This window comes from Anomaloglossus baeobatrachus, chromosome 10, assembly GCF_048569485.1.
Source record: "Anomaloglossus baeobatrachus isolate aAnoBae1 chromosome 10, aAnoBae1.hap1, whole genome shotgun sequence".
NCBI classification, from domain to species: Eukaryota; Metazoa; Chordata; class Amphibia; order Anura; family Aromobatidae; genus Anomaloglossus; species Anomaloglossus baeobatrachus.
The window spans coordinates 92785200-92929378 of record NC_134362.1 but is presented as its reverse complement, the minus strand read 5'-3'; the positions used below and the strand labels follow the sequence as shown (position 1 = coordinate 92929378).

The window sequence follows — 144179 nt, the reverse complement described above, 5'->3', positions numbered from 1 at the left end:
ACCTGTTAGGTTCTTAGTGCGTCCGTGCTTGCATTTAAAAACCGCACGTGTGTGCCTCTCGGTGGCAGCGTACAGGTGCACTTGTGTGCGTTTTTACCAAACTATTATATAACGCACAAGTGTAGTGTATAATACACGTCAGTCAGCAGTGGCTGATAGTGTCACAGTTCTCGTCATTAATTTTTGCTCCCAAAACCTGTTAGGTTCTTAGTGCGTCCGTGCTTGCATTTAAAAACCGCACGTGTGTGCCTGTCGGTGGCAGCGTACAGGTGCACTTGTGTGCGTTTTTACCAAACTATTATATAACGCACAAGTGTAGTGTATAATACACGTCAGTCAGCAGTGGCTGATAGTGTCAGAGTTCTCGTCATTAATTTTTGCTCCCAAAACCTGTTAGGTTCTTAGTGCGTCCGTGCTTGCATTTAAAAACCGCACGTGTGTGCCTGTCGGTGGCAGCGTACAGGTGCACTTGTGTGCGTTTTTACCAAACTATTATATAACGCACAAGTGTAGTGTATAATACACGTCATTCAGCAGTGGCTGATAGTGTCAGAGTTCTCGTCATTAATTTTTGCTCCTAAAACCTGTTAGGTTCTTAGTGCGTCCGTGCTTGCATTTAAAAACCGCACGTGTGTGCCTGTCGGTGGCAGCGTACAGGTGCACTTGTGTGCGTTTTTACCAAACTATTATATAACGCACAAGTGTAGTGTATAATACACGTCAGTCAGCAGTGGCTGATAGTGTCAGAGTTCTCGTCATTAATTTTTGCTCCTAAAACCTGTTAGGTTCTTAGTGCGTCCGTGCTTGCATTTAAAAACCGCACGTGTGTGCCTGTCGGTGGCAGCGTACAGGTGCACGATTTGCACAAACTTTGATATAACGCCCAAGTCTAGTGAATACACGTCAGCACAGCATTGCAAAATGCGCAAGGGTGTTGGCAAGGAACAAGGAAGTGGACGGGATGGTGGTGCAGGCAGAGGCCGAGGTCGTGGGCAAGCTCTAATTTTGCCACAACAAAGGGCCACATCTAGTCGCTCGCACGTCCTGTTCCAAATTCTTGGGGACCGCAGCAGTACACCGCTCTTGAACCAAGACCAGTGTCAACAGGTTGTTAGTTGGATAGCGGATAATGCTTCCAGTCAGATTGGCACCACCACAAACATTCTGTCTTCCACACGGTCAAGTGTCAGTAGCCGTGATACTGCACCGCACATTTCAGAACCTGATCCTCCTACCACAAGGCTGAGTACACGTCCTCGGACATTAATGATCCCACACTTGGACACTCGGAAGAGCTGTTCACGTTTCCATTCGCACATTCTAGCCTCTCGCCAGCTCATGTTGAAGTGGGTCATGAGGAGATCGTATGTACAGATGGCCAAATATTTGAGCAGCCACGTTCTCACGAAGTTGGCAACGTGTCTCAACAAGGGGTGGACGATGATGAGACACAATTGTCAGGAAGTCAGGAGGAGGAGCAGGGTGCGGAAGAGGAAGACGACGTGGTGGATGATCCAGTAACTGACCCAACCTGGCAGGAGGATATGCAGAGCGAGGACAGCAGTGCACAGGGGGAGGGAGGCGTAGCATCCCAACAGGCAGTAAGAAGCAGGGTGTTGGCTCCAGGCAGAAGTCAGGCAACCGTTCCCCGGAACAACAACACGACACAAGGTGCCTGTACAAATGTTAGGTCTTCCCGAGTCTGGCAGTTTTTTAAGTTGGCTCCAGATGATTCTAAAAAGGCCATTTGCAACACCTGCCGTGCCAGCATCAGCAGGGGTACCAAAACTAGCAGCCTGACCACCACCAGCATGATCAGGCACATGTCAGCCAAGCACCCGACTTTGTGGGAAGTACAACAGAGTAGAGGAGCAGTGCTTGCTAATGTCACTGCTACGTCTTCGCTGGTTGTGCATGCGAGCCAATCCCCTGTCCATGCTGCCTGCGAACAAGCCTCCTCCGGTCCTGCACCTGCAGTTGCCTACGCAGAAATAACACCATCATCAAGCACGTCCTTGTCCCAGCGCAGCGTTCAGTTATCCATTCAGCAAACCTTTGAACGCAGGCGCAAATACACTGCCAACACCCCACATGCCACAGTTCTAAATGCTAACATTTCGCGACTGCTTGCGCTGGAAATGTTGCCTTTTAGGCTGGTGGAGACAGAAGCATTCCGCGACCTGATGGCGGCAGCTGTCCCATGTTACTCGGTCCCCAGCCGCCACTATTTCTCCTGGTGTGCCGTCCCCGCGTTGCATAACCACGTGTCACAAAACATCACACGTGCCCTGAACAACGCTGTTTCACCCAAAGTCCACCTAACCACAGACACGTGGACAAGTGCTTGTGGGCAAGGCCGCTACATCTCGTTGACGGCACACTGGGTTAATATTGTGGAAGCTGGGACCCAGTCTGAGCGAGGGACGGAACACGTCCTTCCCACACCAAGGTTTGCAGGCCCTACCTCAGTCAGTGTTTCACCCACACTCTACAGCTCCGGAATGTCATGCTCTTCAGCCTCCTCCTCCTCCTGCGCATCCTCATCCACTGTACCCTCCACACCAGTCCCAAGCTGGAAGCACTGCAGCACTGCCTCGGCGAAGCGGCAACAGGCTGTGCTGAAGCTAATCTGCATAGGTGACAAACCCCACAATGCAGAAGAGCTGTGGACAGCTCTGAAACAGCAGGCAGATCACTGGCTCACACCTCTGAACCTAAAGCCAGGAAAGGTCGTGTGTGACAATGGCCGGAACCTGGTGGCGGCTTTGAGGCGAGGCCAGCTGACACATGTTCCATGCGTGGCCCATGTGCTCAACCTCGTGGTTCAGCGGTTTCTAAAGTCATACCCAGAGCTGTCTGATCTGCTGGTAAAAGTTTGCCGCCTGTCTGCACATTTTCGAAAGTCACCTACTGCTTCAGCCGGCCTTGCCGGCTTTCAGCGCAGTTTGCATCTTCCGGCTCACAGACTGGTGTGTGATGTCCCCACGCGTTGGAATTCAACTCTGCACATGTTGGTCAGGATATGTGAGCAGAAGAGGGCAGTTGTTGAGTACCTGCATCACCTAAGCTGTCGGGAAATGGGTCAAACTCCACACATAACACCTGAGGAGTGGAGATGGATGTCCGACCTATGTACCATCCTCCAAAACTTTGAGGACTCCACCAAGATGGTGAGTGGTGATGACGCCATTATTAGCGTCACCATACCGCTACTCTGCCTTCTAAAACGGTCTCTGCTCAAAACCAAACATGATGCATTGCAGGCGGAGCGCGATGAGTTGCAGCAAGAAACAGTAGTGGGTGTGGGTGATAACACACAGCCCAGCCTCGTCTCATCACAACGTGCAGTGGAGGACTATGACGAGGAGGAGGATGAAGACATGGAGCAAATCTCCGGCCAAATTGAGGATATGACATGCACACCAGTCATATCCTCGGTTCAGCGTGGCTGGCCAGAGGACAGGGTAGATGAGGAGGAGGAGGAGGAGGAGGAGGAGGAGGAGGAGGACAGTATGTTCAGTCAACGTGTTGGTCAGGCTACTGAAGTACTGGCTGTTAAGAGTCTGGCGCACATGGCTGACTTTATGGTAAGCTGCCTGTCTCGTGACCCTCGCGTTAAGAACATCTTGGCCGACAATCATTACTGGTTGGTAACACTGTTAGACCCACGCTACAAGGAGAACTTTATGTCTCTTATTCCCGAGGCGGAGAGGTCAACCAAAATGCAGCAGTTCCGGAAGGCCATAGTCACTGAAGTAGGCAAAGCATTCCCCTCACAAAACGCTAGCGGCATAGGTCAGGAATCAGTGGACAACCAAGGCGTACAGCCGAGAGAGGCACAAGTCCAATCCGCCAGAGGTAGGGGAACAGACTTTAAGATGTGGGACAGTTTTCTCAGCCCCTCACGTACCACAGCCCCTGAGGTGCGGGGTAGTGCCACAAGAAATCCTAAGTTTGCCCAGATGCTCAAGGAGTACCTTGCAGATCGAACAACTGTACTCCGACATTCCTCTGTGCCTTACAATTATTGGGTATCCAAGGTGGACACGTGGCATGAATTGGCTCTCCACGCCTTGGAAGTCCTGGCCTGCCCTGCCGCTAGCGTTTTGTCAGAGCGTGTTTTTAGTGGCGCAGGTGGAATCATTACAGATAAACGCACCCGCCTGTCAACTGAAAATGCTGACAGGCTGACTCTGATCAAGATGAACAAGGGTTGGATTGGGCCAGACTTCACCACACCACCAGCAAATGAGAGCGGAATTTAAAGTTTGTAACGGGAATTTGCCATGTACCTCCAGTCACCCATGGGTACACACTTCTGGACTTTGGATAATCGCTGGACTGCTCCTCCTTCTCCTCATGCGCCACCATGATGACCGTTACAAGAGTTAGGCCTTTGTTTCAGGTATACCCCCAGTGGTAAATTTTTTCGCCCATTCTTTGCAGAATGGACATTACAACGACAGGAGACCCGCTCCTTTGCAATGGGAACAATGTTTTGAGGCCCTCATGCACGTCTCTATGCAGGGACAATGTGGAGCTTCCCAATTTTTGGCTGCCCTGCCAAAGGGCTATACTACAAAAGACCCACTTCCTGACAATGGACACTTAATGTTTTGAGGCCCTCATGCACGTCTCTATCCAGGGACAACGTGGAGCCTCCCAATTTTTGGCTGCCCTGCCTAAGGGCTACACTACAAAAGACCCACTTCCTGACAATGGACACTTAATATTTTGAGGCCCTCATGCACGTCTCTATCCAGGGACAACGTGGAGCCTCCCAATTTTTGGCTGCCCTGCCTAAGGGCTATACTATAATACACCCACTTCCTGACAATGGACACTTAATGTTTTGAGGCCCTCATGCACGTCTCTATCCAGGGACAACGTGGAGCCTCCCAATTTTTGGCTGCCCTGCCAAAGGGCTATACTACAAAAGACCCACTTCTTTCCAATGGGCACTTCAGGTTTACAGGCCCTCATGCACGTCTCTATCCAGGGACAACGTGGAGCCTCCCAATTTTTGGCTGCCCTGCCAAAGGGCTATACTACAAAAGACCCACTTCCTTCCAATGGGCACTTCAGGTTTACAGGCCCTCATGCACGTCTCTATCTAGGGACAACGTGGAGCCTCCCAATTTTTGGCTGCCCTGCCTAAGGGCTATACTACAATAGACCCACTTCCTTCCAATGGGCACTTCAGGTTTACAGGCCCTCATGCACGTCTCTATCCAGGGACAACGTGGAGCCTCCCAATTTTTGGCTGCCCTGCCAAAGGGCTATACTACAAAAGACCCACTTCCTTCCAATGGGCACTTCAGGTTTACAGGCCCTCATGCACGTCTCTATCCAGGGACAACGTGGAGCCTCCCAATTTTTGGCTGCCCTGCCTAAGGGCTATACTACAAAAGACCCACTTCCTTCCAATGGGCACTTCAGGTTTACGGGCCCTCATGCACGTCTCTATCCAGGGACAACGTGGAGCCTCCCAATTTTTGGCTGCCCTGCCAAAGGGCTATACTACAAAAGACCCACTTCCTTCCAATGGGCACTTCAGGTTTACAGGCCCTCATGCACGTCTCTATCCAGGGACAACGTGGAGCCTCTCAATTTTTGGCTGCCCTGCCTAAGGGCTATACTACAATAGACCCACTTCCTTCCAATGGGCACTTCAGGTTTACAGGCCATCATGCACGTCTGTATGCAGGGGCATTGGTGAACCTCACAATTTTGGACTGCCCTGGCAAAGGAAAATACTACAAAGACTCAGTTCCTCAAAATGAGCACATTAGACTCAGAGGCCTTTATGTACGTCTCTTCTCAGGGACATCGGAGTGCCACACAATGTTTTACGTAAAATCTTTCATTTATTGATCTCAAAAAGTAACATACATTAGCTCTATCTCACTATTGGGTATGTGCCCTTAACATTTCCGCCATGAAAAATCATTTTGGTGTCATTTTGGAAGGTTTTCTGGTGAGTCCGTAAAAATGGCGTAAAACGCAGACAAAATTATTCACAGCTGTGACTTTTGAGTGATAAATGCTTCAAGGGGTCTTCCCCATGCTGTTGCCATGTCATTTGAGCACTCTTCGGAGACTTTTGTGCCATTTTTAGGGTTTCTACATGCTGCCGGTGGTCATTTCACAAAAATACTCGGGTCTCCCATAGGATAACATTGGGCTCGGTGCTCGGGCCGAGTACACGAGTATCTTGGGAGGCTCGGCCCGAGCTTCGAGCACCCGAGCTTTTTAGTACTCGCTCATCACTACTAACAAACAATACCTAGAAATGTGATTGACTGCGTAGTTTTGAGCAGGCAATGAAAACTGCAATGACCTTTTTAGCTAGTTGACTAGCAAAATTACAGCAGGCAGTACTAACTAATAATACCTAGAAATGTGTTTCACTGTCTAATTTTGAGCAGGCAGTAATACGTTGCAATATCTAGAAATTTGTTTCACTGGCTAATTTGAAGCAGACACTAATAAGTAGCAATAGCTAATAAGATCCTTCACTGTCAACTCTTTAGCAGTCACTGACAAGTAGCTATCCCTATCATTAAATGCCGATTTATGGCACACGTTTCCCTACACTGCACGTCCCTATACTACACTCTTGCTCTCCTGTCCATCTCAACTACTTATCATTAAACCCCTACCTAAGCTAACTGTCTAGCAGCATCGGCGGCAGCAATTTCCGTAATGTTTAACATTCACAAAATGGCGCCAATGCCATATGTCAGCATTTCATATGCAAATGGACATGTGACTTAGGCAGCCAATGGCTCAAGCCTTTTGTCTCAACCTTGTGGAAGTTTGCTGTGTCATGATTGGCTGAAGGAACATCCGCAAATAAAGTTAAGAAAATAAATTACAAATTACGCCATGCACTTCTGGCTTCTCTCTAGTTCCCACCTCTCCACTCATTAAACACATCCCCTTTTTCATCATATGACTCGCCCACCCCAGGGCTAGGGGACACCCGGTGCCGGGCCGGACTAGTCCGGTGGTAGTCAGTGGTGGCTGGGCCCGGCTCCGTGGCCCTGGTGGGTGTCAGTTGAATCTGTGGCTGATGAGTTGAAGTTAATGTTCGTGACGCCACCTGTGGTATGCGGCTATTAAGCCGCCGCTGCTATGGGAGAACTCCGGGGTGATGTTATGGCAGCTATGATGTTACTGCTCCCCACAGGTGGAGCGATGCCCCGGGATACAGTTGGTGCCCGTGAAAGTCTATGGTGTTGTGTGGCTAACACGGTGCAGGGCCGACAGGCGAGGAAAGAACCAGGCACAAACAACAGTCTCTTTACCTTCTCCTCTTTTACTCTGGGAACAGTCCAGTCCTGGGAGACCGTTACAGGTGGTGATGGGGATCCGGTCGGCCTGGAAGTACTTGGGATGATCTTTCTGGCCAGCTGAGTATGAGGCCTACTCCTGTACTTTGCTTTGTGATGATAGGACCCTGCTTCTCTGAATCCAGCAATGGCCCTCTTTGCTGCTGGGACCGATGGCACGTCCCTTCTTTCTGTAGGTGGCTGCGCAGACCCACTCTCTGGTGCTTCTCCGCTGGAGTCCACACCGGGCCCTGATGCTGCAGCTGTACCTTGGATGTTTCTGGGCCAGGGGCTTGCAGCTCTCCTGCCCTTCGGACTCGGCTACCAGGGACGGATTTTATACCCTGGCAACCACAGACTCCGATGTCTGAGTCTCTCTGCTGCCTCTCAGCTATTCCTGCTTCTCTGGGCCAAGCTGCTCCAGCTCTAGGCCCCAGATTCACAGGACAGCTCACTCTGCGTCTGTTCACTTTCACTACTCCCTTCAGACTGGCTGCACTTCCTCCCTCTGGTCAGGTAGAGGAAGGCTCCCTGGAATTCCAGGTTCAGAGCTCCCCCTGCTGGCCGGAGGGAGAACTGTGTTGGGTGTTAAACCTGCTGGCCAATGGATCTCCCAATTACCTCCAGGCTCAGCATTAACCCTTTGGGAGGGCAATGCTGCTGTGGCGACCAGGTCCTAGGGCGCCACACATACAGCACCACAATCCTATACAAAAGCATGACATGTTGCTAGAAAAGCATTTTTTTAAAACACGATCAGTAATCGAACAAAACCGAACATTGCCGAATTTTGAGGAAAGGGCTTGGGTTACCGAGCCTGAGCCGAACAGGATGGGGCTTGTCCCAAATTTGAAATTGGTGAACCTTTATTGAACAGGTTCGCTCATCTTTACCGGTGTGAGCAGGGAACCTTGAATGCCTGGCAGTATTTTAATCCATGATGGGGTAGTGTGTTACTAATGGCAATATTTGAGACTGTGGTCCCTGTGCTTTTCAGATAATTGACTTCCTCCTTCCATGTAGTTTTGACCTGATTGTTGATATTTCTCAGAATCATCCTTGCCCCACAAGGTGAGAACTTGTATGGAACCTCAGACCGTGTAAGATTGACAGTTATCTTGTTTCTTACAGGTTCTAATAATTGCACCAACAGTGGTTGCCTTTTCACCAAGCTGCTTTCCTATTGTCCCATTGCCCATCTCAGCCTTGTGCAGGTGTGGGGGAGTGCAACCCCTACTAAGCATGTGTGATGCCCTGGACTAGCCAGGTAGTCATAGACATAACAGCACACACACCCCCTCCCCTGGATAGTCACACCAGTCAGACAAAAACCCTTGTTGCCTCCCTCCAGGGTCTGATGTCCACACCAGGTGGGGCGGAGCCAGGCAGTTGGCCCTGCCCACCGAGGAGTTCACAGGTCTGGAGGCGGGAAAAGACACAGATCTGAGTAGACAGTGAAAGTGAGAGGTCAGAAACTGTCGGTGTCAGGGTAGGGGCCCAGACACAAACAGCAAGGTTGGCAGACGGTGGTGGCCGTCTGCAGGAGTTAGTGTATCTCTGTGGAACTGTAGAACCGGGGTCGGGCGGTGGCTCGCCGGTACCGAACCGGGGAGCGGAGTGAAGCTAAGCACACAGGCAGGGCCATCGGACCCCGACTAGGCTTGGAGCCGCCAACAACGGTCAATTCCGAAAGTGACCGGAACCCCAGGGGTTTCCCAACAACCAAGACCCGACAGAAGGCAACAGTCCACACCGTGAGGATACACAGCCACCACCATAGGCTAGAGATCCAAGGGCCAGCGCCTACGGGCAAAACGGGCTCCTCCGGTACCTATACGCCGGGGAGCGGACTACCGGTGGGCAACCACAGGAGTCAGAACATTCTAACAAAGTGCAGGGAAAGACAGCCACCATCACCCTGTCTGGGGAGAGCACAAACACTGCAGCTGGCTGCGGGACCTGTCCATCCAGCCGTTTGGTTTACCAGACACTCTGTGCATCTGTGTCTGAGTGAGTACTACAGTGCCATCCGGCACCGCGCTTCCCCTGCAACCCTGCACCCCAGCCATCCAGCCTACCCGTTACACCACCGGGCCCCAGGACCACCAACCCCTACCCACGGAGGGGACAACATCCTAGCTGCTCCCTACCATAGCTCCCGGGATCCCCGTCACCAGCAGCGGTGGTTCCCATCATCACCACGATTCATGGGTGGCGTCACGAGCAATCTCCCAAAACAAACCACCCCCTTTTCACTCATGGGCGAGGAGCGCTGCTTGAGTCCCCGGGTCCGGCCCACAGCTCGAGCCACCGAGCAGCAGCAGCTGCGGACCCGAGCGTAGCGAGCGCGGCCCCTCCACCCACAACAACTTGGAGTTTGCGAACAGGATTAGAACCAATCTACCTACCGGTAGAAGGGCGCCTTGCAGTCCCCGCCGGCGGCGTCCGGACGAAAGTTTTGAATGTCTGCCATCTTTGGCGCAAAGATTTCCCGCTCGGGCATCTTCCCCGAGCAGGGAAGGCGCGAAAGTGAAGCCCCGCCCCCAAAGAGGAAGTGCTAGAAAGAACCAAGGGGGGGCGGGTTAAGGCCTGCCTCATATAACTGAAGGCATGAGAAGCAGGGACGCCAGGACCCTGAAACTTTCCCGTTCCTGGAGAGCGAGCAAGCAGGATGTCTGTTCCGTACAGCAGGCCCACGCCCTGAACAGCGGCGTGGGTAGCCGCAGGCTATAGACCCGGCTCCAGCTCCTCGTACAAGAATGGGAGGCTGGAATGGTGGAAGTGGTGGTGGCCGTGCGGGCCCGTGAGGCGGAAGCAGAGTTGAAGGAGCGGGTGAGTGACCCACGCCCCTGCGTCCCGGAGGGACCGGTCGCTGCGGCTGAGGGGCCCGGTCTGCCCTCGCTTAGCCTGCTGCATCCCCCGCTGCCCGCATTGGTCGTCGCCGCCTCGCCGGTCGGCCTGTTGCTCCAGAACCCGGCAACAGATGGCCTCGTTCCCGCCTGCGAAGATCCAACCGCAAGCGCTGCCCGCGAACAACAGCTTGCCCGGCCAGCACCGACCCTACTCCCTTGGAAGGTGCCTGCTCCCCGAAGGGAGCCATCCGACTTGGAGGCGGCCACACCTGAAGAAACCCCGGCAGTCCGCCTGGCCAGCACAGAAGTGGACGATGGCCCGCCTCAGGCCCGAAAGGTGACACTGACCGCCCCCAAGCTCCAGGCCTCGGCTGAGGCTGTGGAGGGTTGCCGCTGCAGGGCAGCAAAGCAGGCCGCAACACAGCGGTGTTCCCCAACCCAGATGATGCCGGTCGTGGCCCGCATCGGGGGGTGCCTGCTGAGCCTGACCCCCGCGCTAAAGGAGCCGCCATGTTGGGAGCGGCAGCCGAACCCGATGGTTTGGGAGATAGAGGCCCGGGAGAAGGAAAAGGCTGCTACGTTGGCACGCACTATCAAGGCAAAGGACGCTCTCCGAAAAAACCCTCCCGAAGCCCGGGGCCCGATCTTCGAAGGCCAAGTCCGGCAGTTCTGCCCCCGGTGTGGATGGGGGTTTAGTTATGAGCCAAGCCTGGAGGTCGAGGCGTTCTTCTCCCGGCGAGATGTGCACAGCCAGCTGCCCCTGGGACATCCAGAACGTGACTTACGTGCGGGTGAGTTAGTCACCTACACATGCCACCTGGGAGAGAGAGGCTGGTTCGCCCTGGACGTTCAGAGAAGGGTGGGCCGCAGTGATCCCGAGCAGCCCCGGTCATCTCCTCCACTGGACAGTTCCAAGGTCGATCCGGAGGAAGTGTACGATGACGGCGACCTCAAATAATGGCAGCGGTCCACCGTTGCACTACAGTTGTCCCCGTTGGGACTCTCAGCACCTTGTTTCAATTGAATGAATGAACGCCAGTCATCTGAGTTTGTAACCTGATTTTCAACAAGTTGATTATACCATCCGTTGCCAACAAGTTGTCCCCGTCGGGACTCTATGTGTTTCCGCTATCCCTTTAAGAGACAAGGCTGAGAACTTGCAGGCCAACCACGAACTTGTGGCTTTGTAAATAAGTTGTGGGCTGTTTTCCGTTACCGCCTCCGGACAGGCAGATTGGAGGAAGAACCCACAGCAGAGTAGGCTGGGGTCCGGCCACCACCAGGATCGGTGGCCATCCTCCGGGGGTCAGGGGTCCCTCTGGACGTGGGGTCCCCTGAAGTGACAGCTGGGTGTGAGACACCGTACCCGTTCCCGCATGGGTGACCTAGAACCGAGTTCCTGCTACCGGACTGGGGAAGAGGGGTGCTGCCCGTTTCTTAGGGGCAGCATCAAGGTTTAGGTTACTTGGGTGGGGAAGCGGATGAACATGAACCTGTCTGTTATTATTAAAAATGTTTTCTTTACATGTGTTTGCAACGTTAAAGTGCCATGCCTCCCGTAAGGGAAGACCTAAAAAAAATGCTTATGTTAAATGTTTTACTTGTTATTTATCTTTTGCAGAAAAAACAAAACCGGTGATGGACGGACAGCCCGCGGTCGGTCTGCATTTCACCAAGGGGGAATGTGACGCCCTGGACTAGCCAGGTAGTAACAGACATAACAGCACACACACCCCCTCCCCGGGATAGTCACACCAGTCAGACAAAAACCCTTGTTGCCTCCCTCCAGGGTCTGATGTCTACACCAGGTGGGGTGGAGTCAGGCAGTTGGCCTCGCCCCCCTGAGGAGTTCACAGGTCTGGAGGTGGGAAAAGACACAGATCTGAGTAGACAGTGAAAGTGAGAGGTCAGAAACTGTTGGTGTCTGGGTAGGGGCCCAGACACAAACAGCAAGGTTGGCAGATGGTGGTGGCCGTCTGCAGGAGTTAGTGGATCTCTGAGGAACCGTAGGACCGAAGTCGGGCGGTGGCCCGCCAGTACCGAACCGGGGAGCGGAGTGAAGCTAAGCACACAGGCAGGGCCATCGGACCTCGATTAGGCTTGGAGCCGCCAACAACGGTCAAATCTGAAAGTGACCAGAACCCCAGGTATTTCCTAACAACCAAGACCCGACAGAAAGTAACAGTCCACACCGTGAAGATACACAGCCACCGCCATAGGCTAGAGATCCAAGGGCCAGCGTCTGCGGGCAAAACGGGCTCCTCCGGCACCTATACGCCGGGGAGCAGACTACCGGTGGGCAACTACAGGAGTCAGAACATTCTAACAAGGTTCAGGGAAAGACAGCCACCATCACCCTGTCCGGGGAGAGCACAAACACTGCAGCCGGCTGCGGGACCCATCCATCCAGCCGTTTGGTTTACCAGAGACTCTGTGCATCTGTGTCTGAGTGAGTACTACAGTGTCATCCGGCACCGCGCCACGCTGCCCCTGCAACCCTGCACCCCAGCCATCCAGCCTCCCCATTACACTACCGGGCCCCGGGACCACCAACCCCTACCCACGGAGGGGCAACATCCTAGCTGCTACCAACCATCGCTCCCGGGATCCCCGTCACCAGCAGCGGTGGTGCCCATCATCACCACGACCCGTGGGTGGCGTTACGAACTATCTCCCAAAACAAACCACCCCCTTTTCACTCGTGGGCGAGGAGCGCTGCTTGAGTCCCCGGGTCCAGCCCACCTCTCGAGCCACTGAGCAACAGCAGCAGCCGCGGACCCGAGCGTAGCGGATATCCACCTGATGAAGATATTGTGTATATCGAAACGCGTTGTGGCTGATAGAAAACAATAAATTCTAAAAAAATTAATCTATTACTGTGGCCTCCTTAGCACTCTATCAGACCGTGCTTCTATACTTTACTGCTAATCTTCCCCCCTGTGGGTTCACGGCAAGAGCTGCTTGATACGGAGGTCAGATTACCAGAGACGCCCAGTGATCTGTCATGTGACCAGCTCTTCAGGAATTTGCTTCCCTGGATGGACATCGTGGGCTAACAGGTTAGAAGAGCTCTGACACCACACTCCCGCCTTATACCGTGGTTGTGCGAGGGCTGCACAACCACATCAGGTGAGCAGATTCTTTTTCTCCTCCTCACCGCTGTCTCCCAGAACCTTCACATGTGCTCCCTTGTTTAATTTTTTATCCATACGTGCCTTGTATGGCTCACGTGTTGAATCTGCTTCTCCAGCAATTTTTAAAACACCATCCCGGCCTACATGGCCTTGTGCAGCGGGCACGCTCGCTATGTGCTCACTTCCATCGTTCGCACCCAGCAGCTCAACAACTTTCATCATTTCAGAAGTCTTTTGGTCGGGCGGGTCAACGCCTAAAATGCGATGTGCCAACACGCCGGAATTTGAAACTGCACATGTTGCAGCACCGCAGAGCCCTGCTGAAATTCGTTATGACGTATACCCTGGGCTAACGTGATCCAGAGGTGGTGCAGATCATGCTGCTGGAGTGGTGTCAGATCAAGGACCTATGTACCCTTCTACACAGTTTACAAATGTCGACGAAGATGTTAACACTGACGATGCCATTCTCAGTGTGACAATTCTGGTCATCTACATGATGGAACACACTGTAAGTATTATTTGGAGTCAGGTGTTGGGACAAGAGGAAGGGGAGGAAATGTTACATCTCGTGGCTCTCCTCTTGCAAGGAATGAGGTGGTCCCCCATTCCTTGTCTGCCGCGAGCCCTCCTGCTCAGCCGCGCCAAAGGCCTGGGAGACTGCAGGAGTTTCCTCCTCCTAGATGCAGCAGAAGGGTGACACCTAGTGGTTTACTCCTTGTAAGGAATGGAGTGGTCTCCCATCTCTTGCCTGCCACGTGCCCTCCTGCTCGGCATCGCAGAGGGTCGGAGTGGTTGCACAGTGTGCAAAGGATAGATGCTCAGGGAAGCAGCAAGACTTCCCTTAGCTCTGCACATTGTGAAACCGAAGATCCCGCCTTTATGACCCAGAGGCAGGAGGTTGAGCATGTGCCCCACGTGACGTCTTCTGATTCGCTCACTGGTATCACACGGCCAGATAACGAGGCTGGTGATGTGCTGAATCCTGACTGGCCGGGCCAGGACGTCACAGATCATGATTGGGTCACATCCGTCTCGCGCCCGCCCTTGGCTGGAGCTACATCTCCTTAAAAACCCCTCTTGCCATCATGGCGGCGTGCGACCGTCCTTCTATGTTTGGATGTCTGGCAGCGTGCTGCCACGCCACTGTACAGACGTCATTGTATTTTGCAGGTCTCGCCCCTGCCTTGCTGCTCCGGCAGTATTCCGTTTAACAGGCTGTGTTCCTGTCCCAGGTGAGCTCCTTGAATCTCTGTCGGACTCACCTGGTTTCTGAAGCACACGTGCGTGGGCACCTCTGTGCTACCCTCGTGCCATATTCCTGTGACTCCCGCTGGCACACGTGCGTAGGCAACTCTGTGCGTCCCCGTGCAACAGGTACACCGAGTTGTGAGCCCCGTGCCATACAACCCTCACGGGTTAGGGCGGACAGGTGTACGTAGATCGTCTGTGACATTCCAGACGATCGCTAGCAGCAACCCGCTCACTCTTCTCCCACCATAGCAGCGGTCCCTTACACCGCACAGTGGACCTTGACCGGCGGAAGCTGTCCATATACCATCTTGGCACGCTTCCCCGGGTCCCCCTCGTAACATTACGGTCGCGCCAAAGGTCTGGCTATGGCAGAAGAGCAGCAGCAGTTGCTGCGTTATGTGCAGCAGTTGGAGTCACGATTGGCAGCTGTGGAGCGGTCTTCCCCCGATAAGGCTGCTCTAGCAACAATTGCCACCCAAGCGGCTACTCAGGCTGTGGAATTGAGCGGAAAGTCGCCTCGCCTTGCGCTCCCAGAGCGCTTCAACGGGGACAGCTCCGAGTGCCGTGGTTTCATAAACCAGGTTACCACCTACTTGGAGATGTCCGCCACTCTTTATGCTACTGAGAAGGCGAAAGTAGCATTCGTCCAGTCCCTGCTCACAGGGAGAGCGCTAAAATGGTCCACGCCGTTGTGAGAGCGCGGAGATCGGGTGGTGAATCACCTTCCAGTTTATCTTGAGGCCATGAGAAAGGTGTTCCTCGGGCCTCAGGTCACCCATGACTCCGCGCTGCGACTCCTACGCCTTCGGCAAAAGTCCACTTCAGTCGGGGACTTTGCGGTGCAGTTCAGGACACTCGCCGCAGAGCTGGACTGGCCAGATAAAGTCCTTGTCCCTGTGTTCTGGGAGGGTCTGGCAGGGTTCGTCAAAGACGCGCTGGCCACGCGTGATGTGCCGACCACCTTAGAGGCCTTGATACGGCTTGCTTCTCGCATAGACATCCGCCACGCGGAGCGGAGGCTCGAGGTCTCTTCGGCACCCACGTCTACCTGGCCTACAGAGCCTCTGACTCTCCTTCCCCACCAGACCAGTCTCCCAGCCAGTTCTGTTGATGACTCTGTGGAGCCCATGGAAGTCTCCAAAGTGGTCTCCTCTACCACAGGCTCTCGGCCGCCGGTCGTTTGCTTTGCCTGTGGGCAGAGGGGACATGTAGCTACCCGATGTTCAAAACCAGTGTCTGGTTTCCATCAGAGGAGGAACCCTAGACGCTGCCTCTCCTTCTAAATTAACCCTCAGCGCCCAGTTGCAGTTCGGCACCACTGTCTTCCCTGCCCTGGCTTGCTTAGACACTGGCGCTGACGGCAATTTCATTTCAGCCTCCCTGGCAACTAGCTACTCTGTTCCCCTGGTCCTGTTGCCTAAACCAATCAGTGTCCAGGTAGTCAACGGGTCCCTACTTGTCAAACCCATTACCCAGATCACCGTCCCTCTCAGGATGGATGTACCACCAGGCCACCATGAGCAGGTGTCCTTTCTGGTGCTTCCAGAAGGGACGGATGAGATCCTACTAGGACTCCCCTGGTTGAAACGGCATGCTCCGATACTCAACTGGACAACAGGGGAGATCTCGTCCTGGGCAGGGTCATGTAAGGAACACCTCGGGACCACCGGGTCACCCACTCCCCTAGACCTGGTGCCACCTGGCCAGACCCTCATTCCCCCTAGGTTACGGAACGATGTACTTTCCTGGGACCATACCTCCAAGGTCGTGGGCCTCTTCAGGTCCAAAAGGACCAGAGTTCTAGAGGCCAGGCATGATTGGTGGCCGACGGCCGACTCCTCGTCCGACAACCCTGAAGTAGCGAGGTTGGTTAAAACAAAAATCGTTCAGGGCAAGAGGTACTTCCTCGTGGAGTGGGTCGGTCGTGGACCGAAGCATAGGACCTGGGAATTGGAGAATCATGTCCACGCTCCGGGTTTGGTAGCAGCCTTTGAGCACAGGCGGCGGGGGGGCCCTAGACAGGGGGGTAATGTTACATCTCGTGGCTCTCCTCTTGCAAGGAATGAGGTGGTCCCCCATTCCTTGTCTGCCGCGAGCCCTCCTGCTCAGCCGCGCCAAAGGCCTGGGAGACTGCAGGAGTTTCCTCCTCCTAGATGCAGCAGAAGGGTGACACCTGGTGGTTTACTCCTTGTAAGGAATGGAGTGGTCTCCCATCCCTTCCCTGCCACGTGCCCTCCTGCTCGGCATCGCAGAGGGTCGGAGTGGTTGCACAGTGTGCAAAGGATAGATGCTCAGGGAAGCAGCAAGACTTCCCTTAGCTCTGCACATTGTGAAACCGAAGATCCCGCCTTTATGACCCAGAGGCAGGAGGTTGAGCATGTGCCCCACGTGACGTCTTCTGATTCGCTCACTGGTATCACACGGCCAGATAACGAGGCTGGTGATGTGCTGAATCCTGACTGGCCGGGCCAGGACGTCACAGATCATGATTGGGTCACATCCGTCTCGCGCCCGCCCTTGGCTGGAGCTACATCTCCTTAAAAACCCCTCCTGCCATCATGGCGGCGCGTGACCGTCCTTCTATGTTTGGATGTCTGGCAGCGTGCTGCCACGCCACTGTACAGACGTCATTGTATTTTGCAGGTCTCGCCCCTGCCTTGCTGCTCCGGCAGTATTCCGTTTAACAGGCTGTGTTCCTGTCCCAGGTGAGCTCCTTGAATCTCTGTCGGACTCACCTGGTTTCTGAAGCACACGTGCGTGGGCACCTCTGTGCTACCCTCGTGCCATATTCCTGTGACTCCCGCTGGCACACGTGCGTAGGCACCTCTGTGCGTCCCCGTGCAACAGGTACACCGAGTTGTGAGCCCCGTGCCATACAACCCTCACGGGTTAGGGCGGACAGGTGTACGCAGATCGTCTGTGACATTCCAGACGATCGCTAGCAGCAACCCGCTCACTCTTCTCCCACCATAGCAGCGGTCCCTTACACCGCACAGTGGACCTTGACCGGCGGAAGCTGTCCATATACCATCTTGGAACGCTTCCCCGGGTCCCCCTCGTAACAAGGAAGTACAGGAGGAGTCATATGCGGAAGGGATAACAAGATCTACACGGTCCAGACGGTCAGCGGCACCTAGGCGGCAGTCATGGGACAGTGGGGGAGAGGGATTAACAAGGGCACATAGAATCAGCAAAACTGTTGAGGAAGGTTCAGGAGTCCATGAAGAAATGGAGGACGAACAGGCGATGGGCATGGAAGACTCATCAGATGGGTGAGAGCTTGCTCACATTTCGGTTGTGCGAGGTTGGGGTGAGAGGGCAGAGGAACGAGGCACGATTTTCACCTCTCCGCCACCAACACAGCAAGGACTTGGTCCTCATGGATGCACAAGACACATGAGCGCCTTCTTGCTGGACTACCGACAACATGACCCTCTGATTGTACGAATTCGAAGTAATGCTGACTACTGGGTTGCCACACTGTTAGATCCCCGGTACAACACAAAATTTTGCAAAATAATTCCTGACATAGAAAGGGACGCACGTATGCAGGAGTATCAGTAGAAGGTGGTACGCAATCTTAGATTTGCTTTTCCACTAAACACCTGTGCTGCACAGAGTGAATCTCAACGCTTTGTCATGGATAGGAGGAAATGGTCTTTTACTTGTCCAGATCTGAGGGACCGAGGGCTGGCTGCTGTGCTGAGACGGCATTGAGTACGGTGTCCCTGCAGAGTTGCACTTTTGGTCATATACAAAATGAGTTGAAAAAGGACAGATGCTGGTGGAAAGGGGAACAGGTGTGTTGGAAAGGGGAATAAAGTTTGTGTCCGTGGGTTTGGTGGTTAAGCAACAGTAATATTTGCTGAAGAAAAAACATCTGTTATGGTGGGAATGTCAGATTTTGATAAGGTGGTATATACTATGTTACCACTATATAAAAAAATTAAGAAGAAAAGAAAGAGAAAGATATCCCCATCGCCAGTCGGTGTCCACCATGCTCCCAGATGGAAAAGGAGAGGCTGGCAACTGGAAGGTTAGATGGAGGATACAGAGCTGAGTGGCTATGAAACTAAAAGTAGCCTGAACCGAGTTAGACGCCACTTGGATCTGGAGACTGGGAGCCCTGTTAGTGTCACAGGGTCCACACGCCCACCCAGCCCAGGAACTCCCTGTTAACAACACAGGGGACATTGGGTACGCTGTCTGTTTGCGTAGGGGCCACACCTGTGGACAGCAGGCGCATCAGCAGCAGAAGGCCTGTTAATGCCACTGGGCTGCACTAGCAGGACTGGTAGGACAGGAGCTGGTCTTAACCGTTCTGCGTTACCAACTGTGGTGGCGGCCTGCATCGACGCCCTATCCCTGCCTACCTCTGGCCTAAAGCCGCAATGGGTTCAACACATGGAGGTGTGCTCTTTCGGAGCATAATAGAAGACTGTGCACCTCCTTGTTGGCTTCAGCCCCTTTTATAACCTGGGTCTGCCCCAAACCAGGGTGGACCACAATACACCTCCTGGAGACAAAAGCAGAGTGACACGTCATGAGTGGCATAACTAGCGTCCTATTCGGAACCGCCACTTCAATGATGACCTCATGGCTGCCACGACCCAAACACCTCACCAGTCACCGTCTAACCAACAATAATGAGGTGACAAGTCATAGGGCAGGGCCTCTGCAAGCCAGTTGGGAGTGGCCTGGCCTCATCGTCAGGACACCTGATGCCCTGTGGTCAATATGGGCCCCCCACATCAGGGACAGGGCCAAAGAGTTTATTACCGGACCTAGCCTCTGATGCAGTAAGTGCCTGAGCATGCTCAGTAGCATGAAATACAGTCTCCAAAAAAAGACTATCCGCTTCAGCATGCTGTCTAGGCACAACACAGGACTTAGACCCGGCACAGAGTGCAAGTACCTGTGCAAAGAGGCTTTTCGCACCAAGTGTGAAGCCCCACAGGTGTTGTGTCGGTGCGTTACCTTCAGGGATGCCACATGGAGGAACAGTCTGGTCACAGGTAGGTTGCTTCTTTAGATGTAGCTTCTTGACGCCACTCTAGGTATTGCGGTCAGTGGGGACCGCCACTGCAGTGTAAGGGGACAACTGGGGCTGATGTTGGGTGCAGTTAGTTGAAGTGGCCTCCCCAGAGTGAGGCAAGCCCCAGGGCCCTGTGTAAGTGTGTGGAACCACAGGTCGCAGAATGACTCTGGCACAGTCCAAACGAGCATGCGCTGTAGCCCGAAATGAAGACTTAGCCTCAGGAATGACACAGTCAGGCTGAGCATACTCAGTAGGCGAAACACTGGAGTTAGGCTGCGGCTGGGGTAAATCGGCACACGCATGCGCACTAGCCGCCTCTCCACACTTAGACGTGGAGGAGAAAGCAGCCAGCTGGACAACCTGAGGCACAGCCCTAAATGGCAGTTGACGCCTGGGCGCAACTGGAAACGCAGTAGGTTGCTTGCGTTTACGGCGGCACCGATTCGTAACAACAAATGACAGCCAAAATAACAGGTGTATTTCTTCCCGTGGATAATCAGATATGATCCTTTTTTCATGGACACGACCATCGCTAACAAATGTAGATAAGGCACCAAAACAGCAGCTGCTTCAATGGATCTCAAGTGTGCCATAAAGTGGCCTCTCCTCCACCTCAAGTTCAATATTACAAATACTCCATTCCACTGTGGTGTCAACCGAATCGCACTTGCTTCCTAACAGATCTCAAGTTTCCACCAGCCCTGATGAGTATGGGGTAACAGAGATGGTTGAGTCTGCAGAGCTGTTCAGTTACACTATAGCCTGTGAATCAGAGGTCTGCTCAAAAGCTGCAGTAAGTACAAAGAAGGTATTATTATTATTATTATTATTTATTTATAGAGCACCATTGATTCCATGGTGCTGTATATGAGAAGTGGGTTACATACACAATACATATTCAATTAACAATAGACAGACTGGTACAGAGGGAAGAGGGCCAAGCCCTTGCGGGATTACATTGTAAAGTATTTTGGGGAGGAGACAGTAGGTGGGGTGTAGGTTGGGCAGAAGCTCCACACGGTGGTGGGGTCATTGAAGGTTATAGTCATTTCTGAACAGATGAGTTTTCAGGTTCCATTTGAAGCTTGCGGGTGTAGCAGATAATCTGACTTGTTGAGGCAGCGAGTTCCAGGAGACAGGGGAAATGATCTGCACAGATGACCAGAAGCTTTGTGAGTCGGATCCAGGCCCTGATGAAGGTGCTGAGCATAATGTACACCCTTATTTCCAAACCGTACATCATCCTGGTGGAGACAATGGGTAACATGATAAGGAGACACAGATACCTGATTGTAACGTCAACTTTGCTATTCGGTCAGGGCAGGAAGAGGTTGTCACGGAGGACTCTGGATGAGGGGAATGAAAACACACAGGGTGATGATGAGGTTGGATACCCCACTTACTGTCAAACCAAAATCAGCCAGTCGATGACGTCAGCAGAGGAGGTGGATGAGGATGCTACTGACGACGAGTATACGTTGTGTCTACCTGGACAGAGACAAAGTACTGGAAGCACGTCAACAACTGAATCCTCGGCCACAACTCTGCCTCTGAGCATAAGTCATGTTGGCTATGCAGGTAACATGGGCTGTAAGCCTTGCCTAGCCTGGGACTTTTTGGACATAGCAAAAAATCACCCAAGTCATGTAATCTGTAACAATCTCTAAGTAGAAGGCAAAAACTCACAACTTTCAGTACTTCCACCATTAAGTGTCACATGGATATGAATTGATAGCGTGAGGATGGTATTGCTCAGCTTTAGCCACTGTCAATGCAACATGCTTATTTGTCGTTCATTGCATGCATTGTTGCAGACTACACACAAGATGCTGCTGTTTTTTTGGATCCGCCTTTGTCTGTTTGGTCACTATAGCAATAGCAAAACGATCTTCGGGTGTGGACTTGGAGATGCTGTCTAGAACAGAAGGAAAAGCTAAAGGTGTGTGTTACAGCAAGGAGCCACCGCGGAAACACTTCGTTCAATTGTGAGGGGAGTCGTGTTGGAGTTTGGTGAGGAGGACCGTAACGCCAGTGAGCAGCATCCTGTGCCACAGACCAACATTCTTCCGGTGCTGTCTATACTGTTTACCATGAGAGGAGCGTAAAGTCTGTATTTATGGCAACTGGACATCACAGTACCTGGGTACGGTAGGCTATGCCCAGACAGTAATGCGTGCATGCAACACTTTGTTTTATTAGCAAAACACATATCTGTTCTGGGTAGGCCGACTATATAGACAATGAGACGTGCTGCCTCTGCACTGTGAAATTGTCACGTACAGTTTAAATCATAGAGAGACAGCGACACATGTTTGCTTTGACTGTTGCTTTTCAAGATTTCCATGACAGTGTTGCAGAGCTGTGTGGTTTGCATTCACACTGTTATCATCTGCCTTATCTGTGAGGCTTCAGCTAACAAGGGTATTCGGGGGGGTAATGTATTTTGTCTATGTTTAGGTAGATAACTTTGAAGCTCTTGTAAGTCGTGTTCGCACACACACACACACACGCACAAACACACAATTACTGCTGCTACGCAGAGGGATTAGCAGGTAGTAGGCAACTGAATAGATTATTCTATTATTTCAATTTTATGCATGGTTCTTATTGTTTGTTTTGGGAAAGTTAAACAATCATTTATCAATCCAACTGCCTCGAGTGCTTTTCCTGTTGCGTGGTTTTGCTGCATACTGGGGAGCCCACCAAGTACAAGACTTAAAATGAAGCATAAGTCGCAATGGGAATTTCACTGTGCTACAATGCGGCCTAGCGGGGCTTAATGGGCCTGCCCCATTAAGTGCATCTGCATTCTCTTCATCCTCTGTGACTGTAGGGACAGCAGTCACACATGCTTTTTCACACTGAACTTCCACAACGTTACCCGTAAGCGGGAGTGTGATTGGCAGGTCGTCACTTGTTTTGGAAGTGAAAACAGATGGTATTGTTGAGCTGTCAGACATCGAGAGAACCACCATTGGATGAAGGCAACATTATATCCACGCCTGCACCTTCGTCAAAGATTGGCTGGACTACCTGCAGTTAATAATTGCGTTCCACAAATGGAAAGGAGTGTAGAACGCACATGTGCTGTACCTTGCTTGGCAGCAAAGGAACACTAACTCAGTATTTCAGACAATTTTAGGATGGCAGAAAAAGAGTCAGATCTTTGGGCAAATTAAATAGCGTGGCAAAAGTGAGCAAGTGGGTACAGTGGCTGTGTTCTGTGGGTACCAGGACGGTATAGGAAGCCTTACTTTTTTTCCCTCCTAATGATGAAATGCAGCAAGGAATTCCATGAGTTTGCTATGAAATTTGCGTAGCAAAATTATCAGAAGGGTGTAATGCAAAGGTGCTGGAAATTGCTTGGCACCAGTGGGACACAAATGGAGTACAACAGCCACTTTTTGGATGCCACTAACTTTCAGCATTTTTTGCTATTATTATAGCTTATTAAAAATGAGCAGGAGGGTGTAATGCAGAGGTGCTGGAAATTGCTTGTCACCAGTGGGACACAAATGGAGTACAACAGCCACTTTTTGGATGCCACTAAGTTTTAGCATTTTTTGCTATTTATATAGCTTATTAAAAATGAGCAGGAGGGTGTAATGCAGAGGTGCTGGAAATTGCTTGGCAGCAGTGGGACACAAATCGAGTACAAGAGCCACTTTTTGGATGCCACTAAGTTTCAGCATTTTTTGCTATTATTATAGCTTATTAAAAATGAGCAGGAGGGTGTAATGCAGAGGTGCTGGAAATTGCTTGTCACCAGTGGGACACAAATGGAGTACAACAGCCACTTTTTGGATGCCACTAAGTTTCAGCATTTTTTGCTATTATTATAGCTTATTAAAAATGAGCAGGAGGGTGTAATGCAGAGGTGCTGGAAATTGCTTGGCAGCAGTGGGACACAAATCGAGTACAACAGCCACTTTTTGGATGCCACTAAGTTTCAGCATTTTTTGCTATTATTATAGCTTATTAAAAATGAGCAGGAAGGTGTAATGCAGAGGTGCTGGAAATTGCTTGGCACCAGTGGGACACAAATGGAGTACAACAGCCACTTTTTGGATGCCACTAAGTTTCAGCATTTTTTGCTATTATTATAGCTTATTAAAAATTAGCAGGAGGGTGTAATGCAGAGGTGCTGGAAATTGCTTGGCACCAGTTGGACACACTGTTTTAAATTAAAAAGTCTTTGCATAAATGAGCAGGAGGGGAGAATGCAGAGGTGGTGGGACTTGTTTGGCACAAGTGGCACAATAATGGAGTCCAACAGGCACTTTTTGGATGCCACTAACTGGCAGCACTGTTTTAAATTAAAATATCTTTGCAAAAATGTGCAGGAGGGGAGAATGCAGAGGTGGTGGGACTTGCTTGGCACAAGTGCCACAATAATGGAGGACAGCAGCCACTCTTTGGATGGCACTAACTGGCAGCACTCTGCAATTAAAATGGCTTTGCAAAAAAGGGCAGGAGGGTACAGTGGCCGGGTTATGGGTCAGTGTAGAGGAAAGGAAGCCTCACTTTCTATTCCTTTTAATGGTGAAATGCAGCAAGGAATTTCCTGAGCTTAGCTACACAGACACTGTTATCTGAAGCTGTAAAATGCGTTTCCATGGACCTGACTATCACCTATGGCTCTGAGTCAGCTGTAATTAGCCCTTAAAAGGGCTGAAATAAACTTCTGTCCCTAATGAGTAGAGCACTGTGTCTATAGCGTACACAGGAGGATCGGCGTCAGGAGTTGCGTGAGCGGTGACTGACACCCAGACACAGAAGGCAGATAATGGCGTGCTGGGGGAAAATGTCAGTTTTTATAATGCAAGGACATGTGACATGGACAGCCTATGACACATGCCCTTGCTTCTTTGGCAAAAAGTCCACTTAGCCGTGTGTGTGTCTGGGATTGGCTGACATGCTGGCCTGCCCCACTACACGCGCGCTTAGGGAAGAAAAAAGAAAAATGGCGATCGCCATTATCCCAGCAGCAGTCATCTAAACGCGCAGCGCCCCGCACACTATACGCTGAAATTTGATAATAGTGTGAATCACAGAGTGACTCACACTTTTACAGTGAAAAGCCAGCTAGTAATTAGCTAGGCTTTTTGCTGATAGAACCGTTCTCGAACTTTACTCGAGCTATCGAACTTTTAGCAAAAAGCTCGAGTTCTAGTTCTATTTAGAACACCCCCCAAAATCACTCGAACCGCGAACTGGAGAACCACGAACCACAAACCGCGCTCAACTCTAGTTACGAAACTGTTCTGAGGAAAAGAGGTAGTCAAGTTCCGCTACCAAGTCCATAGAACAACATTTTACAACCGCTGCCAGCGCAGCCTCCTGTTGCAGCTTTTCTCCCACACAACCCGCCACCCAAACAACACGGACCCCCCCAGTGCCACCTTCACCCACGGTGCTACCTTAACTCACAGTGCTGCACTGTCCTGAAACTTCCTTTGGTTGTCTGCGGTATGGGTGCAGCTGCCTTCCTTCCTTCCACTTTTTAACTATAACTCTTCTGCCACCCTCCACCTGGGGATCCAGATGGCCTCCTCTTGGAACACGAGGACGTTCAACAAGGGTGCAGTCATCTGGTAACTTTTAACTTGGAAGCAATAGAACATTCGGGTAGCTTACTGTTGCTGTGCCTCCCAGTATGGGGCACGGTTCCCGCGCTCCTCCTCCTGCTCAGGAGCCAGGCCCACTCAGATGCCCTCGGCGCCGGCTACTACCAGCCTCTCACACTGCCGTGGGCCCCACCGATTGGTGGCCTTCTCCGCTTCCCTGCAGGAACACTCCGGCTGCTCCTCAGCCGGGACGGGATGCTTGGGAGTGGTTGGTGTTGCAGCTGGGGTAGACTTGAAGACGGGTGCCGCCACTGTTGCGGCCAGGTGGATAGCCTAGGCCGATGTCATCACCGGTGCAGCCAGGCTCGGAGCCGGATGGGATGTCGTCAGTGGTGTCTAAGCGATGATGTCGGTAAGGCTAAAGGGCCCAGCAGCTGGGTCCTCCCCCGCAGATGGTACAGGCTTCGTTGCCACGGACTGAGGCAACGGGTCGGTCGGGGCATTGGCTGTGGACACTGGTGATGAGGGAGATGGCGTGGTGGACGGGAGCAGGCCGGGACCCTCAGCCGGGCAGGCAGGTTCCTTGGAAACATAGGAGCATGGGTCATTGCTTACCCGCTCCTCTGAGGTCATCTCCACTTCGCGCGCCTAGACAGCTGCAGCCAGGCCCTTCATCTCCGACATCCACTTCGCCAGCATAAAGTGGGCTTGGGCCTGGATCCTCCAAAACATCCTGTTGCGTTGGTGTCTAGGAATGGGTTTTTGCAGAGTCCTGGCGCCCCTGCACTTTACAGTTCTAGTTACATGCCTCTCCGTCACCTTCCCCCTTGGTTTTCAACAGCAGTCTCGCGAGACCCACTGTCCTTTGCAACTTCCTGCTTTGGGAATCACCGGGTTCCGCCCGTGTTCCAAGGGGACGGGGCTTCAGATTTGCGCTCTTTTCAGGGAAGAAGATAATGATGTGGTTGTTTTTGGTGCCAAATATGGCAGGTAAGATGGAGGCAGTCCAAAAATTTTGAACATTACACTGTTTAACAGTTCAGAAAAGGCACACTTCACCCAGGTTAGTAGATGGGGTAAGTATCCTGTTTGTGACGCCAAAATGTCATAGGCGTGGGACAGACCACAACTGGGGGCCGCTCGAGGCGCTCGGATCTGGGCAGTGGCTGTGGTTCGAGTGGCAGCCGGATCCAGAGCTCGCGCAGCCATCTGTCGTCCACGAGAGAAAAGGGGTTATTTACAGGGGATAGAGTCTTTGTCAGTGACGCAACCCATGGGTTGCAGTGAGGGATGATGACACCGCCGCTGCCTTGTAGGTCGGCGCCCGGGACTGATGGAGTGGGGCAGCAAGGTGGGATCCCCTCCACAGGTAGGGGCGGTTACTCCCGGGGCCCAGGGAACAGTGAGGGATTGCAGGGAGCAGGAAACTCACAGTTCGGTTGTCGTGGTGCTGGATGAGTTTCTGATGATTTGGAGGGTCAGTAAATGCACAGAGTCCGTATTGTAAACCAAGGCCGGATGCCGGGAGCCTATGGAGGGGTGTGCTGGATTCCGCACGCAGATATACAGCCAGGGGCCCTTTCTCCTGCACTTTCTGTCTGTCTTTGTCTTGTCTGGACTAGTCCGCTTGAAATGGCCTCCGGACCGGTTCCCCTCTCTCAGCACCGGCGGGCCACAACCCCTTCCCCGGTCTACCTCAGGTTCCCCGTGACCGGATCTCCATCGCCTGTGGCCCTCACTTCCACTTAGTCAGCGTAGCTAGTCCAGTCCTACCACCCTCTCCAGGGAGCTCCAACTCCCTCCTCTCAGCTCTCCACTCCTCTCTCTTCCTCTCCCTGACACAGACTGCTCTGCTTTGCCCTTCCACTTCACTGTCCTCTCTTGTTCCCTCCCATTGTCATGGGGGGGTTGGTGACTAGGGCCTGATTGGCTGTGGAATACCTATGTGGGGACTGTGTTGGTGCCAAAGAGGAGAATGGCCTGCATTTTGGTGGATTTGTGCAGGCTCTGTGACAACCTGGTTTTGCCAGGGCGTCACAACAATGTGGTCAGTCCTTTCAGCTAAAGAGTATACTGTTGTACTAAGGGATGTTTTCCCGCCTTAACTCCTTTTTCCCCTTCTCGCTGCTCGGCAGCTTGTGTTTGTTATAACTTATAAATAAACATTCTCCCTGGTTTGTCCATTATTCTGTCTGATCTCGTTACTTGCTCTGCAGAGTGGAGGGCCCTTGATTCATCGCTTCACAGGTCTACAATTTTGTCCCTAGTGTCCTTGGACAGTTCTTTGGTCTTAGCCATGGTGGAGAGGTTGGAGTGTGATTGATTGAGTGTGTGGACATGTGTCTTTTATACAGGTAATTAGTGCAAACTAGGAGGGCTTCTTAAAGAAAAATAACAGATCTGTGAGAGCCACAATTATTGCTCTTTGGTAGGTGATCTAATACTTATTTCATGCAATAAAATGAAAATTCATTATTAAAAAAATCATACAATGTGATTTTCTGGACTTTTTTATTCTCTGTCACAGTTGAAGTGTACCTATGTTAAAAATTACAGACCTCTCCATTCTTTGTAGGTGGGGAAACTTGCAAAATCGAAAGTGTATCAAATACTTATTTTCCCCACTGTATAAACAGTAAAGTTTCCACTGTGGACTTTAGTTGACCAAAAACAGGTTGGTATGCTCATAAAGCAATTAACTAATCTCATAATTACAAAGGCGTTTCCATTTTCCATTCCAAGGACAAAATATTTTATGTATTTTGTGGTTGTCTCATAAAGAGCTTGAATGATGTATAATGTTATAACATGGTCTCTGCTTTTAATTGTTTACCACAACGTAAGTGCTGCAGTGAACACTAATGTGGGTGAATGTGAATAACCCTGGTCTTGACTTTTTTCCTTTATCTCCAGTCTTAATGCATTTTTGGTGTTCAGTTTATTATTTATGTACATATTATTTTTTATTTCAACAGTTTTTAATTACATTTCTGCTGTGCCAGTGGATGACTCACTCTTTATTTTTCTTTCTTCACCAGGGTCTATGAAATGATAAGGTAATTTGTAATTCACATGGACCTATCTTCTATATAAAAAGGACAGGAAGCACTCACTGGATTCAAGAGAATGTCAAGAGAATAGGCTTTGCTGACGTTTCAGTGACATGTAACTTTTCTTTGTGGTTATTATGTGCACTTTGTATATATCTATACTAACAAATGTTAAAAAATAAACTTTAAAAAATGTGTCCACCCGCCAATGTTCCTGTACTGGTTAGTAATGAGATGTGCATGAAGGATGTGAAATGGATCACAAGTGTACATACTAATTAAAATCTACAATTCTTTCAACACCTTTTATGTTAAAGTTTTCTGAACAACTTTTTCATATATTGTATAAATTTAGAGGCTCTGTGTACCCTGTTCCCTTTCAGTACTAAGTATGTAGTAGAATCATCCTTAGGGTATGCTCACACGAGTGTGAAAATCGAACGAGTGCAATGCGAGAAAATCTTGCATTGCACTCGGACATATGTTTGTCAATGAGGGAGAGCAGTTAAGGGGGCTTTACACGTAACGACATCGCTAATGAGATGTCGTTGCGGTCACGGAATTCGTGACGCACATCTGGCCTCGTTAGCGACGTCGTTGCATGTGAAACGTACGAACGACTGCTAACGATCAAAATTACTCACCTAATAGTTGATCGTTGACACGTCGTTCTAATCCCAAATATCGTTGCTGTTGCAGGACGCAGGTTGTTCGTCATTCCTGAGGCAGCACACATTGCTATGTGTGACACCTCAGGAACGAGGAACAACACCTTACCTGCGTCCTCCGGCAACGAGGTGGGGGTCACTTTCTTTCGGCTGCTTCTCCGCCCCTCCGCTTCTATTGGACGGCTGCCGTGTGATGTCGCTGTGACGCCGCATGAACCGCCCCCTTGGAAAGGAGGCGGTTCGCCTGCCACAGCGACGTCGCTAGGTAGGAAAGTCCGTGTGATGGGTCCGAGCGATGTTGTGCGCCACGGACAGCGATTTGCCCGTGACGCACAACCGACGGGGGCGGGTGCTTTAACCAGCGACATCGCTAGCGATGTTGCTGCGTGTAAAGCAGCCTTTAGTCAGCTTTTCTCGCATCCAGATTCTGGATGTGAGAAAAGTGGCAGCATGCTGCAATTTTCTACTTTAGCCGTATCCCTCGCACCCATTCAAGTGAATGGGTGCGAGAGATACATCGGACTGCCCTCGGATGTTATCCCAGTGAAGTGCGATATACGCAAAGGCTGACAATGGAGGCGGTGGGGGGGATTAACCCCTCCGTCTCCTCTGCAGCACCCTTCCTCAGCTTCACAGCTGTGACCTGATTGTAGGATCGGGTCACAGTTGCATGACACTCGGCTCACGCTCGCAGCAGAGCCTGAGCCAGGGGTCAAGAGCATATCGCATCCGATGCTCTCGTATCAGATGCCATACGCCCGTCTGAGTCCAGCCTTACTATGTTTTGCTTGTCAACAACTTAAATTCATGATGTCTTTGATAACATTAAATCAAAGCAGTCCCGGCTTTTGAAACACATTAACGACCACTGATATGCCTTTTCACAGCAGCCATTAAGAAGCCTTAATCCTCAGCCTTTTTCAAGGTGCTGAGGAGTAAGGGTGTAGCACCCCTGATTGGGGGAAAATCCCACAGATGTCAGGTTTATATGACAGCTGACACCCTCCAGCATCGGGCACAACTGTCTATAATAAGAGCAGCATGTAAGTAGTTAAAAGGAGGAAAGGACTTCCCCTTTAACACTATCGGTGACTCACAATTGTAATTTTGTATGGTGATAGTTGCCATGGCACCTGAGGTCATCTAATGACTTCAGGGTATGGTTGCCTGTTAGACACTGCAATCAGCAGGGTCTAACAGGCTGTGTCAGTGCAGAACTGACAAGTTTCAGGCATGGCAATACACAAGTATTCATGTGCCACAGGGAGACTAAGATGAATGAAAGTTAAAATGTGTGAAAAAGGAAGAAAAACTCACAAAATGTACAAAAACTAAAATAAAACTGTATTGCCACTTAAAACACAGCTTTTTTTGTGGAAATAAAAGTAAACAAAAAACATAAATATAATTTGTATCGCCACATCCAGGACGATTTGAACTATAAAAACTATAAAACTGTAACAGTATGGATAATTAGCTCCTTGATTTTGTGGTCATACCATGCCGCATGTATATATAATTTTAACCTATGATCGAATAAATTTAAGTTTTAAATATTCACCCATTGCCTTTCCTGCATGCTGGAGGTTTTTCCTCTTCTTCTGACATCTGACCCGAAACAGGGCAGCTTTGTGTGCCGACTGCAAGTTCCACGGAGAACCAACTGCGGGATGAGTTAAAGTTCTTTCATTTCATAAAACTGTAATGTTATTTATTCCATATGGTGAACACAATTTAAAAAAAAAATAACATAAAATAAAAAAACATGCCTTAAATGTGGCTTTATTATCATGCTGGCAGACAAAAGGCAAATGAAGTCTCTTTGGACTCCATCTGGTCTCTGTTCTGATAATGGTATTCCATTATCTTAGGTATATTTTTAACACACAAGTGTGAATGACCACAAATATATACATACCTAAAAAGATGGATACCACCAAAACAGACGTCAAACGGAGTCCAAAGTGTCTCTATCTGCTTCAGTATAGTGAGTAGATTGAGGATTTTGTCTGAATAACATTTTAGTGGGATTTACACAGAATCCTGAACATAAATGCTTAGTGTAGAACATAAGAATGTTATCCCAGTGTCACACTAGGTCCGGGCAACTACCAAGCGAGCAGCAAAAGGTAATGGAAGGGGACCCCTGCATCTAGGGAGGGGAGATGATGACTCCTGACCAAACCTACCACTATTCGCTAGGGTTCCTCACCACTCTAGATAGGTTCTGCACCTATGCGCCAAGCTGTATATGTGACGCTAGGTATTCCTAGTGCTGGACCCTAAATAGGGAACAGGTGGATTGAATTCTTTGTCAACACCACTAAATGCTAAAGGAAGGCACAAGAGGACACATGGGGGAAAAAGCATAAGCTACTTATGAAACAGCTGTATACCTGACCCTAGGTATTCCTAGTGCTTGACCATAAATAGGGAATGTGTGGGATGAGTTCTTCATCAACACCACTAAATGGTAAAGGAAGACCTAAGGGGAACCCGTGGAGGAAAAACCATGAGCTACTTATCTACAGATGACTAAGGCAGAAGTTCAGCAAAGCTTCAGCAACAATACTACAAATGAGAGCAAGCCACCTGCTTGCAACCAGAGCTAGAATGAACTGAATAATATCACCAGCACCAGTCCAGGGGAGAAGGGAGTATTTAGGCACCAAAAGAATACTGATGATCAGCATCTGGGTGGAAGGGGAACTCCTGCAGGGTTCAAAACGGGGATAGATGAAAATCCAGAAGGAAAGCTACGAATTGCAATGAATACTGAACATCAATGTAACCTTAGTTCTCTGAAGGTTCTGGGACGTGGTGGATGTCGGGATTTTGGTGGTGACCTAAAAAACTCCTGGCACAACTTGAAGCCAGATGGATCGCTGTTTTAGGAACTGTGGCTCCCCACGGTCTTAATGAATCGTTAAGTTTTTCCTCCTTTCTATATTTAATTGTTGTGTTATTTGTTTTTAATAGTTTATGTCTACATTATTTCATAGGACAATTCTCTTCTTCCTAATATGGTTTTCATCATCGTTACAACCCTATGGGATTCCCATGTCTTAACCAGAAATTCCCTGTTTTCACATGATCTCTGGTGGGACAGTGGTTAACAAGCTATATCCCTTGGACTCATTTTTGACCATTGTTTTAAAATTGTTGGATATTGATAACTTGTAATATATTATTTTTCACAATTTGCATTCATAATGTGTTTTATATTTCTGTGGGACCAACTTACTTACTAAGGTTAAAGATAATGGGGTGGCCTACTTAAAATAAACAGTTGCCTATATTTATTGCACTTTGATGTTTCCACCCACTACTTTATCCTGTGAGTTAATAATGTTTACTAATCAACCCCTGGGTTCCCTGGCGTTGCTTTCCTACCTCCATTTCTGGTGTCTATGCATTTTATTGAGTGTTGTACTTATGTTTAATAAAGATATTTTTGCACTTTAAAAACTCTGTCTTTTTGCATGGTTTCAATGACTACTAACAGCAGTAGCAATAGAAAGTCAGGGAGCATTTTGTGTTGCCAAACACTGTGACCTTCTATTGCAGGACACTACAATACTGTCTGTCACCCGTGATACACCCATGACTGTACTCCTCCTTCTATGAGTGGTCTCCTAACACTCAGGAGCAGTCCTACCTGGTTGAGTAGCATGAAATGAATGAACCAATCTCGTGGCATTCACATCCAATGCTGGGACCCACATCCTCTCCTCAGGTCTGTAACCCCTCCAGTGCACAAGTATTGAAAGGAACGACATAGAAAACAAGAGTCAACAATTATAGCTATTTGAAACTCTATATTACCATCAACCATGGTTGTGGACGGTGACAGGGGAGGTGGCTTCAAAGGTTCACATATTTTTTGAGCAGTGCCCTGTTGAACACATTGTGGATCATTAAAGCCTGAGGTAACTAACGCCAGATGAAATGCTACTGGGCTAATGACAGCCATTATTTTATAGGAACCAATAAACAACAGTCCCAGCTTCCAGAAGGAAATTTCAACTTTATGTTCCTGGTAGACAACCACGCATAATCATTCACACTTAAGTTTGGACCTGGCAAGCATTTTTTGTCAGCCATACATTTGTATTTGTCTCCCATGAGTTTAAAATTACTCTGAACCCCTTGCGATACAGAAGAGAGTGGTGAGGCAAAATGTTCCTTCTCAGGAACTCCTGAAGCACCCCTACTACTAAAGGTACCAAATTGCAGATGAAAACCGCATGCATCAGAGAATGGTGACTTGCCAGAAGACTCCAAGAATGGTGACTTGCCAGTAGACTCCTGATGACGATTTTTTAAATCAAATTCGACCAATGTTAAATAAGATATCCAATCCTCCGGGTTCTCAGAAACAAAGCACCTAAGGTAAGTCTCCAAATTTTGATTTATGCCCTCTGTCTGCCCATTTGATTGAGGATGGAAGGCAGAAGAGAAAGACAACTGCAACTCCAGTCGAGCACAAATGCTTTCCAAAATTTGGAAACAAACTGGGCTCCTCGATCCAAGAAAACATTGGGTGCACTCTGGGAGATGTAATTACTGGAGTAATACTACTCGTAATGGCGTTTACTCTGGAATATGTTATTACTAGAGGGGCTGTAACGTGACATGGGGTGATAGTCGTGGGTGAGGCAATCGTCTGTCGCACCCCGGCACGCTACATAAAAATAGAGGTCCTGGCTGGGTTTGTGGTGTTTCACTGCGGAGGCTATATCCATTGGCAAGTCGCATATTGCCAGTAGTTTTGGCTGGCCAGGACCAGATGGTACACAGTTCATTGAGGAAGACCACAAATTCATAAAAAACATTGTTTCACTGAACGTTAACTTGATAACAACAATATACATAAGATGGCGGACACAAATCTTCTTGTACATTTCAATATCACAGAGGATCATTGAGCACACATTCTTCATTTTAGTTGTTCCAACCTACATAAGGCCTTTTCTTCCCAACACTAACCAGCCTAGTACTACATCATAGTCCTTGGAAGTCATTCTCCTCCTCAAGCAGTCCCACGTCTTTTCCCTCCTAGAGGGGTATTGCCAATATGGCTGGACCGAGCTATAGGCTACTGAAGACGCCTCAGGGATACTCGCTTAAGACGCTCACTTTGTTCCTTGTCCTGTTCTGTCTTGCACCAGGACCTGTCTCTCTCTTTCACTTGTTCCTTCGGTCAGTGCACTGACCCAGCTCCACTACATTACTCCGTGTCACAGTCACCTCCTTCTCTTTCTCAGTTATTCCCTCTTTTCCTCGGTCACACTATTCTATGTAATGGTCTCTCTTCATGGCATCCATGACATGCAGCTCTGCTGCTCCTCACACTTGAGGTCTCATCTTGTCACAGGCTGGACCCTAACTGACGTTCCCACAGCAACCATTTCTCTCCCTCAGCAGTAGCTCTTTCCCTATTGGCTAATCCTAGCATACCAACTGTCACCTCTGTGTCACTAGGCAGATTTAACTTTTCACCTGTTTCCCTATAACACTAATAACACCTTATTAAGCCTCCTACATTATATACTACATAACATTACACCTTATACCTATACACATACTGTACATTACATCATCAATACTGCTACACCTCCACATAGTAACGTTCTCTACTCTGCTACATCTTATACATTACAATACCATACACTATACATTTCTATACATTTCTACATAAATTGTTTTATATATTATCATATATATATATATATATATTTATATATATATATATATATATACACATATATACAGGGTGGGCCAAACGTAGCTGGACAGTATGTGTAATAGGGTTATCAAACTGACTCTGTTGCCAGTAGAAACCAATCAGATTCCACCTTTCATTTTACAAAGAGTCTGTGAAGAATGAAAAGTGGAATTTGATTGGTCGCTAAGAGCAGCTGAGTCAGTTTCACTTTACACCATGTTTGATAACCCTATTACACATACTGTCCACCTACTTTTGGACCACCCTGTATTTAAGAATACATTTGGTGTCTTCAGGGGTAGGAACTCGGCCACCATCTTACAGGCCTTCTAAGAGTCATTATAACTGGAGGCAAATTTGCTACTTCAAGTGCATACTGGGGCATTATTATTGAAAGGGGCAATCAGGGTGCATTATTATTGGAAAAAACCACAGTAAATAAGTTGTGAGGTATGGTGTCAGCAAAAAAAACACAAAAAACAATACCTCTAAAAAATATTCTTTAATATGTAATCTAAAAAGGACACGCAGTGTCTCTCTCCAAAAACATAGAGGACAAACAGTGCTTGTGATAGTTAGCAAGAGATAGCTCAGTGTGAGGAAATAAATAGCGATAGATAGGTTGCCACAGATTGTCAGTATTACTAATCTGGCAGCTTCTGCTCACCCTTCCTGACAACGGAGGGTGCCGTAAGTTTCAGGGCACCCTCCATTCCGGTTGGCTGACCCTCTATGTCCCTATCTCTGACCAACAATTGTCCACCACCAAGAAATCCAGGTGAAAAAGTGCAAGGACGAAACAAACAAGAAACAAACAGTAGCATTAGATAGTTGGTTCCTGACTAGGCTCGAGTCTCCAGTCAGATAATTAGATAAAGTTATTAGGTGGAGCTAAGGGGGACCCGCTAAATTAAGCTGTCACCCTACGCTCTTCCGACGCATTTCTCCCCCACCTAACGCAATGCTGGGGGATCATCAGGGGTAACTGTATAACACCTGTAAATGGAGAAGAGAGACAACAAAGTGTCTATCAGTATTGATGATATAAATCGATAAAAAAGATTGGTTTGGATACTCTTGGACATATGACTTACGTGACCGTAATAGATATCAATGGAACAGGTCCTGAAACCACTAGGATGGATCGTATAGTGTTCACTTGTTGAGATTCACTAATATGAAGCAAATCCTACAAACCGCAGATCTGCCTCTAAATGAAGCAGACAGATTTCTTAGATACCAATGCCAGGCAGTATATGAGGGGTTAAGAGGGGAAGTGAGGGGGGAGGGGCAAGGGATAGGAGATACAGTATTAGTATCCTGTACCTTAAGATTTGGATAGCAACGGTCAATCCTTTATTGTAGTCAAAAAAAAATTTCAGAAGGTAATGTATGGCCTATGTAATACATAATGTTTAGTATTCAAAAAAGAGGATACATAAGCCCCAGGTATAAAAAGGCATTCCTACCCTTGTTGTGGTGAATACAGGCTTATTGATATCTGTTAAAAGAACAGCGATAAGGCAGCAGATAGTCCTGCACAGATAGAATGAGGTTCATTCATAAATATTTTGATATATGATCTCAGATATTATCTCAGATAATTTTTTCAATTTGAGTTTTCTCAGAAATAGTTCGATGTCCTTTACCCAGTTAAAAGGGTCATACCTAGTTGTAGGGACGAACGACAGTCCAAAGCTCAAGACTCATTTCTCAATGTCAGAGAGGCAATAACTAGACAGACTGACAATCTGATTGTCCGGGAGTGTGAAGGGATCTATTTTTTCCGAAGATTTCTTTGAATCTGATTTCACAAGTTGTATGGGTCTCTCCCCCCTAAAAAAGAAGAAGTCGGTGGGGGTTGGTAAGGGCCCGAAGGTTGAGGGCCCGGGAGAGAGGGGAGGGGTGGTGGCGGGGCAGTATATTCTAAGGTCCTTTGTTGTCCACCAAATTGGTAGGATGCCCCAGAGGAAGAAGATGACACAAATCTCCCATGTGCTCAACCCCATTGTCTGTTCTTATTACTCTGCCTGTCCCAGTTGTTATGTCTTCCTTGGTGATTTCTCCTCCCTCTCCCTCTATTCCATTCAGGTCGCCCCTGAGGTCCTATCAATTTGGTGGACAACAAAGGACCCCAGAATATACTGCCCTGCCACCACCCCTCCCCTCTCTCTCGGGCCCTCCACCTTCGGGCCCTTACCAACCCCCACCGACTTCTTCTTTTTTAGGGGGGAGAGATCCATACAACCTCCGATATCAGATTCAAAGAAATCTTCAGAAAAAATAGATTCCTTCACACTCTCGGACAATCAGATTGTCAATCTGTCTAGTTATTGCCTCTCTGACATTGAGAAACGAGTCTTGAGCTTTGGACTGTTGTTCGTCCCTACAACTAGGTATGACCCTTTTAACTGGGTAAAGGACATCGAACTATTTCTGAGAAAACTCAAAGGGAAAAAATTTTTTGAACACAATGATGAAATGGTCGGAATGTGCGCGGCTTGGCATCCCTAGGGACATGTTGGAAGATGTCAAATTACTTTCTACTCTGAGTGATGCTAATGGGGAATGTACGGGAAGAGGACCATTCACTAACCTGAAACCCAAAAGTAAGAAAATGCCACCCATCTCAGAATCCAGTAGCTTAGACATTTTTTCCAAATTAGTCACTAATGACCTTCGAGCCATTCAACCGAAAATACAGTCAGTCAAATCTAATCTGACGTCTGAGGAATGGCAGGCACTGACTAATCTTGAGAGTAACACACAGATTACTATTAAACCTTCAGACAAAGGAGGAAATATAATAATTATGGATACCAGTGATTACCCATCAATGTGTAATAGAATTCTGTCAGACAGGACCACCTACGAGGTACTCTCTAGGGATCCTTCTCCAAGTTACTTGGAGGAACTACAATCACTACTTAATAAAGCTTTGGAATCCAGAGTGATCTCAGGTAAAGAATTTGAATTCCTATACCCGAAATTCCCTGTGACAGCAACCTTTTATGCAACCCCTAAAGTGCATAAGGGACTGAATCCAATTAGTGGCCATCCAATTGTGTCAGGGATAGACGCCATGTGCCAGAACTGTAGTATCTATCTAGATACGATCCTACGCCCTTTTGTCACAAGCCTGCCCTCGTATATAGGGGACACTAATGATCTCATGTCCAAACTAGATGGCATCATCCTTGAACCAGGTACCCTCCTTGCATCAATCGATGTAGAACAACACTAAAGCAGCATCCCGCATGACCAGGGCCTGCAGGCGGTTAACTCCTTTCTTTCCACACGTAGGACTCAGTGCTTTGAACATAGTGGGTTCGTTGTAGACCTACTACGGTTCATTCTTACACACAACTTTTTTTTATTTGGAGGCAAATTTTACCACCAGCTCAGGGGCACAGCAATGGGGAGCCCATGTGCCCCGACTTACACCAACATGTTCCTGGGCTGGTGGGAGGATGCCCATGTGTTTGAGGACCAGGATGTCATTTTTCCCCCCATATACAATTCTGGGGACGTTATATTGATGACATCCTCGTCTTCTGGACAGGAGAAGAATCCCTGTTTGTTCAGTTCCTGGGGAAGCTGAATACTAACAACCTCGGTCTAAAGTTTACCTACGAGATAAATAGGGACTGTCTGGCTTTCCTTGACCTCAAAATCTCAAGGGATGCAGATGGCAATTTGGCTACCACCATATATAGAAATCCTACAGCAACCAACAGCCTCCTCAGGTGGGAAAGTTACCATCCAGCCCCCCTGAGGAGGGGTATACCTAAGGGGCAATTCCTCCGCTTGAGAAGAAACTGCTCGTCACTGCACGATTTTGAGTCCAAGTCTCTTGATATGAAGAACAGATTTCAGAGGAGGGGTTACCCCCTGCGGATCCTGGAACCTGCATATAGACATGCTCAGGCAACTCAGAGAAGTGTATTACTTAAACCAGTTAATAGACGGGTTGATAATCAGACGATCAGACTGATAGCTACCTATGATGACTAAAATCCTAAAGTCATGGAGATCGTAAGGCGTTACTGGCCTATCTTGAGAGCAGACACGGACATTGGCAAATATATTTCCCCGCACCCGAGTGTGACCTTTAGAAGAGGGAGATCAATCAAGGATCACCTCACTCATAGTCACTTTATACCGAGAGGAGAAAATACATGGTTAGATCGGAAACCCAAGGGGACGTTTAAATGTGGGAGGTGCATGTACTGCCCCTTCATTAATCAGAGGAAGGAGTTCTCTAATCTTGATACAGGTAGAACTTTTAAAATTAGAGACTTTGCAAACTGTAGAACAGAGGGAGTTGTCTAGCCTCCGCCCCCCCCCCCCCCTTTTTCACCTTATACATGCATACTCAGGTAAATTATACCTGGGTTTACTTTATATCTCATTACTCTTGACTGACTGCTCAACCAACTTTGGGATACCGTGAATCCACTATTCCCTACATTGACAATCCTCCCCCTCCCCCTGGGTTTCCCACCCCCAGTTCAGCCACGGGGTTAAATATTTTCACATCACATGGCCTCCGTGTGGCACCCCTGGGCATATTCGCTTACCCCCTCCCATCCTTATTGTGTATGAGGGGAGGGAAGCATTGCCCCTATTAAATACTATTTTTTTCTGCCCACGAGGGAGACACTTGCCCCTGGATTTTATCATTACTTTTCATGTTATGACCACCTGACCAGATATGGGTATTTTATCTGGCAGCCTTCGGCTATGGGGAAGTCCATTCATATACTGTATCACTGATACCAGTATCTGCAATTACTGATGCCAGGTACTAATCTGCAGGCATCAGAGGATGTATTATCTGTCACTATTATAACTGAATCCATCCATCTGCTTAACATGACTTTTGTTAATCTACTTATGGTGCTAGTTTCCTTTAACCACCCGGTAGGGTCTCAGGCCGATAGTGGCATTCACTCAGCACTGCAGGGTTTACCGCAGATGTACTGTGACATATTCATCTAAAGGAATTTGACTGCTCACTATTAGATCCTATGGAGCTGCTAGGCATGCCCCCCTTTTCCCTTTACTTATGCTGATAGGCTACAGATACCTGTCAGTCAGGGACTCAGAGACATACCAGCCCCAGACATGTGATCTGTAAGGGCACCACCGCTGACTGGCCCCAGCACGCTGTCAATCACTTAGGTACAGCAAGGAGGGCGGTACTTCATACCTCAATTCCGGCCGTGGCAGACCCAGACACATGATCTGTGAGGGCACCACTGCTAATTGGTCTGAGCATACTGTCAATCACGGAGTTGTAGCAAAGAGGGCGGCACTGTGTACCTGACTTCCGGTCATGGCAGGTTTAAACAACCTCCTTTTACTTTCCTGGCATACGTGACTGAGGGACGAAAGAGGATCTAACAACCATCCATCCAGGACACCCGGCTCCCTGCGGTATAGATGTGCTGCGGCGCTCGGGACCATTGCGTCCTTGCAGGTTGAGCTTCCCCAGGAGCAGACCCTGGTAGGTCTCCACACCATTAGGTGCCTTTCTTTCCCTTGCAGGATATCTTAGAGACGGCTCTTATTTTTAGGTTCAACCTACCTGTAGAGGATTTAAGATCTGGCAATTAGATCACTACAGTGATCATGTCCATTTTTTCTGTTTATCCCTTAGGCTGCAGCAGTGCTTACTGCAATATTACACCACCAATCCGGAATACATCCTTAAAGCATTTCCTTTACAGGTATATTTGAAAGGTTTTCTTGTGTTTCATATATACAATCTTGTTTTAATATTGGACTATGAGCGTTCTCTTGTTTCCATATAGGATTATATACTCTTTATGGAGTGTACACTGTTGCACTACTGTTATTTCTGACCACAAGAAACCAGAATTCTATACACATTTTTTACAGGTATCATTTATTTATTATTCTCTAGAGCTTGTTAATATCTGAGATCATATATCAAAATATTTATGAATGAACCTCATTCTATCTGTGCAGGACTATCTGCTGCCTTACCGCTGTTCCTTTAACGGATATCAATAAGCCTGTATTCGCCACAACAAGGGTAGGAATGCCTTTTTATACCTGGGGCTTATGTATCCTCTTTTTTAAATACTAAACATTATGTATTACATAGGCCATACATTATCTTCTGAAAACATTTTTTTTACTACAATAAAGGATTGACCGTTGCTATCCGAATCGTAAAGTACAGGATATTAATACTGTATCTCCTATCCCTTGCCCCTCCCCCCCTCACTTCCCCTCCTAACACCTCATATACTGCCTGGCATTGGTATCTAAGAAATCTCCTGTCTGCTTCATTTAGAGGCAGATCTGTGGTTTGGAGGATTTGCTTCATATTAGTGAATCTCAACAAGTGAACACTATACGATCCATCCTAGTGGTTTCAGGACCTGTTCCATTGATATCTATTACGGTCACGTAAGTCGTATATCCAAGAGTATTCAAACCGATCTTTTATATCGATTTATATCATCAATACTGATAGACACTTTGTTGTCTCTCTTCTCCATTTACAGGTGTTATACAGTTACCCCTGATGATCCCCCAGCATTGTGTTAGGTGGGAGAGAAACGCGTCGGGAGAGCGTAGGGTGACAGCTTAATTTAGCAGGTCCCCCTTAGCTCCACCTAACAACTTTATCTAATTATCTGACTGGAGACTCGAGCCTAGTCAGGAACCAACTATCTAACGCTTCTATTTGTTTCTTGTTTGGTTCGTCCTTGCACTTTTTCACCTGGATTTCTTGGTGGTGGACAATTGTTGGTCAGAGATAGGGACATAGAGGGTCAGCCAACTGGAACGGGGGGTGCCCTGAAACTTACGGTACCCTCCGTTGTCAGGAAGGGTGAGCAGAGGCTGCCAGATTAGTAATACTGACAATCTGTGGCAACCTATCTATCGCTATTTATTTCCTCACGCTGAGCTATCTCTTGCTAACTATCACAAGCACTGTTTGTCCTCTATGTTTTTGGAGAGAGACACTGCGTGTCCTTTTTAGATTACATATTACAGAATATTTTTAGAGGTATTGTTTTTAGTGGGTTTTTTTGCATTATTATTGGAGTGGACAATAGTGGGTATTATTAATTTAGCCACTGACTTGAAGAATCAAAAGGATGGGCATTTATTGTATTTTGGGAATAGGTTGAGATTAGAGATGAGCGAACCGGTCCCGGTTCGGCTCGAGGTCGGTTCGCCAAACGGAGGCCCCGTTCGAGTTCGGTTCGTCGAACGTTCGACGAACCGAACTCGAAACGCATAGGAAACAATGGCAGGCAATCACAAACACATAAAAACACCTAGAAAACACCCTCAAAGGTGTCCAAAAGGTGACAAACAACTCACAACAAGACACAAACACATGGGAAAGTGACAAGGACATGTACTCATGCGAAAACAAAAGAGCTGGACAAGGAAAAAGAGGAGGAGACACAGATATAGGCATGGCACGCCCTTCTAAAATCATGTAAAACACCGCAAGGTGACTCCAAGCGGAGTCTCCCTTTTTTCCAAAAATTGGGCCCCACACACACCCACCCCTTCAGTGGCAGCAGTTGTGCCCCAGTTGTACACTTCACAGCTAGATTTGCATCAAGCACATTCAAAAATACGCCATACTTAACCGTCCCCAGGATGACACCGGGGTAGGTAGCAAAGTCTTTCCTGATCCCAGATCTGTTCATCTAGGATCATTTTTAAAAAAACAGCAAGCAAGGGTTAGTCCAAGCGGAGTCTCCCTTTTTTCCAAAATTGGGCCCCACACACACCCACCCCTTCAGTGGCAGCAGTTGTGCCCCAGTTGTACACTTCACAGCTAGATTTGCATCAAGCACATTCAAAAATACGCTATTCTTAACCGTCCCCAGGATGACACCGGGGTAGGTAGCAAAGTCTTTCCTGATCCCAGCTCTGTTCACCTTGGCTCCTTTTAAAAAACACAGCAAGCAAGGGTTACTCCAAGCGAAGTCTCCCTTTTTTCCAAAAATTGGGCCCCACACACACCCACCCCTTCAGTGGCAGCAGTTGTGCCCCAGTTGTACACTTCACAGCTAGATTTGCATCAAGCACATTCAAAAATACGCTATTCTTAACCGTCCCCAGGATGACACCGGGGTAGGTAGCAAAGTCTTTCCTGATCCCAGCTCTGTTCATCTTGGCTCCTTTTAAAAAACACAGCAAGCAAGGGTTACTCCAAGCGGAGTCTCCCTTTTTCCAAAAATTGGGCACCACACACACCCACCCCTTCAGTGGCAGCAGTTGTGCCCCAGTTGTACACTTCACAGCTAGATTTGCATCAAGCACATTCAAAAATACGCTATTCTTAACCGTCCCCAGGATGACACCGGGGTAGGTAGCAAAGTCTTTCCTGATCCCAGCTCTGTTCATCTTGGCTCCTTTTAAAAAACACAGCAAGCAAGGGTTACTCCAAGCGGAGTCTCCCTTTTTTCCAAAAATTGGGCCCCACACACACCCACCCCTTCAGTGGCAGCAGTTGTGCCCCAGTTGTACACTTCACAGCTAGATTTGCATCAAGCACATTCAAAAATACGCTATTCTTAACCGTCCCCAGGATGACACCGGGTTAGGTAGCAAAGTCTTTCCTGATCCCAGCTCTGTTCATCTTGGCTCCTTTTAAAAAACACAGCAAGCAAGGGTTACTCCAAGCGGAGTCTCCCTTTTTTCCAAAAATTGGGCCCCACACACGCCCACCCCTTAAGTGGCAGCAGTTGTGCCCCAGTTGTACACTTTACAGCTAGATTTGCATCAAGCACATTCAAAAATACGCTATTCTTAACCGTCCCCAGGATGACACCGGGGTAGGTAGCAAAGTCTTTCCTGATCCCAGCTCTGTTCATCTTTGCTCCTTTTAAAAAACACAGCAAGCAAGGGTTACTCCAAGCGGAGTCTCCCTTTTTTCCAAAAATTGGGCCCCACACACACCCACCCCTTCAGTGGCAGCAGTTGTGCACCAGTTGTACACTTCACAGCTAGATTTGCATCAAGCACATTCAAAAATACGCTATTCTTAACCGTCCCCAGGATGACACCGGGGTAGGTAGCAAAGTCTTTCCTGATCCCAGCTCTGTTCATCTTGGCTCCTTTTAAAAAACACAGCAAGCAAGGGTTACTCCAAGCACAGTCTCCCTTTTTTCCAAAAAATTGGGCCCCACACACACCCACCCCTTCAGTGGCAGCAGTTGTGCCCCAGTTGTACACTTCACAGCTAGATTTGCATCAAGCACATTCAAAAATACGCTATTCTTAACCGTCCCCAGGATGACACCGGGGTAGGTAGCAAAGTCTTTCCTGATCCCAGCTCTGTTCATCTTGGCTCCTTTTAAAAAACACAGCAAGCAAGGGTTACTCCAAGCGGAGTCTCCCTTTTTTCCAAAAATTGGGCCCCACACACGCCCACCCCTTAAGTGGCAGCAGTTGTGCCCCAGTTGTACACTTTACAGCTAGATTTGCATCAAGCACATTCAAAAATACGCTATTCTTAACCGTCCCCAGGATGACACCGGGGTAGGTAGCAAAGTCTTTCCTGATCCCAGCTCTGTTCATCTTGGCTCCTTTTAAAAAACACAGCAAGCAAGGGTTACTCCAAGCGGAGTCTCCCTTTTTTCCAAAAATTGGGCCCCACACACACCCACCCCTTCAGTGGCAGCAGTTGTGCACCAGTTGTACACTTCACAGCTAGATTTGCATCAAGCACATTCAAAAATACGCTATTCTTAACCGTCCCCAGGATGACACCGGGGTAGGTAGCAAAGTCTTTCCTGATCCCAGCTCTGTTCATCTTGGCTCCTTTTAAAAAACACAGCAAGCAAGGGTTACTCCAAGCACAGTCTCCCTTTTTTCCAAAAAATTGGGCCCCACACACACCCACCCCTTCAGTGGCAGCAGTTGTGCCCCAGTTGTACACTTCACAGCTAGATTTGCATCAAGCACATTCAAAAATACGCTATTCTTAACCGTCCCCAGGATGACACCGGGGTAGGTAGCAAAGTCTTTCCTGATCCCAGCTCTGTTCATCTTGGCTCCTTTTAAAAAACACAGCAAGCAAGGGTTACTCCAAGCAGAGTCTCCCTTTTTTCCAAAAATTGGGCCCCACACACACCCACCCCTTCAGTGGCAGCAGTTGTGCCCCAGTTGTACACTTCACAGCTAGATTTGCATCAAGCACATTCAAAAATACGCTATTCTTAACCGTCCCCAGGATGACACCGGGTTAGGTAGCAAAGTCTTTCCTGATCCCAGCTCTGTTCATCTTGGCTCCTTTTAAAAAACACAGCAAGCAAGGGTTACTCCAAGCGGAGTCTCCCTTTTTTCCAAAAATTGGCCCCCACACACGCCCACCCCTTAAGTGGCAGCAGTTGTGCCCCAGTTGTACACTTTACAGCTAGATTTGCATCAAGCACATTCAAAAATACGCTATTCTTAACCGTCCCCAGGATGACACCGGGGTAGGTAGCAAAGTCTTTCCTGATCCCAGCTCTGTTCATCTTTGCTCTTTTTAAAAAACACAGCAAGCAAGGGTTACTCCAAGCGGAGTGTCCCTTTTTTCCAAAAATTGGGCCCCACACACACCCACCCCTTCAGTGGCAGCAGTTGTGCACCAGTTGTACACTTCACAGCTAGATTTGCATCAAGCACATTCAAAAATACGCTATTCTTAACCGTCCCCAGGATGACACCGGGGTAGGTAGCAAAGTCTTTCCTGATCCCAGCTCTGTTCATCTTGGCTCCTTTTAAAAAACACAGCAAGCAAGGGTTACTCCAAGCACAGTCTCCCTTTTTTCCAAAAAATTGGGCCCCACACACACCCACCCCTTCAGTGGCAGCAGTTGTGCCCCAGTTGTACACTTCACAGCTAGATTTGCATCAAGCACATTCAAAAATACGCTATTCTTAACCGTCCCCAGGATGACACCGGGTTAGGTAGCAAAGTCTTTCCTGATCCCAGCTCTGTTCATCTTGGCTCCTTTTAAAAAACACAGCAAGCAATGGTTACTCCAAGCGGAGTCTCCCTTTTTTCCAAAAATTGGGCCCCACACACACCCACCCCTTAAGTGGCAGCAGTTGTGCCCCAGTTGTACACTTCACAGCTAGATTTGCATCAAGCACATTCAAAAATACGCCATTCTTAACCGTCCCCAGGATGACACCGGTGTAGTTAGCAAAGTCTTTCCTGATCCCAGCTCTGTTCATCTTGGCTCCTTTTAAAAAACACAGCAAGCAAGGGTTACTCCAAGCGGAGTCTCCCTTTTTTCCAAAAATTGCGCCCCACACACACCCACCCCTTTCAGTGGCAGCACTCATGCCCCAGTTGCAAACAGGATGTTTTGATTTGCATCAAGCACATTCCAAATCCACAAGCATTTACTCTCCCCAGGATGACACAGGGGTAGTAAATTCCTTCTGGATCCATGACTTGTTCATTTTGATGAACGTCAGTCTGTCCACATTGTCACTGGACAGACGCGTGCGCTTATCTGTCAGCACACACCCAGCAGCACTGAAGACACGTTCAGAGACAACGCTGGCACCTGGACATGACAAAATCTCCAAGGCGTAACTGGATAGCTCTGGCCATTTTTCTAGATTTGAAGCCCAAAATGAGCAAGGCTCCATTTGCAAAGTCATGGCATCGATGTTCATTTGGAGATACTCCTGTATCATCCTCTCCAGCCGTTGATTATGTGTCAGACTTGTTGTCTCTGGTGGCCTTGTAAAGGAGGGTCTAAAAAAATTATGAAAAGATTCCATAAAATTGCTGTTACCAGCACCAGATACGGTCCTACTGGTATGGGTAGACTGTTGAAGATGACGAGACCGTCCCATGTTTGTCAAGTTACAACTGGGAGAATCATTCCCTGCACCTGCACGGTTGTTTGGTTGAAAAGCCGAGCTAAGATCGAGTAACAGCTTCTGCTGATACTCCTGCATACGTGTGTCCCTTTCTATGGCTGGAATTATGTCACAATATTTGGACTTGTACCGGGGATCTAATAGTGTGGCAATCCAGTAGTCATCATCACTTCTAATTTTGACAATACGAGGGTCATGTTGGAGGTAGTGCAACAAGAAGGCACTCATGTGTCTTGCGCAGCCATGAGGACCAAGTCCACGCTGTGTTTGTGGCATAGAGGTGCTAACCGTTCTTTCTTCCTCTGACATCTCCCCCCAACCTCTTTCAACAGAAATTTGACCAAGGTCTCCCTCATCCGCTGAGTCTTCCATGTCCATGGACAGTTCGTCCTCCATTTCTTCATGTTGTCCTGCACCTTCCTCAACATTTAGCCTGCTACCATGCGCCCTTGTTGATCCCTGTCCCCCATGTACCCATGCCTGCCGCGTTGGTGATGATGAACGTCTGGACCTTGGTGATGTTGTTGTCCCTTGCGCATATGAATCCTCCTGTAGTTCCTCCCCTTCCTGTTGTCCCACCCCCTGACTCCGAATAGTGTTTAGCGTGTGCTCCAGCATGTAAATGACTGGAATTGTCATGCTGATAATGGCATTGTCAGCGCTAAACATATTCGTCGCCATGTCGAAACTGTGCAGAAGGGTGCATAGGTCCTTGATCTGAGACCACTCCATCAGGGTGATCTGCCCCACCTCTGCATCTCGTTGGCCCAGGCTATACGTCATGACGTATTGCACCAGGGCTCGGCGGTGCTGCCACAGTCGCTGTAACATGTGGAGTGTTGAATTCCAGCGTGTCGCCACATCGCATTTCAGGCGATGAACCGGCAGGCCGAAAGACTTCTGGAGCGATGCAAGTCGCTCAGCTGCGGTGCTTGATTGGCGGAAGTGAGCAGACAGTTTTCGTGCCCTGTTCAGAAGGCCATCTAGGCCGGGATAGTGTGTTAAAAATTGCTGGACAACAAGGTTCAACACGTGAGCCATACAAGGCACGTGTGTCACCTTGCCCAGGCGAAGGGCCGCACCCAGGTTTGCAGCATTGTCGCACACGGCCTTACCAGGCTGTAGGTTGAGCGGAGACAACCATTTATTAAACTCGGACCGCAGAGCTGACCACAACTCCTCAGCTGTGTGACTCTTATTCCCAAGACATGTCAAGCTAAAGACCGCCTGATGCCGTTGCGCTCTGCTGCCAGCATAGTAATGAGGCGTGCGTGATTCCTTCTGCGCAGTGAGAACGCTGGTGGCCTGACCAGGCAGGCTTGGGGCGGAGGTGGAGGACCCAGATGAGGTGGAGGAGGCAGAAGCAGTGGCGGTACTTGGACAGACAAAGGATTGACACACAAGTCGTGGGGACGGCAAGACTTGTGCAGCAGACCCTTCACCATCTATCACCATAGTTACCCAGTGCCCAGTCAGCGACATGTAACGTCCCTGTCCATGCTTACTGGTCCAAGTATCGGTGGTGAAATGCACCCGTTCACACACAGAGTTTCTCAAGGAAGCGGTGATGTTGTGTGCGACATGCTGGTGTAGCGCGGGCACACCTTTCTTAGAGAAGTAGTGGCGACTAGGCATCTGGTACTGGGGCACAGCGACAGACATAAGGTCTCTAAAATCCTGTGTGTCCACCAGGCGGAAAGGCAGCATTTCGGTAGCCAAGAGCTTACAGAGGGATAGAGTCAACCTCTTAGCTTTGTCATGGGTCACAGGAAGTGGCCTTTTATTTGACCACATCTGAGGGACAGAGATCTGGCTGCTGTGTGTAGACGGTGTTGAGTAGGGTGTCCCTGGAAAAATGCAGGTTTGCGAGGAAAGTGCAGGCGGAGACATGATGTTGCCTTCATCCAACGTTGGTGCTATCGATGTCTGAGAGAGCTGTACACACTCACTTGTTTCCCCTTCCAAACCAACTGACGACCTACCAAGCAAAGTGCCTGTTGCGTTTACAGTGGTGGAAGTTGTGCGTGGAAAAACAGGTGTGACAGCTGTCCCCACAGTCCTAGAAGATGAAGAGCGCGCGGATGCACTGGAAGGGACAGGCGGTGGATGGTTCACTCCGCTAGGCCGCATTGCAGCAAGGTGAGCTTCCCACCGGGACATATGATATTTATTCATGTGACGATTCATGGAAGAAGTTGTCAAACTGCTGAGGTTTTGACCTCTACTAATAGAACCATGACAAATTTTACAGATCACATAATTTGGGCGATCTTTTGCTATGTCAAAAAAGGACCAGGCTAGGCAAGGCTTAGAGGGCATGCGACCTGTTGATCCACCCCGACTAGTGCTCAGAGGCAGAGTGGTGGCTGAGGATGCAGTTGTAGACGTGCTACCAGTACTCCGACTCTGTCCAGGAAGGCGCAAGGTAACTTCGTCATCAGTTGCATCCTCCTCTACCACCTCTGTTGACCTCCTCGAGTGCCTGACTGTGGGTTGACAGTAGGTGGGATCTAGAACTTCATCATCAATTGTTGTGTTTGCACTCCCCTCCCCCTCAGACCGAGCCTCTTCTTGCCCTGACCGAATATTTAAGTTGTCATCCCAATCGGGTATCTGCGTCTCATCTTCATCAGTATGTTCCTCATTGTCTATAACCACAGGTGTTACAGATTGTGACAAAGGGTCAACATTATGCTCAGAAACTTGGTCCTCACGGCCTGAATCAGAGTCACAAAGGTTCTGGGCATCCCTGCAGACCATTTCATGTTCTGTACTCACTGTAGCTTGGGAGCAGACCTCTGATTCCCAGGCTATAGTGTGACTGAACAGTTCTGCAGACTCAGCCATCTCAGTTCCACCATACTGTGCAGGGCTGATGGAGACTTCAGAGCTGGGAGAAAGCAAGTTTGATTGGGATGACAACTCAGAGGACTGGTGTTTTTTGGATGCGGTACTTGAAGTGGCTGAGAGGGCACTTGTTGGACCACTTGAGATCCATTCAAGCATTTTCCTTTTTTGGCCATCATCTACCTTTGTTCCTGTTGTTCGTGTCCGTAAAAAAGGGAGCACATCGGATTGTCCACGGTAAGTAGTAGACATCTTACTTTTGCTGGTAGATGGTCTATCTTCAGCAGATGATAATGGAGCTTTGCCACCTTCCCCACGGACAAACTCTTTTTTTCCTTTTCCACCACGCCTCTTCCCCTTTCCACCAGCATCTGTCATTTTGCCACTCATGTTGATTGCGACAAGATTGTGCACTGAAAATGTGGTAGTAAAAATTGAGAGGTGGTGTAGATTGCAGCGGTGGTCTAGCTTTATTAACAGCAGAATAATAAAGAATAAATATCCCTGACAATGCAACTACGGCCCTTAAACTGGCAGCATAAATTGCTAGTATAATGGATTAGTAACTATGAGTTGGAGTGTGCAATGTAGGCAGACGTGCAATGTAGGCAGATGTGTGATTAGACAAAAGTCCAATAGCCACGTTTAGGATGCCACTAGGTACACTGAGTGTTTGCTAGTATAATGGCTTAGTTATGAGTTGGAGTGTGCAATGCAGGCAGACGTGCTGCAAATATCTTTGCACTAGTGTGACTAGACAAAAGTCCAATAGCCACGTTTAGGATGCCACTAGGTACACTGAGTGTTTGCTAGTATAATGGCTTAGTTATAATGAGTTGGAGTGTGCAATGCAGGCAGACGTGCTGCAAATGTCTTTGCACTAGTTTGACTAGACAAAAGTCCAATGGCCACGTTTAGGATGCCACTAGGTACACTGAGTGTTTGCTAGTATAATGGCTTAGTTATAATGAGTTGGAGTGTGCAATGCAGGCAGACGTGCTGCAAATGTCTTTGCACTAGTGTGACTAGACAAAAGTCCAATAGCCACGTTTAGGATGCCACTAGGTACACTGAGTGTTTGCTAGTATAATGGCTTAGTTATAATGAGTTGGAGTGTGTAGAGGACAGGAGGGTACAGTGCCAGGGTTGTGGGGCTCTGGGTAGAGGAAAGGAAGCCTGCCTTTCTATTCCCTCCTAATGGGGAAATGCAGCGACGAAATCCCTGACCTTAGCTACACAGACGCGGTCTCTGTTTTCAGGACCTGTCACCTATGGCTCTGACCCTGCCGGTACGAGCCCTTAAAAGGACTGATAGAAAGTGCTATCCCTAAGCTGTCCAGCGCTGTGTATGGAGCGCATACAGCTGTATCGGCGATAGGACAAAGGACGGAGCTGCGCCAGTGATGTCTGACACCAAGGACGCAGAAGGCAGATAATGGCGTGCTGGAGGAAAATGTCCGGTTTTATAATGCAGGGACATGTGACTTGGACATCCTATCACACATGCCGTTGCTTCTCTGGCTAAAAGTCCACTTAGCTGTGTGTGTGTCTGGGATTGGCTGACATGCTGGCCCGCCCCACAAGACGCGCGCGCTTAGGGAAGGAAGACAAGGGGAAAAAAAAAAAAAATGGCGATCGCCATTATACAAACAGCAGTGATCTGAAGGCGCTGTTCACGCTCACTATACACTGAAATTTCATAATAGTGTGAGTCACAGAGTGACTTACACTATTACAGCGGAAAGCCAGCTAGGAATTAGCTGTTTTTTTGCTGCTAGAACTATTATCGAACGTTTCTAGAACTATCGAGCTTTTGCAAAAAGCTCGAGTTCTAGTTCAATCTAGAACAGGCCCCAAAATCACTCGAGCCTAGAACTGGAGAACCTCGAACCTAGAACCGCGCTCAACTCTAGTTGAGATGCTGGAATTGTGAGAATAAAACATGTTTGCATTGAAACCTTGTAGATACAAGTCATCAAGGAGTCGCCATGGTCATCTGGGCAAGTTGGAAGAGAAAGGAAACATTAACAACTCCAATCAGAAAGAACATTAACTGTAAGTCACTATAAATATTTGTATTGCAATCACAGGCTGAAGAAACTGGTATTTACCACTTTATGGTCTTTTTATGGTGGTGATGTTTTTCTTTTTTATAGTGTATTTTTTAGAAGCTCAACACTCTTACATTTGCGCAGTCTGTCACAATTCCCTAATATTCCAGGAGCGAGCACATGTGTACAATTATCATACTTGTGGTCAAGTGCTGACTAGACTTCTCTCAAGACAAGATAATTGAGAGAAGCCGGATGAGACTATTGTAGTTTTTTACCCATATCCATTTAAAAAAATACTTTGAAAAAATTATCCCTATTTTTCATAGTTGACAGAGGGGATTATTCTTCTGCAGTTCATACAGTACTTGCTAATATTACTTTGAGTACAAGCAGCCAGGTGCTACCAGTATCAGTGAAAGTGGTTCCACAATGGGTAAACTGTAGTAATTCACCAGCAGGGGGAAGAAAAACTTCAGCAATCAACACACAGCGAATCTATTGAATTAGAAGAAGGCAGTTCAAGTTTCAGTAACACTTGTGATAGTTATACCAAGTTGTTTTCCGTTCCTCAGTCCTGTTCAACTACCATTTATTTTGTATTTGATGAATGAAACTTTCCTCTATACTATGTCTCATAGTTCCATATCAGAAAATGGAGCTCATCATCAATTATTCATAAGGATAAAAAAGATACAGATACTGAATATTAAAGAATAGTAGACATTCCATCAGCCCATAGTTTTTCCATTTGTTTTTCGATTTTTTTTTTCTTTTGACTGTTTTCTATACTTTGACTAAGATTTGTATGCAAGTTGAATAAACAGAGATATTCAGCTGAGAATTTTCCTTTCAAAGGCTGGGTCAACACTGTTTATGGACATTGTCGAGCACATAAGCTCAGGAGCTTGATACCAGACAGAAGACATATTCAGTAGAGATGAGCGAACCGGTCGTGGTTCGGCTCGAGGTCAGTTCGCCGAACGGAGGTCCCGTTCGAGTTCGGTTCGTCGAACGTTCGACGAACCGAACTCGAACTGCATAGGAAACAATGGCAGGCAATCACAAACACATAAAAACACCTAGAAAACACCCTCAAAGGTGTCCAAAAGGTGATAAACAACTCACAACACAACACAAACACATGGGAAAGTGACAAGGACATATACTCATGCGAAAACAAAAGAGCTGGACAAGGAAAAAGAGGAGGAGACACAGATATATGAATATATATATAAGGAAACATCGATGCCATTACTGTGCAACTTGAGCCCTGCTCATTTTAGGCTTCCAATCTGGATAAATTGCCTGAGCTTGCCACGTATGCCTTGGAGATCTTGTCGTGTCCTGCAGCCAGTGTTCTCTCGGAACCTGTCTTCAGTGCTGCTGGGGGTCTGCTGGCAGATAAGCACACGTGTCTCTCCACTGACAATGTGGACATGGCTCTCAGAGGACTTTTCTTCCCCTGGGTCAGCCAGGGGACGGGAAAGGCACGCGTATTTTTGAGAGTGCTTCATGCAAAGCATCTGTTTCATTTTGAAAAGGGGGGTCAAGTGATGCCAGTCAAGTTGGGTGTGTATGGCCCAATTAGTGGAAACAAGGGAGACTGTGGTTGGAGTCCCCTCGCTGTGTTTGTAAAAGAACCAAGATGAACAAGTCATGGCTCTCAGAGGACTTTTCTTCCCCTGGGTCAGCCAGGGGACGGGAAAGACCCTCGTATTTTTGAGAGTGCTTCATGCAAAGCATCTTTTTCTTTTTCAAAAGGGGGGTCAAGTGATGCCAGTCAAGTGGGGTGTGTGTGGCCCAATTAGTGGCAACGAGGAAGACTGTGGTTGGAGTCCCCTCGCTGTATTTCTAAAAGAACCAAGATGAACAAGTCATGGCTCTCAGAGGACTTTTCTTCCCCTGGGTCATTCACGGGATGGGAAAGACACGCGTATTTTTGAGAGTGCTTCATGCAAAGCATCTTTTTCTTTTTCAAAAGGGGGGTCAACTGATGCCAGTCAAGTCGGGTGTGTGTGGCCCAATTAGTGCCACGAGGGAGACTGTGGTTGGAGTCCCCTCGCTGTGTTTTACATGATTTTTGAAGGGCATGACATGCCTAAAAGGTTGAGTTTCATCATCTGCAACTTGTTGGCAACAGAAACACTGCCTTTACACCCTTTTGAGACCGAGGATTTTCGAGACCTTATGCCCATTGCAGTGCCCCAAGAGCCGATGGCCAATCGTCACTCCTTCTCCAAGAAAGGCGTGCCCGCGCTACCACAGCAGGTCGCACACAACCTCACCGATTCCTTGAGAAACTCTGTGTGTGACAGGGTGCATTTCACCACAGATACTTGGACCAGTAAGCATGGACAGGAGAGTTACATGTTGCTGACTGGGCACTGGGTAACTATGGTGAGAGATGGAGACGGGTTTGCTGTACAAGTCTTGCCGTCCCCACGACTTGTGTGTCAATCCTTCCTCTGTATGTACAAGTTCCTCCACTGCTTCTGCCTCCTTAACCTCGTGTGGGTCCTCCACCTCGGCCCAAACCCTGTGTGGTTAGGCCACCCTTCCTTGTAACTGCGCCCAAGGAATCCCACACACCTCCTTACTATGCTGGCAGCAGAGCTCAAGGCCATCAGGCGGTCAAATGTTTACTTTGAAATGTATGTGAAATGTGAGACACCGCTGAGGAATTGTGGACGGTTAGCTCTGGAGAGTGAGACCGAGTTTCATCAATGGTTGTCTACACTCAACCAGCAGTCAGGGAAGGTCGGGTGCGCCAATGATGCAAACCAGTCTGCGACCCTTCTTCAGGGCAATGTGACACACGTGCCTTGTATGGCTCACGTGTTGAACCTGGTTGTCCAGCAATTTTTAAAACACTATCCCGGCCTACATGGCCTTCTGCAGAGGGCACGGTGTAACGCCTGCCTGGATCGACACACTCAGATGGGCTGTAAAGGATAGGCTAGAGGCAAGCCACTCACCAAGCTGGACACCCAGAACCCTGAAACCCTTTAACCCCTATACAGTGATTTGGAATTACACAGGGCCCAAGTTGATCAATACCTGTCGAAGGCTGCAGTTCCAGAGAATAGTAGTCATGCAGGGTCAAAAACATTAATTGAGGAAGAGGAACAGAATGGGATGGCCAGGACTTAATCAGAAAACAAGCAGAGGTGAAATGCGGATCGGCCAACGAGGTACATAAACAGCAAGCAGGAAAAGTAGTCAGGTAACAAGCACACAAACTCATAAAACTGAACTGGGGGTAACAGTAACAAGAGGTTCATAGCTTTGTCTGGCAGTGGTCTGCAGATAGGAGGGGCCTAAAAAAGGGTGTGGTGTCTTCCCATTGGTTGTAGCTGAATGATGGTACTTCATCTGTGAGATACCCACCACCTACATTCAGCCTGTGGTTCTGTATCTGTCAAGGTAACGCAACCCAGTGGGTGACCATAACCTGCGTCCACCTGCGCCGCAGGCATCGACTCCTTTCCCATCATCAGCACTATGCATGAAAGGAACACGTTGTCACCTGGCGACCGGAGTACAAATTGATTGAGTGGACTACGTTGGTGACTTAACAGCCCGTCTGCGGCCCTTCGTCAGGGCAATGTGACACACGTACCTTGTATGGCTCACGTGTTGAATCTGATTCTCCAGCAATTTTTAAAATACCATCCCGGCCTACATGGCCTTGTGCAGCGGGCACGCTGCTATGTGCTCACTTTCATCCTTCGCATCCAGCAGCTCAACAACTTTCATCGCTCCTGAAGTCTTAGGGTCTGGCGGTTAAACGCCTGAAATGCGATGTTCTGACATGCAGGAATTTGAATCTGCACATGTTTCAGTGTCTGTGGCAGCACCGCAGAGCCCTGCTGAAATACGGTATGACGTATACCCTGGGCTAACTTGATCCAGAGGTGGTGCAGATCACGCTGCTGGAGTGGTGTCAGATCAAGGACCTATGCACCCTTCTACACAGTTTACAAATATCGACGAAGATCTTTAGCACTGGCGATGCCATTCTCAGCGTGACAATTCTGGTCATCTACAAGATGGAGCACACTGTATGCATTATTCGGAGTCAGGTGTTGGTCCAAGAGGAAGGGGAGGAAGTACAGGAGGAGTCATATGCAGAAGGGATAATAAGATCTACAAGGTCCAGACGGTGAGCGGCACCTAGGCAGAAGTCAAGGGACGGTGGGGGAGAGGGATTAACAAGGGCGCATAGTATCAGCAAAAATTGTCGAGGAAGGTGCAGGAGCCCATGAAGAAATGGAGGACGAACTGGCGATGGACATGGAAGACTCAGCAGATGAGTGAGAGCTTGCTCACATTTCGGTTGTGCGAGGTTGTGGGGAGAGGGCAGAGGAAGGAGGCACGATTCTCACCTCTCTGCCACCAACACACCAAGAACTTGGTCCTCCTGGATGCACAAGACACATGAGCGCCTTCTTGCTGCACTACCTACAACATGACCCTCGGATTGTACGAATTAGAAGTAATGCTGACTACTGGGTTGCCACACTGTTAGATCCCCGGTACAAGACAAAATTTGGCGAAATAATTCCTGCCATAGAAAGGGACGCACGTATACAGGAGTATCTGCAGAAGGTGGTACGGATTCTTAGATCTGCTTTTCCAGTAAACACCAGTGCTGCACAGAGTGAATCTCAACGCTTTGTCATGGATAGGAGGAAATGGTCTTTTACTTGTCCACATCTGAGGGACCGAGGGCTGGCTACTGTGCTGAGACGGCGTTGAGTACGGTGTCCCTGCAGAGTTGCACTTTTGGTCATATACCAAATGAGTTGAAAAAGGACAAATGCTGGTGGAAAGGGGAACAGGTGTGTTGGAAAGGGGAAAAAAGTTTTTGTCCGTGGGTTTGGTGGTTAAGCAAAAGTAACATTTGATGAAGAAACACCATCTGTTACGGTGGGACTGGCAGATTTGGATAAGGTGGTATATACTATGTTACCACTATATAACGAAAATTAATAAGAAAAGAAAAAGAAAGGTATATATCGCCATCAGCAGTCAATGTCCACCGTGCTCCCAGATGGAAAAGGAGTGGTTGGCAACTGGAAGGATAGGTGGAGGATACAGATCTGTGTGGCTATGAAACTAATAGTTGCCTGAACCGAGTTAGACTCCACTCGGATCTTGAGACTGGGAGCCCTGTTAGCGTCACAGGGTCCACACGCCCACCCAGCCCAGGAACTCCCTGTTAACATCACAGGGGCCATTCAGTACGCTGACCGTGTGCATTGGGGCCACACCTGTGGACAGCAGGCGCATCAGCAGCAGCAGGCCTGTTAATGCCACTGGGCTGCACTAGCAGGACTGGTAGGACAGGAGCTGTTCTTAAATGTTCTGCGTTACGAACTGTGGTGGCGGCCTGCATCGACGCCCTATCCCTGCCTACCTCTGGCCTAAAGCCGCAATGGGTTCAACACATGGAGGTGTGCTCTTTCGGAGCATAATAGAAGACTGCGCACCTCCTTGTTGGCTCCAGCCCGTTTTATAACCTGGGTCCGCCCCAAACCAGGGTGAACCACAATGCACCTCCTGGAGACAAAAGCAGAGTGACACGTCATGAGTGGCATAACTAGCGTCCTATTATGAACCGCAACTTCAATAATGACCTCATGGCTGCCACGACACAAACACCTCACCAGTCATCGTCTGACCATCAATAATGAGGTGACAAGTCAAAGGGGCGGGCCTCTGCAAGCCATTTGGGAGTGGCCTGGCCACATCGTCAGGACACCTGATGCCCTGTGGTCTATATGGGCCCCCCCACATCAGGGGCAGGGCCAAAGAGTTCATTACCAGACTTAGTTTCTGATGCAGTAAGTGCCTGAGCATGGTCAGTTGCATGAAATACAGTCTCTGAAAAAAGACTATCAGCTTTAGCATGGTGTCTCGGCACAAAACAGGATTTAGACCCGGCACGGAGTGCAAGTACCTGTGCAAAGAGGCTTTTCACACTAAGTGTGGGAGCATGCGCTGTATCCCGAAATGAAGACTTAGCCTCAGCAATGGCACAGTCAGACTGAGCATACTCACTAGGCGAAACACTGTAGTTAGGCTGCAGCTGGGGTAAATCGGCACACGCATGCGCACTAGCTGCCTCTCCACACTTACACGTGGAGGAGAAATTGCTCTTCGGGTGTGGACTTTGAGATGCTGTCTATGAACAGAAGGAAAAGCTAAAAGAAGCCTCACTTTCTATCCCTCCGAATTATCAAATGCAGCAATGAATTCCCTGAGTTTGCTATAACATTAGCGTAGCAAAATGTGCATGAGGGTGTCATGCACAGGTGCTAGAAATAGCTTGGCACCAGTGGGACAATAATGAAATACAACAGCCAGTTCTATGATGCCACTAAATGGCAGTATTTTTTGCTATCATTATAGCTTATTAAAAACAGAGCAGGAGGGTGTACTGCACAGGTGCTGCACATAGATTTGCACCAGTGGGGCACTAATGGAGTACAACAGCCACTTCTTGTATGCCACTAAGTTTACTCAATTTTTGGTATTATAATGTCTTAGTAAGTAACAATGAGTTTGAGTGTGCAATGCAGGCAGAGGTGCTGCAAATATCTTTGCACTTGTGGGACGATACAGAAGTCCAACAGCCACGTTTAGGATGCCACTTAGTTCACTCAGTGTTTGCTAGTATAATGGCTTAGTAACAATGAGTTTGAGTGTGCAATGCAGGCAGACGTGCTGCAAATATCTTTGCACTAGTGGGACTATACAGAAGTCCAATAGCCACGTTTAGGATGCCACTAAATTCACTCAGTGTTTGCTAGTATAATGGCTTAGTAACAATGAGTTTGAGTGTGCAATGCAGGCAGACATGCTGCAAATATCTTTGCACTAGTGGGACTATGCAGAAGTCCAATAGCCACGTTTAGGATGCCACTAAGTTCACTCAGTGTTTGCTAGTATAATGGCTTAGTAACGATGAGTTTTAGTGTTCAATGCAGGCAGATGTGCTGCAAATATCTTTGCACTAGTGGGACTATACAGAAGTCCAAAAGCCACGTTTAGGATGTCACTAAGTTCACTCAGTGTTTGCTAGTATAATGGCTTAGTAACAATGAGTTTGAGTGTGCAAAGGGCAGGAGGGTACAGTGGCAGGGTTGTGGGTCTCTGGGTAGAGGAAAGGAAGCCTGCTTTTCTATCCCTCCTAATGGGGAAATGCAGCGAGGAAATCCCTGACCTTAGCTTCACAGACGCTGTCATCTTGTGTAGCTGTTAAACTCTGTTTTCAGGACCTGTCACCTATGGCTCTGACCCTGCCGGTATGAGCCCTTAAAAGGACTGATAGAAAGTGCTATCCCTAAGCTGTCCAGCGCTGTGTATGGAGCGTATACAGCAGTATCGGCGATAGGAGCTGCGCCAGTGATGTCTGACACCAAGGACTCAGAAGGCAGATAATGGCGTGCTGAAGGAAAATGTCCGGTTTTATAATGCAGGGACATGTGTTATGGACATCCTATCATACATGCCATTGCTTCTCTGGCTAAAAGTCCACTTAGCTGTGTGTGTCTTGGATTGGCTGACATGCTGGCCCGCCCCACAACACTCGCGCGCTTAGGGAAGGAAGACAAGGAAAAAAAAAAAATGGCCATTATCCATACAGCAGTGATCTGAATGCTCTGTTCCCGCACACTATACACTGAAATGTCATAATAGTGTGAGTCACAGAATGACTTACACTATTACAGCGGAAAGCCAGCTAGGAATTAGCTGTTTTTTTTGCTGCTAGAACCGTTCTCGAACGTATCTAGAACTATCGAGCTTTTGCAAAAAAGCTTGAGTTCTTGTTCGATCTAGAACAGCCCCCAAAATCACTCGAGCTGCGAACTGGAGAACCTCGAACCGCGCTCAACTCTAATATTCAGTAAGTTTTTCGAGACATCTCTCTATCATTACCAGGACTCATTGTAAAGCAATGTATACCGCTTTCTTTATGCCTCTTTGAAGTGGCCCTCTGTATAGGAGCGTGCAGTCTGCTTCACTTTCCTATACACTTGAACAAATGGTATGCCAGCATACAGGAGAGACAAACTGAAAGAAAACACTATTGGTCTTCGGGGCACTTTGCACACTATGACATCGCAAGCCGATGCTTGCAATGCCGAGTGCGATAGTCCCCGCCCCCGTTGCAGCTGCGATATAATGGTGATAGCTGGCGTAGCGAACATTATCGCTACGCCAGCTTCACATGCACTCACCTGCCCTGCGACATTGCTCTGGCTGGCGACCCGCCTCCTTATTAAGGGGGCGGGTCGTGCGGCGTCATAGCGACGTCACACAGCAGGCGGCCAATAGAATCGGGGGGGCGGAGATGAGCGGGACGTAAATATCCCGGCCACCCCCTTCATTCTGCATAGCTGGCGTGAGCCGCAGGACGCAGGTAGGAGATGTTCCTCACTCCTGCGGCTTCACACACAGCGATGTGTGCTGCCGCAGGAACAAGGAACAACATCGTAACATCGGTCATTTCCAAATTATGGCAATGACCGACGCTACACCGATGATTACGACAATTTTGCGCTCGTTAATCGTATTAAAAAGGCTTTACACACTACGATATTGCCTGCGACGCCGGATGTGCATCACTTTCAATTTGACCCCACCGACATCGCACCTGCGATATCGTAGTGTGCAATGTGCCCCTTAGTCTGGTGGATGGCACATATGGGCATGTTACAGTATAGCACCAGACACAATGTGCAATCAACTTTGGATTGGATTTAAAATCAAAAAAGAAAGACAGTGTACTAATGTTGTTTAGATTGCTAAAATCTTTATAATTGATTTATTCTTTATTATGTCTGACATCTCCCTCTCTGTGTGTAGCTCCACAATAATTCCTAGGCCATAGGCTTGCTCTCTGGGTGATATGGATGACACCGATCTTTCCTTCACCACCTATATACAATCTCTCGTCCAATCTTGTTGTTTGCACCTGAAGAACATCTCTAGAATCCACCCCTTTCTCACCATGAAAACTAGAAAAACCCTCACTGTGGCCCTGATCTACTCCCACCTTGACTACTGTAATTCTCTATTAATTGGCCTCCCCCTAAATAGACTTTCTCCTCTGTAGTCTAATCTTAATGCAGCTGCCAGGGTCACCTATCTGGCTTATCGTTATTCGGACGCTTCCTCTCTGTGCTAGTCAGTACACTGGCTGCCCATATTTAAATTGCTTGTTCTCACCCACAAAGCCCTTCACAACACGGCACCCTCTATATCTCCACCCTCATCTGTCTATCACCTTACCCATTCTCTATCCTCCACAAACCACTTTCCACTAACATCTACACTAATCTGAACCTCCCACTACCGGCTCCAAGACTTCTACCGAGCCGCATCAATCCTCTGGAATGCTCTACCCCTAGAAACTAGGATGAACTATAACTTGCACATCTTAAGGCACTCCCTAAAAACACATCTTTTTAAGGTGTCCTATTGTACCGCCCTGAGAGGGGCTCGGCCGCTCCCTGGCCGGGCCGCTCGAGTTACGGGCTCAGGTTGTCGGTGGCTAGAGCGCCTCCGGACCGGGGGCCACGTCGCTCTGTTAAGGGGAGGCAGTGGGGTGGTGGTGTGGGACGAGGTTCGCAGCTGGGGGCCGCGTTGTCGTTGTACGGGTCGTGACGCCACCCACGGGTCGTGGTGATGGGATGCACCACCGCTGCGGCTGGAGGGAAGGGGGCTCCCGGGATCGGTGTTGAAGGCGCAGCCTGGATGTTAGCGCCTCCGTGGGTAGGGGTGGTGTGTCCCGGGGCCCGGTGGGATGGGCGATGAAGTCGGGGTGCAGGGCGACATGCTGCGGTGCGATGTCGTGCCCGGATAACACTGGTGTACGCACTATTAATTCACACTCAGAGTCACTGGTAAAATAAAGTTCGGGTATGGTCGGGTCCCGCAGCCGGCTGCTTGTGTCCTTTGTGAGGCTGATGGTGGCACATTTCCCATGCACCTCTTGTTTTGACTTTTGGCTCCCCTGCCTGAGCAGTGGTAGCCCGCTCCCCGGCATTTAGCTGCCGGAAGAGCCCTCGGTTGCCCACAGGCACTGGCCCATCGGATGTTTGGCCCTTGGCGGTGGCTCTCACCCGGTATCGGTGGGCTGTTGCCTTCTTTCGGAACTTTGGGTGAGGATGAACTCATGAGGTCCAGACTGCAATCAGTGAATTTGCCTAATCTCAGTGGCTTCTAAGTTAGGACGGGGTCTGAGTACCCGGTTACTGGTGCTCCGATTAGCTGTTGACTCCCCGGTTCAGGTCCGGCGGGCTCCAACCCTGGCCCAGTCCCTACGGTTCCGTCGGTCGCTATACCGGTACTCCTGCAGGCAGCCACCACCGTCTGTGTTACGGGGGGACCAGCAGATTAGGACCAGAGGTATATATCCTAATCGCCAGTCGGGGCCCACCGTGCTCCAGATGACAATGGAGCTGCTGGCACCTGAGGGTTAGGCGGAGACTATAGAGCTGGATGGCTCTGAGATAACCCAGGAACTCTGGGAACCGGTCACGTGTGTTGGGACACGTCAGACCGGACGACAACCCGATTAGCGTTTTGGTGCACCTAGCGCTACACCAACCGCGTGTGCAGGAAACACGTCAGGCTGGGTGGTAACCAGGTAGCGTTGGCCGGAAGACCGCCACGAAAGCGCCCTGTCGGCCACGTGTGTAGGACACGTCAGGCCGAGCGGTCCTCCGATTAGCATTTCTGGCCACCTCTCGACTGGCCACGTGTGTGTAGGACACGTCAGGCCAGATGGGTACACCAGTAGCGTTGACCGGGAAGCCGAGGAAAATAAGGAACACCCTGTTAACTCCACAGGGGTCCTGGAGTATGCTGTCCGTGCGCGTAGGGCGCACAACCGGACAGGTGGCGCAGCAGGTGCGTTGTCCGTGTGCGTAAGGGGCACAATCGGACAGGTGGCGCAGCAGGTGCGTTGTCCGTGTGCGTAGGGGGCATAATCGGACAGGAAGCACAGCAGCCGCAGCCCAGTTAACGCCACTGGGCTGCTATAGCAAGACTGGAACGGCAGGAGGGAAGCACGGCGCCTGACCCTGATGTGCCGAGCCACGAATCTTGGCGTGACAGGCACCGTTCGCCTAACCCTACCTACCGCTTCCCAACATAGGCTTATGCCGCAATGAGGCTCTAACATGGAGGTGTGCTCTGACTGAGCAAAAGTGAAGACTGAGCACCTCCATGTTGTCTCCAGCCCCTTTTATAACTTGGTTCCGCCCCAAACCCAGGGTGGAACCACCAAGGTCCAATAGCAGAGTGCCATGTCATCAGTGACGTCACATGCGACCTATCCGGAACCGCAACGTCATTGATGACCTCATGGCAGCCATGCCCCAAACACTTCACCAGTCATCGTCTGACGACCAATACTGAGGTGCCAGATCATAGGGGCGGGCCTCTGCGAGCCAGTCCGGAGTTGCCACGTCATCAGGACACCTGACACCCTCTGCCCTATCAGGGCCTGCCACCTCACGGACATGCTCAGTGAGGTCCTTACCGGACCTAACCTCTGATGCACTAAGTGCCTGAGCATGCTCAGTAGCGTGAGCCACAGGCTCAGAAAGCAGACTATCAGTTTGAGCATGCTCAGTAGGCACATCCCAGAACTTAGACACAGCACGAAGTCCAAGTACCTGTGCAAAGAGGCTGTTAGGGTTAATTGTGGGAGCATGCTCAGTAGCCTGAACTGAGGACTTAGTCTCAGACATAACACAAACAGGCTGAGCATGCTCACTAGGCAAAACACCGGGCTTAGACTCTGGCTGGGGTAAATCAGCGCACGCATGCGCACTAGCCGCCTCTCCACACTTAGACGTGGTGGAAGGAACAGCCAACTGGACGACCCGAGGAATGGCCAAGAACAGCAGCCGGCGCCTGGGCGCAACAGGAACCGCAGCAGGCTGCTTGCGGCTATGGCGGCGCCGGTTCGTAACAGTACCCCCCCCCTCTAGCGGCCCTCCCACTCGAATGGTCTATAGTCGCCACAGATACCACTGAGCGACGGGCGGAAGATGGAGACATGCAGTGGGAGCTACAAGACTCGCTCCACCGCGTAATCACCCCAGACGACCAGTCGATATGTGGGGAATGTTGCTTCAACCAAGGAATACCCAGCAGAATATCATCTGCACCCTTAGGGAGAACCAGAAATGAAATGGTCTCCCCATGCCCAGATGACATGGCAAGGGTAATGGGCACTGTCCGCTGGTGAATTACCTTGGGCAACAAGGACCCATCCACCACACGGACTCTCACTGGCCTTGGCATTTGCACCAGTGGGATGGCATGCCGCCGGGCAAAAGAGGAGGAGATGAAACTATCCCCAGCACCTGTGTCCACACTTGCCCTTGTGGACCATGTTGACCTCTTAAAGGAAATGGACGCGGGAAACGTCACCCTAATGGATGATGCAGAGTCCAGTCTACCTTCAGCTATGATCACCAATCGCGGTCGCTTACCCTGACGCTTTGGGCAACGGTTGGCATAATGACCATACTGCCCACAAGCGAAACAGGAAATGCCCTTGCGGCTCGAAGACCTAGCAACACCAACCCTAGCGATGTCCATAGGGACAGAGATGTCCTCTAAGGGAGGTGCAGTAGGAGAGACCACTACAGTGGCTGAACAACCCTCTGACCTGCGCTCCATCTGACGTTCGGAGGTCCGCAGGTCAATGCGGGTAGCCAGAGTCATGAGGCCCTCAAGGGTAGTTGGTACCTCACGCGACGCTAATGCGTCCTTCACGTGCGAGGCTAATCCCCTCCAGAACAGTGGAATGAGAGTCCTCTCTGACCACCCCAGTTCTGCAGCAAGTGTCCTGAAACTCACAGCATATTGACTTGAGGAGGTTCGCCCCTGCTCCAAAGTCAGTAGCTGTAGGGCCGAGTCGTGAGTGACCTGAGGCCCCAGGAACACTTGTCGCAAGGACTCCAAAAACTCCTTAGAATCCTGTACTACGGGGTCATTCCTCTCCCAGAATGGTGTAGCCCACTCCAGTGCTCTATCAGAGAGTAAGGAGATGATAAACCCCACCTTCGACCTCTCTGTAGGAAACCGTGCAGCCAACAGCTCTAGATGGACTGAGCACTGGTTCACGAATCCCCTACATGCCTTGCTGTTCCCCGTAAACTTGTTGGGCAGCGAGAGGTGAGGGAGAGTTGGAGTAGGCTTGGTGACTGACACCATTGCAGCCGCTTGAGCCACCACATCATCCATATCAGCAGCAAGAGCAGACTTCTCCAGAGACCTCACTCTGGCATCAAGCTGCAGCATGAACTGACGTAGCTGCTCCATCTCCGCCATGCCAGCCAGACCCTGGCGCAGTCTTACTGTTACGGGGGGACCGGCATATTAGGACCAGGGGGTATATATCCTAATCGCCAGTCGGGGCCCACCGTGCTCTAGATGACAATGGAGCTGCTGGCACCTGAGGGTTAGGCGGAGACTATAGAGCTGGATGGCTCTGAGATAACCCAGGAACTCTGGGAACCGGTCACGTGTGTTGGGACACGTCAGAACGGACGACAACCCGATTAGCGTTTTGGTGCACCTAGCGCTACACCAACCACGTGTGCAGGAAACACATCAGGCCGGGTGGTAACCAGGTAGCGTTGGCCGGAAGACCGCCACGAAAGCGCCCTGTCGGCCACGTGTGTAGGACACGTCAGGCCAAGCGGTCCTCCGATTAGCATTTCAGGCCACCTCTCGACTGGCCACGTGTGTGTAGGACACGTCAGGCCAGATGGGTACACCAGTAGCGTTGACCGGGAAGCCGAGGTAAATAAGGAACACCCTGTTAACTCCACAGGGGTCCTGGAGTATGCTGTCCGTGCGCGTAGGGGGCACAACCGGACAGGTGGCGCAGCAGGTGCGTTGTCCGTGTGCGTAGGGGGCACAATCGGACAGGTGGCGCAGCAGGTGCGTTGTCCGTGTGCGTAGGGGGCACAATCAGACAGGTGGCGCAGCAGGTGCGTTGTCCGTGTGCGTAGGTGGCACAATCGGACAGGAAGCACAGCAGCCGCAGCCCAGTTAACGCCACTGGGCTGCTATAGCAAGACTGGAACGGCAGGAGGGAAGCACGGTGCCTGACCCTGATGTGCCGAGCCACGAATCTTGGCGTGACAGGCACCGTTCGCCTAACCCTACCTACCGCTTCCCAACATAGGCTTATGCCGCAATGAGGCTCTAACATGGAGGTGTGCTCTGACTGAGCAAAAGTGAAGACTGCGCACCTCCATGTTGTCTCCAGCCCCTTTTATAACCTGGGTCCGCCCCAAACCCAGGGTGGAACCACCAAGGTCCAATAGCAGAGTGCCATGATATCAGTGACGTCACATGCGACCTATCCGGAACCGCAACGTCATTGATGACCTCATGGCAGCCATGCCCCAAACACTTCACCAGTCATCGTCTGACGACCAATACTGAGGTGCCAGATCATAGGGGCGGGCCTCTGCGAGCCAGTCCGGAGTTGCCACGTCATCAGAACACCTGACACCCTCTGCCCTATCAGGGCCTGCCACCTCACGGACATGCTCAGTGAGGTCCTTACCGGACCTAACCTCTGATGCACTAAGTGCCTGAGCATGCTCAGTAGCGTGAGCCACAGGCTCAGAAAGCAGACTATCAGTTTGAGTATGCTCAGTAGGCACATCCCAGAACTTAGACACAGCACGAAGTCCAAGTACCTGTGCAAAGAGGCTGTTAGGGTTAATTGTGGGAGCATACTCAGTAGCCTGAACTGAGGACTTAGTCTCAGACATAACACAAACATGCTGAGCATGCTCACTAGGCAAAACACCGGGCTTAGACTCTGGCTGGGGTAAATCAGCGCACGCATGCGCACTAGCCGCCTCTCCACACTTAGACGTGGTGGAAGGAACAGCCAACTGGACGACCCGAGGCACGGCCAAGAACGGCAGCCGGCGCCTGGGCGCAACAGGAACCGCAGCAGGCTGCTTGCGGCTATGGCGGCGCCAGTTCGTAACAGTCTGCCTGCCTGATGTTACGGGGATCCTAGGCTCCAACCCGGGTCCCAGACAGCTTTTCTCCTCCACACCTCCTATCACTCTCCACACTCCTAACTAACTGTCTGACTGACCACTAACTGTATTTCCTGCCTCAGGGCAGTAGTCTCCTTGGTGGGCGTGCCTTTCCGCCTGACTACACCCACCTGGTTTGCCCTACTGGCCCTGAGGGAGGCATCAGGTCTCCCTTTCGGGTGACGGGTGTGTCCTCACAAGGGATGGGGGTGTGTGTGATGTGTGGTGGGTGTTGTTACCTGTGACCCCTGGGGTCCAGGGCATCACATTCCCCCTATGTTTAATGTAGACCATCCGCGGGCTGCCCGACCATCTCTGGTTTATTTTTGTTTTCTTTTAACTGGAAAAACGGGAAACATTGTTACAAGTATAATAACATTATTACAACATATGGCTACTGACGGTCTTCCCATAACGGGAGGCATTTTACTTTAACGTTGCATAACTTTAATTAACGGAATGGGTTCATGTCCTTCTGCCTTTCCCACCCAAACAACCTAGTCTTGATGCTGCCCCTAAGAAATGGGCAGCACCCCTTTTCCCCAATCCGGAAACAGGAACATAGCTAGATCACCCAGGCGGGAACGGGTATGGTGCGGCACACCCGGCAGTTGTCAAAGGGCTCCCCGGAGGATGGTCACCGGTCCCAGTGGTGACCGGACCCCAGCCTGCTCTGCTGCGGGTCCTTCCTCCAATCTTCCTCTCCGGAGGCTAATGGAACGGGAAGGCATGTAAAGGGGCAGGATGGGGCAATATTTACAAGGCCAATAGTTTTTGGGTGGCCAGCAAGTCCACAGCCTTGTCCATGAGCAGTCACTCACGCAACTGGGGTTGAACAGGGGTCAACAAAGGTCCCAACGGGGACGGGTCCTTTTATAGCCAACGGGCTACCAGCTCCTTAATCGATGGGATACTCCTCTTCCACCTCCACTTCAGGGCTGTATGGTGGAGGAGAGGGCTGCCTGCCGCTACAGACATCCAGGGCAAACCAGCCCTTCTCCCCACGGTGCCGGGTGTAGTGCACCAAATCACTGGGCAGGAGGTCGCGGTCTGGGTGCCCGAACGGGATATGGGCATTTACATCCCTCCGGGAGAAGAAGACCTCACCTTCCAAGTTGGGGTCATACAGGAACCCTCAGCCTTTGTCCCAGTTGAACCTTCTGACCTGGCCCTGGTAGGTCGGGCCCCGCACCCAATATCCGGCACTCCTCAGATCCTCCTTCCCTTCGATGGTACGGGCAAGGACCTCCTCCCTCCTCTTCTCCCTGGCCGTGATCTCCCGGCTTAGTTGGCTAGGCTGCCGCTCCCAATACAGGGCATCCGCATGCCCGGGGCCTACTTCAGTGGGGGTCTGGCCCAGCCGGTGCTCCCCGGTGTTGACAACAATCGGCACTCTCAAAGGGGAGCCCTGCTGTGTCGCGGCCAGGTCTGCTGCCTTGCAGCTGCCTCCCCGCGGAACCTCTGCCGAGGCCCGCGACCCTGGAGCAGCTTGCTTTGCCTTCTGGGCCTTCTTGGCCAGGTGGCCTACCGGGGTCGGTGCGTGCTTGGGCGAGGTCAGTTCCGGAACAGCCGGTGCCGCTTCGGGGTCAGATGCTGGCCAGGAACGGGTCTCTTCGGACAACGGGCACAGTGTGGCCGGATTCCACAACAGCTCTGGGCCAGCCTCCCCAAGCAGCTTCCCAGGAGCGCCCGGGACGGACTCCGCCACCGGTGTCGGGGGTGGGGATATGGGTAGAGGAGCAGTGGCAACCACTGCGGGGAATGGAGGAGGCGGTATGGCGGGCAGCAGCAGATCGAACCGCTCAGCCACGATGGCCGGCCCCTCAAGGGCATAGGGACGTGGGTCGCCTTCCCACCCTGCCAACACCGTCATCCTCTCACGGGCCCGCACGGCAGCCACTATCTTCCCCATCTCCGCTGCCCAGTGCTCTACTAGGAAGCTTACCTAGTGCTGGAGGCGGCGGCACATCTCCTTTGTCCGGGCTTTCACCCACGCCGCTGTTCCTGGCGCGGGCTCCGGGATCTCAGGACTCTGGACTGGAGTTGCCATGCTGCTGCTGCACGGGATCCAGAAACGGAACGGATGCAGGGTCCTGGAGTCCCTGCCTCTCTATCTTCTCGGTCACATCAAGCAGCCTCTCCGCCCACCTTCCCCCTTGGTTTTCTTCCAGCACTTCTCCTCTTGGGGGCGGGGCTTCACCTTCACGCCTTCACTGCTCGGGGAAGACGACTCGAGCGGGAAACTTTCGCGCCCAAGATGGCAAGGCTTCAACTTTTTTGGCTGACGGCTACTTCCAAGGTGCACTTGTGGACTGTCCGTATCCTGTTCATGATATCAGAAGAGTCGATGTGTACCACCCTGAGAGGGGCTCGGCCGCTCCCTGGCCGGGCCGAGCCACTCAAGGTCCGGGCTCTTGTTGTCAGTGGCTCGAGCGCCTCCGGACCGGGGGCCACGTCGCTCTGTTAAGGGGAGGCAGTGGGGTGGTGGTGTGGGACGAGGTTCGCAGCCGGGAGCCGCGTTGTCGTTGTACGGGTCGTGACGCCACCCACGGGTCGTGGTGACGGGATGCACCACCACTGTGGCTGGTGAAGGGGGCTCCCGGGATCGGTGTTGAAGACGCAGCCAGGATGTTAGCCCCTCCGTGGGTAGAGGTGGTGTGTCCCGGGGCCCGGTGGGACGGGCGATGATGTCGGGGTGCAGGGCGCCGTGCTGCGGTTCAATTGTAAGGGGTGGGCAGACCCCTTACAAGGAAGCACAGGTTTTCTCTGAAGTGGTTAATGCTGTCCCCATAGAAACTGTAGAGGAGGGAGGAGGAGCCGGCAGCTTAGGGGGAAAGGAAGTGTGTGCTGAAGGCAGTTGTGTCCGGGACGGGAGAGAAGAAACAGCCAGGGGCAGAGTGTGGAGTTGAGTGGGCAGAAAGAAAGAAAGAAAGAAGGGAGCTGAAGTTCAGGGAAGCCGGAGAGAACAGGAGCGGGCGGAACCTCGTAGGGTGAAGCAGTCCGGTGTGGGTCCGGGCTGTGGGTAGCCAGAAGTGGGAGCCGGGCGAAGAGGAGTAGTCAGGCAAGTCACCCACTTGAGGGGACGCTAGGGCAGGCTTTCCCTCAGCTAAAGGAAGCGCCACAGCACTATGTTTTGTTACTGCCACGTGTGGAGACTTGCGAAGAATAAAACATGTTTGTTATTTGCATTGAACCATGCCTGAAGAGTATTTGTGCGCCGGACGACATCTGCACCACCACACTCTGCCCCATCAAGACATCTCCCGTCCCGATAGTGACGGCGGAGCCAGGGGTAAGCCTGACAGAAGGGGCCACGACTACAAGTCCAGAGGCGCCCCTGGCACCCCGTTACATGTGGCGTAGTCGGCAGGATCCGGATCATATGCAAGGGGTCCCGCTCCAAGAAGAAGGAGATCAAGTGATGCCGAGGACACTGGATCCAGATTATTGGAAAAGAGTCCCGATCCCATGGTGGGAAGAGGAAGAAGTGCCTAAGGCGTTGGACCGGGCACAAGATGGCGGCAAGATGGCCATTGTCTGTGAAGACACAGAAAGCGCGCGCAGAATTGGCGCCAAAAGAAGAGCCTGGGGCTGGCCGGTGCCAAAAAAGAAGTTCGGAGTACTCCGCCCAAAGAGGGAAGGTGCCAGTCCCAGGGCATGAAGGAAGATATGTGAAGTGGGCGGTGTTCCAGAGAAAAAGAAGAACCACAGCGTAGGGGTCGACCTGATGTGTGAGACTGGGGGTGGAGTATACCCAAGAGCGGGAAAAGTAAGCCCGCCTCCACTTCCTCCAGCATCTCCACTGACCCCGACGCCATTACCAGAAACGTTGACTCCGAGCAAAATGGAGACTCCAGGAAGACAGCAAGCTGCGGTAGCCGCACTAGTAGCGACTAGCCTGGGCAGAGGACGCCCGAAGCAGACTGCGGCTGCGGAAGGACCCACCCTTAACCTACCGGCTGTGCCAGGAGGACCGGAGCGGCCCACTACACAAGAGGCCGCACAGTGGCAACAGGAAATCGAGTGGGAGGAATGCCAATACCGGCGGCGGTCGCAGCAAAGACCGGTGCTAGCTGAACTCTCCCACCCGAGACATTGGAGCAACCCGCCAACTACGAGCCCTTCCGGAGGCTGCGCCGGTTGCCCGGACAGTCCCTGTCGGAGTACGTGAAGGCCCAACGAGCCGAATGGCAACGTGCATATCATCCGGAGTGACTTTTCAAGACCGGAAGATGGCGGGCCTGTTTTTGTTCAACACCGGCGTTGTTTTGAGCCGGAAGAAGGTGTGTTGTTTGTAACCGTTCAAGTTGCTGAGCCCGGAAGAGAGCCTGATGCTGGACTGAGCCAGGGGCTCCCTCCGCGTCGTTAAGAAGATTTTTGCCGAGTTGTGTTCCTGCCAGCTAACGTCTAAGACCGGGAGTGCTGCAAAAGCCTCCGGGCAGAAACTCCACTAAGACCGGGAGTGCCTGCCGACGGCCTCCGGGCACGACTAAGACCGGGAGCTTCCAGGAGGAACTCCGGGCGCTGGACTGGTGTGCCCTTGCGGGTGCCCTCAGGTGAACATGTTCGCAGTTTCATTAAAATGACTTTGTTTAGTTTTAAAATGTGATTTTAGATTTGTGCCTTGCCGGGAGGCTTAGGCTTAAAGAGGGGAGGTATGTAAGGGGTGGGCAGACCCCTTACAAGGAAGCACAGGTTTTCTCTGAAGTGGTTAATGCTGTCCCCATAGAAACTGTAGAGGAGGGAGGAGGAGCCGGCAGCTTAGGGGGAAAGGAAGTGTGTGCTGAAGGCAGTTGTGTCCGGGACGGGAGAGAAGAAACAGCCAGGGGCAGAGTGTGGAGCTGAGTGGGCAGAAAGAAAGAAAGAAAGAAGGGAGCTCAAGTTCAGGGAAGCCGGAGAGAACAGGAGTGGGCGGAACCTCGTAGGGTGAAGCAGTCCGGTGTGGGTCCGGGCTGTGGGTAGCCAGAAGTGGGAGCCGGGCGAAGAGGAGTAGTCAGGCAAGTCACCCACTTGAGGGGACGCTAGGGCAGGCTTTCCCTCAGCTAAAGGAAGCGCCACAGCACTGTGTTTTGTTACTGCCGCGTGTGGAGACTAGAGTTGAGCGCGGTTCGTGGTTCGTGGTTCTCCAGTTCTAGGCTCGAGTGATTTTTGGGCTGTTCGAGATCGAACTAGAACTCGAGCTTTTTGCTAAAAGCTCGATAGTTCTAGATACGTTCGAGAACGGTTCTAGCAGCAAAAAGCAGGGCTTTTTACAGCTACAGTGTGCAGGAGCCATCGCTGGCAGCCTGCCACAAGCTGGTAACCAAGATAAACATCGGGTATCCAAGCAAAGCGCTTTGGTTAGTAACCCGATGTTTATCTTAGTTACGTGCAGGAAGCCCACACTTTCCCGCTCAGCTCGCTCCACCCCCTCCTGCCCGCGGCATGTACACATACATACACATACACAAACACACACACACACACACACACACATCCACCCCCCCCCCGCCCGCCCGCCCGCTCGCTCGCTCGCTCGGCTTACCTGCGGTGATGAAGTCCCGCCATCCCGACCTCAGCGCTGTCACTGTCCTCCATGGCCGCCGCTTGTCACATCACCTATCGCTTCCGACCCGAGACTGACACTGGCGGTGACGTCACGGACCTCTCGCGATACTTGATGTGAAGGCGCCGGTCATTGACCTCAGTGACAGGGGCTGTCAGTGTGCTGGAGATCAGCGCAGGTAATGTACCTCACTGACAGCAGCACTTGTCAACCCCCTGCAGTGACCTGGGCTGACCCATTGATGTTAGCTCAGGTCACTGCACTGCTCTCCCAGCCAATGGGGAACATCCTGCTCTTCATTGACTGGGACAGTGTGGATCGTCATGGCAACCCCTTGGATTACACCAGACCTGGATTTGTTTTTCAATCTAATAAATTGGTTAAAGAGGGAATGTTTTGGGGAGTGTTTTTTCAAATAAAAATGTGTTTGTCGTGTATTTTTTTTTTATTACTGACTGGGTTGGTGATGTCGGGTATCTGATAGACGCCTGACCTCACCAACCCCAGGGCTTGATGCCAGGTGACATTACACATCTGGTATTAACCCCAAATATTACCCCGTTTGCCACCGCACCAGGGCGCGGGATGAGCTGGGGCGAAGCACCAGGATTGGCGCATCTAATGGATGCGCCACTTCTGGGGCGGCTGCGGCCTGCTATTTTTAGGCTGGGGAGATTCCAATAACCATGGACCTCCCTAGTCTGAGAATATCAGGCCCCAGCTGTCTGCTTTACCTTGGCTGGTGATCCAATTTTGGGGGACCCCTACGTGTTTTTTTTTTAATTATTTATTTAATTTAAAATAACAGCGTGGGGTGCCCTCAGTTTTGGATTACCAGCCAAGGTGAGGTTGCCAGCTGTGGTCTGCAAGCTGCAGCCGTCTGCTTTACCCTAGCTGGCTACAAAACTAGGGGGAACCCTATGTCATTTTTTTTTCATTTTTTTGGCTAAATACAAAGCTAAGCACCCCTTAGTGCCACATGAAAGGTACCAAAGGGTGTTCCACTTTTTCTCCATTTTTTTCTCCACTTTCTCTCCACTTTTTCTCCACTTTTTCTCCATTTTTTTCTCCACTTATTCTCCACTTTTTCTCCTCTTATTCTCCACTTTTTCTCCACTTTTTCTCCACTTTTTCTCCTCTTATTCTCCACTTTTTCTCCACTTTTTCTCCACTTTTTCTCCATTTTTTTCTCCACTTTCTCCACTTTTTCTCCACTTTTTTCTCCACTTTTTCTCCTCTTATGCTCCACTTTTTCTCCTCTTAATCTCCACTTTTTCTCCACTTTTTCTCCACTTTTTCTCCACTTTTTTCTCCACTTTTTCTCCTCTTATGCTCCACTTTTTCTCCACTTTTTCTCCACTTTTTCTCCACTTTTTCTCCACTTTTTCTCCTCTTAATCTCCACTTTTTCTCCACTTTTTCTCCACTTTTTCTCCACGTTTTCTCCACTTTTTTCTCCACTTTTTCTCCTCTTATGCTCCACTTTTTCTCCACTTTTTCTCCACTTTTTCTCCATGTTTTCTCCACGTTTTCTCCACGTTTTCTCCACTTTTTTCTCCACTTTTTCTCCTCTTATGCTCCACTTTTTCTCCACTTTTTCTCCACTTTTTCTCCACTTTTTCTCCACTTTTTCTCCACTTTTTCTCCACTTTTTTCTCCACTTTTTCTCCACTTTTTCTCCTCTTATGCTCCACTTTTTCTCCACTTTTTCTCCACTTTTTCTCCACTTTTTCTCCTCTTATGCTCCACTTTTTCTCCACTTTTTCTCCACTTTTTCTCCTCTTATGCTCCACTCTTTCTCCACTTTTTCTCCACTTTTTTCTCCACTTTTTCTCCTCTTATGCTCCACTTTTTCTCCACTTTTTCTCCACTTTTTCTCCACTTTTTCTCCTCTTATGCTCCACTTTTTCTCCACTTTTTCTCCACTTTTTCTCCATTTTTTTCTCCACTTATTCTCCACTTTTTCTCCTCTTATTCTCCACTTTTTCTCCACTTTTTCTCCACTTTTTCTCCTCTTATTCTCCACTTTTTCTCCACTTTTTCTCCACTTTTTCTCCATTTTTTTCTCCACTTTCTCCACTTTTTCTCCACTTTTTTCTCCACTTTTTCTCCACTTTTTCTCCACTTTTTCTCCACTTTTTCTCCTCTTATACTCCACTTTTTCTCCTCTTAATCTCCACTTTTTCTCCACTTTTTCTCCACTTTTTCTCCACTTTTTTCTCCACTTTTTCTCCTCTTATGCTCCACTTTTTCTCCACTTTTTCTCCACTTTTTCTCCACTTTTTCTCCTCTTAATCTCCTTTTTTTCTCCTCTTATGCTCCACTTTTTCTCCACTTTTTCTCCACTTTTTCTCCACTTTTTCTCCACTTTTTCTCCTCTTATGCTCCACTTTTTCTCCACTTTTTCTCCTCTTAATCTCCACTTTTTCTCCTCTTATGCTCCACTTTTTCTCCACTTTTTCTCCACTTTTTCTCCTCTTATGCTCCACTTTTTCTCCACTTTTTCTCCACTTTTTCTCCTCTTATGCTCCACTTTTTCTCCACTTTTTCTCCACTTTTTTCTCCACTTTTTCTCCTCTTATGCTCCACTTTTTCTCCACTTTTTCTCCACTTTTTCTCCACTTTTTCTCCACTTATGCTCCACTTTTTCTCCACTTTTTCTCCACTTTTTTCTCCACTTTTTCTCCTCTTAATCTCCACTTTTTCTCCACTTTTTCTCCACTTTTTCTCCACTTTTTTCCCACTTTTTCTCCACTTTTTTCTCCACTTTTTCTCCACTTTTTCTCCTCTTATGTTCCACTTATTCTCCACTTTTTCTCCACTTTTTCTCTACTTTTTCTATGGTCGGTCTACCCATTAGCTCTGCCATGCATAGTGTAGCTCTACACCTACTGCACATGTTACTTTATGATTGACATCTCTTTCGTACCAGAGCTGTCTAAGCCTACTCTGACCCCATATTTGTCATTACTATATTGTCCTTGTACTGTATTATGACATTTGTATCATGTGTTTCATTTCTTGCTGTGTTGCAATTTTTTTGCTGCATCCCAATTGTACCTCTACATTGTTCGAGTTTATGTTATTGTTCTCTCACTCTTATGTGATACTGATTATTGTCATTTTTCATGATTACATGCAGATAAGTCCAATCTGACGAAGGCTCAGGCCGAAACGTCATTTGTAACTTGTTTTGGACAAAAACATATATGCTTATGAAAAAAAAATTTTCTTAATACGGACCAATAAAGAGTGATTTTGCATTACTATCCGTTGTGACTTACTGACTTAGTCTGGGAGATATAGAGTGCCGAGGTTACTCACTAATTTTATCTATTATTACCTCTGAGCACCTATATACCAGTGAGCAGAGCTTCCTCTACAGTAGTTCTCCTGATTAGGCATGCCCTTACCTCATGAGCAGGGCATTGCAGCTTTGGTAGCAACCATTACGACATGGACTCTGCTGCTGTGGACCCGGGGAGAGTGAGTGCAGATTCATTGCACCCACACTCCTCACATGAAGGGTCCGCACTCCTAGAAAATGGGGGATACGTTCCCTGAGTGTCTCCCCCCCATATTCTAGACGGTCCAGAGTCGTCGTGGGACCCCTTTATTTTTTTTCTTACAATAAATTGGTGAAAGAGGAAATGTTTTGGGGACTGTTTTTTCAAATAAATTTCTTTTGTCGATTTTTTGTTTTTGTTAGTACTGACAGTTTATGATGTTGGGTATCTAATAGACGCCATGACATCACAAACTGCTGGGCTTGATCTCGGGTGACTTTACAGCTAGTATCAACCCGATTTATTACCCCGTTTGCCACTGCACCAGGGCACGGGATGAGCTGGGGTGAAGCGCCAGGATTGGCGCATCTAGTGGATGCGCCACGTCTGGGGTGCCTGCGGCCTGCTATTTTTAGGCTGTGAAGGCCCAATAACTATGGACCTTCCCACCCTGAGAATACCAGACCACAGCTGTCCGCTTTACCTTGGCTGGTGATCCAATTTGGGGGGTCCCCTACTTTTATTGTGTAATTATTAATATTTATAAAATAATTATAAAAAAGAGCCTGAGGGGACCTCCACATTGGATCCCCAACCACGGTAAAGCTGCCAGCTGTGGTTTTCAGGCTACAGCCGTCTGCTTTACCCTAGCTGGCTATCAAAAATGGGGGGACCCAACGTAATTTTTTTTTTTTAACTATTTTTTTAAATAGAAAAAATTAATGGGCTTCCCTGTATTTTGATTGCCAACCAAGGTAACGGCAGGCAGATGGGGGTGGCAACCCATAGCTGTCTGCTTTATCTGCGCTGAGAATCAAAAATACCGCGGAGCGCTACGTCATTTTTTTAAAGATTTATTTTTACAGCACTGTGATGTCCAGCAATCAAAATACAGGGAAGCCCATTTTATTTTTAGTTATTTAAATAAATAATTAAAAAAAATATATGTTAGCTCCCACTGCATTTTTTGTATTGCTAGCTAAGGGTAATCCAAGCAGCTACTGGCTGCTAACCCCCACTGCTTGGTGTTACCTTCACTGGCAATGGAAAATCCAGGGAAGCATTTTTTTTTTTTTTTGCCAAAAAGCTACAAAAAAAGGACGTGAGCTTCGCCATATTTTTGTATGCTAGCCAGGTATAGCAGGCAGGTGCTGGAAGAGTTGGATACAGCGCCAGAAGATGGCGCTTCTATGAAAATGCCATTTTCTGAGGTGGCTGCAGACTGCAATTCGCAGCAGTGGGGCCCAGAAAGCTCAGGCCAACCGGTGGTGCGGATTCCAATCCCAGCTGCCTAGTTGTACCTGGCTGGACACAAAAATGGGGCAAAGCCTACGTCATTTGTTTTCTAATTATTTCATGAAATTCATGAAATAATAAAAAAAGGGCTTCCCTTTATTTTTGGTTCCCAGCCGGGTACAAATAGGCAACTGGGGGTTGGGGGCAGCCGTACCTGCCTGCTGTACCTGGCTAGCATACAAAAATATGGCGAAGCCACATAATTTTTTCAGGGGGCAAAAAACTTCTGCATACAGTCCTGGATGGAGTATGCTGAGCCTTGTAGTTCTGCAGCTGCTGTCTGTCTGTATGGAGAAGAGCAGACAGCAGCTGCAGAACTACAAGGCTCAGCATACTCCATCCAGGACTGTATGCAGAAGTTTTTTGCCCACCAAAAAAATGACGTGGGCTTCGCCATATTTTTGTATGCTAGCCAGGTACAGCTGGCAGCCACGGGCTGCCTCCAACCCCCAGTTGCCTATTTGTACCCGGCTGGGAACCAAAAATATAGGGAAGCCCGTTTTTTTTAATTATTTCACTTATTTCATGAAATAATTAAAAAACAAATGACGTGGGCTTCGCCCTATTTTTGTGTCCAGCCGGGTACAACTAGGCAGCTGGGGATTGGAATCCGCAGCACAGGTTAGCCCGAGGTTTGTGGGCGCCTCTGCTGCGGATTTCAGTCCGCAGCCGTCCCAGAAAATGGCGCTCTCATAGAAGCGCCATCATCTGGCGCTGTATCCAACTCTTCCAACAGCCCTGGAGCCGGGTGGCTTGTTGGGTAATCATGAGTTAATACTGGCTTTGTTTTACCAGCCAGTATTAAGCCAGAGATTCTTAATGTCAGGCACGTTTGACCCGGCCATTAAGAATCTCCAATAAAGGGTTAAAAAAAGACACCACACACAGAAAAAATACTTTAATAGAAATAAATACACAGACACATTAGAGACTCCATCTTTATTACCCCTGTCAGCCCTCCACGATCCTGCTCTTCTGTCTTTCTAGTGTAGTAGTAGTGACGATTGTAGTGAGGGGCATCACTTGGGGCTGGGGAACCTCCATCCTAACTACAATGCTCACTACAATCGGGAAGCAGCGTGCAGCCTTCACTCCGTGAGTGATCACTGCTGGCTGCTAGCGGTAACGCTGACAGACGCGTTACCATAGCAACGGTGCTCCCGGAGCCGCGGTTAGCGGTGACGTCACCGCTAACTGCGTTGCTATGGCAACGGTGATCTCCGTTAATGACCGGCTGTGTCAGCCGGTCCCTAACGGAACGGGGAGTCGACCGTGTGCTAGAGCATGTCGCCGGTACACGGCGATACACATATGTGCACCGTGTACCGGAGAGATGCACTCGCAGGTCCTACATGACGTGTCATAGTCATGTGACCAGTCTGCAGCCAATGAGATAATAGCCACGTGACTGGTCACATGGCTATTTTGACGTCACGATAGGTCCTGCTTCTCTGCTGGCAGTGCAGGTCACCGGGAGGATTCAGCGATCATCGGATGGAATAGCGGCAGGAGACAGAGTGCAGAAGGGATCGCGAGGACCGGTAAGTGTTATGGCAATGTTTATTAACTGTTTGTGTACATTTATAATGCATTTTTATGTGTTTGTGATTGCCTCCCATTCTAGCCTATACGTTCGAGTTCGGTTCGTCGAACGTTCGACGAACCGAACTCGAACGGGACCCCCGTTCGGCGAACCGGCCTCGAGCCGAACCGGGACCGGTTCGCTCATCTCTAGTGGAGACTTGCGAAGAATAAAACATGTTTGTTATTTGCATTGAACCATGCCTGAAGAGTATTTGTGCGCCGGACGACATCTGCACCACCACACTCTGCCCCACCAAGACATCTCCCGTCCCGATAGTGACGGCGGAGCCAGGGGTAAGCCTGACAGAAGGGGCCACGACTACAAGCCCAGAGGCGCCCCTGGCACCCCGTTACACAATGACGTGCCCAGATGGCACTGGTGCACTCACTATTAATTCACACTCAGAGTCACTGGTAAACCAAAGTTTGGGTATGGTCAGGTCCCGCAGCCGGCTGCTTGTGTCCCTTGTGAGGCTGATGGTGGTCCCTTTCCCTTGCACCTCTTGTTTTTACTTTTGGCTCCCCTGCCTGAGCAGTGGTAGCCTACTCCCCGGCATTTAGCTGCCGGAAGAGTCCTCGGTTGCCCGCAGGCACTGGCCCATCGGATGTTTGGCCCTTGGCGGTGGCTCTCACCCGGTATCGGTGGGCTGTTGCCTTCTTTCGGGACTTTGGGTGAGGATGAACCCTTGAGGTCCAGACTGCAATCAGTGAATTTGCCTAAACTCAGTGGCTTCTAAGCTAGGACGGGGTCTAAGTACCCGGTTACTGGTGCTCCGATTAGCTGTTGACTCCCCAGTTCAGGTCCGGCGGGCTCCAACCCTGGCCCGGTCCCTACGGTTCCACCGGTCGCTATACCGGTACTCCTGCAGGTGGCCACCACCGTCTGCCTGCCTGATGTTACGGGGATCCCAGGCTCCAACCCGGGTCCCAGACAGCTTTTCTCCTCCACACATCCTATCACTCTCCACACTCCTAACTAACTGTCTGACTGACCACTAACTGTATTTCCTGCCTCAGAGCAGTAGTCTCCTCGGTGGGCGTGCCTTTCCGCCTGACTACACCCACCTGGTTTGCCCTACTGGCCCTGAGTGAGGCATCAGGTCTCCCTTTCGGGTGACGGGTGTGTCCTCACAAGGGATGGGGGTGTGTGTGATGTGTGGTGGGTGTTGTTACCTGTGACCCCTGGGGTCCAGGGCGTCACACTATCACCCTCCCTAATCGAAGTCAATTCATATAGAGCTTCTCCACTATTTCTCAGAACATAACTCTCTTTCAAACTCCACCGCACCCAAAAGCATTATAAAGATTAACTGGTTACTGGCTCATTCAGCTTTCCTTCTTGCCCTGAGGAAGCCACCCTTAGAGGCGGCGATACGCGTGGGGTTATCCCGTTGGAAACCCTCTCCTTATGCTACCTTCATTCTGTATGGTATTTTTTTCTATCTTGCTGGCATCTTACCAATAGTGAGTATAGACTGAGGATATCTTAAAGGCTTGGTGCAGGACAAACTACTTTGATCCATTCTGGGTTATATTAGATCTTTGGTTATGTCTTTGTCATCACAGTCAGAACTATGCAGCCAGCTAATGGTCTAGGATCTTAGGTTGGAATACTGTGTATTTGATGCTAACACTGCACCTCTTATATACATCTCCTGGATATATCTATTTGGAGGTCTAGGCCTTTATTAAACTGTGTATAGTGTTATTATCCCATTTATCATCTGTGGTGGGTATAACTGATCAGTTATTTTGGACAAATAAAGCAGCATTGTATGGTGCATTAGGAGAGGTTATTAATATTGTATAATATTGTATTGATATACTTTTCATTATCATATGTATTGTTTCCCAACGTGACAGTTCTTATATGCCATAGGCTTTTTAAGTGTTTTTAATTATCTTCTGTGTGTGCTACACTCCTGGTGTGGACGTGTGGTTTTTTGTACAATAAAGTAATTCTTTATATAAATTGACCTTGTGGTGATCCCGTTTTGGTATACTTCCTTTTCTTACGCTATTTGGCTCATTCAGCTTTTATCTATCCCCCATTTCTTCGAGATGGCTGGACCGTCGTTGTAAATAAGCACCTGTACCTTGTCACCCCCACCTCACCCCATTGTAGATTGTAAGCTCTTATGAGCAGGGTTGTCATTATTTTTGCTCTAATTATTGTATTTTCTTTAATTGTTACTTATGAATGTCTGCTTTTATATGAACCTCTGAATTGTAAAGCACTGCGGAATATGTTGTCCTATAGAAATAAAGATTATTATTATGTCTGTACCGTGTTTCCCCGAAATAAGACCTCTCCCGAAAATAAGACCTCCCAGGAGTTTTCAGGGAAGCTTAAATATAAGACATCCCCTAAAAATAAGACCTAGCCGCGGTCAAGTGTCATGCAGCGGTGAAAGAGTTAAAGACACTGCAGGACACTTCATTATAGATAGTGGGCACCCCCAGAAGAGAGAAGACAGAAGAAAGAAGACCCCCAATCATACTTACCAGACGCCGACCGGGAGCAGGTGAGCGCATCAAGGTCCTGCAGCGGAACACACACATGCGCACACACACACATGTGCACACACACATACACATCAGATTGCATCCACACACTCACAACATCCAGCGATATCACTTGCTTCTCGGTGGCGATACTGTGCATGCCGTGATCTTCCAGGACCTGCCGAGGATCACATGGCCGGGATCATGTGGTATCTCCGGATGTTGTGAGTGTGTGAGCGCGTATGTGCGATATCGTGAGTGTGTGTGTGTGTGAGTGTATGCTGTCTAATGTGTGTGTATTTGAATGTATGTGATCGGATCTGTGAGTGTCGGCAGGAGGCAGATGAGGACGGCGTGCAGCACACCTGCTGAGACCGCCCACAGGAAGGCACATGGAGAAGTGGTGTGTCTGTGTGTGTTTACGTGTGTGTGTGTGTTTGCTGTCTGATGTGTGACTGTTCTGATGTGCGAGTGTCGAGCCAGACGGAGGGGAGCACAGCTGCAGGGAGATCACAGGGAGATATGTGTGTGTGTGTTTGCTGTCTGATGTGTAGAATAGAGGAATAAAGCTGGGCTCAACTGAATGTAGGTGCTTGAGGGAAAAAGGGATTTCAAATATTATAACTAATCCCAAGCACACAGATGACACAGGGGTAATGCAAAAAGTGATTTATTTAATTAGACTAGCTGCAGAAAGAAGCGCCACAACCAAGACAGAACAAAACCAACGTTTCGGCCGGTGTGGGCCTTTATCAAGGAGTTGTGTGTCATGAAAACATGCATAGGACGGTATAGACAACGTCCGGGGACTGCGAAGGACCTGCGGCGTCTTAATATCAGCAAAAATTGGCAATAGCCAAGGTGGTGTGGGTGAGGGATAGAATGGAGGAAGAATTGCCTTGAGGCAGCCAGGAATGGGGACAGGGTCCCAGAGGATAATATGGTCAGCAGGGCAGTGTGGCAGGCGGCCCCAATTTTTGCTGGTATTAAGACGCCGCAGGTCCTCCGCAGTCCCCGGACGTTGTCTATACCGTCCTATGCATGTTTTCATGACACACAACTCCTTGATAAAGGCCCACACCGGCCAAAACGTTGGTTTTGTTCTGTCTTGGTTGTGGCGCTTCTTTCTGCAGCTAGTCTAATTAAATAAATCACTTTTTGCATTACCCCTGTGTCATCTGTGTGCTTGGGATTAGTTATAATATTTGCTGTCTGATGTGTGACTGTTCTGATGTGTGACTGTTTTGATGTGTGTGTGTCGGCCAGACATGGGGGAGCACAGCTGCATGGAGATCCCTTGGAGATGTGTGTGTGTGTTTGCTGTCTGATGTGTGACTGTTCTGATGTGTGAGTGTTGAGCCAGGCGAAGGGGAGCACAGCTGCAGGGAGATCACAGGGAGAAGTGATGTGTGTGTGTGTGTGTGATCTGATGTCGGTCAGACGCAGGGGATGCGTGCAGCGTACCTGCTGGGAGATCACAGGAGGATCTGGGAGCCATACAGATGCCCTGGGCTAGTAAGTATGACGATCCTGGGATGCGGGGGGATCTGCTTTTTATAGGGGGTAAACTTACCCCCAACCATGTGTCGCGGGCGGAGGGGCCGCGCTCGCTACGCTCGGGTCCGGGGCTGCTGCTGCTCGGTGGCTCGAGCGGTGGGCCGGACCCGGGGACTCAAGCAGCACTCCTCGCCCCAGAGTGAAAAGGGGTGTTGGGTGGTTTTTGGGGAGATAGTTCGTGACGCCACCCACGAGTCTCCCGGGAGCGATGGCGGGGAGCAGCTAGGTGTTAATCCCTCCGTGGGTAGGGGTCGGTGATCCCGGGGCCCGGTAGTGGACGGGGAGGCAGGAAGGCCGGGGTGCAGGGTTGCGGGGGCAGTGCGGCGCGGTGACGGATGGCACTGTTGTACTCACTCAGGTACAAATTCACAGAGTCTCTGGTAAACCAAACGGCTGGATAGACGGGTCCCGCAGCCGGCTGCAGTGTCTTTGTTCTCCCCGGACAGGTTGATGGTGGCTGTCTTTCCCTGCACTACTGTTAATGTATTGACTCCGATGGTTTCCCACTGGTAGTCCGCTCCCCGGCGTGTATATACCGAGGGAGCCCGTTTTGTCCGCAGGCGCTGGCCCTTGGATCTCTAGCCTCTGGCGATGGCTTTTAATCCTCACTGTGTGGACGGTTGCCTTCTGTCCGGTCTTGGGTGTGAGTGAACCCCTGGGGTCCCGGTCACTATCGGATTTGACCTTTTCGGCGGCTCCTAGCCTGGTCGGGGTCTGATGGCCCTGCCTTTGTGCTTGGTACAGATCTGCTCCCCGGCTCGGTACCGGCGGGCCACCGGCCGTCCCCAGTCCTACGGTTTCGCTGACCTGCACCACTCCTGCAGACGGCCACCACCGTCTGCCGACCTTGCTGTACATGCCTGGGCTCCTACCCAGACACCAACAGTTTCTCTCCTGTTGCTCTCCACTTCCAAACTCCACTCCTCCACTAAACTAAACTCAAACTCAAACTGACTACTTTTCTTGCCTCCAGGACTGTGAACTCCTCGACCCTGGAGGAGGCAACAAGGATTTTGTTTGACTGTTGTTTCCTAACCAGGGGAGGGGGTGTCTGTGATGTTGTGTTTGTGACTACCTGGCTAGTCCAGGGCGTCACACATGTCTCCTCGAGAATAAGACACCCCCCAAAAATAAGACCTAGCGCTTTTTTCAGGGCAAAAAAAAATATATAAGACAGTGTCTTCTTTTCGGGGAAACAGGGTAGCAGTATTTTCAACATTTGGTAAGATTAAGGCTATGTGCGCACGTTGCCTTTTTTGTGACTACAAATATGCAGCATTTTTGGCCGCAAAAAACGCACAAAAGTGCACCCGTGGCAAAAAAACGCACTGGTAAAAACGCATGCGTTTTGGTGCGTTTTGATGCGTTTTGTGCTGCATTTTCCTGCATTTTTCTTCTTGCGTTTTTTCCAATGCATTGCTTGGGTGAAAAACGCCGAGAAAAACACAGAAATAATGGATATGTTGCATCTTTGTGGTCACCACAAAAACGCACCTAAAACAAAATTGCATTGTGCGGACAGCAAAAAGGAAAAGTCATAGACTTTGCTGGGGAAGCAGAGTCATGCCGTTTTTTGACCAAAAACGCACCCAAAAAACATGCAAAAATGCAGCATGCGCACATATCTATAGGCTTCACAGGGTTATATTTCCCAGCCCTCAAAGCGCAATGCCATACTCTGGCCACTGATCTCCGAACCTGAATGTAAAGCCTTGTATGGGTCTATGAGACTGCAAGTACACGTGGTAAATTTAGTCACTGCAGTCTGTATGCAGACTATGAAAATAGCCCAAGTGAACCCGGTCTAAGGTAAAGCTAAAAGTTCTCTCACCTGGCTTCAATCTACCCACAGTTATAGGATCATAAACAATGCTGGCTTCTAATTAGTGCCTTAGGCATATTGCAGCAGGGTATTTATCCAGCCAAAGGCCCTATGCACATCCTCCCTTAATACAATATATCTTGATTTCACAATCCAAGCAGTTTACTTCTATTAACAAAAATCACTTTAACAAAGTGCAGGGACATAACTACATTAGGTGCAGGGATTGCAATTGCATCTGGGCCCTGGAGTTTAGGAGGTCCCAAAGTCCTTTTGCCTGTATAAAAAGATCAATGTTATTAAAGACTTGCAATAATTGGGAGCTTTTGCATTTGAACCCCTGAGCCTTAATTTACGCCATTGACCAAATGGCTAAAAAATGGTACCCACATCTTATCAGGTATGCATGAAATTTAAGGTGATCGAACTAAATATGGTATGTGTACATCAATTCTGTTCCACTAGAGTACCGGGTGGAGGGATCCAGCTGCAACAGAGGGACGGTCCGTAGACTGAAAGAAGAAAGACATTACTTTTAGCGAAACCGACGGCCCGGGAGATTGCTGTAGGCACTCGAGGCCACAACCTGCCACAGATCACCTGCAAGGGGAAGCAATGGAAGACCTAGGTCAGCCACCCTTTGGACAGGTTCTGTGGTGGAGGCGCAGGACAGCCTAATGCAGTTTGGCGCTAACGAAACAGCCAGAAAGGACACATTGAGGGGTGCACCGGTACTGACCCTTGAACTATTCGGGATCGGCGGAGGCTTATGATGGCGGATCCTGGCATACCGTGGGTAACCGGTCAGCTGCAGTGTTGAAGCTAACAGTGAGTAAACATCTTGACTGCAAATCCCGTGTCGTCTGCTTTGTCTCGCACCTCATCAGCAAACACCATAGACTTTATTCTAACGGTTGCCCCGGGGTACCTGCTCCACCTGTGGGGAGCAATAAACACCTCAGCTGCCCCAACATCAGCCTCGGAGGTCCCTTCCAGCAGCTGCAGCTTCATAGCCGCACAATTCCACAGGTGGCGTCACGAATTTCAATAAACTACAACTCCCATAATCATCACCTCCCCCCATCAGCCCCGTTTAATTGACTCTGCCAGGGTCACGGAGCCAGGCCCCGCCACCGCTGACTACCCTGGACTAGTCCGGTCCGACACCGAGTAACCTAAGGCCCTGGTGCGAGCGAGTCATGGGCACTGCTGAAAACCCATTTCACTGCAAACCTGATACTCCTGAAAAGCCATTTCAGACTGTTTGAGACATCTGGAAGAATTATTATCCAGAAAAAAATGTGAGTGCTACCATGAGTCCTGAGTCATGCCAAAAGTAAGGAGTTCTGAGACCATTCATTGATGGAGTTGATTTTCCTCCATGGAGGAAGCTAACCAAGAATATTGTCTAAGAAATCATGAATACATAATGGTATCTGTAGTGAGAAGTGTCCCAAAGTCACAAATATATAATTGTGTATATACAGTACAGACCATAAGTTTGGACACACCTTCTCATTAAAAGAGTTTTCTTTATTTTCATGACTCTAAAAATTGTAGATTCCCATTGAAGGCATCAAAACTATGAATTAAAACATGTGGAATAAAATTCTTAAAGTGTGAAACAACTGAAAATATGTCTTATATTCTAGATTCTTCAAAGTAGCCACCTTTTGCTTTGATTACAGCTTTGCACACTCTTGGAATTCTCTTGATGAGCTTCAAGAGGTAGTCACCGGAAATGGTCTTCCAACAGTCTTGAAGGAGTTCCCAGAGATGCTTAGCACTTATTGGCCCTTTTACCTTCGCTCTGCGGTCCAGCTCACCCCAAACCATCTCGATTGGGTTCAGGTCTGGTGACTGTGGAGGCCAGGTCATCTGGCGTAGCACCCCATCACTCTCCTTCTTAGTCAAATAGCCCTTACACAGCCTGGAGGTGGGTTTTTGGTCATTGTCCTGGTGAAAAATAAATGATGGTCCAACTAAACGCAAACCGGATGGAATAGCATGCCGCTGCAACATCTTGCAGCGGCATGCTATTCCATCAGGTTTGCGTTTAGAGGTAGCCATGCTGGTTTATTATGCCTTCAATTTTGAATAAATTCCCAACAGTGTCACCAGCAAAGCACCCCCACAACATCACACCTCCTCCATGCTTCACAGTGGGAACCAGGCATGTAGAGTCCATCTGTTCACCTTATCTACAAAGACATGGTGGTTGAATCCAAAGATCTCAAATTTGGACTCATCAGATCAATGCACAGATTTCCACTTCTCTAATGTCCATTCCTTGTGTTCTTTAGCCCAAACAAGTCTCTTCTGCTTGTTGCCTGTGCTTAGCAGTGGTTTCCTAGCAGCTATTTTACCATGAAGGCCTGCTGCACAAAGTCTCCTCTTAATAGTTGTTCTAGAGATGAGAAGTTGTGTCCAAACCTTTGGTCTGTACTGTATGTGTATAGATAGATAAATTATATTTATCTATCTAAGTATGTTTCCCACAAATCTGCCTACATTCCCATACTTTTGTAAGTTTACCTTTGTCCTTCAATTCCATGCCTTACAAGTCACATAATCCCTCTGTTATGCCCTAAATATCCTTCCTATTAACACTAGAACTACTGAGGTAGTCATTTTGACTACTTTGCACCATGTATTTCTATATAGGTGTCACGAGTCCAGTAGTTCTAGTGTTAAATCCCTTACCTTTGTAGGTTTCACACAATACATTACCATACCTTTGTAGGATCCACACAATCCCGTTGTTGTGTCCAAACATCCTTCAAATTTAATAACTCTGTCCATCATTTCATAACACATAACAGGGATGGACCTGCCAGTTTTAAATACCTAGCAGGGACAATTCTTCTTCAGTTTAGTTCTTTTCTTCTCTATCCCCTCTGTCATATTATGACCTAGTTCTTCTCTTCTCTTCTTCTGTCTACTCTGTCATCTTATGCCTCTGGACCCTTCCTGAATTATTTTTCTGTCCCCTCTGCCATCTTATGTCTCTGGTCCCTTTTTGTCCCCTCTGCCATTTTATGTCCCAGTTCTTCTCTTCTCCCATCTTCTCTGTCATTCTGTCCCTTGCGCCTCTCAGCAGATTGTCATACCCCAGTCTGCAGTGTCCTCTTCCAGTAGCCAGTCCTGGAGTCTGCTAAGCATCATTAACCATTGCTTTGCTTCTTCTAGCTAGCATTGCTTGGCTCCTCTGAATTGCTGTATTAAGCCCTTTATCTTCATAGGGAAAGCGAGTGATAGACTAGGTGGGACAGTCATGTATGTGTGACGTGGGTCGAAACTATTCAAAGATAAGTGTGGGCTTTGTGTTATTAAGGTAATGTGCCTTCTGTGTGGTATTGAGTAGAAATATAAACTGTAGACTTTTTTTGGGTGTGTTTAATAAATATCTGGTCTTGTCTCAGTTAGGTGTATATATATATATATAACTGAGACAAAACCACATATATATATATATATATATATATACATATAAACTGTATGCGTGCATATATATATATACATACATATATACTGTACGTATACAGTATATACACTGAAGCTCAAAAGTTTGGGGTCACCAAGAAAATTTTGTGTTTTCCATGAAAAATCATATTTTTATTTATCAAGTGAGTTGCAAAATGAATAGAAAATATAGTCCAGACATTGACTAGGTTAGAAATAGTGATTTTTACTTGAAATATTAATTTTCTCCTTCAAACTTTGCTTTCGTCAAAGAATGCTCCCTTTGCAGCAATTACAGCTTTGCAGACCCTTGGCATTCTAGCTGTTAATTTGATGAAGTAATCTGGAGATATTTCACCCAATGCTTTTCCCCTCCACAAGTTGGATTGGCTTGATGGACACTTTTTGTGTACCATACGGTCAAGCTTCTCTCACAACAGTGCAATAGGGTTGAGATCTGGTGACTGGGCTGGCCACTCCATTACAGATAGAAGACCAGCTGCCTACGTCTTCCATAAATAGTTCATGTGTAATTTGGAGTTGTGCTTTGGGTCATTGTCCTCTTGTAGGATGCAATTGGCTCCAATCAAGCGCTGTCCACAGGGTATGGCATGGCGTTGCAAAATGGAGTGATAGCCTTCCTTATTCAAAATCCCTTTAACCTTGTACAAATCTCCCACTTTACCAGCACCAAAACTAACCCAGACCATCACATTGCCTCCACCATGCTTGACAGATGGCGACAAGCACTCTTCCAGCATCTTTTCAGTTGTCCTGTGTCTCACAAATGTTCTTCTGTGTGAACCAAGCACCTCAAACTTCGATTTGTCTGTCCAGAACACTTTTTTCCAATTTTCCTGTATCCAAAGTCTGCGTTCTTTTGCCCATATTAATCTTTTCTTTTTATTAGCCAGTCTCAGATATGACTTTTTCTTTGCCACTCTTCCCTGAAGGCCAGCATCCCGGAGTCGACTCTTCACTGTAGACGTTGACACTGGCGTTTTGCGGGTACTATTTAATGAAGCTGCCAGTTAAGGACCTGTGAGGCATCAATTTCTCTAACTAGAGACTCTAATGTACTTTTCTTGTTGCTCAGTTGTGCAGTGGGGTCTCCCACTTCTCTTTCTACTCTGGTTAGAGTCTGTTTGTGCTCTCCTCTGAAGGGAGTAGTGCACACCGTTGTAGGAAATCTTTAGTTTTTGGCAATTTCTCACATTGCATATCCTTCATTTCTAAGAACAAGAATAGACTGTCGAGTTTCACATGAAAGTTCTCTTTTTCTGGCTATTTTAATGGAAACAACAAATGTCCAGATTCTCAACTAGCTCAAAAGAAGGTCAGTTTTATAGATTCTCTAATCATCAAAACTGTTTTCAGCTGTGCTGGTGTGCCGCCCCCACGTCAGCAGCCGGGCTGCTCGGATCCGGATACGTGGTGGCTCGAGGGGCGTCCGGACCCAGGGTCATGCGGCCACTCAAGTAAAGTGGGTATTTACAAGGGATTGAGTATTTAAAGGTCGTGATGCCACCCGTCGTGTGTGGTAAGGTGGAGTACCACCGCTGCAGTTGGGAGTACCCGGTGGCGATGGAGTAGGCAGCCAGGTGTTTAACCCCTCCATGGGTAAGGGAAATGCCCCGAGACTCGGTGGTGGTGACGGGGAAGTGCCGTTGGGGGTGAAAGAGTCACTTGCGTGCTCACTCAGTCCATAAAGGTGACACCAACAACTTGATAAACCAAAAATCTGGACACCGCTGCTGCTGAGGGGAGCACGTTTGGGTTCTGTTCCCACTGGTTTTGCCTGATGATCTGTGACCTTTCCCTTGGCACTCAGTACACTTGCTAGTTGGCCCCTGTAGTATAGAACTAGTCGGGTCCCGCTCCCCAGTAAGGCTAACTGAGGGAGCTTGCTCTCAGGGTTCACGCTTGGGATCCTGGACTGTTTTTAGTGGAAAGTCCTATCCCCCTCATTGCGCTAGTACCCCGATTCTGGAGCATGTGGAGAACGGATCTTGAAAGCTCCGTTCTTGTCGGGTCAATTGTCAGGTTGCCTGAAGCTACTCCCTGACCTATGGTCCACGTACCCCGTTGTGCCCTGGTCCCAGCCTGGTGATAGTACAATGCCGCCGGCTGTCCTCCTCGACAGTTCCGTTCCCCTTGTCACGATCCCCTGTGACCGGGGGTCCAGCTCCTACTAGGCCCAGACCAACGTCTGCCACCTAATTACTTCTAGGGAGCCCAGCTCCTGACCTCCTCTCTCCTTCACTCTCTAACTCTCGACACTCGACTGACCCTCTCCTGACACACCTGATCTCCACTTAACCAACCCCCCAAGTGGGCGACCCTTTTCCACTCAGGCCGTCCACTGGTGTGTCTGGTGGGTGTAGTGCAGAGTGTTCCTAGGATTTTGATTGGCTGGTATTGGAGCACCGTTAGTTGGGAACCCATAACCAAGGAGGAGATGGATATTGCACAGAAGGGCAGATAATGATTGCACAATACTCTGTGATGACCTGATATGCCAGGGCATCACACTATCATACTTGCACAAGGGTTTTCAAGGGATTTCTAAACATCTATTAGCCTTCTAACACAGTTAGCAAACACAATGTACCATTAGAACACTGGAGTGGTGGTTATTGGAAATGGGCCTCTATACACCTATGCAGATATTGCATTAAAAAACAGACGTTTGCAGCTACAGTAGTCATTTACCACTTTGACAATGTATTGAGTGTATTTCTGTTTAATGTTAGCTTCAATGAAAAAAATTTGCTTTTCTTTCAAAAATAAGGATATATCTAAGTGACCCAAACTTTTGAACTGTAGGGTATATGGGAATGGTAGGAATTTATCTGGTGCAAACTAATGGTAAATAGATGGTAATAAATAATACATACACATATGGCCCAGTCAATGAAAGGGAAAAGGGGAGAGTAGTCCAAGGTTTTAAATAGCCAGTGCCAAAAAAAAATTGAACATTCAAATGAAGAGTTTATGGTGTATGCAAACTTGCATATATGAAAGAACCATACGGACATTCAGAAATTACCCATAATTTCCATATTTTCAGAGGTACAGAGACAAAAGCCCCACATCAGGGCAACATTACCAGAGTTCAAGGGTGGATAGGTACCGCCCCGACATACGTTTCGCAGCCCTCAGCAGATCGCCAGCTGCTTCATCAAGGGGGAAAGTCGACTACTTTACCCCTTGATGAAGCGGCCGGTGATCTGCTGAGGGCCGCGAAATGTACGTTGGGGTGGGGCCTTTCCACCTTTGAACTCAAGTAATGTTCCCCTGATGTGGATCTTTTGTCTCTGTACCTCTGAAAATATGGCAATTATGGGTAATTTCTGAATACCGGATGGTTCTTTCATATATGTAACTTTGCATCCATCGTGAAGTCTTTATTTGAATGTTCACTTTTTTATTGGCACTGGCTATTTAGAACCTTGGACTACTCTCCCCTTTTCCCTTTCTTTGACTGGGCCATATGTGTATGTCTTATTTATAAACATCTGTTTACCGGTAGTTTGCACCAGATAAATTCCTACCATTCCCATCCTGTATTTTTGTACTACTTTTTTGTACTATGTCTTTTACTATTCCTCTGCACTGTGCACCTTGAATACTTTTAATACATTGTGTATTATCAGCAATTTAGCTCATGCTTTCTCCTTTATAAAAATGTTTTCTATGAGCTGCTGTTACCCATTTGTGGGCTCCCCCCACTTTGGTTCATCTCTATAATTTCTTTTATGGAATGCAAATTTCTCATTGTATATATATATATATATATATATATATATATATATATATGTACTAGCTGTACTACCCGACTTCGCCCGGGTTAATAACTGCTGTTAACAAAATGGAATGTATTAACAAAAAATGTATTCTGCACACAAAAACCACAAAACAAATAGATAGAAATGTAATTATTAAAAGGCAAAAACTAAGCTAATAGAAGCATTTCACAACATATATTTCAACACCACAGATATTCCACACAGATTTTACTAAATTGGCCAAGTAATGTGCTCTGTCTGTCTCTTTCCAGGCCTATCTCTTTCCAGGTCTGTCTCTTTCCCCGTCAGTCTCTTTCCCCATCTGTCTCTTTCCCTGTCTGCCTGGCTCTGTCTGTCTCTTTCTTTCTCTGTCTCTGTTTCTTTCCCCATCTGTCTCTTTCTAGGTCTGTCTCTTTCCCAGGTCTGGCTCTTTCCCCGTATGTCTCCCAGTCTCTTTGTCTGTGTCTTTTCCTGTCTGTCTCTTTCCCTGTCTGCCTGTCTCTGTCTGTCTCTTTCCTTGTCTGTCTCTAGTTCTCTGTCTCTTTCCCCGTCTGTCTCTATCAAGGTCTGTATCTTTCCCCATCTATCTTTGTCTGTCTCTCTGGCTGTCTCCTCCTTCCCTGTCTGCCTGTCTCTGTCCCTATCTGCGTCTCTGACTGTCTCTGTCTCTTTCTCCGTCTGTCTCAATCTCTTTCCCTGTCTGTCTATCTATCTCTTTCCCTGTCTGTCTATCTATCTCTGTTACTTTCCCTGTCTGTCTCTTTCTCTCTCTTTCCCTGTCTGTCTCTTTCCCTCTCTTTCCCTGTCTGTCTCTTTCCCTCTCTTTCCCTGTCTGTCTCTTTCCCTCTTTCCCTCTGTCTCTTTCCCTGTTTCTGTCTTTTTGTCTGTCTCTTACCCTGTCTGTCTCTTTCCCTCTCTTTCCCTGTCTGTCTGTTTCCCTGTGTCTGTCTCTGTCTCTTTGTCTGGGTCTGTCTCTTTACCTGTCTGTGTCTGTCTCTTAACCTGTCTCTCTCTTTCCCTCTCTTTCCCTGTCTGTCTCTTTTCCTGTCAGTCTGTCTTTTTGTCTGTATCTGTCTCTTTGTGTCTGTCTCTTACCCTGTCTATGTATGTTTCTTACCCTGTCTGTGTCTGCCTCCTTCCCTGTCTGTGTCTGTCTCTTTCCCTGGCTGCATTGAGACACGACAACATTCCATTTAAGGGTGTGGCTGCGCATTCTTCTGAAGTTCTGGCTGCACTGTGGCTCCCAGCTCCATTCCCTTTAATGGAGGCAGGTTTTTTGGTGAATAACTGTAAAGCACGGGGTTAAAATTTACCCTCAAAACATAGCCTATGACGCTCTCGGGGTCCAGAAGTGTGAGTATGCGAAATTATATATTAGATATATACTGTATATATTCATTTAGCAAAGGAATAGATAGCATTGAGCGTGTGTCACTTATGTTACAATATACAGTATATTAATTATTATTAGTCAAATCTGATCATAATAATAGATATCAGCAGTTAGCCCTTATTACATTATTAACAAGCCAACTTATTGACGATAATAATTAATATTGGCGTAACCATATAACAGTGTCAAAACATCTTCCAAAGCAAATTCTTCCAATAATCCAAGAGCAATTTTAAGATGAACAGTTAGTATGATACAAATTGTCACAAGGAAAACTAATAACTAAGTGGCTCAGTGAATCAAATGCTAAACTTTTGGCATGGCCAGGAACCTCCCCAGGTCTCATTTTCAATGAAAATGTACCGCCCAGGGGCTCGGCCGGCTGCCGAGCCGCTCGGATCTGTGCTCATCGGTGGGTGGCTCGAGCTCCTCATGGACCCGGGGGTCACATCGCTTTGAAAGGGGTTTGGCTCTACATGCAGGGACTTCGGTGTTTGTAGGGGATTTGAGTTTGTGACGCAACCCACGGGTTTTGGTGAATGGATGGACACCACCGCTGCCATTGACTAGGCTCCCGGGGATGGTGTTGCGCAGCATGGTGTTGACCCCTCCATGGGTAGGGGGATGATGGTCCCGGGCCCGAGGGAGGTGCTGAGGTGGGGGAATGAATGCGTGCTGGGGTGTCGGTGCGGTGCGGCGCGGTGCGCGGCCCGAAGGCACTACTGTACTATGACAAACACGCTGGAGTCTCTGGTAAACCAAACAAGATGGTGAACGGTGCCCGCAGCCGGCTGCAGTTTTCCCCTTATCAGGTTGGTGGTTTCCTCCTTTCTCCTGCACCTCACTTATGTAGATATGTCGACTCCTATGCCTGAGCAATGGTAGTCCGCTCCCCAGCCTGGTATGTGCCAGGAGAGCCCTTTTTGCTCGCAGATGCTGGACCCTCGGGTCTCTATGCCTGGGCGGAGGCTTTACCCCTAATGGTTGGGCTGTTGTCTTCAGTCGGGTCTAAAGCCTGCTTTACACGGGACGACCGATCGTGCGATTTCACGATCGATCATACCCGCCCCCGTCGTTTGTGCGTCACGGGCAAATCGCAGCCCATGTCGCACAAAGTCGTGAAACCCCCATCGCACGCACTTACCTGCTGAGCGACCTCGCTGTGGCGGCGAACATCCTCTTCCTGAATGGGGAGGGACATTCGGCGTCACAGCGACGTCACACAACCCCCGGCCAATAGAAGCGGAGGGGCGGAGATGAGCGGGATGTAAACATCCCGTCCACCTCCTTCCTTCCGCATAGCCGTGGGACGCAGGTAAGCAAAGTAAATCGCTCCCGTATTGTCACACGGAGCGGCGTGTGCTGCCACGGGACCGGTGAACAACCGGCACAAGTAAAAATAAACGATATTATGAAACTGAGCGACGAGTACACGACTCACGATTTGTGAGCAATACTGCGTCGCTCAGAGATTTCACACGAGACGACGTCATGTATGATGCCAGATGTGCATCACGAAAACCGTGACCCTGACAATGCATCACACGATCCGTCGTCTCGTGTAAAGCACCCTTTAGGTGGGATAGGTCCTAAAGTTCAGTCCTCAATCAGTTGATTTGACTCAGCCCGGTTGTTTCTGGGCCTCGTACAGGGTCTGAGTACCCCTCCTGGTGCTCCGGTTTTCAATCGGTTCCCCGTCCCTGGTCCCTACAGTTCAGTTCCACCGGCTGTAATCCCAGCTCCTGCAGGCAGCCACCACTGTCTGCCTCCTTGCCAGAGGTGACTGGGATTCAACCCAGACACCTCGTGCAGTCCTGATAGTAACACGCTCTGTTCCATGGTTACAGGCACCTGCACTCCTGGCATTGGTCCCTATACCCGCTGTATATAAGGTATCTCTGCCTTGTGGTTTTGTGTTACACTCTGTCTGATATTTAACATACACATAACAAATCCTGCTTCTTTTACATAGATAACCCCTTTTGGGGAATACTACATACCCTTTTGGGGAATACTACATATCACTGATTTGAGGTCATGCTGTGACACAGTGTACAAAGGGTAAAGGACTCTTCTTTTAGAATATACCTTAATTTATCTTCAATGATGTAATGCTGTTTTCCTTACTTACCATTTATATAAGGTCCCCTGTCCTCGCAGCACATGATCCACATACCTTCCAGGTGAAGGAAACCATATACGTGAAATATTGCCAAAACGTTCCATTTAGATATTGAATCCTGACCCTGAGGTATTTACCTATACTACTAACATACTTTACCATATGTTTATACACATGAAACTTATACCTGCCTTTCACGGATACGTATGTTTCAGATTTTCTCATCCCCATGGATATTCTGTACTCCATAGTATGCAAGTGCCACTAGGACCATATATGTCATGCTTTACATGTTCTATTAAGGTAATCAGCTTGCCCTTATCAACACTCTATCAAGTGATATTGTCTGGACTAACTGAACATGAATTTTTCAGTCGTTACACATTATAATTTTCATCCTGTGATTCTCCTATTCAGATTTAAGGACACAATTTTTCAGGATAGTGTACCCAGTTCCCAATGGTGCTAACTTTATGATAATTTGTCGCGGGCGGGGAGGACACCGCCGCTGCGCTCGCTAACGCTCGGGTCCGGCACTGCTGCGGCTGCCGCTCGGTGGCTCGAGCGATGAGCCGGATCCGGGGACTCGAGCGGCGCTCCTCGCCCGTGAGTGAAAAGGGTGGTTGGTTTGTTTGGGGATTTAGTCTGTGACACCACCCACGGGTTGTGGTGAAGATGGGTGTGGCGCCCCTGAGGCTTCCGTCGCCACAGGAACATTGCACCCCAGCCAGAGGTGTGATGTCCCATCCTGGGTAAGGAAAGGAGTGAACGCCGGTACACAGGAAAATTTGCACTACACCATTGTTAGGTGCACACAGGGACCAGGGAAAGTGGCAGCAACCCTCCCATGCTGCATGCTGGGAGGGGCCGTAAGACCCATCCCTGCTCCCATAGGGTGGTAGCTTAGCAACTGGGGGGTGGGAGGAGCCACCCGAGAGCAGAGTAGTAAGGAAGGTCAAGAGAGAGAGTTTTCAGTTTTACCTCAGGGAGGAGGGGAGTGAGGAAGTCTGCGGGAGGCAGAGAAGTGTGAGTCTGCAGAGAGAGCTGAAAGGAAAAGTGCTCTAGTCAGTCAGGAGCAAGAGAAGAGAGTGACGCTTCCTAGTGAAGACCCTGGGACTCAGAGGGTCCAGGTGACACCAAGTAGAGAAAAGAAGGGATTCCAGGGCCACAGATAGCTTTCAGGCTCGTGGCCTGTTCCACAATAAGAAGATTCGGTGGAGGGATCAAGCTGCGCACAGGGGACGGTCCCTAGAAACTGGAGGAGGAAAAGTCATCTCCAAAAGTAAAAACCGAGGCCCAGGGAAAGCTGCAAGCTCCCCGGGCAACAGCCCACAGCAGAACCTCTAGAAAGGGGGTAAATTACTAACAGGCAAGCCCCTGGCCCGGAGGCTGTAGTGTAGGCCGAGCCAGGTTCAGCCAACAAGGGCTAGGCTTAAGGAGACAGCTGAAGAAAGGAACACATAGAGGGGTGTACTGGCTTTTGCCCCCAGATCTACCCAGGATCGGCGGAGGTCCCTGACAGTGGGTCTCAGCAGTCCAGAGGCACCAGTGTGCATCTACCAGGAACTGTGAGTAAACACCTTGAAATTGCACCCTCTGGAGTAGCCTCAGTTATTTTCGCCTGCATAGACTTCCATCACTACATAGACACTTACAAGCACCAACACTGTGCCCCGGGGCACCGCTCCACCTGTGGGGAGCAGTAACACCATTGCTGCCGTTCCATCACCTCGGGGGCCTTATACAGAAGCGGTGGCTTAATAGCCGCAAACCACAGGTGGCGTCACGAAAACTATAAACTTTAATCACCCCCAACACTACAGCCATATTAATTGACTCCCGCCAGGGTCACGGAGTCGGGCGCCGCCACCACTGACTACCCCCGGACTAGTCTGGCCCGGCACCGAGTGTCCCATAGCCCTGGCGTGGGCGAGTCATGGGCACCACCGCTGCTGGTGACGGGGATCCCGGGAGCGATGGCAGGGAGCAGCTGGGATGTTGTTTTCCCCCCTCCGTGGGTAGGGGTCGGTGGTCCCGGGGCCCGATGGTGTGACGGGGAGGCAGGGTTGGTGAGGTGCAGGGTTGCAGGGACAGCGCGGCGGTGCCGGATGGCACGGGTGTACTCACTCAGTAAGAGATGCACAAAGTCCTCGGTAAACCAAACGGCTGGATGGACGGGTCCCACAGCCGGCTGCAGTGTCTCTCCTCGGACAGGTGATGGCGGCTGTCTTTCCCTGCACCTTTGTGTACGGTTTGACTACGATGGGTCCCCAACGGTAGTCCGCTCCCCGGTGTATGGATTCCGGAGGAGCCCGTTTCCCCACAGGCGCTGGCCCTTGGGTCTCTACCCTTAGGCGGTAGCTGTATACCCTCACGGTGCGGACGGTTGCCTTCTAATGGGTCTTTGGCTGTAAGGAAACCCGTGGGGTTCCTGTCACACTCGGATTTGACTGTTGACGGCGACTCCAAGCCTAGTCACAGTCCGATGGCCCTGCCTATGTGTGCTGGCTTCACTTTGCTCCCCGGTCGGTACTAGCGGGCTACTGCCCGACCCCGGTCCTACTTTTTAGCGTTGATTCACCACTCCTGCAGACGGCCACCAACGTCTGCCAACCTTGTTGTCAGTGCCTGGGCCACAGACCCAGACACTCTCCACTTTACTCCTCTCACTTCCACCTCCTGGACTTCACTACTCCTTTTCCCGCCTCCAGGCCTGTGAACTCCTCAGTGGGCGGGGCCAACCACTTGGCTTTGCCCTACCTGGTGTGGACATCAGACCCTGGAGGGAGGCAACAAGGATTTTGTGTTTGGCTAATGTTACTGTCTAGTGGGGGTGGGGGTGTATGTGTGTTACCTGTGACGACCTGGCTAGTCCAGGGTGCCACATTCCCCCTTAGTGAAATGCAGACCATCCGCGGGCTGCCCGTCCATCACCGGTTTTATTTTTCAAAACTGTAAAAACATAAATTAACATGTCAACATATTAAACATCAGCATTTTTGTCAGTCACTTGAACGTTACACATAAAAACATTTTTAATAATGACGGACGGACGGATGTCTTCCGCTCTCCCACCCAAGCAACATAACCCTGATGCTGCCCCTAAGAAGTGGATAGCACCCCTTGACCCCAGTCCAGGTTCAGGCTGCCCGAGCGGGAACGGGTACGGTACTCGCACCCGACTGTCACTTCAGGGGACCTCATGTCCAGGGGGACCCCTGACCCCCGGAGGATGGCCACTGGTCCTGGTGGTGGCCGGGCCCCAGCCTGCTCTGCTGCGGGCCCTTCCTCCAATCTGCCTCTCCGGAGGCGGCAGCGGTTTCCATACCACAATATTATTTACAAGCCCACCAGTTCGTGGGTGGCCTGCCAGTTCTCGGCCATGTCCATGAGCAGTTTCTCATGTGGGTGGTAAAAACACACAGAGTCCCTCCGGGGACAACTTGCCGGCAACGGCCGAGATAATCACGTAGATAATCAGATGATCTTTCGGATTATTATTGTCATTCACTCACATATTTAACGGTGCTGGGGGGTCCCAACGGGGGACAACTGTATGCAACGGTGGACCGCTGCATTTATTGCTCACTTCCGTACTCCTCACCCGGCTCCAGGTGAAGAAACACGGGTTCTAGCCTCTCCAGCGCACGGCAGGCGCGACGAGGAAGGGCTGCCCGGTATCCATTATTTCCGCTCCAAGGGATGTAAGTGGCCTCCATGTCATACAAGCCGAGGACTCCCTCCTCCTCCGAGACAGGCTCTGTGTCAGCCCCCAAGCCGCTGTCATCTGGCTCCAGGGGGTTAATGGTGGGACCTGGCAGGTCGGTAACGGTTTCCAGCTGAGCCCAGACTCGTGGCTCCTCAGTGGCAAGTGACCCGTCGCCAGCCGGTGTAGGGAGGCCTGCCCTCGGTTCTTCCAAGTCAATTGCTCCGGCAATTGTTGGGTGGGCGTCCTCTCGGGCCTCCGGGCCCTGGCGGGGCAACACGGACTCCGACACCTCCATCGGGGACGGCGGCCTGAGCGGGGTTGTACGAGTGGTCAGCACAGGCGATGGAGCGGGCCCTGCTGGGGCCAGAGGTAGACCGAGTCCTTCAGCCGCAGCGGTCGGTCCTTCAGGGACACAAGGGCGTGGGTCACTCACCAGCTCCTCTAGCATGGCCTCTATTTCATGCGCCTGCACGACCGCAGCCAGCTCCTCCATCTCAGCGGTCCACGCAATTTAACAGGTCCCGTACTTGGGCCTGATTACGACAGCACAACAGCATCACCTGGGTATTCAGCCAAGCCGCCGTCCCAGGGACAGGCTCCGGAGACTCAGGCCTCTCAGGTGGTGCGGACATGTTGCAAGCAGCTTCCAGGAATCGGGTAGCTTTGCAGAGTCCTGGCGTCCCCGCTTTTATAGCCTCGGCTACATCAGGCAGACACACCCCCACCCCCCCTTGGTTATCTTCAGCACTTCTGCTTGTTGGGGGCGGGGCTTCGCTTTCGTGCCTTCCCTGCTCGGAGAAGACGCTCGAGCGGGAGATTTTCGCGCCAAAGATGTCGGCGCTTCAAAATTTTCGGCCGGACACCACCGGCGGAGATCACAAGGTGCACTTCTACTGGTAAGTAGATCGGTTCTATCCTGTTCGTGACGCCAAGTTGTCGTGGGTGGGGAGGACGCCGCTGCTGTGCTCGCTAATGCACGGATCCAGCGCTGCGGTGGCTGCTGCTCGGTGGCTCGAGCGGTGAGCCAGATCCGGGGACTCGAGTAGCGCTCCTCGCCCGTGAGTGAAAAGGGTGGTTGGTTTGTTTGGGGATTTAGTCCGTGACGCCACCCACGGGTTGTGGTGAAGATGGGCACCACCGCTGCTGGTGACGGGGATCCCGGGAGTGATGGTAGGGAGCAGCTGGGATGTTGTTTCCCCCCCCCGTGGGTAGGGGTCGGTGGTCCCGGGGCCCGATGGTGTGACGGGGAGGCAGGGTTGGTGAGGTGCAGGGTTGCAGGGACAGCGTGGCGCGTTGCCGGATGGCACGGGTGTACTCACTCAGTAAGAGATGCACAAAGTCATCGGTAAACCAAACGGCTGGATGGACGGGTCCCGCAGCCGGCTGCAGTGTCTCTCCCCGGACAGGTGATGGCGGCTGTCTTTCCCTGCACCTTTGTGTACGGTTTGACTATGATGGGTCCCCAACGGTAGTCCGCTCCCCGGTGTATGGATGCCGGAGGAGCCCGTTTGCCCGCAGGCGCTGGCCCTTGGGTCTCTACCCTTAGGCGGTAGCTGTATTCTCTCACGGTGCGGACGGTTGCCTTCTAACGGCTCTTTGGCTGTTAGGAAACCCCTGGGGTTCCTGTCACACTCGGATTTGACTGTTGACGGCGACTCCAAGCCTAGTCGGGGTCTGATGGCCCTGCCTGTGTGTGCTGGCTTCACTTTGCTCTCCGGTCGGTACTGGCGGGCCACCGCCCGACCCCGGTCCTACGGTTCCACGTTGATTCACCACTCCTGCAGACGGCCACCACCGTCTGCCAATTTTGTTGTCAGTGCCTGGGCCACAAACCCAGACACTCTCCACTTTACTCCTCTCACTTCCACCTCCTGGACTTCACTACTCCTTTTCCCGCCTCCAGGCCTGTGAACTCCTTGGTGGGCGGGGCCAACCGCTTGACTCCGCCCTACCTGGTGTGGACATCAGAGCCTGGAGGGAGGCAACAAGGATTTTGTGTTTGGCTAATGTTACTGTCTAGTGGGGGTGGGGGTGTATGTGTGTTACCTGTGACGACCTGGCTAGTCCAGGGCGCCACAAATTAATATCGAGGTACGTGCATTTTCCAAAATGTATTACGTCACTCATATCACTGACATGGTAATCCTGTTGTACTGAATATGCATTCTAATATAATATGTTGATATAACACATATGGATTGTGTTGCAAAATATTGTGGGGTATTGTCCCCTCTCTGTAATAATTACTGATATTCTTATAACTTTGTGTATGTAATCATGTTTCCTCATTTATGAAATGTGTACATTTTCCTCTCTTGTAACACTTGTTTTTTGTTGCTTTTGTCATCAGTCCTAACAGTCCTTGAGAAAGATCCATCAAGGACCGAAACGTTGGACAGACTTTTCCTTTTTGTTATAATAAACAACTATTTTGCACCATCCCTGAAATTGTTTTTCCTTGACTTACATGGTGTGGCGGAGCTACATCTCTTACATTGGTCTTATTTTCTCCTGAGCACCCCCTTTTTGGTAGTTGAGCTAGGTCTACTTTTTGATTTCCTTGCCAGAGGTGACTGGGATCCAACCCAGACACCTGGTGCAGACTATGGCAGACCTAGGCACAGGTCTGCCCTTGAACTTCACTCCACTCCACTGTCAAGACTCAACTCTTTCTTTCTGCTGTTTTTCCCGCCTCCGGGCATGTGAACTCCTTGGTGGGAGGAGCCAACCGCCTGGCTCCACCAACCCAGTGTGAACATCAAACCCGAAGGGAGGTGACAAGGGTTTTGTAGTTTTGCTGCTGTCACCTTACTAAGGGGGGGGGGGGGTGGGACTACCTGTGACAACCTGGCTAGTCCAGGACGTCACAAAAACATGTGGTCAATCCTCAAAAAGCAAATGGACAAACAAAAACATAGAAATTGTCATAATTTCAAAGCACTAATTAGACAAAGGTGAATTGTCATTGGTCATGAGCAAATGTGCTTGGCACTGTTCGAAACTTGACCAAGCAACGGGGTGCTTGGGCACGCTCCATAGTCAGCCGAGTATCGTGGGTGCTCAAGCACAATGATCGAGTCCTCTCTCCACAAGCTTTTTAGCCTCTAAATATGGGGATTGCCTGTTAATCATGGTAATGCCATAGCGATATTGGTTACTAGCATTGTTGTGATTGGCTAGCCCCATCACATCATTGGGCCTTATATGCCAACTGAGGGAGCAATGCTTGACACTGCAATTCAGGGAGATTTTATGTAGAAGGGAGAGCTGAGATAAGAGCAGGCATATATTCAGGGTTGTACACTTGGACCCTTTAGTGACTTTCATGTGGCACTAAAGTGTGTTTTTAGCCTGGTTATAAAATAAATAAATAAATAATTTAAAAAATTACATGGGTCCTCCCTATTTTGATAACCAATAAAAGAAAACAAGACAGCTGGACGCTGATATTTCCAGGCTGGGAAGACCCATGGTGATTTGGCCCCCTCTCAGCCTAAAAATAGTACCCTGCAGCCGTTCTTGAATTGACGCATCTATTAGATGCACCAATTCTGGCGCTATGCCCTGGCTTATCATGATTGTCTTGATTTGTTGGCAATATAATATGGTGATATTTTCTAAGATTGATGTCAGCTGTGAATTGTCAACTGGTATGAAGGTCAGGGGTTAGTATTGGGGACAAGGTTAGCAGACATCCTCATTACTAACCCAATAAGTGTAAAATTAAAAAGAAAAAACAAATGAGGGATAGTCTTGTGGAATCTTTATTCAAAAAACTATTTTTTTCTGTTTATGTGTGTTTCTTTCACTTTACCTTAGTGAGTTAGTAATGGACGTGTCTGATAGACTCTAACACCTGGAATTGATGCCAGCTGACATTACACAGCTGACAACAACCCTATAATCCAGTACCCTGATTGCCAGTAAATCAATAAATAATTAAAAAAACGATATGGGGGCCCCCTAATTTTGATCACCAGCCAAAGTAAAGTATATGGCTGTGGGCTAGCATTATCAGGCTGGGAATGTCCATGGTTATTTGGCCTTTCTCAGCCTAAAAATGTCAGCCCACAGCTGCTTCAGAATTGATGCATTACATTACTTGCACATTTCTCACGCATCGCCTTGGATAATCTTGATTGCCATGGTGCCTTAAAAATTGGAGTAATGGTTTATGGGGTTAATGTCAGTTGACTTCAATACTTGGGGTTAGTAATGGAAAGGCATCTATGAGACACCCCCATTACTAACCCAGTAAGTGTAAAGTGAAAAAAACACACAAAGAAAAAAAGGTTTACTTGAATAAAGACTACCCTATACTTTCCCTTGTTCGCTAATTATATATTTTAAAAAAAATCTACAAAGCTCCAATGTAATCCATTGTAATCCATGTACGGGTCTCACGAAATCCCCCGAATTAGTACTCCAAAAAATGCAACTTTGTTTAGAGAACAAGGCTTCATAGGTCACTACCAGTCAGCGCCAAACTTGGAGTTTCTCATGTATGAGGAGTAACAGTGTGTGACAAATTCTGGGTGTAGTGATGACCTCTGGAGTAGAGATGTGCGATGTTCAAGTTGAATGGTTCTCCAATTTCATGTTCGAGTGATTTTGGGAGGTGTTCGAGTCGTTTGACGAACTCAAACGATTTGCTTAAAGTTTGGCAGTTCGAGTTACGTTCGAGAAACGGTTCAATCACCAAAAGCATGGATTTTCACAGTAAGTATGTGCACATGTTGCGTATCTGCATGCGTCCTGCGTCCCCAGCACAATCCCCCTCTCTTTCCTACTCACCGATCACGGGCGCCTCGCTGCACGGCTGTCACAAATCTCCGGCGGCATTTCCTCTTTTGAAAATGGCTGCCACTTCATTATTCAATCAGGTATTCCGTGCCTTCCCCGCCCACCGGCGCCCATGATTTTTTGCAGTCAGATACGCCCCCATGATTAGTGACAGCTGTCTCACTGCAACCAATCACAGCCGCCGGCGGACGGCTCTATATTGCGCAGTAAAATAAATAAATAGTAATAAAAAAAAAAATGCGGTCCCCCGCAATTTTGAAACCAGCCAGGATAAAGCCCCATGGCTAGAGGCTGATATTGTCAGGATGGGGAGCGCCACGTTATGGGGAGCCCACCACCCTAACAATATCAGCCAGCAGCCGCCCGGAATTGCTGCATCCATTAGATGCAACAGTCCCAGGACTCTACCCAGCTCATCCCGAATTGCCCTGGTGCGGTGGCAATCGGGGTAATAAGGAGTTAATCATGACAAGCGTCTCCCCGAGACACCTTCCATCATTAACCTGTAAGTGAAAGGAAAGAAACACACACAGCAAAAAATCCTTTATTTGGCATAAAAGACAAAAAAACCCCTCATTTACCTCTTTATTAATCCCCAAACAACAATCCAGGTCCGAAGTAATCCACACAACACTGTCAGCTCTGTTACATGAAGTTGACATAGAAAAAAACCTGTTGAAAAAGAAGCGCAATAGGGTTTTACCCTGACAAACAGGGGATGACAGAAAGGATAATCCTACTCACCAAGGAGGGTTGTGAAAGGCACAACTCCTGTAACAGCATAAATCCAGATCAACGGCAGCAGTACCCCAGGTGGCTGATAACAGAGAGAGATTGTGGAACGGGGCTTTGTAAACCGCGCCAAAGATCACTGATGAAAACTTGGATTAATGTAAACTTTTTATTCTTGCTCAGGTCTACGCATTTCAGGAGGCTCTGCTCCCTTCCTCAGGACCAACAGGCATAAGCTACATCATGAGATTTGATGTAGCTTATGCCTGTTGGTCCTGAGGAAGGGAGGAGAGCCTCCTGAAACGCGTAGACCTGTGCAAGAATAAAAAGTTTACATTAATCCAAGTTTTCATCAGTGATCTTTGGCACGGTTTACAAAGCCCCGTTCCACAATCTCTACATGAAGTTGACAGGGAGCCATGTAGAACTCGAGCGATCTGTGTCCTCTCCACGCAGCAACTGAAGTGAGCCGCGCTGTCACTGGAGACTTCACTCTGCAATGCAGACATCAAGATAACCAAATCTTCCTATGTTTCCCATTAGAGGCAGTGGCTCAATGGTAAGAGCTACTGCCTAGGGAGCATTACTTCACGAGTTTAAGATCCGGCCGCCCTGGTAAACAATTTAATTTATTTTTAATTTTAAATTATAATTATTATTTATTTATAATTATAATTTAATTTAATTTAATTATGCACTGAGGGGAGAAGCCGGATACCAGATGTGAGCCGCGGGCCACACCTCTAAATTCAGAGCAGTTCACGGAATGAGGCTGCATTGCTCTCTCCTCTCTCTCTCCTCTCTCTCCTCTCTTGTTCTCTCTCTCTTGTTCTCTCTCTCTCTCTCTTGTTCTCTTTCTCTTTCTCTCTCTTTCTCTCTCTCCTCTTTCTCTTCTCTCTCTCTTTTCTCTCTTCTCTCTCTCTTCTCTCTCATTCTCTCTCTTGTTCTCTCCCTCTTGTTCTCTCTTTCTCTCTCTTTTTCTCTCTTTTTCTCTCTCTATCCCCTCTCTTCTCTCTCTCTCTCCCTCTCTCTTCTCTCTCTTTTCTCCTTTTTTCTCCTCTTCTCTCTCTTTCTTTCTCTCTCTTCTCTTTTCTCTCTATTTTCTCTCTCCCTCTCTTCTCTTCTCTTCTCTTTTCTCTCTCTTTTCTCTCTCTCAGACCTGGCGATGATCAGCTGATGCGGTCACCTGACGGAATCAGATGACACTAAAAGTCGAGTGGTGAGGCCGGCTTATTACCGCCCAGCCGGCTAAACTATCAGCTGCTGCTGTCGGACAGGAGTCTGCACAGAAGTGTGTAGTTTGTTTGTTTTTTTTGCACTGATGCATCAGCTGATTGTATAAAAGCCATTCATACAATCAGCTGCTGTGTCATGGGATTCAGGCCCTTGAACCTGACACATCATCTGATCGCTTTGCCTTCCAGCCAAACGATCAGATGATATTGATTCAGATTGGATGGCGTGGGACCCTTGACCCAGGATTACTGCAGAGGGGGGTTCTTTATTTCAATAAAGATGGAGTCCCTAATTGTGTTGTGTTTTATTTCTAACTAGCTGTAGTACCCGGGCGTTGCCCGGGATAGTAACTATTAGTGATGAGCGAGTACTAAAAAGCTCGGGTGCTCGAGGCTCGGGCCGAGAATCCCAAGATACTCGTGTACTCGGCCCGAGCACCGAGCCCAATGTTATCCTATGGGAGACCCGAGTATTTTTATGAAATGACCACCGGCAGCATGTAGAAACCCTAAAAATGTCACAAAAGTCTCAGAAGAGTGCTCAAATGACATGGCAACCGCATGGGGAAGACCCCTTGAAGCATTTATCACTCAAAAGTCACAGCTGTGAACAATTTTGTCCGCGTTTTACGCCATTTTTACGGACTCACCAGAAAACCTTCAAAAATTACACCAAAATGAATTTTCATGGCGGAAATGTTAAGGGCACATACCCAATAGTGAGATAGAGCTGGTGTATGTTACTTTTGGAGATTACATGAAAGATTTTACGTGAAAACATTGGGTGGCACTCCGATGTCCCTGAGAAGAGACGTACATGAAGGCCTCTTGAGTCTAATGTGCCCATTTTGAGGAAGTGAGTCTTTGTAGTATTTTCCTTTGCCAGGGCAGTCCAAAATTGTGAGGTTCACCAATGCCCCTGCATACAGACGTGCATGAGGGCCTGTAAACCTGAAGTGCCCATTGTAAGGAAGTGGGTCTATTGTAGTATAGCCCTTAGGCAGGGCAGCCAAAAATTGGGAGGCTCCACATTCTCACTGGATAGAGACGTGCATGAGGGCCTGTAAACCTGAAGTGCCCATTGTAAGGAAGTGGGTCTATTGTAGTAAAGCCCTTAGGCAGGGCAGCCAAAAGTTGGGAGGCTCCACATTGTCCCTGGACAGAGACGTGCATGATGGCCTGTAAACCAGAAGTGCCCATTGTAAGGAAGTGGGTCTATTTTAGTATAGCCCTTTGGCAGGGCAGCCAAAAATTGGGAGGCTCCACATTGTCCCTGGATAGAGACGTGCATGAGGGCCTGTAAACCTGAAGTGCCCATTGTAAGGAAGTGGGTCTATTGTAGTATAGCCCTTTGGCAGGGCATCCAAAAATTGGGAGGCTCCACATTGTCCCTGGATAGAGACGTGCATGATGGCCTGTAAACCAGAAGTGCCCATTGTAAGGAAGTGGGTCTATTGTAGTATAGCCCTTTGGCAGGGCAGCCAAAAATTGGGAGGTTCCACATTGTCCCTGGATAGAGACCTGTTAGGTTCTTAGTGTGTCCGTGCTTGCATTTAAAAACCGCACGTGTGTGCCTGTTGGTGGCAGCGTTCAGGTGCACTTGTGTGCATTTTGCACAAACTTGGATATAACGCACAAGTCTAGTGAATACACATCAGCACAGCATTGCAAAATGCGCAAGGGCGTTGGCAACGAACAATGAAGTGGACGTGATGGTGGTGCAGGCAGAGACCGAGGTCGTGTGCAAGCTCTAATTTCGCCACAACAAAGGGCCACATCTACTCGCTCGCACATCCTGTCCCAAATTCTTGGGGACCGCAGCAGTACACCGCTCTTGAACCAAGACCAGTGTCAACAGGTTGTTAGTTGGATAGCGGATAATGCTTCCAGTCAGATTGGCACCACCACAAACACTCTGTCTTCCACACGGTCAAGAGTCAGTAGCCATGATACTGCACCGCACATTTCAGAACCTGATCCTCCTTCCTACCACCAGGCCGAGTACACGTCCACGAACACTCGGAAGAGCTGTTCACGTTTCCATTCACACATTCTGGCCTCTCGCCAGCTCCTGTTGAAGTAGGTCATGACGAGATTGTATGTACAGATGCCCAAATATTTGAGCAGCCACGTTCTCACGAAGTTGGCAATTTGTCTCAACAAGGGGTGGACGATGATGAGATACAATTGTCAGGAAGTCAGGAGGAGGAGCAGGGTGCGGAAGAGGAAGACGACGTGGTGGATGATCCAGTAACTGACCCAACCTGGCAGGAGGATATGCAGAGCGAGGACAGCAGTGCACAGGGGGAGGGAGGTGTAGCATCCCAACAGGCAGTAAGAAGCAGGGTGGTGGCCCCAGGCAGAAGTCAGGCAACCGTTCCCCGGAACAACAACACGAGACAAGGTGCCTGTACAAATGTTAGGTCTTCCCGAGTCTGGCAGTTTTTTAAGTTGGCTCCAGATGATTCTAAAAAGGCCATTTGCAACACCTGCCATGCCAGCATCAGCAGGGGTACCAAAACTAGCAGCTTGACTACCACCAGCATGATCAGGCACATGTCAGCCAAGCACCCGACTTTGTGGGATGTACAACAGAGTCGAGGAGCAGTGCTTGCTGATGTCAAGCCTCCTCCGGCCCTGCACCAGCAGTTGCCCACGCAGAAATAACACCATCATCAAGCACGTCCTTGTCCCAGCGCAGCGTTCAGTTATCCATTCAGCAAACCTTTGAACGCAGGCGCAAATACACTGCCAACGCCCCACATGCCACACTTCTAAATGCTAACATTTCGCGACTGCTTGCGCTGGAAATGTTGCCTGTTAGGCTGGTGGAGACAGAAGCATTCTGCGACCTGATGGCGGCAGCTGTCCCACGTTACTCGGTCCCCAGCCGCCACTATTTCTCCCGGTGTGCCGTCCCCGCATTGCATAACCACGTGTCACAAAACATCACACGTGCCCTGAACAATGCTGTTTCAGCTAAAGTCCACCTGACCACAGACACGTGGACAAGTGCTTGTGGGCAAGGCCGCTACATCTCGTTGACGGCACACTGGGTTAATATTGTGGAAGCTGGGACCCAGTCTGAGCGAGGGACGGAACACGTCCTTCCCACACCAAGGCTTGCAGGCCCTACCTCAGTCAGGGTTTCACCTACACTCTACAGCTCCGGAATGTCATGCTTCTCAGCCTCCTCCTCCTCCTGTGCATCCTCATCCACTTTACCCTCCACACCAGTCCCAAGCTGGAAGCACTGCAGCACTGCCTCGGCGAAGCGGCAACAGGCTGTGCTGAAGCTAATCTGCATAGGTGACAAACCCCACAATGCAGAAGAGGTGTGGACAGCTCTGAAACAGCAGGCAGATCACTGGCTCACACCTCTGAACCTAAAGCCAGGAAAGGTCGTGTGTGACAATGGCCGGAACCTGGTGGCGGCTTTGAGGCGAGGCCAGCTGACATGTTCCATGCGTGGCCCATGTGCTCAACCTCGTGGTTCAGCGGTTTCTAAAGTCATACCCAGAGCTGTCTGATCTGCTGGTAAAAGTTCGCCACCTGTCTGCACATTTTCGAAAGTCACCTACTGCTTCAGCCGGCTTTGCCGGCTTTCAGCGCCATTTGCATCTTCCGGCTCACAGACTGGTGTGTGATGTCCCCACGCGTTGGAATTCAACTCTGCACATGTTGGTCAGGATATGTGAGCAGAAGAGGGCAGTTGTTGAGTACCTGCATCACCTAAGCCGTCGGGAAATGGGTCAAACTCCACACATAACACCTGAGGAGTGGAGATGGATGTCCGACCTATGTACCATCCGCCAAAACTTTGAGGACTCCACCAAGATGGTGAGCGGCGATGAGTTGGAGCAAGAAACAGTAGTGGGTGTGGGTGATAACACACAGCCCAGCCTCGTCTCATCACAACGTGCAGTGGAGGACTATGACGAGGAGGAGGATGAAGACATGGATCAACTCTCCGGCCAAATTGAGGATATGACATGCAGTCATATCCTTGGTTCAGCGTGGCTGGCCAGAGGACAGGGTAGATGATGATGAGGAGGAGGAGGAGGAGGACAGCATGTTCAGTCATCGTGTTGGTCAGGATACTGAAGTGATGGCTGTTAAAAGTCTGGCGCACATGGCTTACTTTATGGTAAGCTGCCTGTCTCGTGACCCTCGCGTTAAGAACATCTTGGCCGACAATCATTACTGGTTGGTAACACTGTTAGATGCACGCTACAAGGAGAACTTTATGTCTCTTATTCCCGAGGCGGAGAGGTCAGGCAAAATGCAGCAGTTCCAGAAGGCCATAGTCACGGAAGTAGGCAAAGCATTCCCCTCACAAAACGCTAGCGGCATAGGTCAGGAATCAGTGGACAACCAAGGCGTACAGCCGAGAGGGGCACAAGTCCAATCCGCCAGAGGTAGGGGAACAGTCTGTAAGATGTGGGACAGTTTTCTCAGCCCCTCACATACCACAGCCCCTGAGGTGCGGGGTAGTGCCACAAGAAATTCTAAGTTTGCCCAGATGCTCAAGGAGTACCTTGCAGATCGAACAACTGTACTCCAACATTCCTCTGTGCCTTGCAATTATTGGGTATCCAAGCTGAACATGTGGCATGAATTGGCTCTCTACGCCTTGGAAGTCCTGTCCTGCCCTGCCGCTAGCGTTTTGTCAGAGCGTGTTTTTAGTGCCGCAGGTGGAATCATTACAGATAAACGCACCCGCCTGTCAACTGAAAATGCTGACAGGCTGACTCTGATCAAGATGAACAAGAGTTGGATTGGGCCAGACTTCACCAGCAAATGACAGCGGAATTTAAAGTTTGTAACGGGAATTTGCCATGTACCTCCACTCACCCATGGGTACACACTTCTGGACTTTGGCTAATCGCTGGACTGCTCCTCCTTCTCCTCATCCGCCACCATGATGACCGTTACAATAGTTAGGCCGTTGTTTCAGGTATACCCCCAGTGGTAAATTTTTTCGCCCATTCTTTCAGAATGGGCATTACAACGACAGGAGACCCGCTCCTTTGCAATGGGAACAATGTTTTGAGGCCCTCATGCACGTCTCTATCCAGGGACAATGTGGAGCCTCCCAATTTTTGGCTGCCCTGCCACAGGGCTATACTACAATAGACCCACTTCCTTACAATGGGCACTTCAGGTTTACAGGCCATTATGCACGTCTCTATCCAGGGACAATGTGGAGCCTGACGCTGCCACCGACAGGCACACACGTGCGGTTTTTAAATGCAAGCACGGACGCAATAAGAACCTAACAGGTTTTTAGGAGCGACAATTACTGAGAAGTTTGACACTATCAGACACTGCTGACTGACGTGTATTATTCACTAGACTTGTGCGTTATATACTAGTTTGTGCAAAACGTGCACCTGTACGCTGCCACCGACAGGCACACACGTGCAGTTTTTAAATGCAAGCACGGACGCAATAAGAACCTAACAGGTTTTTAGGAGCGACAATTACTGAGAAGTTTGACACTATCAGACACTGCTGACTGACGTGTATTATTCACTAGACTTGTGCGTTATATAATAGTTTGTGAAAAACGCACACAAGTGCACCTGTACGCTGCCACCGACAGCCACACAGGTGCGATTTTTAAATGCAAGCACGGACGCAATAAGAACCTAACAGGTTTTTAGGAGCGACAATTACTGAGAAGTTTGACACTATTAGACACTGCTGACTGACGTGTATTATTCACTAGACTTGTGCGTTATATACTAGTTTGTGCAAAACACACACAAGTGCACCTGTACACTGCCACCGACAGCCACACACGTGCGGTTTTTAAATGCACGCACGGACGCACTAAGAATCTAACAGCTTTTTAGGAGCGACAATTACTGAGAAGTCTGACACTATCAGGACTGTTTTAGACTGTGTACACCAGCCCCAGATGAAGGCTGGTATACGGTCACCACTAGGAATGGCTATATACCCTGCCTGCCTGCCTGTATACAGCTACAATAGTCCTGAGAAGGACTCTTCTGGTCACTAGCCTGTATTCTGACCTGGCTATACCCTGCCTGCCCTGCCTGTATACAGCAACAATAGTCCTGACTGAGAAGGACTCTGCTCCTGTACTCCGACCTGGCTATACCCTGCCTGCCTGTATACAACTACAATAGTCCTGAGAAGGACTTCTGGTCACACTGTTTGCAGCCCTGCTACAGAAATAACTATAAAGGGCCGCAAACCTTTCCCTGAAGCAGCAATACTCTCCCTGCACTGACTGTCTGGATGGCTGTGAGCAGAGCACAGCGCGCCCGCCGGTATAAAGGCTCGGTCACGCTGTGCAGGCCGGCCAATCACTGCAATTCCACAACTAAAAGTGCTGTGGCATTGCAGTGGTCTGCCAGCCAATCCCTGCATGAGGGCTGGCTCTCAAAAGAGCGCCAACATGCAGGGATGAAGACCACGAGTACAGCATGAGTATCGCGAGATTACTCGGTCCCCGCCGAGTAGCCCGAGTACAGTGATACTCGTGTGAGTACCGAGTAGTGACAAGCATACTCGCTCAACACTAGTAACTATCTCTCTGTCTCTCTCCCAGTCTCTGTGTGTCGCTGTCTGTCTGTCTCTTTCCTTGTCTGTCTGTTTCTATTTCTCTGTATTTGCATCAGTCTATCTGTCTCAATCTCTGTATCTGTCTGTGTGTCTCTCTCTCTGTTTCTTTGCCCGGCTGTCTCTTTCCTGGGCTGTCTCTTTCCTGGGCTGTCTCTTTCCTGGGCTGTCTCTTTCCCGTGCTGTCTCTTTCCCGGGCTGTCTCTTTCCCGGGCTGTCTCATTCCAGGTCTGTCTCTTTGCCCAGCTGTCTCTTTGCCCAGCTGTTTTTTTGCCCGGCTTTCTCTTTGCCCGGCTGTCTTTTGGGCATCTGTCTCTTTGCCTGGCTGTTTCTTTCTGGGGCTGTCTCTTTCTGGGGCTGTCTCTTTCTGGGGCTGTCTCTTTCCCGGGCTGTCTCTTTCCCAGGCAGTCTCTTTCCAGGTTTGTCTCTTTGCCCAGCTGTCTCTTTGCCCGGCTTTCTCTTTGCCCGGCTGTCTTTTGGGCATCTGTCTCTTTGCCCGGATATCTCTTTCTGGGGCTGTCTCTTTCCCGGGCTGTCTCTTTTCCCGGGCTGTCTCTTTTCCAGGGCTGTCTCTTTTTCAGGGCTGTCTCTTTTCCTGGGCTGTCTCTTTTCCCGGGCTGTCTCTTTTCCACGGTTGTCTTTTTTCCATGGGTGTCTCTTTTCCAGGGGTGTCTCTATTCCAGGGCTGTCTCTTTGTCGGGCTGTCTCTTTGGGCATCTGTCTCTTTGCCCGGCTGTCTCTTTGCCCGGCTGTCTCTTTGCCCATCTGTCTCTTTCTCTGGCTGTCTCTCTGTCGGCCTGTCTTTCTCTGTATCTCTCTATCCGTCTATCTTATCTTATACTAACTGTTTATTTTGTTCTTATAGCAACCACTGACAGTTATTTATAGCCTATAGCTCCCAGCTCCATTCAGTTTAATTGGCTGTAGGATTTTGTAGCATAACTTGAAAGCAGGGGGTTAAATTTTCCCGCCCAAACATAATCTATGACGTTCCCTGAGTCACATGGAGTGTCTGTGCAAAATTTCGTCATTGTAAATGTGACGGTGTGGATTCCTTTAGCGGATATACACACATACACTCACACATACACACACACATACAAACATACACTGAGCTTTATATATTAGATAAAAATATTTTTCTGTGTGTTGTGTTTTTTTATCTGTACTAGAAATTCATGGTGGCCATGTCTAATATTGGCATGACACCATGAATTTCGGGCTTTGGGACAGTTGATAATATACAGCTAGCCCTAACCCCATTATTACCCAGCGAGCCACCTGTCACCAGGGCAGTTGGAGGAGTTGGATACAGCGCCAGAAGATGGCGAGTCTATGAAAGCGCCATTTTCTGGGTCGGCTGCGGACTTCAATTTTCAGCAGGGGTGCTCAGAAAGCTTTAGCACCCTGCGCTGTGGATTCAAATGCCTAGCTGCCTAGTTGTACCTGGCTGGACACAAAAATTGGGCATAGCCCACGTCATTTTTTTTTTTAATTATTTCATGAAATTCATGAAATAATTAAAAAAAAATGGGCTTCCCTATATTTTTGGTTCCCGGCCGGGTACAAATAGGCAGCTGGGGGTTGGGGGCAACCCGTAGCTGCCTGCTGTACCTGGCTGTTATACAAAAAAATGGCAAAGCCCACGTAATTTTTTTGGGGGGCAAAAAAACTCCTGCATACAGTCAACAATCGGTGAAATTGTCCTCCGTTCGACGAACCGAACCAAACTTGAACTCTAGGGGGTGGCTCATCTCTACTCTGGAGTCACATCCCGGTCTGCATCAGACCCAGAGTTTATCATGCACGGTGACGTCAGTAACTCAGTGGCATCATCATGCGTGAGAACCTCCGGTAATGGCGCTGGCTGGGAGTGACATATAGAGCCTCGTTCTCTTAACGAGGCTCTATAGGTTGGAGTACATGTAGGGGGAATGTCGTGGGAGCACTACATCATGTGCTACGTTGGATCTTCATGGCTTTTTTTTTATTTTATAAATTGATGAACACGGGAGAGTGGGGAGGATTCTTTATTCGCATAAACTATTTTTTCCTGTGAGTGTGTTGTTTTAACTTTACTTTTACTGAGTTCGTTATAGTATTTATTAATTTTTAGGCTGGGAAGAGCAAAATAGTCTTGGACCTTCCCAGCCTGATAATATCAGCTCACAGTTGTCTGCTTTACCTTGGCTGGTTCTCAAAAATGGGGGGGACCCCACACCATTATTTGAAATTATTTTTATTTATAAATTAAGAATTTTAAAAAAACAGCATGGGTCCCTTTTATTTTTGATAACCAGGCAAGGTAAATCAGACAGCTCCAGGCTGCAGCCCGCTGTTTGCTTTCCCTTGGATGGTTATCAAACAATACATTTTTTTAATTATTTAATCTGTCACTTCCCAGCAGCAACCTGTGAGTCAGAGATGTGTCCAGGTATCTTCCATATGCTTTTCCCATTAAAATGTAGCACTGTTTCCATCCATTTTAGCAATTTTCTGGGATTCCCAGCCCTCTTGGTGGGTCTGCTGGAAAAAAATGCTTGCATTCCCCATAGATTTTCATTATACTCGTTACTCAAATCTAGGCCGTCCAACCGTCAGACCCGAGTAAAGAGCACATAAGCACTTTTGTGCTCACTCATCACTAGTTGTCATTATTTAGGATTTATCCCAGAAGCTGCTACCTAGCATCTCAGGGGCAATTATAGAAGTATGGTCAGCACTATAAACCTTGATATATCTGTCAATAAAAGTTAAAAATGAATGAAATGTCTATAATTGTTCTTCAGTAACCCCAGAGACATCTGACTACAAAAATCTAAAAACTGTGAACCAGCAGACATTGTGACAAGCCAAATTTGTGTCAAATTTTTGACCACGACTTTAGTGTGAGTGACCAAATGATCACATATTTAAGCACCCTAAAGTGACTAAATTGATGTAAAAAGGTTACAAAGTTTTTTTAAAAAATATTCAAAGTCTAAAAAAACATATGACCCCATATTTCCCACATTAAAAGTATAAAAAATTGGTATCACCAGATCTGTAAAAGTCCAGTACACCAAAATGGAAAAAATAATTAATTCATAAAAAAAATGCTAAAAATAGAAAAAAAAAATTCCAGAACTTTGGATTTTGCTCTCCGCACAAAGAAATAAAAAGCATTATGCGACTCCTAAAATTGCTTCAGAACCTGAAATGGATTTTTTTATTTTTAGACATTTCTGAATGATTTTTTTACCACTTAATTAAAAAAATGAATACCCCTTGAAAAAACTAAAAACAATGGTAGAATTGTATTTTTATTCCACAATTTCATGCCACTTGGATCATTTCCCCCCATTTTTCAGTACATTGTATGATAAAATGGATGGTGCTATGCAAAATTACAACTAGTCAAGCAAAAAATAAGCACTCATAAGGTTATATCAGCAGAAAAAAAAATAAATACTGTGGCTTTTGGAAGAATTAGAGGAAAACATGCAAACGAAAAAGCAAAATCTGCCAAGTTTGGGAAAGCTACATTTTAAACATGGGTTTTTTTTGTTTTGTTTTTTTTTACTTACAGCTTCAGCTTCCAGCCACTTTTAATCTTCATCTCTGATTCCACCACATCTTCATATCAAGAGTACATTTCCAGCCCATACAAAAATTACACTATCGCCTAAAGTAGTTTTGATGTTTTCTAAATTCTGTCCAAGACACCATTACATTTGAGAAAGATATCTGAATGTAAATTTATTTCCTATGCATGTTTTCTACGAAATTTAATGACGCTTCTTATTAGGCATGATTGGGTCAAAATTGGAATGTGCCTCCTTTTGGAGAGATCAAAGCTGAAGGAGAGACATATCGAGGTAAACCTCCTCAAAAACCCCTTTTTCCCATTATTAAGGAGTTGAACTCCTAGACTGGTAAAGTGTATGGACTATGTGCAAGGGCTGCCAAAAAATCAGAAAAAGTCACTCCAATCCACCTTGGAAGACCTGTAGAGTATGGGTTTTTTTTAACATTCAGGAGTGTGACTTCTGTGACCAACAACAAGGAGTACCAGATTTTATGCCACTCAGGGTACAACTGGCATAAAAAGAATATTCAGGATTTCAACTCCTTTTTCGCGTTCAGCTAATATGTGTGGCAGTTCCTTCTTTGCCGGCTCAGGGCATCAGGCCATTCATAGATTCAAATAGATTGAAGTAGGATTTTCAAAACATTTTCTACACCTGCTTGGAGACTTTTGCCAAGGAAAATTCATAAGCCAAGTGGGGGAAATTTCTCCAATACATCCTGGGGAAAGAATATCACATGTACTTTGTCTACTTATTCACATAAGAGCTGCATGTGAACCTTTTTTTCTGTTCAGCGAATGCAGTCTATTTGTCTATTTGTCTTTTCTAAACAGCTGAGCCAAATGTAAATCTCGCAGCCCGCAGTCACTACTCCCTTCCTGCTTAGGCTGTGTCCGCACTTTGCTTTTTTACCTGCTTTTCCACTGCTTTTTCAACTGCAGCGTTTTCATATCAAAATGCTTGCGTTATGCTTTTCAAGCAAAGTCAATGGGACATTCTTATGCGCACTTTGCTGTTCAAAATGTTGCGTTTAATTTGCATAAATTTGGGCAAAAACTCAGCGTTTAACGAAGCAACATGTCAATTGTTTTTGCAATTTTGGCTGCGTTTTTCATCCATTCAATTTAATACAAAACTGCACCATTTCTAAAAGCACCGGAAAAGCACTAAAAACTCATGAAAACCGCAAGGTGCGCATAGGCTACTTTCTTTGCAGTTTACATGCATTTTTGAAGCCAAAAGCATTGCCCCTTCTGCCAAAGGAGGCTTTTTGAACTGCAACTACCTCAACGCAAAGTGCGGACACAGCCTTAAGTTGATTCACTTTGTTTTTACTGCCAACAGTGACATAATAAATGATAGGTGCATTCACCTGTCAACTAAAAAGGGTATACAAATCAAAAAGGTTTGTGGAGCCTCTGTTAGGAGTCTCGACACGGAAAATAGCCAGATATCCCTCTGGGAAGGACCTAGCAAAGGAGTGGCTCTTTTTAGGAGACCACCACAACCACCACATTAAGTGGCCCTTTTAGTCAATATCCAACTTTTGACGAGTTTAAAGATATGACAAAGGAAATACCAAGGCCAGGTATCTATCCAAGTTGTTTCAGGGTATTACCCCTCATCAGTGTGGAGTAGGATTCTGGTCATGTGGGAGCAATGCCTAGTAGACCAACAAGACAAAACAATCACTGATTTCGGGGAGAGCAGACAGATAAAACACTGCCGGCAGCCAACAAAGGCGCTCCACACAGTGAAATCCTAGGTGCATTGCCCCCTGGGAAGTATGCAAATCAAAAAGGTCCGTGGAGCTTCTGTTAGGAGTCTCGACATGTAATTTTATAAGTTAATAAAGAGAGAAATACTAATTTTCTGGAACAATTATAAGGGTGCCAACACTTTTGGCCATGACTGTCTAACACTGTGTACTTACAATTGGCCATTTTGCCCTTCTGCCCAGTTAATTCTTCTCTTTTCCATTAGGTCTATTTCAGCTGGTGATTAGAAACAAACAAGATGAATCCTTCTAAGCTCAATGTAGAAACAGTAAGTCTCAACTCCTGACCTCGGACCCCAGGTTATTCCCACCTCCTCCCCTGCTAGGGAATTTGCAGTAACAAAAAAGTTATAGAAGAGGAATAGGAACTCATTTTTCAAGGAATCCATAGCAGAGATATCAAACAAACAGTTTTGTTTAGGGGACTGTTCCATAATTGTCTGCTTGCCTTAAACATGAAAACAGTTTATATCAATACATCATAGAGAAAAAGTTATGTCAATTTCTGCCAAATGAGTTCTACTCATCTATGTTTAGCTCTTGACATTAAACTGTTTGACAATCCAAAGCGATATAATCACTCACTTAAATTTAATGCTACATAATTCATTTTTTACCTCTTAATGTTTTATGCTATGTGCTGAATACACATATTGAGATGTGCATTTAAGCATAACTGATTTCTGCCAGCCATTTCTGCTTTGGTATTAGTCTTGTTATTACTGGTGAAATATTAAACCTTGTTCATTACACAAATAGAGCCCTTTCAAAATCCCAATACAGGTTGCAATCATTATTATTCCTATGAAGAGTATTTTTGTGGCTGAATATAAAAGCCCAACTTCATAATGGATACAGTCTTAACTAACTTTCTCTTGATTTGTAAACATATATGTAATTGTATTTTTTTCACAAATGTAGTGGGTAACACTTCAAAACGTTTGCCTTTTCTCTAATGAGCTAATTTGATACTGTCAGCCTGGGTTATAATAATAGGAGTAAAAACATTCTTTGTGGAAGAAAAAGGAAAAAATATAATAGTTTTCTCTTCAGCTGAGATGGTGAGCTGTTGACTGTAGTGCTAAAAATTATCAATATTGGAAATGATGCAAATCAAACTTGAGTGGAATTTTATGAATTTTAACAATTTGTGATTCAATTACCGCTAATCTCCAGAATAATGGCCGCCACCCTTTTAAAGGGAACCAATCACCAGGATTTTCGAAGGAGCTTTTATTCCCTGCGGTGTTGGGGCAGTAATCCGATTGGTGTTTTTCCTCTCTAGATATAGATTGTGGGTCAATGTTATGACTGAACCCTAACATTCTCAATGAAATGTAAAAACCAGGGGAGATGTAGAACTCGGAATCCACAGGTCCTCAAACAGGCTAGTACTTGCCCTAGACCTGACCCCTGACTGACAGCGGAAGTTGGAACCCTAAGATCATGGAATGGCACCTACACTCGTCAATGGCCAAACCTGAGTGTCCTTAACACTAGAACTACTGGACTCATGACACCTATATAGAAATACATGGTGCAAAGTAGTCAAAATGACTACCTCAGTAGTTCTAGTGTTAAAGGGAACCAATCACCAGGATTTTCGTATATAACCTAAAGCTAGTGCTATACTGGCACTATCAGGCTGAGTCTATACCTAGCTGTAATGGTCAGCTCGGATGTTTAGGTTTGAAATCCAAGAAAGTAAAGTTTATAAAATCACCTGCTTCTTGAGTGAAAACAGCTGAGGATCAGATAATGTCTGGGGGGGCATTCATAATTATCCCATCCCCTTGTTAGAATTAGCATAAGTATTATACACAGAGCCCGACTCAGTTTGATTGATTATTAATATAATGTAGCTTGCATCTGTTGTACTGCAAGAAAATTACAATTTCCATTTTTTAAATGCAGAACAGTTTTCAGAAAGAAAAAAAAATCTGAAATCAGTGTCCGAAGATGTGCTTACTTGTGTCAACTCACTGTAATGAATTTTCGAATTTCTTGTGCAACCGTTTATCTGAAGAGGGAAAAATTATTTTTTAGAAAATACAAAAGAAAATTTCCCAAAATTCATACAATTCAAGTGCAACTGTCTACTTCAAAAAGTGCACGTCACAATTTTTTTTTTTTTCTGCATACATGTTTTACTAATCACTTCTACTTCCATACACAATACATTAATATAGCACTTTGTTCAAAGTGCTGACTTATAAATCACGTGCCGTCCTAGCATTCATTTTGTCATTTTGTGAAAAAAGGTTGAATTTTGCAGAAAAAGTAGAAAAAAAAATTAAAAAGCGCAAAAAACCCCTGTGCATGTTTGTATTCTTGCACCAATTTTACAAGTTCAATTTGACATCCATATACGCCACAAACTATGTTGTACAAAATGTACGGTATGAAATGGTAACTACAATGAACGGGAAAGTAAAGAAATAAAAAAATAACATACCATAGCTAAGAATGTGGAAGCTGCTAGTATCAGTAGATCTGTGGTGCGCAGGAGGCCCAGTAGACTGGCCAGAGGGTCGAATCCTGGGTGCCAGAGGTGGTAGTGGCCTTGCATTCAAGGCATATCAATTAATGCATATCATATGATGTCAAAGTAGTGCAAAAGTTCTTCACATTGTTGGATCTATAGAGAATAAATTGCATAAGAACTACAAACATCCATAGGCAGTCTCTATTGGTAATCATCTGAAGTGGGCGTGTAGGGATCACCAGTCCTTCTAGCTAAAGACTATGGAACAAGGAAAAGGGCACTCCTTATAATAGGGGGCAGAAACACAGTCCATATCTCACAAAAGTGACAATGTGCACAAGTCCTTAATATAGACAAAATACAGCTCTAGACTGGGATGAATAAACTCCCTACCTTGGCTTAGCTGCCCAAAACCAGCTGCAAATAAACAGAAAATAAAAGTTCAGCTTATCCAGCTCTTCAAGTACAGTAGGCATATTTTTGGCCTTAAAAATGGAGTGAATAAATTCTATAGTGGCCGCGCTCCCCGTTGTGATGACTTTGAATCCTCTTGTCCACAATTGGAATTTATTGTTCAAAAAAAATTAATCATGCGGAAATAAAAAACAGATACAACACGTTTCGGTGGAAATAACCGCCTTCCTCAGGTATCTAAATAAAAATACATCTAGCTTTCTATTTTATAGATAAAAAAATGCAATTTGCTGGGTATTCAAATGAGAGTGTGGATATAACCACACTAGAGATGAGCGAGCTTACACTTACAGGTCCCAGTGATGTGTCCTGACTCTGTCTCCCGCCGCTTTTCCTTCCGATAATAACTGCATCCTCCTCGTAACCAGCACTGATGATAGGACCTTCCATGACATCAAAAAAAGCATGTGACCAGTCACGTGTCTATTATCTCATTGGCTACAGACTGGTCACATGGTTAGACGTCATTGCTAGGTCCTGTCAGTGCATCTCTCTGTAATTTTACCGGCGAGATGCTCTGGCACATGATCAGCTTCCCCATCCATGCATGTCGGTGCTCTTTACAGAGTAAGCCCACATGCAGGGACTAGCTGTCACAGCCGGTAAATAGTGGCACTGGGAATCACGTGATCAGAGCACCATTGCTATGGTAACCCGCCTGTCAGCGGTGACGTCACTGCTTACAGCCGGCAGCCTCTGGTCACTCTCACTGAGTGAATATACTGCACGGGAAGCAGCAGTGTTTTCCTCCAAAGCTGTGCTGTCTGATGTAGCAGAGCTGCATGGGTTGAAGGAGAAAGAAGACAGAAGAGCAGGATCGTGGTGGGCTGACAGGGAGTAATAAACATGGAGTCTCTAATGTGTCTGTGTATTTATTTCTATTAAAGCATTTTTTCTCTGTGTGGTGTCTTTTTTTAACCTTTTATTGGAGATTCTGAATGGGCGGGTCAAACTTGCCTGACATTAAGAATCTCTGACTTAATACTAGCTAGTAAAACAAAGCTAGAATTAACTCATTATTACCCAGCAAGCCACCCGGCTTCAGGGCTGCTGTAAGAGTTGGATACAGCGCCAGATGATGGTGCTTCTATGAAAGCGCCATTTTCTGGGGTGGCTGCGGATTGCAATTTGTAGCAGAGGGGCCCAGAAAGCTCGGGCTAACCTGTGCTGCAGATTCCAATCCCCAGCTGCTTAGTTATACCCGGCTGGACACGAAAATGAGGCGAAGACCATGTGTTTTTTTTTTTATTATTTCATGAAATAATTAAAAAAAGGGCTTCCCTATATTTTTAGTTCCCAGCCGGGTACAAATAGGCAGCTGGGGGTTCGGGGCAGCCCGTACCTGCCTGCTGTACCTGGCTAGCATACAAAATGGCGAAGCTCACGTCATTTTTTTTTAATTTTTTGGCAAAAAAAATAAAAAATGCTTCCCTGGATTTTCCATTGCCAGTGAAGATAACACCAAGCAGTGGGGGTTAGCAGCCAGTAGCTGCTTGGATTACCCTTAGCTACCAATACAAAAAATGCAGGGGGAGCCCATATATTTTTTTTTTAATTATTTATTTAAATAACTAAAAAAAAAAAGGGGCTTCCCTGTATTTTGATTGCTTGACATCACAGTACTGTAAAAATAAATCATTAAAAAAAATTACGTAGCGGTATTTTTGATTCTCAGTGCAGATAAAGCAGACAGCGACGGGCTGCTACCCCCATCTGCCTGGCGTTACCTTGGCTGGCAATCAAAATACAGGGAAGCCCATTAATTTTTTTTATTTAAAAAAATACAGTCATATGAAAAAGTTTGGGCACCCCTAGTAATGTTAACCTTTTTTCTTTATAACAATTTGGGTTTTTGCAACAGCTATTTCAGTTTCATATATCTAATAACTGATGGACTCAGTAATATTTCTGGATTGAAAGGAGGTTTATTGTACTAACAGAAAATGAGCAATCCGCATTTAAACAAAATTTGACAGGTGCAAAAGTATGGGCACCCTTATCAATTTCTTGATTTGAATACTCCTAACTACTTTTTACTGACTTACTGAAGCACTAAATTGGTTTTGTAACCTCATTGAGCTTTGAACTTCACAGGCAGTGTATCCAATCATGAGCAAAGGTATTTAAGGTGGCCACTTGCAAGTTGTTCTCCTATTTGAATCTCCTATGAAGAGTGGCATCATGGGCTCCTCAAAACAACTCTCAAATAATCTGAAAACAAAGATTATTCAACAAAGTTGTTTAGGGGAAAAATACAAAAAGTTGTCTCAGAGATTTAAACTGTCAGTTTCCACTGTGAGGAACATAGTAAGGAAATGGAAGAACACAGGTACAGTTCTTGTTAAGCCCAGAAGTGGCAGGCCAAGAAAAATATCAGAAAGACAGAGAAGAATGGTGAGAACAGTCAAGGACAATCCACAGACCACCTCCAAAGACCTGCAGCATGATCTTGCTGCAGATGGTGTCAATGTGCATCAGTCAACAATACAGCGCACTTTACACAAGGAGAAGCTGTATGGGAGAGTGATGCAAAAGAAGCGGTTTCACAAACAGATTCGCCTGAGGTATGCAAAGCACATTTGGACAAGCCAGTTACATTTTGGAAGAAGGTCCTGTGGACTGATGAAACAAAGATTGAGTTGTTTGGTCATACAAAAAGGCGTTATGCATGGAGGCAAAAAAACATGGCATTCCAAGAAAAGCACTTGCTACCCACAGTAAAATTTGGTGGAGGTTCCATCATGCTTTGGGGCTGTGTGGCCAATGCCGGCACCGGGAATCTTGGTAAAGTTGAGGGTCGCATGGATTCAACTCAGTATCAGCAGATTCTTGATAATAATGTGCAAGAATCAGTGACGAAGTTGAAGTTACGCAGGGGAAGGATATTTCAGCAAGACAATGATCCAAAACACCGCTCCAAATCTACTCAGGCATTCATGTAGAGGAACAATTAAAATGTTCTGGAATGGCCATCCCAGTCCCCAGACCTGAATATCATTGAACATCTGTGGGATGATTTGAAGCGGCTGTCCATGCTCGGCGACCATCAAACTTAACTGAACTGGAATTGTTTTGTAAACAGGAATGGTCAAATATACCTTCATCCAGGATCCAGGAACTCATTAAAAGCTACAGGAAGCGACTAGAGGCTGTTATTTTTGCAAAAGGAGGATCTACAAAATATTAATGTCACTTTTATGTTGAGGTGCCCATACTTTTGCACCGGTCAAATTTTGTTTAAATGCAGATTGCACATTTTCTGTTAGTACAATAAACCTCATTTCAATCCAGAAATATTACTGAGTCCATCAGTTATTAGATATATGAAACTGAAATAGCTGTTACAAAAACCCAAATTGTTATAAAGAAAAAAGGTAAACATTACTAGGGGTGCCCAAACTTTTTCATATGACTGTAGTTAAAAAAAAATGACGTGGGGTCCCCCAATTTTTGATAGCCAGTTAGGGTAAAGCAGATGGCTGTAGCCTGAAAACTACAGCTGGCAGCTTTACCGTGGTTGGTGATCCAATGTGGAGGTCACCCCAGGCTCTTTTTTTATAATTATTTTATAAATAATAATAATTACAAAAAAAAGTAGGGTCCCCCCCAAATTGGATCACCAGACAAGGTAAAGCGGACAGCTGTGGTCTGGTATTCTCAGGGTGGGAAGGTCCATAGTTATTGGCCCTTCACAGCCTAAAAATAGCAGGCTGCAGGCGCCCCAGAAGCGGCGCATCCATTAGATGCGCCAATCCTGGCGCTTCACCCTAGCTCATCCCATGCCCTGGTGCAGTGGGAAACGGGGTAATAAATGGGGTTGATACTAGCTGTAAGATCACCTGACATCAACTCCAGCAGTTTATGATGTCATGGCGTCTATCAGATACCCGACATCACAAACTGTCAGTACTAACAAAACAAATAAAGACAAAAAAAATGTTATTACAAAAACACTCCCCAAAACATTCCTTCTTTCACCAATTTATTGTAAGGAAAAAAAAATAAGGGGGTCCCACGATGACTCTGGACCATCTAGAATATGGAGGGACACGCTCAGGGAACGTATCCCCCATTTTCTAGGAGTGCAGACCCTCAATGTGAGGAGTGTGGGTGCAATGAATCTGCACCCTCTCTCCCCGGATCCACAGCAGCAGAGTCCATGTTATAACTGTTGCTACCAAAGGTTGCAATTCCCTGCTCATGAGGTAAGGGCATGCCTAATCAGGAGAACTATACTACATTTCCAAAAAATGGTATTTACTAATATTATTGCTAATACACCTACTATATATTGGGGATAGGATCTTAAAGATGGAATACCCCTTTAAGTCCAGTTATCCTGCTGAATGAATACTAAACAACAGAGCTCGCTTTTTAGACATGTTTTCTTGTGGCGTATAACGGACTGTCATGTTTGGTAGTCGTTCAGCAGGGCAACTATAAGAGCAAATACCTCCATTTGGAAATGCAGTATAGCTCTCCTGATCAACTATGTTGCTTACCTCATGAGCAGGGCATTGCAGTAGCTTACAGATGCATGGTTACCGTCACTCACTGTGACTGAAGACAGGAAGCTGAGCTGACAGCCGCTCTGTGCATGCGGCAACGTCTATTGTGAAGGAGGGGGCCACGGGAGATTGACGATGCACAGGTACCGTGAGACACTAGGGAACACCGGTGGTGTTATAGGGGGTGACCTGGCAGGGCCTGGGGAGGAGTTTTCTGTCGCATGTGTCATGGCACATGCAACAGAAATCAGAGGAGTAGGGTGAACGCGACTGGCGTGCTGCTGTGCGCGCGGCCATCTTGGATTTCCGGGAGGTGGTCGGGGGGGCACTTTGGCAACACCGGGGGACCGGAGGGGACCGGGGAGGAGATTTATCTCCCATCTGACATGTTTGCTCATGCCAGAAGGGAGCTAAATAGTTTTTTACCGGCGCTGTCATTTACTGTAACGTGATCATCGGTATACGGTGTATACTAGTGATCACGTGAGCGGGGACCGGAAAAACGTCCTGAATCATGATCTCCGGGGTCTCAGCTACCCCCTTAAACCCCGGAGATTATGTGATGCTGGTGGGCGCTATTCACTTATTTCTGCCTGCTGTTTATAAACGGCAGATCGGAATAAGGCTACATTCACACGACCAATCTGTTTTTGTGGTCCGCAAAAAACGGTCCGTTTTTTTCACAGATGCATCCGTGTAGCATCCGTTTCCGTTCCATATACGGTCCGTTTGTCATCCGTTTGTCATGCGTGTGCCTTCCGTTTTTTTGCGTACTGCAAAAAAACTGAAGGAGGGAAAATACATAAATTTACCCCGGATCCATAGCTTCAATCTAGATGAGGCGGTCACATGTTCACTCCAGTGCCATTTTCTACTGCTTTTCACAGCGATATAAACATAGAAGGACCACATAAGCATGTAGCACAGGCAACTACTCAAATTAGCAATAGAACCACAAGGAATAGAGTCTTTAAATTTGCCCAGTGACAGAAACACCCAAACAAGCCATAGTTAGAAATGTAAAAAACTGTTTATTATATAATGCTGTAGGGTATATCAAAATACATGTAACATATATATGTAAAGGACCAAGGAGAAGAAGTGCTGAGGGGAAGAAACCCCACGTGTCCCGGAAAAAGATAGAGGAGAACAAATCTCCAGGAGATCTGGAAGGAAATCCCAGGGCTAAATACCCACGAGGTAAAAGGTAGCCCCAGCAGTGCAAAAGTTGCCAGCAGACAGTACAAGGTAGTTCCAAAGTAGCATACATAGGGCAATTTACCTACCAGGACACAGATCACCAGATAGCCTGGGTAACACGTGGGAACCAACGTCCCAACATGTGTTTTGCTAAATGTGCTTAGTCGGGGGACAGATAAAACTGGTGCACAGTACTGACCTCATAAAGGATCCAAACCCCCCCTTTTGGAACGCCCACTCATCAGCGCGTCATAGTGAGACTCACAAAATGGGTCGCGCCGCGGTACAGCATCAGCAGGGGAGACCGGATGGAAGAAAACTTCCTGTGACGTCACAAACACTTCCGGTTCTCCGCTGCAAGGGACGTCACCGCGGCCGCGCCCAGGAGGCAGGAGCTGACAGCTGATGCGTCACCAATCCCACCCACTCCAAATAATAGCTTCAACCTACATGAGGCGGTCACATGTTCACTCCAGTGCCATTTTCTACTGCTTTTCACAACGTAGAGCGCTCTGGTGATATTCCTGTGCTTGTACACTTCATATCAGTCTTTTCTGTCATTATAATGGCAGAAAGACACATAATGTCCCACTCTCCTGCATTTTGTAATTTTGTACCCTTTGATGCCTTTCATGTCGCACTAAGGGGTGCTTAGCCTTGTATTTAGCCAAAAAAAAAAATAAATTTAAAAAAATGAGGTGGGGTTCCCCCTATTTTTGATAGCCAGCTAGGGTAAAGCAGATGGCTGCAGCCTGCAGACCACAGCTGGCAGCTTCACCTTGGCTGGTAATCCAAAACTGAGGGCACCCCATGCTGTTATTTTAAATTAAATAAATAATTAGAAAAAAAAACACTTGGGGGTCCCCCCAAAATTGGATCTCCAGCTAAGGTAAAGCGGACAGATGGGGTATGATATTCTCAGACTAGGGAGGTCCATGATTATTGCACTCTCCCCAGCCTAAAAATAGCAAGCCGCAGTCGCCCCAGAAGTGGCGCATCCATTAGATGCGCCAGTCCTGGTGCTTCGCTCCAGCTCATCTCATTGCCCTGGTGTGGTGGCAAACAGGGTAATATATGGGGTTAATACCAGATGTGAAATGTCACCTGCCATCAAGCCCTGGGGTTCGTGATGTCAGGCGTCTATCAGATACCCGACATCACCAACCCAGTCAGTAATAAAAAAAATAGCCGACAAACACATTTTTATTTGAAAAAACACTCCCCAAAACATTCCCTCTTTCACCAATTTATAAGAAAGAAAAACAAATCCAGGTCTGGTGTTATCCAAGGGGGTCCCATGACGATCCATACCATAGTCAATGTCCCAGTCAATGAAGAACAGAATGTTTCATATTGGCTGGGAGAGCAATGCAGTGACCTGAGCTAACATCAATAGGTCAGCCAAGGTCACTGCAGGGGATGACAAGTGCTGCTGTCAGAAGGATAGCAAGGTACATTACCTGCGGTGATCGCTGCACTCCTGATAGCACAACTGTCACTGCAGGGCATGACAAGTGCTTCTGTCAGGAGGATAGCGAGGTACATTACCTGAAGTGATCGCTGTACTCCTGATAACAGAGCTGTCACTGCAGGGCATGACATGTGCTGCTGTCATGAGGATAGCGAGGTACATTACCTACGGTGATCGCTGCACTCCTGATAGCAGAGCTGTCACTGAGTTCAATGACCGCCGCCTTCACAACCAAGTATCCCGGGTGCCTGTGACATCACCGCTAGTGACAGTCTCAGGTCGGCAGCGAGAGGAGATGTGACAAGCGTCGGCCATGGAGGACATTGACAGCGCTGACGTCAGGAGGGGAGGACTTCATCACCGCAGGTAAGGAACTTCACTAACCTCCTGACGACAGCGCTTGTCATCCCCACAGCTGCTGTCACTGCAGTGTGGGCAGCTGCGAACACCATACAATACGGGCAGCTGTGGACACTGCTGAGCGGGCAGCTGCTGGGCTGGGGTTGGGGCTGGAGCGGGACACAGACTGCAGAGGCATCCGACGGAAGTCACACGGAAGTGCTTCTGTGTGGCTTTCGGGGATTTTTGCACACATAGCCAGGGTAAACATCGGGTTACTAAGCAAAGCGCTTTGCTTGGATACCCGATATTTACCCTGGTTACCAGCTTACCGCAAGCTGCGAGCGATGGCTCCCTGCACACGTGGCTGTAAAATGCCATGCTTTTGGTACTCGAACCGTTCTCGAATGTTACTCGAACTGTCGAGCTTTTAGCAAAAGGCTTGAGTTCGTCTAATGACTCGAACACCCCCCAAAATCACTCAAACATGAAATTGGCGAACCTCGATCCTCGCTCATCTCTAAACCACACCTGTGTAATCAGTCTCTTTGTTCAAATCAGCTATAGTGGTTCATTTGAAGCAAAAATCCCCAAGTAACAAATGACTTAAAAATCACTTAAAAAATCACTTAAAAATCACTTAAAAAATCACTTGAAAAACCTTAACTTAAAAGCACTGTGAGCTTTTTTTTTTTCAATAAAATTACTATCAATAAGAGTTCTCAAGTAAAAGGTAGTACAATGATTTTTTTTTGTGTATATATATATATATATATATATATATATATATATATATATATATATATATATTTAGACAGGGATATATACTATATTCTTTCCACAATATCATCATTAAGGCCATTGGGATGCAATGTTTGAAGGCGGTAAATCCAATATGTCTCTTTGCGATTAAGCAAAAAGTTTCTATTGATAGTTTCCATAGGTACTTGTTCTAGAGGTGTCACGATTATATTAAAATTCTTATCATGCTTGAGTAATTTATTTCTCAATAAACTATGCTTTAAAAACCTATTTTTTGCTCTATTTCTGTGTCCTTTCATACAAACACGTAGAGTCTGTGTCGTGCATCCCACATACTGTCGCCCAAAGCTACAATCGATAACATAAACAATATAATTGCTATTGCAACTCAGATTTTGTTTTATTTTAATTAATTCGCCTGTACTTTTACTTGTAATCTGTTTTGCTCCATGGTTTATAATTCCGCACGTATGACATTTCCTAGAATTACATCTGAAAACTCCACTCACATGATCTTTATTCTTTTCTGTCTTTACACTTCTTTTTTTATCTTCTCTTAAACTACCTGAGGCTATTAGGTGTTTAAATGTTTTCCCCCACCTAAATGTTATATTTGGTTCCTCAGACAGATATTGTCCCAGAATCGGATCCCGTTTCAGAATATACCAATTTTTTTTCAGAATCATACGTATCATCTTATTCCCCCTATTATAGGTCGTGATAAAATTAAATTTCCACCTGCCTCCTTCTCTATCATTTATTCCTTTACATGTCACCTCATTTTCTTTAACTTCTTTCTTACTCAAAAAATCCTCCTATTTTTTAAAACTGTTTTTTTCATATGCAGCATGAAACAATTTTTTGGGATATTCTATTCCTTAAATCGTTGCTTTAAGATGTCAGCCTGGGTTTCATAGTCTTTCTCTTCAGTACAGTTTTTCCTGATACGAAAGAACTGACTGTATGGAATGTTTTCTTTCCATTTTTTATAATGGGCACTTCTGAAATCCAAAAACCCGTTGGAATCAACTTTTTTAAAATGTGTTTTTGTAATGATATCTGTCCCCTTGTGGCTAATTTCCAAATCTAAAAACGCAATTTTTTAATTATTTATTTCTGAGGTAAATGAAATGCCCCAATCGTTTTCATTCAATGTATTTATAATTTCTATTGCTTCTCCTTTTGTACTATTCCATATAATTATAAAATCGTCTATAAAATGTCTATAAAAAAATTATTTTCTTCATATTTTCCAGCTTAGTTAAAATTGATGAGGACTCAAATCGCCCCATAAAAAGGTTTGCTAAACTTGGGGCGATCCGAGTCCCCATCACGGTCCCGAGCTGTTGAAGTTATAGTGACCCCTCAAAACTGAATACATTATGCTTTAAAAATAAACCTTAAACCATTCAACAAAAAATTATTTTGTATTGTTGCAAGCCCAATCTCTGTGAGATAATAATCCACCGCATTTATCCCTTGATCGTGAGCTATGTTGGAATATAATGCGTTAACATCCATTTTAATAAAGTAAAAATGTTCTTGCCATTCAATATTTCTAAGATTATTGATTAATTGTGTGGAATCTTTTAGATATGATGATAAGGATTTCACTGGGTCCTGTAGGAAAAGGTCTATATGATGAGATAAATTTGTAGTTAAGGAGCCAATTCCAGATATTATTGGTCTCCCCGGGGGTTTAACAGGATCTTTATGTACTTTTGGCAGCTGATAAAAAAATGCCATTGTTGGTATAGGAATCATCATCCTTTTTATTTATAATGCTTTCCATAAAAGCTTCATTGATGAATGTCTTATATTCTTTCATATATATTTGTGTTGGATCATTATCTAATCTTAAATAATATTTATCATAGAGAACAATTGTAGAAAAAGGGTTTCTATACCGCGCCAATGATCACAAATCTGGAAGTCGGATTGATGTGGCTTTATTGTAGCATAGGTCTACGCGTTTCAGGAGCTCTGCTCCCTTCCTCAGGACCATAGAAACAACATCAAATCTACCGCAGTGGATACACACATACATTAAATAGATCCAGTGACGTCATAGTACCTCCCCGTATAGAAAAAAAAAAAAAAAAAAAATGGGGAGGTAGTATGACGTCACTGGATCTATTTAATGTATGTGTGTATCCACTGCGGTAGATTTGATGTTGTTTCTATGGTCCTGAGGAAGGGGGCAGAGCTCCTGAAACGCGTAGACCTATGCTACAATAAAGCCACATCAATCCGACTTCCAGATTTGTGATCATTGGCGCGGTATAGAAACCCTTTTTCTACAATTGTTCTCTGTTATCAGCCTCTTTGGGTTGCCGCTGCCTGGATCCATTTGTAAATGCGAGTACAGTAGTTGTGACTGTCACAACTACAGCTGGTGAGTATAATTGCTCCCCTTGCCTTTTGCCCTGTGCCTATAAGGGTAAGACCCTATTGCGCTTTATTCTCCACAGCTTTTCCTCTCATAATATTTATCATCTGAGAGGATCCTGTACGCTTCTTCTATATAATCTTTTCTATTTTTGATCATCACCCCGCCCCCTTTATCTGCTTGACATATTACAATGTTTGTGTTATTTTTTAAAAACTGCAGAGCCTCTTTTTCTTGCTTAGAAATATTATTCAATTTTCTTCCTTTAAAATTATATGCACTTTTATTTATTTTCTTGCCGTTGCTTTTTGATTTATCCTTTATTAATTTATCACCATTATTTTCCTTATTTCCTTCCATTAGCCTGAATTCCTCCTGAACCAACGAGAAAAAGTCTCTATATTATGTTCTCTACCTTGTATGGGGTAAAACCCCGATTTTGGCTGTACCTCTTAATGTATATAATTATTGGTAATTTTAAAAGTTTCCATATCACTTGTTGACTTAACATTATCCATATTCAGTATCTTTTTTTTCTTCCAATAAAAAATGTCATTTGAGGGTTAATTTTCGTGTAAAAGCGTTTAGATCCAAAAAAAGGTCGAACACATTTGCGTCCTGTGTCGGACAGAAATTCAGACCTTTACTTAAAATTTCTATTTCAGATTCTGATAAAATATGTGAGGATAAATTAAATATTTTTTACTGTTGGTATAGATATACCCTCAGATTCTCCAAGTTCAATTTCTTTATTTTTATTTATATTTTTTTGATTTTTCCTTTCTTTCTCTTTTATTGTTTGTTTTTTATTATATACCCTGAAGGGATTCACCTTACTTCATATTTTTGGCCGTTAGAGTATTTCAACAGTCCATCACATTGTGTAACAATATTGGCTTTTCAGGCTTGAAGGAACATTAAGCAGCACTAGGGCCTAGTGCAGTCATGGCGAACCTTTTACAGGCCGAGTGCCCAAACTGTAGCCCTAAACCCAATTTTTTTCCCGAAGTGTCAACCAATCCTATTATGTAAATAATTCATTTTAATCTTATCTTTGCCGTCTTCTCTTCAGCAGGGGGCCTCACGCTCATGCCTGCTTACCACACATTGAAGCTGAGCCCTTTCCGGACACAGCAGTTGGATTGATCTTTCTGGAAAAAATTGCAGCATATTAGACAGAGATTTTAGCATGGAATGCAATCAGATGTCACCCTGTAATCCACATCTACATTTCAAAGTCTGAACATCTTGAAATCCCATAAAGACGTACCAGTTGCTACCCACCCCTTTCATTGTGTAGTTATGTTCCCCTTCCTGGCCACTTCCTGGTAAACATGTCCTCCATCCTGATATATATTTCCTACATTCTGGTATATTTGTCCCCATCATGGCCCCATCCTGGTAAATATACCTCATCCTGGTAAATGTCCTTCATCCTGGTAAATGTACCCCATTCTGGCTTGTTCCTCCATGCTGGTAAATGTACCCCATTCTGACATATTGCCCATCCTTGTAAATGTTCCCCCATCCCGGCATGTACCCCATTCCTGTTAAATGTCCTCCATCCTGGTAAATGTTCCCAATCCTGGTTAATGTACCCTCATCCAGGTAAATGTCCCCTTTCCTAGCATGTACCCCCATCCTGGTAAATGTCCACCTTCCTGGCATGTTCCCTTCCAGGTAAATGTTCCCCTTCCTGGTAAATGTACCCTATTGTGGCATGTTTCCTCCATCCTGGCATGCATTCCCCCATCCTGGCATGTATGTTTTCTCCATCCTGGCATGCATGTTTCCTCCATCCTGGCATATATGTTTCCTTCATCTTGGCATGTATACTTTCCCATCTGCCATGCATGTTTCCTCCATCTTGGCATGTATGTTTTCTCCATCCTGGCATGTATATTTTCCCCATCCTGGCATGCATTGTCCCCCATCCTGGCATACATTGTTCCCCATCCTGGCATGCATTGTTCCCCATCCTGGCATGCATTGTTCCCCATCCTGGCTTGTATGTCCCCCCCTTGCTGGCATGTATGCCCCCTCCCGTGCTGGCATGCATGTTTCCCCCCCCCCATGCTGGCATGTGTGTTCCCCCCCATGCTGGCATGTGTGTTCTCCCCCCCCCATGCTGGCATGTGTGTTCTCCCCCCCCATGCTGGCATGTGTGCCCCCCTCCATGCTGGCATGTGTGTTCTGGTATATTTGTCCCCATCATGGCCCCATCCTGGTAAAAATACCTCATCCTGGTTATTGTCCTCCATGCTGGTAAATGTACCCTATCCTGACATATTGCCCATCCTTGGAAATGTTCCCCCATCCCGGCATGTACCCCATTCCTGGTAAATATCCTCCGTCCTGGTAAATGTTCCAAATCCTGGTTAATGTACCCCCATCCAGGTAAATGTCCCCCTTCCTAGCATGTACCCCCATCCTGGTAAATGTCCACCTTCCTGGCATGTTCCCCTTCCTGGTAAATGTTCCCCTTCCTGGTAAATGTACCCTATCATGGCATGTTTCCTCCATCCTGGCATGCATTCCCCCATCCTGGCATGTATGTTTTCTCCATCCTGGCATGCATGTTTCCTCCATCCTGGCATATATGTTTCCTTCATCTTGGCATGTATACTTTCCCATCTGCCATGCATGTTTCCTCCATCTTGGCATGTATGTTTTCTCCATCCTGGCATGTATATTTTCCCCATCCTGGCATGCATTGTCCCCCATCCTGGCATACATTGTTCCCCATCCTGGCATGCATTGTTCCCCATCCTGGCATGCATTGTTCCCCATCCTGGCTTGTATGTCCCCCCCCTTGCTGGCATGTATGCCCCCTCCCGTGCTGGCATGCATGTTTTCCCCATCCTGCCATGCATGTTTCATCCATCCTGGCATGCATGTTTCCCCCATCCTGGCATGTATGTTTCCTCCCTCCTGGCATGCATGTTTCTTCCATCTTAGCATGTATGTTTTGCCCATCCTGGCATGTATGTTTCTCCATCCTGGCACGCATGTTTCCTCCATCTTGGCATGTATGTTTTACCCATCCTGGCATGTATGTTTCTCCATCCTGGCATGCTTGTTTTCCCCATCCTGCCATGCATGTGTCCTCCATCCTGGCATGCATGTTTCCCCCATCCTGCCATACATGTTTCCTCCATCCTGGCATGTATGTTTTTCCCATCCTGCCATGCATGTTTCCTCCATCTTGGCATGTATGTTTCCCCATCCTGCCATGCATGTTTCCTAAAACCTGGCATGCATGTTTTCCCCATCCTGCCATGCATGTTTCCTCCATCTTGGCATGTATGTTTTCCCCATCCTGCCATGTATGTTTCCTCCATCCTGGCATGCATGTTTCCCGCATCCTGCCATGCATGTTTCCTCCATCCTGGAATGTATGTTTCCCCATCCTGCCATGCATGTTTCCTCCATCCTGGCATGCATGTTTCCTCCATCCTGGCATGTATGTTTCCCCATCCTGGCATGCATGTTTCCCCCATCCTGCCATGCATGTTTCCTCCATCCTGGCATGTATGTTTTTCCCATCCTGCCATGCATGTTCCCTCCATCTTGGCATGTATGTTTCCCCATCCTGCCATGCATGTTTCCGCCATCCTGGTATGCATGTTTTCCTCCATCCTGGCATGCATGTTTCCTCCATCCTGGCATATATGTTTCCTTCATCTTGGCATGTATACTTTCCCATCTGCCATGCATGTTTCCTCCATCTTGGCATGTATGTTTTCTCCATCCTGGCATGTATATTTTCCCCATCCTGGCATGCATTGTCCCCCATCCTGGCATACATTGTTCCCCATCCTGGCATGCATTGTTCCCCATCCTGGCTTGTATGTCCACCCCTTGCTGGCATGTATGCCCCCTCCCGTGCTGGCATGCATGTTTCCCCCCCCCATGCTGGCATGTGTGTTCCCCCCCATGCTGGCATGTGTGTTCTCCCCCCCCCATGCTGGCATGTGTGTTCTCCCCCCCCATGCTGGCATGTGTGCCCCCCTCCATGCTGGCATGTGTGTTCTGGTATATTTGTCCCCATCATGGCCCCATCCTGGTAAAAATACCTCATCCTGGTTATTGTCCTCCATGCTGGTAAATGTACCCTATCCTGACATATTGCCCATCCTTGGAAATGTTCCCCCATCCCGGCATGTACCCCATTCCTGGTAAATATCCTCCGTCCTGGTAAATGTTCCCAATCCTGGTTAATGTACCCCCATCCAGGTAAATGTCCCCCTTCCTAGCATGTACCCCCATCCTGGTAAATGTCCACCTTCCTGGCATGTTCCCCTTCCTGGTAAATGTTCCCCTTCCTGGTAAATGTACCCTATCATGGCATGTTTCCTCCATCCTGGCATGTATGTTTTCCCCATCCTGCCATGCATGTTTCCTCCATCCTGGCATCCATGTTTCCCCCATCCTGGTATGTATGTTTTCTCCATCCTGGCATGCATGTTTCCTCCATCCTGGCATATATGTTTCCTTCATCTTGGCATGTATAGTTTCCCATCTGCCATGCATTTATCCTCCATCTTGGTATGTATATTTTCTCCATCCTGGAATGCATTGTCCCCCATCCAGGTATGCATTGTTCCCCATCCTGGCATGCATTGTTCCCCATCCTGGCATGCATTGTTTCCCATTATGGCTTGTATGTTTCCCCCCCCCCATTCTGGCATGTATGCCCCCCCATGCTGGTATGCATGTCCCCCCCCAATGCTGGCATGCATGTTTCCTCCCCATACTGGCATGTGTGTTCTCCCCCCCATGCTGGCATGTGTGTTCTCCGCCCCCCCATGCTGGCATATGTGTTCTCCTCTACATGCTGGCATGTGTGTTATCCCCCTCATGCTGGCATGTGTGTTCTCCCCCCCCATGCTGGCATGTGTGTTTCCCCCCCCAATGCTGGCATGTGTATTCTCCCCCCCATGCTGGCATGTGTGTCCCCCTCCCCATGCTGGCATGTGTGTTCTGGTATATTTGTTCCCATTATGGCCCCATCCTGGTAAATATACCTCATCCTGGTAAATGTCCTCCATCCTGGTAAATGTACTTCTGGCATGTACCCCATCCTGACATATTGCCCATCCTTGTAAATGTTCCCCCATCCCGGCATGTACCCCATTCCTGGTAAATGTCCTCTGTCCTGGTAAATGTTCCAAATCCTGGTTAATGTACCCCCATCCAGGTAAATGTCCCCCTTCCTAGCATGTACCCCCATCCTGGTAAATGTCCACCTTCCTGGCATGTTCCCCTTCCTGGTAAATGTTCCCCTTCCTGGTAAATGTACCCTATCATGGCATGTTTCCTCCATCCTGGCATGCATTCCCCCATCCTGGCATGTATGTTTTCTCCATCCTGGCATGCATGTTTCCTCCATCCTGGCATATATGTTTCCTTCATCTTGGCATGTATACTTTCCCATCTGCCATGCATGTTTCCTCCATCTTGGCATGTATGTTTTCTCCATCCTGGCATGTATATTTTCCCCATCCTGGCATGCATTGTCCCCCATCCTGGCATACATTGTTCCCCATCCTGGCATGCATTGTTCCCCATCCTGGCATGCATTGTTCCCCATCCTGGCTTGTATGTCCCCCCCTTGCTGGCATGTATGCCCCCTCCCGTGCTGGCATGCATGTTTTCCCCATCCTGCCATGCATGTTTCATCCATCCTGGCATGCATGTTTCCCCCATCCTGGCATGTATGTTTCCTCCCTCCTGGCATGCATGTTTCTTCCATCTTAGCATGTATGTTTTGCCCATCCTGGCATGTATGTTTCTCCATCCTGGCACGCATGTTTCCTCCATCTTGGCATGTATGTTTTACCCATCCTGGCATGTATGTCTCTCCATCCTGGCATGCTTGTTTTCCCCATCCTGCCATGCATGTGTCCTCCATCCTGGCATGCATGTTTCCCCCATCCTGCCATACATGTTTCCTCCATCCTGGCATGTATGTTTTTCCCATCCTGCCATGCATGTTTCCTCCATCTTGGCATGTATGTTTCCCCATCCTGCCATGCATGTTTCCTAAAACCTGGCATGCATGTTTTCCCCATCCTGCCATGCATGTTTCCTCCATCTTGGCATGTATGTTTTCCCCATCCTGCCATGCATGTTTCCTCCATCCTGGCATGCATGTTTCCCGCATCCTGCCATGCATGTTTCCTCCATCCTGGAATGTATGTTTCCCCATCCTGCCATGCATGTTTCCTCCATCCTGGCATGCATGTTTCCTCCATCCTGGCATGTATGTTTCCCCATCCTGGCATGCATGTTTCCCCCATCCTGCCATGCATGTTTCCTCCATCCTGGCATGTATGTTTTTCCCATCCTGCCATGCATGTTTCCTCCATCTTGGCATGTATGTTTCCCCATCCTGCCATGCATGTTTCCGCCATCCTGGTATGCATGTTTTCCCCATCCTGCCATGCATGTTTCCTCCATCCTGGCATGCATGTTTCCTACATCTTGGTATGTATGTTTTCCCCATCCAGGCATGTATATTTTCCCCATCCTGGCATGCATTGTCCCCCATCCTGGCATGCATTGTTCCCCATCCTGGCATGCATTGTTCCCCATCCTGGCATGTATGTTCTCCCCATCCTGCCATGCATGTTTCATCCATCTTGGCATGTATGTTTCCCCATCCTGCCATGCATGTTTCCGCCATCCTGGCATGCATGTTTTCCCCATCCTGCCATGCATGTTTCCTCCATCCTGGCATATATGTTTCCTCCATCTTGGTATGTATACTTTCCCATCCTGCCATGCATGTTTCCTCCATCTTGGCACGTATGTTTTCTCCATCCAGGTATGTATATTTTCTCCATCCTGGCATGCATTGTCCCCCATCCAGGTATGCATTGTTCCCCATCCTGGCATGTATTGTTCCCCATCCTGGCATGCATTGTTCCCCATCCTGGCATGCATTGTTCCCCATCCTGGCATGCATTGTTTCCCATCCTGTCATGTATGTTTCCCCCCCATGCTGGCATATATGCCCCCCCCCATGCTGGCATGCATGTTTTCCCCTTATGCTGGCATGTGTGTTTCCCCCCCATGCTGGCATGTGTGTGTCCCCCCCTCATGCTGGCATGTGTGTTCTCCCCCCCTCATGCTGGCATGTGAGTTCTCCCCCTATGCTGGCATGTGTGTTCTCCCCCCCATGCTGGCATGTTTGTCCCCCCCCCATGCTGGCATGTGTGTTCTCCCCCACCCCATGCTGGCATGTGTCCCCCCCCTATGCTGTCATGTGTGTTCTCCCCCCCCCTTGCTGGCATGTGTGTTCTCCCCCCCATGCTGGAATGTGTGTTCTCCACAACCCCATGCTGGCATATGTGTTCTCCTCCCCCACCCCATGCTGACATATGTGTTATCCTGCCCTCATGCTGGCATGTGTGTTCTCCCCCACCCCATGCTGGCGCTGGCACTGCCTCCCCCCATCCCCACCTTGGCACAGCCGCACACAAGTTATAAAAAAAAAATCACAACATACAACTGACCTCCCAGCACACGCTCCACCGCTGCGCGCCGCTGAGTCCTCAGTTCCCATGCGGCCAGAAGACCTCATTACGCCGATGCTGCTCACTGATGCTCCCCTGTCTCCTAGGCAACACACCTGCAGCCTGGGGGAGGAGGAGTGTCAGAGCGAGGAGAAATGTCTCCTCCGCTCCAACACAGCTTTGATCTGCCGGCGTGACCACACCAGCAGATCAAAGCGGCAGGATGAGCACACAGCGCGCGTGCCAGCAGAATGGGCTCTGCGTGCCCCTGGTGGCACGCATGCCATAGGTTCGCAATCACTGGCCTAGGGCCTGGCTGGTCCAGAAAAACAGTCACTAGGTTAAAAGACGTGGAACAGTCTTTTCAAGTTTTTAATGTTCAACCAGTACAACTGAGTGACTTTTTCTTCATTTTTAGACAGATGTAGACAACCTCTTAGGAGACTCCCTTTCTTCTCCCTTGGTTGACTTGGTGAATAAAGGCAAATCAAGCGATACGAGGCCGGGCTGAGTAGATGCCATAAGGTACACCTTCAAGAGATGATTAATGGTGCCTTGCACTGATGGGAGGCCAGGTACTACAGGAGTGGACATGAGGCTGCTAGCTGCACAGGTTTGTCTAACTGCACCTGAGGCTGGAGATGGTATGGAGGTTTGATTCCCTGCAGTGTTGGGGCAGTAATCTGATTGGTGTTTCTCCTTTCTAGATATAGTTGGTTGGTCAACTTATGACTGAACCCTAACATTCTCAAACAATGCATCCTAAGCTCAACTCTGGCTGTGTCCAGCAGCGGTGTCAGGTTTACATTTTGTATGATCAGCAAGAGTTGCCTTGCCTTGGCATTTTTAACGACTGGAATGGATGAGCCAATTTACATTCTTTAAAGACTTTGTGAAAATTTACTAGCGGGCATTGCCAATCACCCAATGCCAAATCAACTTCATCTGATGGTTCTTCCTCCTCCATCAAAACTGTTCTCACCCAGGTCTCCACCCATAGAACTTCCACTTGTTTACCAACTACAGTTAGGATGAGTGAGAGCCCATCAGTTGTTATGGAAGTGGACATGCCTGTGGATTTTGACAAATCTCACAGACCGAGCACACCATATGTTTCATAGTCCACCATAACATCTCTGCCTGCACATTCCTCTCAGTCCACCAGTTTGCCATGTACAACCTACTCTGCCCTCTCCCAGCACACCAGCAAGCCCTTGGTCTCACAGTTCTGGTCGCCTAAAAGATTATTTCATTCTATACATGCCAAAGCTAAGGCCGGCTTTGCACATTACGACATCGCATGCCGATGCTGCGATGTTGATTGCGATAGTCCCCGCCCCTGTCGTACGTGCGATATCTTGTGATAGCTGCCGTAGTGAATATTATTGCTATGGCAGCTTCACATGCACTCACCTGTTCTGCGACGTCGCTCTGGCCGGCGACCCACCTCCTTCCTAAGGGGGCGGGCCGTGCGGCGTCACAGCGACGTTACACGGCAGGCGGCCAATAGCAACGGAGAGGCGGAGATGAGCAGGATGTAAACATCCCGCCCACCTCCTTCCTTCTCATAGCAGCCGGGACGCAGGTAAGGTGATGTTCCTCGCTCCTGCGGCTTTACACACAGCGATGTGTGCTGGCGCAGGACCGAGGAACAACATCGTACCTGTCGCTGCACCGGCATTATGGAAATGTCGGAGACTACACCGATCATACGATAACGACACTTTTGCGCTCATTCATCGTATCAAAAAGGTTTTACACACTACGACATCGCAAGTGAAGCCGGATGTGCGTCACTTTCGATTTGACCCCACCGACATCGCACCTGCGAAGTGGTAGTGTGCAAAGCCGGCCTAAGAGCTTTAACAGCACCATATCGAATCTGTTGGCTAGGGATATGGTGCCTTTATACCTGGTGGATAAAGAGGGTTTCTAAAAGCTGATGGCTGTTGCCGTCCCCCAGTACCAGTAGTCACGAGTGTTATATCTCGCAGATTGGGCACTCAGTTACTCTGGTGGCTGCAGGAGCAGGTGGGAAAGGGACTGCTTCCCAAGCCTTGAAATCCCCAAGGCTTACAGGATATAACTCTAAAACTATCACTTCCTTCACTGCTTCTCCTTCCTTCACCTTCACTAGTGCCTCCACCAGCACCTTCAACCTCTCTTTTAATGTAACAAGCATTTCAACAGAGCAGAGAGAATCTCCCCATCTCCGCACAGCTTAGCCAAGGCTCAACGCAATCAAGTGTGACGCTCCTGCACTAGTCAAGGTGTCACAGGGAACTGCACTCCTTTTTCTTATGGTGCAGAACCCACTCTCCATGGTTCTGGGATCCTAACCTTTGGTGTTGCTTCTATCAGCATTCAAATCCTAGTCACCATACACCACACCCTGTCAGGCACACCAGTAGGTGGTCTAGCTGGAATAGGGCCATAAACAAACCTAGGGATCAGACAGATTGGAGGGAGGGACTTAGGTCAGTTCAGTGTCAGCTTCCAGTGAGAGAGGAGCTGAAGTGGCAGCTCCTCGGGAGCTGGGAGAGGAGTTGAGTGGTAGCCCTCAGACAGTGAGGAGCTAGGGGAGTTGGAGCTCCCTGGGAGACATTGGCTAGGTCACAGACGGTGGTCTGGGACTGGAGGAGTCGGAGACCCGGTCGCAAGGTATTGGAGAAAGTAGCCAGGCTTAGTTTTGGAAAATGGTTGGCACCGGAATATCTAGTAACCAGACGGGGTACTAGACCCTAGATCACGGAGTAGCTTCACGCAACCCGATGATTAACCTGTGGAGGATAGTCTCTTTATGAACTGTCCCAAAGAGCTCAGAGATCTAAGGCACCAACACAATGTGGGGGATAGGGCTTTCCAACCCATGTGGCCCACTGAAATCCCAAGCATCAGCCATCGAGAGCACAGCTCCCTATCCGAGTATAGGGAGCGGGACCCCAAAAGCTTCAAGCCAAGCCAAAGCTACAATTAAGTGCAAAGAGGCAGGTCAAGACCACGAGCAACATCAAAGGGAGTGGATTCCCGGACGAGCTCCCCCCAGAGAGGCAGCGGCACTCAGAGACTTGGTTTAATTATGTGTCAGAGTCTGTTTGATGGTCGCACCAACACGCACACGGCCTGAGTGAGTACGCTGCAAGCATCCCCCCCTGTGTCCTTACTGTTGCGCGGCCTGCACCCAGGATCCCTGCACCTCCACCATCCAGAGTCCCAGGGCCTGCCCCACCCATGCAGGGAATGTCATCTGGCTGCCACGCTCCATCTCCCCCGGGTACTCCCATTGGCAGTGGAGGTACTCCCATTTACCGCGAACTACGGGTGGCGTCACGAACAATAACCTCCCCTGAAAATAGCCCCCCTTTTTATTTTCAAGTGTCCGCGAGCCCCCGGGTCCGCAGACCCTCGAGCCACAGCAAACCCCGGATACGAGCGATTCATCTGCTGCAGGGGCAGCACAAAAGCAGTGCTGAAATAATAAGATTTGGATTCTCAGTCACATAGTTGCAGAGTTGTGGACCGCTATCCAGCCCAAGTTTGATCAATGACTATCCCCACTGACCTTGAGCCAGGGAAGTCCAAGTGTGATAATGGTGCAAACCTAGGGGCAGCCCAACACCTGGGTGACATCACACATGTGCCTTGCATGGCTAACACCTTCAACCTGGTTGTGCAGCAATTTGTAGGCTACTATTCTGGCCTGGATGTGATGCTGCAGAAGGCACGATTGCTGTGTGCTAACTTTTAAAAAAGTAAATGACAGGCCACATCCTGTATGCTGCATTGACCATACCTCACTGCTATGCAAAGATACTATGGGTAAATGGGGGGCTGGGTGGGCAATTGATGCCACTATCCTGTTGTGTGCCTGAAATATTTTTAAAAATCAAGACTCTAAGATAGGTCTCCAAGTCTCCAAGTACAAAAGCAAAAGACCTTGTGAAGATGCTGGTGGAAACTGGTAAGATTGTACCAATATTCACAGGGAAATGAGTGCTGTATCAACATGGGCTGAAAGGCCACTCTGCCAAGAACAAGTCATTACTCCAAAGAAACATAAAAAAGCCAGAATACGTTTTGCAAATACAGACAGGAACAAAGATCTTTAGTTTTTGGAGACATGTCCTGTGGTCTGACAAAACTAAAATTGAACTGTTTGCCCATAATGACCATTTTTACATTTGGAAGAAATAGGGAGAAGCTTTGAAGCCTAAGAACACCATCCCAACTGTGAAACACAGGGGTAGCAGCATCATGTTATGCGGTTGTTTTGGTGCAGGAGGAACTAGTGCACTTCACAAAATAGATGGCATCATGAGGAAAGAAGGTTATTTTTCAATACTGAAACAACATCTCAAGACATCAGCTAGGAACACAAAGATTAGATGATAATGTGTTTTCCAAATGGACAATGACCCAAAGCATACTGTCAAACTTGTTGCAAAGTGGCTTAAGGATACCAAAGTCAACGTTTTGGAGTGGCCTTCACAAAGTCATGATCTCAATCCTACTCATAATTAATGGGCGAAGCTGAAAAGGCCGGTGTGAGCAATGCAACCTACAAACATGGCTCAGTTACACCAGTTCTGTCAGGAGGAATGGGCCTAAATTCCTACCAATTATTGTGAGGAGCTTGTGGAAGGATATCCAAAATGTTTAACCCAAGTCACACAGTTTAAAGGAAATGGTACCAAATACTAATGAAATGTATTTAAACTTTTGACTTTGCAGAAAGTAATAAAAATGCCTTAAAATAGTCTCTCTCTAATTATTCTATTAAAAAAACTCAAAAAAGGTCCATGGAGCCTCTGTTAGGAGTCTCAACACAGAAAATATCCAGATATCCCTCTGGGAAGGGCTTAGCCAAGGAGTGGCTCTTTTTAGGAGACCACCATAACCACCATATTAAGTGGCCCTTTTAGTCAATATCCAACTCTTTGACGAGTTTAAAGATATGACAGGGGAAATACCAAGGCCAGATATCCATCCACAAGGGTATTGCCCCTCATCAGTGTGGAGTAGGATTCTGGCTAGGGGGTAGCAATGCCTAGTAGACCAGCAAGACAAAACAATCACTGATCTTAGGGAGACCAGCCAGAGAAAACACTGCCGGCAGCCAGCAAAAGTGCTCAACACAGTGAAATCCCCTTTTTTTTTATTTGCATACTTCCCAGGGGGCAATGCACCTAGGATGTCACTGTGTTGAGCGCTTTTGCTGGCTGCCAGCAGTGTTTTCTCTGGCTGGTCTCCCCAAGAGCAGTGATTGTTTTGTCTTGCTGGTCTACTAGGCATTGCTCCCTCCTAGCCAGAATCCTACTCCACACTGATGAGGGGTAATACCCAAAAACAGCTGTCTGTGGATGGATACCTGGCCTTGGTATTTTCCTTGTCATATCTTTAAACTCATCAAAGAGTTGGATATTGACTAAAAGGGCCACTTAATATGGTGGTTATCGTGGTCTCCTAAAATGAGCCACTCCTCGGCTAGTTCCTTCCCGGAGGGATATCTGGCTATTT

The 144179-nt window shown here is 48.1% G+C and overlaps 1 long non-coding RNA gene across 2 annotated transcripts; it reads left to right on the top strand.

Moving 5' to 3' along the window:
- The first annotated feature begins 39970 nt into the window (after positions 1 to 39970).
- LOC142255100 (uncharacterized) lies at positions 39971 to 118355 on the top strand. Of its 2 annotated transcripts, XR_012727346.1 has the most exons (6): positions 39971 to 40134; positions 40288 to 40357; positions 40442 to 40529; positions 40620 to 40686; positions 40951 to 41066; positions 41165 to 42075. It is a non-coding gene; the product is annotated as an uncharacterized LOC142255100 (long non-coding RNA). The 2 variants fall into 2 exon arrangements; XR_012727347.1 differs by lacking the exons at positions 40951 to 41066; positions 41165 to 42075 and adding an exon at positions 117721 to 118355.
- The last annotated feature ends 25824 nt before the right edge of the window (positions 118356 to 144179 follow it).